We start from the raw sequence: 124708 nt of genomic DNA on the forward strand, positions 1-124708 counted from the left end.
TCTCCTCCTCTCTCGCTGTCTACAGAGACTCCTTTTCTTCTCGCGCCTCTCTCTTCCCTGTCACTGTCGACAGAACCCCGTCTTCTTCGTCCCCATCTTTCGTCTTCTCTTTCTCTGTCTACAGAGCCTCTTCTTCTTCCTGCTCGTTGATCTTCTCTTTCTCTGTCTACAGAGCGTCTTCTTCTCCCTGCTCGTTCGTATTCACGTTCGCTGTTGACAGAGCCTCCCCGTCTTGTTCCTCCTCTTTCTTCTTCTTCGTCTCTTCCTCTGCCCATGGAGATGTCTCTTCTTCTCCTGTCTCGGTCTCCTCCTCTCTCACTGTCTACAGAGCCTCCTCTTCGCCCTCCTCTTTCTTCTCTGTCTCTCTCAACAGAGCCTCCCCGTCTTGTTCCTCCTCTTTCTTCTTCTTCGTCTCTTCCTCTGCCCATGGAGATGTCTCTTCTTCTCCTGTCTCGGTCTCCTCCTCTCTCTCTGTCTACAGATTCTCTCCTTCTGCCTGCTCGTTCGTCGTCGTCGTCTCTCTCTCTCTCAACAGATCCTCCTCTTCTTCTCCCTATTCGTTCTTCCTCTTTCTCTCTGTCTACAGAGCCTCTTCGTCTCCCTGGTCGTTCGTCTCCTTCACGTTCGCTGCCGACAGATCCTCCCCGTCTTCTCCCAGCTCGTTCGTCGTCGTCTCTCTCTCTCTCAACAGAGCCTCCCCGTCTCGTTCCGCCTCTTTCTTCTTCTTCGTCTCTTCCTCTGCCCATGGAGATGTCTCTTCTTCTCCTGTCTCGGTCTCCTCTTCTCTCATTGTCGACAGATCCTCCCCGTCTTCTCCCTGCTCGTTCGTCGTCGTCTCTCTCTCTCTCAACAGAGCCTCCTCGTCTTCGTCCTCCTCTTTCTTCTTCTTCGTCTCTTCCTCTGCCCATGGAGATGTCTCTTCTTCTCCTGTCTCGGTCTCCTCTTCTCTCACTGTCTGCAGAGCCTCCTCTTCTCCCTGCTCGTTCGTCGTCGTCTCTCTCTCTCTCAACAGAGCCTCCTCGTCTTCGTCCTCCTCTTTCTTCTTCCTCGTCTCTTCCTCTGCCCATGGAGATGTCTCTTCTTCTCCTGTCTCGGTCTCCACCTCTCTCGCTGTCTACAGAGCCTCCTTTTCTTCTCCCGGCTCGTTCGTCTTCTCCCTCACTCTCAGCAGAGCCTCCTCTTCTTCTCCGTGCTCGTTCTTCTCTCTGTCTGTCTACAGATCCTCTTCTGCCTGCACGTTCGTCTTCTCTCTCTCTCTCAACAGATCCTCCTCTTCTTCGCTCTGCTCGTTCTTCCTCTCTCTCGCCGTCTACATAGCTGCCTCTTCTCTTCTCTTCTTCTTGGCGACGCACTGCGTTCGTGTCCTTGCTTTCGCGACTTCTGTCTGCTCTGTCGTCTCTCTCACGAAGTCGGGGGGGGGAGGGCGAAGCGTCATGCCGAGACATCTCTTTTCTTTTTTCCCCCCCCCGCGAAGACGAACGCGAAGCTCGACGTGCTTCCTCTCTCTGTTTCTCGCGATCGGAAAACGGCGAGCGCCGTTTCTCTTTCCTCTCCGCCGAGACCGATCCTTTCTGCCTCTCGTCTCTCTCTTCTCGCTCTCGACTCACACGTAGCTCCTCTCTCGCTTCACCCTCGCTTGCTCTCCGCTCCCGTCGCTCCTCGCCCGCACTCTCCGGCGACACCTCGCGACTCTCCTCCGGCCGGGACTGCATGCTCACGCTCCGTTCGCGTCTCCCTCTTCTTCCTCTTCTCTCTCTCTCTTCTTCCGACAAGCTGCAACTTGAAGAAGACCGCGACTTTCTGCCTCGACCTCTCTCGCGACTGCCGTCTCGCTCCGAGGAACTTGCGCGGCCGCTCCGGCGGGCGCGTCGCTCGTCCTTGTCGCTTCTCGCGTCTCTCTCATCTCGGCTGTACCGACTGCTCGCATCGCTGCTGCCCCGTCTGTAGGACGATGACCGGTAACCTCGACTGCGGCTCCGAGAGCTGTAGCGCGGCGACGAGTACCCTCTGTCATAATCACGCGCGCTGTAGTCTTTCTCGACCTGCAAATGCGAGATCGAAGCGACGGCGACAAAACATCCCTCTCTCTCTCTCGATACAGCGCACGCATCCGAAGCGTCAGCAGAGTCAAACACCTGTCTCACCCGTCCCCCTCCTTCGTGTCGAAAGACTCACTAAAAAACACAGAGAAGAACCCCGCGAGAGAGACACAATCCTGTTACCCCTTTACTCCTCTCCCCTTTCCTCGGTAGTTTTCCGCTTTCGCCGAGTCGCTTTCTCACCTTGATGATGGACCCTCTGCCGTCGACGCGTAGCTCAGTTTTGTCCAGAGAGCGAACTGCGTACTGGAGATCTTCCGGGTGTTCGTACTCGACGACGCCGCGACCTTGCGAGAGGACTTCTGCAAACCCGACCGGACCCGCCTTTCGCATGTGGTCTTTCAAGTGCTGCCAGCGACAGCCAGGAGGAAGAAAGGAGACGAGCACGCGGTGTCCGGTTCGCCGAGGCGGTCCAGCCGAGCCGCCGCCGAAACTGCCGGTAGGAATCGTGTTGGGATTCACTCCAGATCCAGCACGGCGCGAAGGCTGTGCGGTGAACTCCACGCGAAGCGAGCGACCTCGGTAGAGGTAGCCATGGCGACAGGCGACGGCATCTTCAGCTGCTCTGTACAAAAACGGAAGGAAAAGTGGGAGACAGGAAGGAGAGCGAGGATTCAAAGAGAAGAGAACGAGAGAGAGGGTTCGAGAAAGAGGCGTAGAGGAAGAGAAGAGACAGGTGAGAGAGAGGGGCAAAACACACGCAAGAGAGAAGCCAAGCAGAGCGGAAAAACGGGGAAGAACCCGGCAGCGGCAGGGGTGCCTAGACACGCAAGAAACGCCGCTGACCACATGGGGACAAAGAAGCTGACAACACCGACGCGGGAGAAAGGGCCAGACGCACACGGATTCCGCCCGGGTAACAGGACGAGAGATATCGGAAGAGGAAAACGAGAGCGCGAGTACAACGGAGACGCGCCCGAAAGAGAAAAACGTGCAAAATATGGGGATTTGCGACGCAGCACACACACGATCCACACTTGTACTCGGCTCCCTCCCCTTCTGGGGCAACCGTCGTGTCTCTTCTACCTCTTGGTCTCTTTCTCCGTTCCTCTCCTTTTCTGTGTTCCCCTTCATTCTTCCCTTTCTTTCTCGCTTCATCTCCCTTCTGTTTCTCGTACCGGATGGTTTCAAATTCCACGAAGGCGTAGCACGTGTCTGACATGCCGCCTCGAGCGCGTTTGATGTCGATGTCTCGCAGGCGACCAAACTGAAAAGAAAAACTCCATTCTTTTCGCGTGTGTCAACCTCTCACTTTTAGCCACGAAACGTCACAAACGCGCCCATCCGAAAGCGAACACGTGCCACCAGAAACCCTGTCTTCGCATCCGCCACACACTCAACGAGCCTTCACCTCTCCGTTTCCTTTCTAGGTGAGGATGTCCCCTGAAGACGTGCACATATCCGACCCTCTCTCGTTTCTCCGCAAGGTCAGGCATCCCAAAACGGAGAACCTTCGTAGCTCCATTTTGACGCGCGAGAGAACCTTAACACAGCTTTTACACCGCTCAACTCTACCCTGCTTAATTCAGAGCCTCCCTCTGACGCGCTTCTCCAGACATTCAGTTTCCGCCTGTCTCGATGCAAGGAAGAGCGTACCTCTACCACACGCCTGTCGACCCCCCCCCCCCTCCCTGCAATATCTCTCGACACCCACATATACGCACACACGAACAGATATCTTCTGAAATCAATGCAGCTACAGGTGCACAACCAAGCATCTTTGGAACATCTCCTACAAAACCAGATATTCAACATACACCTGTATGTATATATATATATATATATATGTATACGTACAGAAACACAGGTAACCATTTATACAGGTAAATAGATTCTCGTGTGCTGCGCGTCACCTTGAAGAGGATATCTTCGACGTCTCTTTCTCGGATGTCTCTGGGTAGGTTCCCGACGTAAATGCATGTCGGGCGTCCTCTCACAGGGCCGACGGTTCTTCGTCCAGGCGACGCGTAGCGCAAGGAGCGAAAGGGCGAACCGAAGTTGGCCGGCGGGTAACTCGGCACGTAGCCGTCTCTTCCGCGTCGAGATCCTATGCTGTCGGAGAGGCTGCGTCTGCGGCTTCGACCTCTTGAAAAGGATCGAGAGTTTATGTACGGAGATGACGAGCGATCTTCTCGATCTCTGCGACTCCGTCGGCCTCGTGATGAACGCGAAGAACTCCGACGCCGAGAGTCGTCTCTCTCTCGAGAGTCTCGTGCGTCTTCTCTCTCTCGAGAGTCTCGTGCGTCTTCTCTCTCTCGAGAGTCTCGTGCGTCTTCTCTCTCTCGAGAGTCTCGTCCGTCTTCTCTCTCTCGAGAGTCTCGTGCGTCTTTTCTCTCCCGAGAAATGCGACCGTCCTGGCGCCGTTCTTCGCTCTCGCGGCGCGACTTGTCGGCCGCAGCGTCTCTCTCTGGGGTGAGGGAGGTTGACGCTGCTCCCTTCTCGTTGCCTGCGTGGTTTGTCTCCATTTTGCGTCTCTCTTTTGTCTCGCTTTCCTCGCTCGCCTAGCACGGATTTCCAGGGGAGGCACTTCCACAGAGAGAGGCCCGAAGAGCGGAGAAGCGAAGGAAACTGCGGCTTCTCGAGACGCCCTGGACGAGACGCAAAAAAACGGCCAAAGATCGCGACAAAGAGGAAGAAAGAGATGAAAAGAGAAAGGGACAGAAAGAGAGATAGAGAGGAAGAAAGAGATGAAAAGAGAAAGGGACAGAAAGAGAGATAGAGAGGAAGAAAGGAGAGAAAGGAGAGGGAGGAAGAGAGAGCGAAGGCAGAGGTGAAGAAACCGCGGAGGCAGAAGCAGTATCCTCTTGAGTTCCCCGGGCGTTTTCAACGCGTCCACCAATTCCGGGAACAGAAGAAACCTTGGCGGCGCTGAGGTTCGCAAAGGGCCGCCGAAGTGGACAGACAAAAAAGAGGGGAAACGAAGGGAAAAAATCTGACAATCTCCACGCGACAACAGAAAAAGACAGAGCGTCCAGTCGTGGATTTAGGTATACAGTCCCCTCCTGACCTTCACCGCGTGGCGCGTGTGAAGAGGGGAAAGGTTCTGGAGAGAGAAGACAGGAACCGAGAAAAGCGAAAAAACAAGAGAGGAAGGACTGGAAACACGGAGAGATACAAGAAAGCAGTTCTTCGTGCTTCGCTTTCAGGTGGTGTGAATCGCACCAGGATCAGAGGCGGGGCGTGAACAAACGAACGGCAAACAAAGGAGTTCTCCAAAAGGAAAAGACACAGAAGGCACAGACGAACGCTCTCTCTCCGAACTGTGTTCCAACGAAAACTTGCCCCGAACGAACCTCCCTCTTCTCTCCCTTCTCTCCCGTCTCTCCCCTGTCCCCCCCCTCTCCTTTTTTCTCGCGCGTGCTCGGCCGCTCTTTCCGTCTCTCTGTCTCTAGGCGCACAGTCGCGCACTCTTGCGCTCTGGACACTTTGCGCGTGCGCTGGCCGCTACCCCTCTTTCCGCGAGCTCTCTTGTGTGTTTTCAGGTTCCGGCGGTCCTTCTTGTTTTGCGCAGTGTTCGTCTCTCCAAAAACAGCGACTCAAAAAACGGCGCCCGAAAGTTGTTTCTCCCTTGCGGAAAAGAGGAAAAACCCTCTCTCTGGTCGTGGAAGAACGCTCGGGAGAAAGGAAAAAGCGCATGCGCATGCGTGCCGGGGACAGTCCCACGCGCGGCGGCGCCTCGGAGGCGGCCGGCCAGAGGCCCTCAATTTGCCCGCTGCTGCAAACCGCAGCGGGCAAGTTGCGGCTTCTGGACATTTTGCGCGTTTTTTTGTCTTGAAGCAAATGTGGTTCTCGTCTCGCTAAAGAGCTGTTTCGTCAAAAAACGTTTAGACGGGCGAAGAGTCGCGCACGAAGGAGGCAGAGTTCGGGGCCGCAGCTGCCGACCTTACGACGGATTGATTCTCTGGGCGTTTTTCTGTCTCTGAACAAACCGACAGAGGACGTCTACGCCTATTAAATACTGAGTGGTTTCGAGAATAATGAGGAGAACAGGGGATGCGAACAGAACTACAATGCTCACGCTCAGGGATTGAGTCTCCAGGACTGCCTGGCGCTTAATAACGATTCCGTCTTCCAGCTTTCAAGTAACCTACATACTAACATGAGCGCATGTAAACTAGTCTTTTACACGCCGCTGAAAAGACACTCTGGAGGGGATGAGAAATGCGAGAGGCACCAAGCTAGGGGAGAGCAGGATCGGTCTGTTTTCGGGTCTATTCGCTTTCCGTCGTCCGCTGGCGGCGGCTTTTCTGGGTGGAAAACAGATGCGACGAGAGACAGAGGTCTCCTCCCCCCCGTGTGTTTCTCGCCGCCTCCCGCGCTGGGCCGGTCCACACGCAAAGGAACTTAAAAGAGACAGGCAGCCTCGAGATGGCGAGAGTCTCCGGTGCGTCGCGCGACGCGCCGCTCGCTGCAGCTGCCTCGGGCTTCTGTGCCGATTGAGGACTGTGATTCGCGGAAAGACAGGAAAACGCGTTGCTTCGCAGCTTCACGCGAGAGAGAAAGAAACATGAATCCCTTCCCTGATCCGACGCAGCGATCCCTCAGCGAAAGAAGGAACTGCAAGCAGGTGTGGAAAGTTGGTGCCTGGCTTTCTGGGTACCCTCGTGTGGGGTGGAGTCTCCGCAGTGGTGCCGTGCTGAGGCGTCAAGAAAACACTTTCAGCAAATCTCCGGAGAAGGAAAAGCGCAATGAAGCGAAGGGCGAGTGTTTCGCAGGCTCCCTCTCACACTCGCAGGATCCCCGTCCAGCCTTAGAGACAGAAAAAGGGGAAAAACGTCACACAGAGAGAAGAACAGAGAGACAGAGATAGAGAGAGAGACAGAGATAGAGAGAGAGACAGAGATAGAGAGAGACAGAGAGAGAACACATGGAGACACCACGCCCTCCTACACCCACTTTGCTCGAGGGGACCGCGCGCGCGTGCGTCAATTCGCGGCGTAATTTTCGCGTCTTTGGCTGTTTCCAGAGGCTTCGCCACGCCCCTTTCGTCGCATTTTCTCCATTTCCCATGCAGCCTTCGCCTGAGTTTTCCACGTTCTGCCGCCAACAACAGAGAGAACGCAACGCTGGAGTCTCTCGTGTGGGTGTCTCCCGCGTCGTTCCCTCCGGCTGTGCGCAGCCTCGATTCTCAGCTTTTTTCTCCCTTCGCGCGGCGCGGCTGCATGCAGCGAAAAGCCGGGTCGTGCGTGTGCCTCTCCCCATAACGGCAGCTTCTCTCCAAAACACAGAGAATTTCTGGAAAGATGTGCGTTACGTGAACGCAGAACAGAGGCTCTTTTCTCCGCTTGGAGAACGAAACGCGCAATTCTCCCGCTGGAAAAAGAGAGCGAAAAGTCGGAACTCCGCGCATGTGCCGTTTGAGTCAAAAAAGTTTCCGCGCAAAGGCGGGGTCCCTCAACTTCTTTCTGAACGGTTTCGGCGCCGAAGCAGTCGCGACGAGTCTGGGATTTCCCTTACCAGAATTAAAAGGCTTTTTCAAGTTTTCCGCTGACTCGTCACTTGCGTGTGCCCGTTTGCGGAAGAAGTCGCTCCTTCGATTTCTGGAGACCGCGCGCGGTCTGTAACTCTTTTCGCCAAGTTCTTTTGCATGTGGATAGCGGGCGTGGGGGGGGAATTCTTCGAAAAAAAGCGAGAGTGGGCGAGAGAGAACCGCGCACAGAGAGCCGCAACGGGGTCGTGAAGACCAAGAAAAAGAAAAGAAACAAAACCTTTCCCAGGAGAGCTGTGAGCTGCTCGTCTGTCTCCTTCCTCGTTTCTCTTTGTGTCGGAGAGGGTGTGAGGCGGCTGCTTGGGCCTACTCTTTCTCTCGGTCTCTGACACCGGCCTTCACGAGGGAACCCGTTTGTTCTCCGTGGCCGCACAGAGAGAACAAGAAAAGAGAGAGCGAGAGAGATCTCTTTGACGCTTCTCTGCCTCCATTTCTGTTCTCTCTTTTCGAGGTTTTCTTTCGTCTGCAGAACGCGCTCCGCCGGGTGTCTGCGGTCATCTTAGTTGAATCGTATCATCCCTCCTCTCGCATCTCACTTCTGTATCCCCAGCTCTCTGTCTCTCTCTCCTCTTTTTTGGTTTGTCTCCGTGCTTTTCTCTTCGCCTCTTTGCTCTTGCTCTTCTTTTCCCTCCTTCTCTCCTTTCTCATCCTTCTCTCCTTTCTCCTCCTTGTCTCCTTTCTCCTCTTTCTCTTTTGTCTCCTCGTGCATCTCTCTCTCCTTTTAGAAAGAAGTGCAGGGTTCTCGTTTTCCTGTTTCCCGCGCTCCTTGTCGCGGGCTCCTACTCTTCCTTCTCTTCGCTCGGCCTCTCCTGCTCTCCGTCTCCCGCTCTCCTCCCTCTTCTTCGAGCTGGCCGCCGTTTTCTCGGTTTTTTCGCGCCTCACTCAACCCTCAATCTCCTCCTTAACGGAGAACCACATCGAGCCCTTTTCTTCTTTCTCTCACTTGTTTTCCTCTTCTTTCTCTCACTTGTTTTCCTCTCTTCGTTGTACCTCTCCTCGCTCCTTGAAGGCCAGCGAAGACGACCTGTGTGCAGTTCCAGTTCCGGAGGCAAGACGAACCTCGGCCAGCCTTCGTGTGTCTGTGTGCGGCGGCCTCTATTCGGGAAAATGGAGGAAAACAGAGGGCCGTTGCTGCTCTCCCTCGTCTCTTTCCTGGACTCTCTCGGCCTGCGCAAGGCTGCGAAAGTCCTGCGCAAAGACGGCACTGCTCAGGTGTGTTTTTTCTTTCCCCGAAACGCCACTGCGTTTCTTTCTTTCCCGTATGTTGCCTGGGACGCACGTCCTTGTCTACGTCGCTGTCCCTTTGGGGTTGCCTTTCCCTCAGCGTGACAAAACCCTGCGCTGTCTTCACGTGCTCCTTTGCCCGTCTGCTCTCTGTATTTTAACAGACATGGGATGTCCGCCAGGTTTTCATTCCGCTCTCGTCTCTGTGTGAATGCACTTGCGGTGCTGTGTGTGGTTTCTGTTCCAGGGCTTGCTAACTGGCGAAGAAGAACTTTTTCCCGGATCGACGTTGCCGCAGGTTGTCGCGCGCGGTCTCCGAGAGAAGAAGAAGAGACACCGCGAGGCCGAAGAGGAGGTTGAGGCAGTCGCAGATCCACAGCCGTGTGCCGAAGAGCTTGGAGGGAAGAAGCAGAAAAAGGCAAAACTCGCGGAAGAAGACGGGGCTGTCGCCGGTGCGCCGGAAGAACCTTCGAGCGGCGCGCGCGAAAAAAAACAGAAAGAAAGTGAGCGCACAGCCAGGGAAACCCCTCCAAAAAGTGGCCGAAGCGAAGTCAGAGCGGAGCTCGACGAAAAGGTGTGGAACAGGGGGGGGGGGGCTAGTGGTTTTAGATGGAGAGAAGAGAGTGTGTGTGTGTGTGGAGTCGTCGGCATAAAATCAGAGAAAGAGTCGTGGAAAAAGGTAACATGGGGAGGAAGGAAAAACGAAGGTGAACTTGCGGCAAGGTAGGGAACCGGTGGAATTCCAAGAGAGCGGGCTTTCCGTTTTGCGGCGCATACTGCGATTCCAGTGGGTGTGCTCGCCGTGTCGCCTTTGCTTGTCGCTTTTCTTCTCCAGAGAAATCCGAAGGAAAGAAGAAGAGAGAAAGGCAGCAAGCAGAGAGTGCGGTCGGCGCTGCGGAGGGCGAGGCAGGAGAGGAGGACTTGGCCGCAGAGAACGGAGACGCCGAGGAGCGGTCCAGGAACGGCGAGAGAGGCCACAAGAACAAGCAGTCGTGTGAGTCCATTGTCTTTTGGCAGTTTCGAAGCGCGCCTTTCAAGCTAGCGCGAGATGCGGTTCAAAAGGCGGGGAAAAGGCGGGAAAGGCAGTCGCTGTATAGACAGAAAGAAAGGAAAGGTCGAACATTTGTGCCGAGAGACGCGAGACCTTCGAGCAGGAACCTAAAGATACAGAACAGTTTTGGCGGGGTGTCTTCTTCGGGGCTGCTGTCCTCTCTCTGTCCTGCGTCCTCTCTTTGTCCCCGCGGATGTCTCCTCTGTTGTTCCCCTGCGTGTTCGGCGTCGCCTTGTTCTCTTTCAAGTCTCTGTTTTCGTCTCCGTCTCGTCTTTTCCCTCTCTTTCGCTCTCGTCTGTGTCTCGGCTTTCGCGACGGCCTTGCATCACGGGGGAAGGCGGCCTCTCTCGCGCGCGAATGTTCTGCCTGTCGACGCTCGCGCTTTCTCTGCGCTCGCTGTCCTTTTGTCGTCGGGCTCGCTTTTTCAAGAGGCGCCAGAGTGGTGCAAGTTTGAATCCTTGAGAGGCGCAACTCGCCTGATCCGATCCTCTGCATGCAGACGCGCGTCAGTATGTACACACGCATTCCACGCAGATCCGTCGGCACGTCTCCATCTGCATATCTAGATATACATATGTACATATGTGGCCATAACTTTCTGTATGTGGGTTTGTGTGCCGGCGTCGTTGTGTGTAGCGGCGGGTGTGCGCGCGTTGTGCGCGTTTCTCACTTTCGCGTTTTGGGCTGGTTGTGCGTGTGTCAGCCGTGCTGCAAAGATTCAAGCGCGTGGACGAGAGCAAGTGGGTAGCGAAGATCGCCAAGGAAGATTTGAAAGACAATTCCTTCTGGAACAAAAAGGCCGACTCGTTCGCAGTCAAGGCCGCGCAGGATTTGGGGAAAGTACGCGGCAGAGATTTCCGGCACGAGAAGACCAAGAAGAAGCGCGCCAGCTGGAAGGGCTGTGGAGAGATCCCGATGACGGTGAATTCGATTCAGTTCGATTCCAGCGACGACGAGTAAGGATTCGGAAACGCGTCTCGCATTCGTCTAGAGCCTTACGGCATACGCTTTAGATTTACGCGGTTAACCTTTTCCCTCCTCTGGACACGAAAAGTGTCCTTTTTTCTGCGGCCGTAGAGGTTGTTGTACGTCTCTCTGTCCCTGGCATATGCGTCTTTTTGTCTCCTGCGCTCCATCGGTGTGCCGATAGGCTGTAGAAACACTTTGGTGCGCATTCTACACGTTTGCCCCACCTTTTTCTCGCGGATTCGCGGCGCCGAACGGGGTGGGTCAGCGAGAGGGTTTACGGTTTCCGTGGCGCTTCAGAGGCGAGCGCCGTCTCCGCTTCGTGCTGAGTCGTCGTGGCCCCTGGCGTCTACGCCTTTTTCCAAAAACCTCTCGAAACCGCCTCTGAAGCTTGGCTTCTCTAGGCAAAAAACGCGCCGCTCCACGCTGCAATCAAGGAAAGGTCTGGGTTCTCTCCCCAGCACACTGCGACAAGAACTGTGGAGAGAACAAGAGATACATGCAGTGGTCGGAGCCGAGGGAGGGAGGCACAGCGACTGCGAAATATAGACATATGCATATACACACGAGGTGTGGAGAGATGTACAGCTGTTCAGGCAGCGGGAGAGCAGAAAAACAGAGAAGCTCGAGACGGCCCGTCTGCACAGTTGTTTCACGCAGGTGGAAAAACGTTTAAAGTATCGTGTGTATATACAGGGCTGTCTCTGCACTTCGGGCGGTCCCCCCCCCGTCAATAAATGCGTTTCGAAACGAGGCAGAGCCCAGTTCGTTTGTGCCACACGCCCTGACCTCCTGCCAACTTCTGCAGTTTGAAGAGGCTTCAGACGCTTCCCGAACGTATTTTTGACCCAGCGTCTGCTGGAAACGAACGCGGTCGTTTTGTGGAAATCTGGATTGCGCAGCAAGGCGAAAAGCGTGCGACAGCCCGCCTTTTCAGCGCGGCAAAAGGCTCAGAGTGCAGGCAGTCTGTGTTCCCGAGAGAAAAAGAGGCGTGGCAAAACCAGCAAAAACCACGCCCCTGAGGAACGCTGCGAGACACGACGGAAAAAATCGGCCTTTCCGAAACGCTTTCCCCTGCATGCAAAACCCAATCCACGCGACTCGCAAGGCCGCGCCAGCGCTCACGTCGCCGTCTTTGATATCCCTTCACATATATGCAAAGCAAATATGTCGATATGTATTTCTGTTTATTTCGAGAGATGCGCACGTGTATATGCGTGGCATAAGTTATCGTCAAGAGACAAGGAGCATCCCATTTCGCGAGGCCTTCCAAGTTTTCTACTCGATGAGGTGTGCAGCAGTTGCAATGACAAAGTCGGGAACGATGTAGTCAAACTCCGGGACACGGTCCTGGACATCTGCCATGTGGCCTTCGTCGCTCCGTCTCCTCTTCCTCCCTTCGTTTGGCTCTCTCCCGTCTCTTTCTGCCTTCTCTTGTCTGCCCGCTTCGCCCTGCTGGCCGTTCAGCCCCTCGCCCGCTGGACGCTGGAGCGCCGTGCTTCTCGGTACTTGTCCCGTGACGCCTGCCGGGTCTTCACCGCCTTTCTCTGCGTGTCCTTGCGTGCATGCTTGCCGTTTCTGAATGTGGCGAAGGAGCAAAGTTGGATCGGTGACGCCTGTGAGAGCGAGAACGCTGCGCACGCCTAGCCGCTGCGCAAATCGGATGTCTGTGTCCAGGCGGTCTCCGACGAGGCAGACGCGATCGAGGGGCGTTGAGCCTGCAAGAAAAGGGCGAACGTCGATGGACAGGCTTCTCTCCAGTTGCCACTCTCTCCACGTCCCAGTTCGCGTTTTCTCTCAGCGTTTTGTAGTGTATACCCGTCCCTTTCTCTCGTGTCTTTATTCCGTTCACTTCTTACCGAGGACGTGGGTGAGAAGATACTCGCGCAGGATGTTGGAAGGCTTCCCGGCAACTTCCGCCTTCTTCCCTGTCGCTGCTTCGACTGCCTGGACCATCGCCCCGGCACCCGCCCAAACCTAGAAGGAAAACCACAAAGAAAACAAACTGGAGGGGACACAGACGGCGTGGCAACACAGAGACGAAAGAAAAACACATCACTCTTCTCTCTTGTCCGTTTTCCTCGTTTGCTCTCTTCCCTGCGTTTCTCTCTCCTCTCGTTCTCTCCTCTCGTTCTCTCCTCTATCCCTTTCTCTCCATTCTCTTTCTCTCCTCTATTCGTTTCTCTACTCGTTCTCTCTCTTTCGCTCCTTGTCTGTCCTGCCTGATTTCGCTCCTTCCCTTTCCTCTATGGAGATGCGGCCACGAGACTCGGCGCCGAAGCCTACCTGCGACGGAGTGAAATTTCCGAGAGCGTCTCTGTTGGTACCGAGGAAGAAGGCGCCGTTGAAGTTTATGCACAGCTGCGCGTATTGCAGCTTGTAGTAGTTGAAGCAGCGGTCGAGCCCAACCACGACTGTTCCGACGTCGCGCCTGAAGCATCGCAGAGAAACGCGCCTGTGAAAATTCGAAGGGAAGAGAAACGAAGAAGGCGCCTCGGCCTGTCGCTGCAGGGCTGGGGTCTCTCCTAGCAAGTGCAAAGGCCGGAAAGCCCGCAGAAAGCGGCAGAGAACGGCAAAGCTTAGATCATTCGCGGAAAAGTTTGACAAAAATCAACAGGCGCACTGTACGCAGTCCCAAACGAAGCGCCAAAACGACGCAACTGTCCTGACGAGCAACTACGGACGACTCTGGGACAGAAAGACATCCTCATTGACAGACACAGAGGTGGGGAAAGGAGAAGAAGAAGAAGAAGGAACGAAAGCACGAGCAAAAGAGACAGAGAGAGAGAGGGAGCGAGAGAGAGGGAAGGAGTGGAAGAAGTGAAAGAAGTGGGCACCTAGCATGTACGCCGGCAAGGGTAGACTACGGTGCAATGAGGCAGCGAATTTCACAAAGACTCAGACACACAAAAGGGAAACGAGACAGAGAGAAAGGAGCAACGAAAGGAGATGGAAAGCGTGACGCGCACTGAGGTTGAGAAGCTTGCCTGAAATCAACGGCGAGGTCTTTGTCCTTCTGGAAGTCGAGCACTATCTCGCCGTCTGAACCCCACAGGGACACACAGAGAGACACCCACGGGGGCATCGAGAAAAGCACGGGAAGGAACGGCCACACGTTCTCACGTGCCGTCAACCTCGCGTTGCGAGAGTCTTTCTCCCCGACTAGCTTCTGCCTCGGTCTCTCCGTTTTCGGCATTGTGTCTACACATTTGCCTCGGCAACACTCCCGTCAGCACTGCGTGTCCAGGGCGACGTACAAAAGGCACAGAGAAACGCCGCCGAACAACAAAAACGACAGGGAAGGAGCCGAGACACACAAATCCACCTCTGATTCAAACTGCAGCTGCGTCTATTCTCTGGTCTAACAGAACGACTATCACGCGGCGCACGTGACGGGCTCTCTTCGCTTGAACGAAATTTCAAAAAGAAACAGAATCTGCTATCTGCCAAAATGCATCTCTCGTTTGACCTATACACCGTTCTTAGATGGAGAAGGAGATGGTGCAACGGAGAGAGCGGTGAGTCCATTCAGGAGCATTTCCTCCTCTGACGGTGTCGGCGAGAGTTGGACTCAGGCACAGTGTGGTGATTCCGCAGGTTGAAAAAGAGTTTTTTCACGGTCTGAATTTGTGGGGAGAGACGCACCCGAGGGTCCACCGAGCGTCTTGAAGCCGTGGTTGTGGAGCTCTTCCAAAAGCCCTTGCTCGCCAATGACGTAGACAAGTGAATCATCAGGCTCTGGGGCCTCCCCCTCTTTCTTCCCTTTCTTCTCTGTCTTGTCTCTCTTCTCTGTCTCTTCTTTCTCCTTTGCTTTCTGGGCGCGTCTCTCCTGGAGGTACCAGGCGGCCACGACAGAGCTGCAGATGATTTGTTCTTCCTTTGCATGCAGGCCGAGGGCCTCGAGTTTCTTCAAGAAGCCTTTGCGGCTTTTCGTGCTGTTGTTGGTTAAGAAGAAGATTTTCTTTTGCGTCCCTCTCTCGATCTGTTGCGACGCGCGCTTTGCGCGTCTCTCTCCATCGCCGGCGAACGCGTCGAACAACTTCTTGATTCCTGGAAGGAGTTTGTCGCCGTGCCACAGAACCCCGTCACAGTCGAAGAGAAGTACGTCGACGCTGTCGAGAAACTCGACTCCCGTCCGCCTCCCCGCCACGTGCACACCCTCCGTCAGTGCATGCAATGAGCCTCGAGAGTCGCGCCGCTCGCTGGATTCGCCTGCAAGGGACGCGGAACTCGGAACGATCAAGCACGGAAGAGAAGAAGAGAGAGGAGAGAGAGGAGAGAGAGGAGAGAGAGAAGCCATGGCTGAGGCGGAGGAAGAGAAGAAAGAGGAGGGCGAATGGAGAGAAGAAGCTGAGAGAGGCAGAGAGAGGAAACAGGCAGCAGATGGACGAAGAGAGAGAGCTCTGAAAAACAAAGAGGAGGGAAAGGCAGAAAAAGGAAGAGCGGCTTTGGACGCGGAACAACGGAGGGGGGCGTTTGGACCGCGAGCGGCCAGAGCAGATGCGAAGAGAATCGAGCCTTCTTCAGAAGGAGAGAGGCGAAAGAGTCTCTGAACGCCGGGGGAGTGGAGAAAAGCGGAAAAGGCAGGGAAGAAGGCATGAGAAAGGTCTGGGAGACTGCGCGCCATGGACGTCTCAGAGCGGCAGATGCGCAGCAGAGCAAATTCACGCAGAATGCGGAAGCACCAGAAAAGGAAAGAAAAGGCAGAGAAAAAAGAGAAAGAGAAGCAAAGGAGGAAGAGAGATGGAGAGTATGGAAGCCGAAGAAGATTCACGAGGGCGGTCTTCAGCAGAAGCGAAGAGCCACGGTCTTCAACTGTCGATACAGGGAGAACAGAGAAGGGAGAAGAAAGGAAGAGTGAACAAAAATGAGGCTTTGTCCTTGTGTGCGCTGGGGAAAATCCGCGGAAGAAAAGTTAAAACGAATGGTGTTTGTTACAGCGCCATTAAGTACTCACTGCGCAAAGAAGACTTAATGTGGCAACGAGGTTGACGGCAGCTTGTTCGACGTCTGTTTGTTCCTCTGTGTCATTTCCTTCATCTCTCTTGTCGAATAGAGGTTCGCGTTTGTTCATTCATTTTCGGGAAACATAAAGTTATCGCATGTCTAGTCTAGAAAGCCTAAAGATGCAAGTGCATCTGGCCTGTTCGCCAACGGGTCCTCCCGACGCGCTCAGCTATCGGTGTTTTTGTCGAGATCTGCGTAGAGAGAAAAAAAGTGGAAAGAGCGAGAAGAAGAAAGCGCGTTTCTTTTCTTCTCGTGTCAGACGCCGTTGGCCAGTCACCGACATGTCTTCACACATGGCGCAACCAGGCTGAAAAGAAAGAGGAGACACTCGAGAGACGGGAGAGAGACGGGTGAGAGACGGGAGACAGAGACACACCATTCTCTCCAGAGTGAGACAGCATATATAAAGTACAGAAGAAAGAGAACAAGAGAGAGAAAGAGACCAGGAGAGAACAAGAGAGAGAAAGAGACCAGGAGAGAACAAGAGAGAATAGGAGCGAGAATGAGAACAAGAGAGACAGGGGGAGTTTTCCGGGTCTCTGTGAGGCCTGTGGAAGCTTGAGATTGCCGGAAAAAACCGAGACTGGCGCTTCGATTTTTGTGTTTTTTCGCAGGAGACAACGAAGCTAACGAGATGGTTCCTCTTCCAGGGAGAAACCTTTGACTGCGAGAATTTTCGGAAAACCCACGTGACTGTGTCCACAAACGCTTCTTCTTTCTCATCGAACGGCCGCAGGAGCCTCAATAGAGAAAGGGAACAAGGCGCGACTGAATGTCTTCCCTTATTGGGCACAAGCGCAGAATCGTTTCCCTCGTGCTGAGACAGAAAGAGAGAAAGTGCGGACCTGGCTACGGTACGAAGTGCGCCCAATCACTTGAACAAAATATTTTCGATTGCAAATTCATGCTGACAAGAGATGTCCAACGAACGAAAGGGAAGTTCAAACTTTGAAACATCTGCGTATCTCTAAAGATCACTTTCTATTATATTCTAACACACATACACCAATTATATCTACACATATCGACATATTCCCATATATATATATATATACATATATATGTGAATACAAATCTATACAGATAGATTCATATATCTTTTTATATGTATATATATATATATATATGCGTATACATTGAAATGCACACAATTATATAGACGTAAGAGCATGTGTATGTGCTTTCATATCCGCATGTATTGATATATGCATGCAAGGGATTTGTGTGTGGGCCTTGGGTTGTTGTCGACCGGAATGGAGTGAAGTGTGCAGTTATCGCGTGCTCGATGAATGACGAGAGGGAGACAGGCGGCCAGGCAGGTGAAAGGGAGAGAAATGTGGGACTGAGAAGGAAACAGTCCACCGGAACGCGCACATCGACACGAGAGAGCCTCTGGACGAGATGTCAAAGGAAATGGGTTTTGCAGCTTCTTGTACACGACTTGTGGCGGGGAAAAGGGACAGAGATTATTACCTGAGAGTCGGCAGATGGGTGGCAACAAAGGAGATGCTCCCTGCGCATTTCTGAAAAGAGAAAGAGGCTTCCCTCCCTCTCTTTCGCTCTCGGCTTTTCTCCTGATTCCTAATGGACAGCGTACAGGGTTCTCTGCCTGACCGAGTTGCGCGGAAATCGCTGCTGTCGTCTTCCTCTCGGCGCGCTGTGTGAAGAAAACGCTGGAGGCGAAGTTGCCGAGGGAGGAGAGAACGAGAGAGGGAAAAGAAACATTGGTGCAGCATGTATGAGAGAGATGAAGACAGGCGAGAAGCAGACGGTCGAGGACGGGGAAAACGAGAGGAGAGAACGAAAGGATCAACAGACTCTCTCGCGTCGTGACACTGGCTGGCTCCTCTCGCCACTTTTCTTCCGAAAAAATCGAGGATTTTTAAAAGAAAAGTGCTTGTTTGTCCTTGCTTTGCTTCCCTACACCCTCTTCCTTTCTTCCAGAGACGAACCCGTTCGTCTCCCTATACGCAGGAAGTACACGGGATGCTGGAGCAAAAGGTCGGATCCCAGCAGAAAGGATCCAGGAAAAAGCGACACCCATAACTTCTCCAGTTCTCTGTCTTCCTCTCCCTCTCAGTTTCTCGTTCTCTCTTTCTCGTTCTCTCTTTCTCGTTCTCTCTTTCTCGTTCTCTCTCTCGTTCTCTCTCTTTCTTCTCTCTCTTTCTCGTTCTCCCTTTTTCTTCTCGCGTTCTCTCTCTCTCTCGTTCTCTCTTTCTCTTTCTTCTCTCTTTCCTCTCTCTTTCTTCTCCCTTTCCTCTCTCTTTCTTCTCTCTTTCTTCTCTCTTCCTGCCGCTCTATACACGAGATCTTTTTCCCGTATGGCGGGCAACGTTTCTGGCGCTGGCGTGTCATCTGCAAACACCCGCCTGGCCTCGCTTCTTCTCTGCGGAGTGTTGCAAGCCTTTCTTGCTTTGTTCCGCCTTTTGTGAACCGCACAGAGAGGAAAGACCGAAAAGGAAAAGCGAGAAAGGCCGTTCTCCCCAGTCTCGCGTATGTGCCGCGACTCTTGTCTCGCTCCCCCTCGCGACTCGCGCGGTGTCTTGGCACTCGCTCGCTGTTTTCTTTGCGTGGAGGGCCGCGGCGCGGTTTGGCGAAAGGATCGTCTGTTTTCTTTTTCTTGTCAAATGTGTGTAAAACGCGCGACGTTGCGTTTTTCCTGAAATGCTGGAAAGGTTTGGAAACGGAGGATTTTCACCACGGTCTCCGTGTGTCGCCTATCGCCTCCCAGTTTCTCTCCCAGCATCTACCGGGCACTCAAAGCGCGGCGGTTTTCCACTTCGAGCTTCGAGGAATTTGTTCCTTTCCGTTCGAATTTTTTTCTCTCCTCTCTGCGTCTCTCACGCCTGCAGGAGAGCGCGTCCGTGCAGGACAGCTTCAGTGAGTTCCCGTCTCTGTCTCATGTGTTGTCACTTTTTCCACTGTCTCCTTTTTCGTTGAAAAGAAGGCGCGATACGCTTCTCGTGCCTCTCCTGGCGAGCCCAAACTTCTTGTCTTTCTGGATCTTTTGGAGAGCTGGAGAGAAAAGCGAGAACGCGTTCGAGGGTCTCTGCAGATCCCGTCCAGTTTCTTTGCCCCCAGGGCACAAGCGCGGGACGCGAAACCCCTGCCTCCGTGTGTCGCGTTTGGCTTGTTCTCTTTCTCTGCCTCTTTTTCTCCTTATTCCCGCGTGTGGCGAGAAGAGAATAAACGCGGGGAAGATGGGGAAAACGGGCTGGCGAGCCGCTCAGCCCGCAGGGGAAAGGCGAGGAGACTGGACAGGCGGGATCAACCTAGGAGAAGAGACAGAAGAAAAAGCGACAGCGTTCTCTCTCCACATTCGTCTCGCTCGCAGAGAGGGATGCGTCACAAAGACGGCAGACCGCTCTTACGCGGAATCCCCTGAAGACCATGTGAGAAAGAACCGAGTTTCACAAACCTCTTTGTGTCGTGTTAGAGACGTCACCCTTGCTCCGCTTTGGACGTGGTCTTCTCCCTCGTGTGAGGATGTGTCTGTCAGCCGCCTCCCTTGCGGCGTGAGTTCCGAGTTCGACACTTACCTGGATTCCCTCAAATCGGTTTTTGCTTCCTTGCTCGATCTCCTGCGCATGCGCCCGTCTGCTCTGCCGTCTTCCTCCCTGGCGAGCGCTTCTCTCGTAGCTCCGTACCACCCCTCGCCGGTTGCTGCGTGCCTTCTTCTCTCGCAAGTCGCCTCCCCTCTCTCTCTTCCTGCGTCATTTCCTGCCTCTTTGCATAACTCCGCCAAAGAGACGCCCTCGCTCGAAGTTGCAGCCTTGCCAGCGTACCTGCTCGCGCGGCGGCAACTGCAAGATCTTCTCCCTCTTACGCCTGCTCTGTCTCTTTCTTCCTCCGCGTCTCTTCCTTCCTTCTCTCCGTCCTTCTCGTCTCTTTCGCTGCATGCTTCAGCGTGGCGGCGGGCGTTTCGTCGCTTGGTTCAGCCAGGGCGCGTGCCTGGCGAGGCGCTGGAAAGCGGAGACACGCAAGACTTCTTCGATCTCCTCGCTCTCCCTCGCCGCCCGTGGCAGACAGAATGGAGACGGATGCGCTACGCCGCCTGCGTGGCAGTTTGTGCTCTTTTCCAGGCGCTGGCTGCTGCGCGGGAGAACGCGGGGAAAAGGAGCGTCGCAGACAGTCCGGAGGATCGCGGAGGCCGACAGGAGACAGGACTTGAGGCGTCTGAGGTCGACGGCGACGGAGCAGATGAAGTCTTGAGTGCGCTCTACGACGCAGCTGTGCTGTCCCTACGCGCAGGCGCGAGAAGAAGGGAGAACAGCGAGGAGACGGAGGCGGCGACAGCGAGAGTCACGAGGTCAGAGACGTGGGACGATGCAGACGCAGAAGAACCGGAAGACGTTACGGCCATTCCCATAGAAGACGGCGTTGACTTGGATGGAGAGGGCGTAGTCGCATTCCAAGACGTGGCCGTCACGGACGCAGGCCTCACGTCTGTGCTTCCTCTTTTCGACGAATACCGCGAAACAGCACAGCGTCTCTCGATGGCCTTTCGGAGTGCCAAGCGAAAACGAAACACACGCCAAATGTGTCCCTCGTCTGCCTCTTCTTCTGTCTCGTCTGCCTCTTCTTCTGTCTCGTCTGCCTCTTCTTCTGTCTCGTGTCGGGTGGGCCGTAGCCCCGTCTTGTCGGTGGTCTCGTTTTCCTCGTCACTGCTGTCTTTCGAGGATCTCCTCGCTGCGTTGCAGGGTCGTGGCCAGGGACCGGCCTCAGGCGTTTCTTTTTTCGGCTGCATGCAGTCCGAGCTGGTGACGGCGTTTCTGCGTCCGCGCCCGGCGGCTGCTGTACAGACAGCGAGCGCAGGCCAGGCAGGGGGAGGCGAAGCGGCTCCAGACGGAGGCAGCGAGAGGACAAAGCGGTGCGCGGTCCTGCCGCCGCCACTGCCGTTTGGTTCTTTCGGCCGCAAGCAGCAAATCACCGGGGGCACGGGGTGGGAAAAACCCGCGGCGCGGAGCCTGGCCGTCGTGGACTTTAATTTGCATCTTCCGCAGGGGCCTCTCTCGCGGTCTCTGCTCGTCTGCTCGCGCTGCTCTGAAGAAAGTGCCGGCGGTGCGTGCGATTTCGAGCGCGCATGCGCGGACGGCTCGGCCTCTCGCGGCACGCCAGTGGCGGGATGCTGTCTCTTGGGGCCTGCAGCCGCGGCGCTGTGCGGCTCGTGGGCTCCCCAGACCCCCGAAGGGCGAGGCGAGGGCGCCAGGAGACACCAAGAAGAGGGAGAAGGACAGGGCGAAGGGGTTTCCGTCCGTCTTTTAGTGCACCTGGATGCAAATGTGCTGGGTTGGGCTGCAGCAGACGCAGGAGAGAAGGGAGACGAGGAAAGGAAGGAACCGGCCATGGCTCCTCTGCATGCGCTGGTGGGCGATCTCTTGCAGCGAGCGGTGTGGACGATGAAGAAGAACGAAGTCTCTGTCTTTTTCGTCCCTCTTCCTGGGCTCGCAGGCGTTCAGCCTGGAGACGCCAGCGCGGACCGACTGCCTCGAGTCTCCCGAGTCTCCGAACGAGCAGAGCAAAGGCTCGACCTGCCTCACAGCCAGTCCACCTCGCCAGGCGCCTTCCTCTTGCCTCTCGCACCCTCGTCTCTCGACGACGTGGCAGCTCCTCTGTGTGTCCCTCTCGTCTTTTCTCTCCGCCTCGTCGACTTCCAGTCTCTCTTCCCATCCCTCTCCGTCTCTCCTCCCCCGTCTCTCTCTCCCTCTCTCTCTCCTTCTCTCTCTCCTTCTCCCTCTCCTTCTCCATCTTCCAGCGCGGGAGGGCGAGGGAGCGAGTTTCTCGACGTTCGGCGCATTGCGGAGCTCGTCGTGGAGGCTTCGCAGCGCAGTCGCTCTCTCCTGCGCATCGCCGAGGATTTCGAGAGTTTCGCTTCGGTTGTTTTCCATCTTCTTCTCGAGCCCCGCCCGCAGGCGCGGCGCGTCCTCCTGTCGCTGATTCTCGCCTCGGCACGCGGGGAAGACGCCTCCGTTTCCGACAGCCAAGAGCCCACACCGGACGTCGATTGCGAGGCAGCGCCGGGAGGAAGTTTCTCGGGCCTTGGAGGGTTTCGCGATCGAGCTGAAGAGCGCCTTGTTCAGAGGTTTGTCGAGAGTCGCTTGAGAGCAGCGAGCGCGGAACACGCGAGTCCAGCGCATGAAGCACTGCGTTCTGATGCCCCAGACGCATGCGAGCCTCTGCCGCCGTCGCCTGCGTCGCCCGCCAGGCGTCCCAGGTGGTGGGCTCCGGCGTCCCGTCGCTCTTCGTCGAGGCCACGGCGACTTCTCTCGCTCCTCTCGTCGTCTCAAGAATCCGCAGCCTCGTCACCGGTCCTTGGTGCCCAGGATGGCGCTTCGGAGCAAGAGCCCAACACCGGGACGGTCGACAGGTCAGGCGGGGGGACTGCCTCGAGGCGCGACACGCCTGCAGCGGCCGCGGAGACATCTCCGACAGTCGCGTCCCGCCCCGCACGCCGCGCCGGCGGAGGGAAGTTGTCGCCTCTTCTGCTTTCGAACTTGGACATGGAGACGCCCGGACCGCACGAAGCGAAGGCTTTGCCGGCAACTCCGAGCCAGTTTGAGTCGGCTTGTCCTTTGGAGGCCGGGGAGGCGATTCGAGGGAAGCGAGACGGCAAAAAGGGACAGGGCGGGGAAGAGCGCGAACCTCGGCGGCGCATGTCTCTCTTTCGCGCCTCGCTGAAGTCGCCCCTCTGGCGTCTCCGGTCGACGGGATCTCTTCCCAGCACGCCCGTTCCAGGCTCGTGCGTCTCCGACGACAAACGCGACATGGGCGAGGCCGAACAGAGAAGATCCGGGGAAAGCGAAGAAGAGAAGAGCGCGGATTTTGCGCGCACAGCAGAGGAAAAACAGCCGGCCCGCGACGGAAGCGAGGCGCGTGTGGGCTCGGGCCTCGAGGGACGGTCTGAGGCCGTGTGGGGAGCCTTGAGGCCTTGGTTGCCCTCGCTGGCAGACTTGGCGTGCCTGCATAAGAGGATCTACGCTCGCCGCGTGCTTCGATCGCAAGAGGCGAAAAAAGCGCAAAACAAAGACGAAAACGAAGAAGTAAGCCGACTGGTCGACAGCTTGTTTGCGAACGGCGTGGTGATTCAGGGGGTTTATTTTCAGGTGATTCGTTCCGATGAGGTCTGGCGAAAGCTCCACCGGGAGCGGCAGGCTGCGCGCGCGGCGCTGTATCGCTTTCCGCAGTTTGCCTGTCCTCCTCTCTTTCTTCTCCTCGAGATGGCGGCCTTGCGGCTCTTCGCCTCGCCTCTCAGTCACCCCACACTGCTCCCCTGTTTGCTCCCAAACAGCCCCGTCTCTTCTTGCTCGGCCTTTGTGGGGCTGGAAGAGGCCTCGCGCTTGCCCTCTCCGCTGACTCCGCTGGGCGTTGCGGACGCGCTTTTCTGCGAAGAAGGCGCGTGCCGCCAAACGGCTGGGACAGACGGGAACGAGCACGAGAACGAAAACGCTCTCGCCCCGCCTCCCGCGACGCCCCACGAATCGCGGCTGTCGAGGGACGCGAGACTCCGCGTCTCTCTCTTGCCGCCTCTCTTTGCGTTTCCCTTCTTCTCCTCGGTCACGCCTCGGTTCTCCGCCGCGCCGCCGTCGCGCTCTCTCTCTGCTTCTGGAGACGGTCGCGCCCCGCCTCTCCACAGCGCCGAAACGGCGGCCGACGCGCTCCTGCCCTTCTGGCCCCAGCTGAAGCCGGAGGCACCTCCCTTTCGGGTCGTGGACTCGGAGGCGGAAAACGAAGACCGAGGTCTGCATGCGGAGAAGGCTGAGGAAGGCGCAGGGGCAATCCGACAAGGCGTGTTCCTGCCGCTCTCGGGTGCCGCTTCCAACCCTGCGGGGCTCGCCCTCGTCCACTGGCGAGTCGCGGGCGACACAGTCCCGAAGACAGAGGAGAGGGACACTGTGGGGCGAGGCAGGAGACGAGACGAAGAAGTCCGCTGCCAGGCAGAGAAAGACGAGACGCACGCGGCGTGTCTCGCAGCGTCGCAAGTCGTGAATGTCTCACGCGACTCCCTCGTCCTTCGTCCCCTCCTCCCTCGCGCGTTGTCTTCGTCTCTCCTCAGCGCTGTCGGCAAAGCGTCGCCGGAGTGTCTCGCGCTCTTCGCTCCCATTTCCAAAGAGGGCGAGTGTCTATCCAGCTGTGGCGAGTCCCATCCCAGCAGCCTTCACATTCGCGAAGACGCGCGAGAAGACCAGCGCGCGAGAGAGAAAGACGGAGGTTCTGGGGAAAACATCTGGAGCGTTGTCGGCGAGCGGTGTCGTGTGTGGGTGCTCTGTGGAGGAGACAACGGAGACAGAGCGGGGCAGAAAGAGAACGCTTTGGGAGAGAAAGGCGAGGAGACTGCGAAGACGGACGCCGGGGCAGGGCCGTCGCCTCCCGGAGGGAACCGGCCGAAAGGCGGCAGTCCCCTCGGAATCCTTCTCCTTCCTGAGCATCTCTCTTCTTTGTCGTGGAGCGTGAGGCCAAGTGCTTTCCAGTTTGATCCGCCGCCGGTTGAGACGCTGGCCGTTTACGTCGAGGAAACAAACGTCGGTAGACAGAGCGACGGCTCGTCTCTCTGCACTGGGCCTCCCGCAACGAAGGCCGCTGGCGAAGATGGGTGTGCTGTGGGGAGCCGTCTCCGTCCGGGGCCTTCCGCGTCTCTTTCCGCGCGGGGTCGTCGCTGCGGAGACATGCGCCGCTCCGTGCGGGAAGTTTGTCTCTTTCTTCTGGGCGAGGCGTGCGGGCACGTGGGGCATCCTCAGGGCCTCCGCGCGATCCTCCACGCCAGGCACCTCCCCGTCGGCCCCGCGGAATGGCTCATGCTCGCCGAGCTCTTCTGCGCGTTTCCAGAGAACGCCGGACCCGCGCCGCGAGGCAGAGAAGGGGAAAAAAGCCTTCGCGAAACAGACGACCAAGGAGCGAGCGTCGGCCACGCGACGCGGGAAGGACGCGACGAAAAAGAGGGAGAAAAAGAGGAAGAGAGAGAGAAAGAAGAGTTTCGGTGCGTCGTGGGGAGGAGGGAGGAGCGTGCGCGCGAGGTGTTTGGACTGATTGCGGCAGATCTTCTTGGGTCTTCTGTCAAGCATGCACTTCGTCACCTCTCTCCGCGTTTTTCGGTGTTTTCTGCCCACGTCGCGGCCACCACAGATTGGCTGTTTGCTAACGCGGGCGGCGAGCGTCTCTCTGCGCCTTCTGCGACGGTCAAGGGGGCGGTCTCTCTGTGCCTCGCTCTCCAGTTCCTCCGCGTCACTGCCTTGTTTCCGTCTCTGCGACGGCTCTTTCCACTCCTTGCGCTCGCCCCGGCCTCTCAGGCGCCGCGAGTCTTCCTGCAGCGGTCTCTCTCGTACCACCTCGGCCTGGCGATTCCTGCCGCGACCGCTGCGCCTGCTCGCGCGCCACTGTCCGGCTCCGCGCGGAAGCAAAGAATTTGGGCGCAAGTCCAGGGAGGCAGTCAGAGAGAGAGAGTCCGCTGGCGGTGCGCCATCCTCGCGCATTTCCTCGCGGGAATCCCGGCCGAAGAGGAGACCGCGCAGAAGCTGGAGACGGCGTGGGGGGCGATCGGGGACGCACCAGTCCGCGAGGAAGAGCCGACTTCGAGGGAGCAGCGAGTCTGGGTGCGACCGCGTCTGAAGTCCGTTTTGGAAGCGGAAGACGTCGCGTGTTTTGCCTTGTCGCTCGGCCAACTGTCCCTCGACGCCCTTCTGGCAGCTGCGAATGTGGAGAGCGAGTTTGGAGCTCAGGAACAGAGGGAGACAGAGAGGAAGAAGACGCGTAGAGACTTCGGGGTGCCGTCGCTCCTTGCTCTCCTGCAGCACGACCTCGTCTTTGCGGCGCCGACGGCGGAGCTGTGCATGCCTTCGCCCTCGACGCTCAGCGCCTTCCTCGCTCGCCACCCTCCTGCGTCTACAGCGGCGCACTGTGCTCCCTTGCCCGCCTGTGCGGCTGGAAAGAACCGAGAAGAAGCGAGAGCGGGTCGCGACGAGGCGAGAGAGGGTCGCGACGAGGCGAGAGAGGGTCGAGACGCGGAGATTCTGAAGATTCCGATTCTAAGGAAGGGTGCCGTCGACGCTCTCCCGCGATCCTTGCGCGCCGCCGTCGTTTGCCAGATGATGCTTCGTTCGCTTCTGCGAGACGAAACGAAGGCGGAAAGGCGCGAGATCGAGCGGAGCGAGAAAGAGGAGAAGGAGCCGAACGGCTTTGCCGGTCCTCGCGTCGTCGTGGAACTCGGGGGGACCGCAGGCGTGTCGAATCTGGCGGATCGCCACCTGCTGCACTTTCTCTTGCATGCAGTCGTGCAGTTCGACTGCTGGCAAGGCTTCTTGTTTGAGGCGTCGCGTTCAAAGCGAGACGCGCCGTCTGCCTCTCTGTCTTCCTGTCCTGGAAAGAGCGACTTGCCGCTGCGAGGAGCGGAGAAAAGACGGCAGGAACTCGTGTTTGTGGCTCTGGTCTCGAGCGTGGAGAACATCCGGGTGGCTGTTCACCACAGCCTGGAGTTGCAGATTCTGCTCCTCCTCGTCCAGGGCCTGAATCGTCTCCAGCGGGGCTTCCTGGCCTCGTCGCGGCTGCGTCTGATGAAGGCCGCCGACCTTTTCGAAGATTTGTGGGGTTCGGTCTCCACTGCTGCGTCCTCGGCGCACCGCGGCGCTTCAGGCTTGCGCGACACGCCGAGGGAGCGAGAGAGCGGAAAGGAAGAGACGACAGCGAACCCGTGGCGTCAAGACTGGAACGGCGGGGCTTGCTCCGGACCCCACCCCCTGATGCTCTTTCCGGTGTGGCTGCTTCTTCTTCTCTCCTACTGCGGCGCCGTGACTACGGCCTCGGCCGACTCCAAGTCGCGCTCCGAGGACGACAAAGGCGGATCGGGAGGCACGGCCTCGTTCCTGCTCTCGCTGCCGCCAGGCGTGCCCCAAGGCGAGTTCCTGACTGCTTGCGTGGCGATTTACGCGGACCTCTTCCGCCTGCTGCGCCTCCGCTTTCCGGCGTGTCCCCTCGCCGCAGGTCCGCCGCACCTGCTGCCTTCCGCTCTCCCGTTCACGCCCCAGCTGACGATCGATCGGCGCTGTCTGGCGCCGCTCTTCCCGGCGGCTTCGCGCGGGGGCCAGGGCGAGGCCGCGCAGCCGGTCGGCCGGGTGCGTTCGCTGACGAGCATCTTTTCCGACGAGGAACACGAGGCGGAGGAAGAGAAAAGGGAGAAGGCGCCCGGGAGGAAAAGCGCGCGCGTCCCGCTCGACTCCGGCCTCTCTGTGGTCCCTTTGAAGAACGACCTCAGTCCAGCCTCGCTGGAAGCCTTCCGGCTCTTTGGGTGTACGTACACCCCAAAATTCCCGCAGCCCGAGCACTGTCGCCTGCCGGAAGACGCGGTTCTCTCCGCGCAGCAGGTTTCGGCGATTGTCTGTTTCAATCTCCGCCGCTGTCAACCGCTCCTCTCTCTCTGGCTCGCCTCCGTGTCGCTCAGTCCGCCGCGCGGCGACGACGCAGTCGCTGCCGCCAGCGCCGTGGGCTCGGCCGTTGTCGCGACCCTCCTGTCTTCGCCCGCGTCGCCTCTCTCTCCCACCCTCTTTTCCCGGACCTCGCCGTCTCTCTCGCCGCGCTCGTCCTCCCTCGCCGACACGCGAGACAGCGGCCAGCGTATCCGCGCCACTCCGCTGATTCTTCTCCCTTCTGTCTTCTTGAACGCGAGCAGCTGTGCGCCTTTTCTCGAGACCGGCAGCGCAGACGATCTGTGGGCGAGGGAGAGTGGTGACCCCCTCCCTCGCAAACGCGATTTCCGCTTTCTGGACGAGAACGAAGGACACCTGGCGCGGTGGTGGAGCGCTCAACGAGACCAAGGCGTCCGCGTCTTCTCGTGCGGCAGCAACGAGAGCGGCGCTCTCGGCTTGGGTCGCCCGGCGTTCTTCCCGTTCGATCCTGTTCTCGAGGAAGAGCAGAACGACGTCGAAGTCAGTCGCGGCGTAGACATCTGGTAAGAGGAGGGAGAAGAGCGGCATCTGGAGGCCTGCATGCGCAAGGCCTCAGCAGTCGCGTGTCCCCGCGTGCGAACCAAGTCTCTGCCGCACCCGCCTCGTGAATGTCGTGAAACACGATGTTGAGTCGACTGGGGTGTCTGGAAAGAAAGCAGAGCGACGCAAATAGCTGGGTTTTATAGAGGCAGGCTCGAAGTGGTAGACTCGCAGAGAGGAAAGAGGTGGGGTGTCGAGTCTTTCGAAACGTGCATGCGGCAAGAAAGAGCGAAGCTATCGCTTCGGGTCACTGGGTGGGAAGTCCAGGGGAGGTGCGTGTGGCGGCATCGGGGTCGGACTGAGAGTCCCGGTTGCAGTGTACGGACGCCTCAGCACGTGGGGGGTCGCGCATGTTTGTCTCTGCGAAAGAGAGGGGACGGACTGCGGTGTCGAACTTTCTGCGAACTCTCGAGGCTGCCTGCCGTGTGTTGTCTTCAGGTGGACGCCACAGCCTCAGCGAATCTGCGCGCTGCCTCCCAACGTCAAAAGCATCGCAGGCGGTGCGGCACACTGTGTCGCTCTCACCTCCTCCGGCTGTCTGTACACCTGGGGCTCGAACGCTGCCGGGCAGTGTGGAGTCTCTTCTCTTCCTCGGAACAAGACGCGTCGACGCAGGTCGCAGCGCCATCCCGCAGATGTGGTGCGGGGGCAGAGCCTTGCTGAGGTCGGCGCGTTTTCGTGGTTCTCTTCCCCGGGTTTTCCTCATCCGTCATCGAACGAGGACGAAGGAGAAGACGAACGGGAAGAAAGCCAAGACGCAGAGATAGTGCGTGTGGCTGGGGCCTTTCTCAGTCTCCCAGTGCGTGTGGACGTGTACGGAGAAAGCAACGACGGAGAGGGACACTGCGCGCCACCCGAGGGAGAAACGGGTTGCGAGGCTGTGTCGAAGGCCTCCGGCTTCTCGAGTTCTCTCCGGAGATCTGTCTTTTCTCCCAAGGTCGCTTTCTCCCTCGTCGCGTGCGGCGCAGACTTCAGCGCAGCGGTGAGCGCAACCGGCTGCCTGTACACTTGGGGTTCGAACACCTGCGGCGTCTTGGGTCTGGGCGACACCCACCCTCGCGGCTTCCCCTCTCTCGTCCCACCTGGCAACTTCAGATCTTCTGCGTCTTCCTCGCAAGTTGCCGCAGCCGCGTCCGGCCCTCTTGCTGCGGCTGCGCTGCCCCGAGTGTCGACTGTGGCGTGCGGAAACAGCCACATGGGTGTCCTCGTGGACGACGGCGAGCTCTACATGTGGGGAAGCAACTGGCATTCGGAGTGTGGATACTGCCCGCGTGCGGAAGAGAGACTTTCCAGCGGCCAGCGAGGAGACAACGAAGGCGTCGCGCCCAGCGAAGAACTCCTTTCCCCTCGGGAAATCTGCGTCTTCGAACTTGCTCCCCTGCGGCGTGACCACCACCACGTTTACGAAGCCGTGATGCACTGGATGTTTGTCAACTCCGACAAGGACGAGAAGGCCCTCGCTGCGTCGGAAGCACCTGGGCGGAGAGAGGAGGGGCCTCCGTCGCGCATGCGGGGCGGCGTGAGTGCGCGAAGAGTCGCTCGAACGCGCCTCGGGGTGAGGATGAATGTTTGTCCGACCAAGAAGAGCTTCACCGTCGTGGTGCTTCCCTCTCTGCTTCCGGATTTGTGTGGGGCAGTCGTGGCCCACACAAAGGACGCGGCGTCGGCGACGAAACTGCTAAACTACCGTCTCCGCTTCTCGCTCCTTTCCTGCGGCTCTGTACATACACTGGCTCTTGGGAACACGCGGTCGGCGGGGCAGAACAACCAAAGAGGGGACGGAGACCAGACGAATCGGGAGAGAGAGAGGGAGGCGCGAGCCTCGGCGCGGCTTGAGGCTAAATCCGCACTCGAGAACGAGCGACGCGCGGTGGGGGGAGCAGAGCGACACGAGCCTCCGGAAGAGACAGCCCTCCACACAGGATTCCTCTACGTGTGGGGTCGCGACACAGGCAACTGCCTCGGCCTCGGATCTGCCGGCGCGAACCCCAGCGCCTATCCCTCTCGGATCCCCATGCTCTTCTTTGAAGAAGAGCGAAGAAAGAGAGGAGCGCGAGGAGAACGAGACGCGAGAGAGAGAGAGGGAGACGAGCAAGGGGACGGTCGCCCTCTCGTTCTGCGCCAAATCGCGGCAGGCGGCACCGCCAGTGGCGCAATCGACGAAGACCACCGGCTCTGGCTGTGGGGAGATGTCAGCGGCATCTGCGCAGACTTTTTTCCGTAAGTCTTTTTCGGGAAAGAGCAGAAAGGGAAGGTTCCGGCCCTTTGGTGTCCCCTTCCGGTCCAATCTGTTCAGGTAGTTTCGTGTCAGAGGGAAGAGACAAAGGCCTCGTGGCAGACGGTCTCCAAGCGTCATTGGCATGTCCCTTTCACCTGCATCCAGAAAGAGCAGTGACCGGCACAAAGTCAGCCTCGCCAAGTGTCGAAGCGCCGTCAACGCTAACAACACATGCGTATGCTTGTTCCTCGTGTGTAGCTGCATGTTAAAAACGACTCACACCTGTCGAGATTGAACTAGCCAAATGGACTTGGGTAGATACACATATTCAGATCTGGAGATCGATGTCGGTACAAATCTCAGTCTCTGTCAACCACTTTGTCACTTATATATATATACATATATATAATATGTATATAATATATATGAATATGTATATGTGTGTTTGAGGGAGAACGTCTTTGCTTCTGCTGACTGTTGAAATGTGTGTTTCCAGGCCACCGCATCGTCCGGAGAGTCTTGCGCCGTCGCTTTTTTTGGTGGATTCTCGCTTTTCGCCGTCTGTCGGTCCGCCCCGCGACGAGGAGACTGTGTTTGAGAGTTTGTTTTCGGTGACGACTGGGCAGATGCCGCTGCAAGTCGCCGCTCTGCTTTTCCCCGCGGAAGGCACGCGGCTTCTCCTCGTGACCCGCGAAGGCGGCCTCGTCGCCCTCGGAGACGGCTGTGGGGTGCAGGGCGCGCCCCAGGCTATCGGCGGGGCGCAGGGCGTCTCGGCGCTTCGCCGGCACCTCGCGATCGACGAAATGGAGGGCGAAGCGCCGCGAGGCGAGGAGACAGAGACGCGTCTGCGGGGCAAAGCGGGAGAGAGAGGCGGCGACGCGAAGGAAAAGCTCGAGGCGATCGAGCAGCTGCGAATGCCCGGCACGGCGACAATCACACCGAGGTTCTGGATCGACAAAAGTCGAATGGAGAGACTTCGAGGAATCGGCCACCTCGTTCTCCCAGGAGGCCGCCACGTCGACAGCGTAAGGGAGGTGAAAAGGAGAGAGAAGGAGAGCGAGGTGGAGGAAGGCGGGAGGGAGAGGCAGGAGAGTGAAAAGTGCGGGAAGGGCCGAGATCTACGTCGAGGGGAAACAAGAGGTTTGGAAAGGGAGGGAGAGTGGGGACGCGCGAGAGACGAACAAGTGCGCATTTCGCACGAAAAAGGCGAAGGGAAACGAGAAAGACGCGCAGGAGAAGAGAAAGTCGTGTGTGTGTGTGTGTGTTCAAGTGGAATGCACGGCGATGTGAAACTGTTTGTCTGGTCCATCTTTCTTCTCTCGCCAGGTCGCAGCAGGCACCGACTACATTGTTATTCTGAGTTCGTCGTCGCGGCCTGGCTTCTCGCTCTCGTCCTCACTCTGTCTTCCTCTTCTTGTTTCTCCGAGTGCGCCCCAGAGCACCCAGAGCAGTCTTTCACTCCCGTCTCTTGCCCCCCGCCCGAGGCCTGCCTCCTCGACCGGCGAGTCTCTTCCCGCGCCGGTGCCCGGTGCGGCTTCGCCGCTCTCGCGGAGCAGTCTCGTCGCTGGCGCGTCAGGCCCGCTAGTTGGGCTCCAGTCTCCGCGGGCGCCGACCTCCGTCCGCGTCGACGGACCCGGGTCTCCGACTGCGAGCGCCACTTCTGGGGCTCCAGCGGCCTCTTCGTTTGGGCCTCTGGCGTCCGCGGGCTTCACTGCTTTTATGGACAAACTCGGGTTGTCCCCGGCGTCAAGAGGGCTCTTCTTCTCCTCTGTCGCCTCCCCGCGCGGGCGAGAGTCGGCCGGCCCAGCCACGTCTCCGTCGCCAGAGCACACGCAAGGCGAAAGCGCGTCCCGGGGCGTGTCTCTTCCTGCGCTTTTCGGTGGTCGGCTCTCTCTCTCGACGCTCGTTCTTCCTCGTCCGGCGACGGCCCAGGACTCAGGACCGGAGGCGCCGGAGACCCGAGAGGCGGAGGCGCGAGAGTCACTGTGGAAGACGTTCTCGCCTCGACACTGGTCCGCAGAAACGAAGACGTACGTCTTCACAGGAGAGAAGGTAGAATCCGAGCGCGACCTGACCCGCAACGGACGCGAGAGAACTAGAAGCCCTCGCGAGGAAGGCGCCAAAGGGTTTGCACAGACACGAGAGACAACGGAGACGCATGCGGCCGCCTCGCCGCGGAACGACCGGATGGTGGCCTTGCTCGAAGGCCTAGACAAGTGAGGAACGGGAAAGAAAAAAGAGCAGGAAAAGAGAGGCAGAAGCCTGTGGACGCGAGAAGACGGTGTCGACGCCGCGAGGCCCACTGGAGCGAACTTTGAGGAAAAGGGGCTTTTTTAGCTGGAAATGGGGGCAAGCGCGAGGGGTTCGAAGGCGAAACAAGGAAGTCCTGTGTGTTCTCGCTTTTCTGCCCCCACTCTTTTCCCCGTCTCTCCATTGTCGCGAGTGCGCGCTCGCTTTCGCCTGGCCAGGTCGCCTCGTCTCTTCTCTGTGCGACCGTTCTTCCGCACCTGTCGCTTGTGCGTTCTCTCTTCTCCGCTGCAGGGGTTCCGGGCGTCTGTTCAGCCTGGTCAACAAGGTATTGCAGTTCCCGTTTTCCGTTCCCGAAGAAAGTCAAGATTTCCGTGCCAGCGCGGCGCTGCCTGGCGGCTCTGCCCATCGACTGCCTCAGGCAGCGGGCGCCGCCACGGCGTCCTCCTGCTCTGCGTCCGTCTCCTCCTTCTCTTCCTCGGTCCAGAGCCGGCCCGCTGGAGTCACCGGAGCTGCCTTGTTTGCGACTCCTCTGGAGACAGAAACGGAGCGCTGTGCAGTCCCGCATGCGTCGTCTGGGCTGCCGTGTGCCGCGTCGGGGCTCGCAAAGGCGGTGTACCCCAAGTGGGCGACTCCGCGGGCGATGGTCTTCTCGTCGGTCTCTTCCACGGCTCCTGCCTCGCGCGCCGCCAGTGCGGACAGCTCTTCTCTCGACTACGCGTGGGTCGTGCACCCCAAGACGCAGCCAGCGCAGAACTCGCCGCGGCAGTCTTCTGCGCACTCGTCCCTGTCGCACATTTCGTGGGAGATCAGTGGCGAGGGAGAGAGTCGCCACAGCTCGAGAGGCGAGGTCCCGGAGCGACAGGCTGCCGAGAGCAGAGCCTCTGGCGTCTCTCCCGCGGGCGGCAACGCGCCTTTCCTGTCCTCGCTCCTTCCGGCGGGAAGCGACTCGCGACTCGCGGAGAAAGCTGGAGGGCGGGACGCAGAGCGGCGGCGCGGAGGCGAAGAACAGCGAAAGCACCTGTGGGCTGCGGGGGGGAGACCCAGCCCCTACGCATCATTTGACGCGCCTCGCACCCCCTTGGGACACGTCCGCGCGGCGCCTGCTGCTTACGGGAGTCCCGTCTCTCCGTCTCTTGTGAACAGCGGATTCCCGTTCGCGCCTTCGGGATCGCCAGCCGCGTGGAACCACGTGACTTCTGCGTCTTCGGTCTTCTTTCCATCCGCTGTCTCTTCGCTGCCGAGCGGCACCGCACAGGCACAGGTGGGCGAGTCAGGCGACGCGTCGCGGAGTCTCTCGCAGTTTTCCTCTCAGGAGGCGCTCCCGCGGGCCGCCCGAAAGGTAGGAGGGGCGGAGCGCGAAGGTGACGCGGTCGCTCTCAGACCGCCGAGTGGGGTCCAGCACGTGCCGGCTGCGTACAGACACTTCGTTCATGGAGACCCGAGTCCAGGCGGGACCGATCGACAGCCTGCAGAGGGGCTCTCTGGCGGCTGGACGGCCTCTGGCGCAGCGAGTCGGAGCGAGCGAGGCGACAGCCAGTGCGTGCAAACCAGAGAGTGGCTACGAGGTGCGCCGCCGGAGCCGTGGCGTAGGGTGCATGCAGTCACGTCCTTCGCGTCCCACCACATCCAGGAGAGACGCGGCGTCTCAGATCCCGTGTACTCCGTCTCTTCGTCTGTGCAGCGCGCCGTGTGCGTGTCTTCGGAAATGCGCGACGGCGCGACAGCTGGTGGACGTACAGTCAGTGGAGTGGAGACTGCGCAGTTTCGAAGCCGGGGGCCAAACACAGTGGTGGGGGATTCTCAGCCCGTTTTCCAGAACTACGGCGGCGCTCGTGTGGCGAAAGAGCGACAGGGGGAGACTCTTCGCGCAGTGGCGAGTCGGGTGACTCCCGCGCCACGGGGCAGCGGGTTCTCGGATTGGTCGCTCGAGCACCGCGTCTTGTCTGGCTTCTCCGGCGCCCGTGCGGAGACGGTTTTCCGAGGCTACAGAGACGATGCGCAAGTCGCGTACATCCCCGCTTCGCGCACCTTCGACGGAGCAGCGATCGAGGGGGTGGAGAGACGGGGAGGCGAAGGGCCTTTCCCGCCCGCGGGGCTCGAGGGCTTTCAGACTCGCCGGGCGTGTGAGCCTCTGCCGGCAGCGGACGGCGGACCACGTGTCTCCTCGTTCTACGCGCGGCCTGCCACTGATCGGCTGCAGACGCCGACAGTCTTTGCGGTGCCACAGGCGCGCGAAGAGTCTGGACGAGACGGTGGAACGGTCGGAATCTCTGGACCGGAAATCTACTACGGACGAGCGAATGCCTACGTGGGAGTACCCCAGTCCCTCTCCTTCCAGCACATCCGCAGGTGAAAGGAGAGAGAAGGGAAAGAGAGAAGATAGAGCAGAAGGGGAAAGGGAGACGGTGCAGGCGGCCCGCGAGTGACAAAGAACGCTCTTCAGGCATTGTGCTCGTAGCGGGGCACAAAGTTCGGCCTCTCTCGTGGGTTGAAAGCAGAGAGGAGAAAGCGGGAAAGGCAGAGAAGGGGGACAGTCTACGCACAGCCTGAGACTGGGTCTCACAGACGTGTGGAGTTTCAACGTGGTGTCTCCAGTCGGTTGGCGGCGTTTCGAAGCGGAGACAGCAACTGTTCGAAATCTATTTCTTTGTCTCGGCATTTTCGAGTGTCTGTACACCTGGCACGCGCGCACCGTTGCTTCTTCACAGGACAGCGGGCCGGCCACGGTCTTTTTCGAGCGAAACGTTTTCGCGTGGCCAGACAGGTTACGACAGAGAAACACAGGTCGAAGACAGCTCAGCTAGGATGCTCACTCTCTTTCTGAACTAGAAATGTCCCTCATCAGGGGAGGAGGTTCGTGGTTTGAAGGAGTCTTGCCCACCTGAAATTCAGTGCCCCCGCCCCACTCCCCCCCGCTAACTTCCCGGTTTTAAGCATCCCTTTTCTCTCAAATAAAGGGGACGGGTTTAGAATCGCGAACACGGAAAGGAACTGCACGTTACCCTAAACCCGTCTGTGCGTTCTTCTGCGACGGCCCGTGAGGGTGGATGGTGCGCCGGTATGCAGTTCCCTTTTGTCTCCAAACACAAGACACGGACAGAAGAGGCGACACTTTCTTGCCGTTTCCCTCTGTCTCCGCCCGAAAGGAGACACCCCGCATCCAAATGGTGCCGAGAAAACACTAGGGTTTTGTCAGGACTTGCCTAGCTGGCTCTGTCGCTGGTAGGCGACGTCGTCCCTCGACCCAGGGAGCCTCTTTTCTCTAACGTAGTTGTGTCGAAACTTCGTCAGGCTGGCGACAAGCAGAAACTGTTTTTTTGCTCCGTTAACGAAAGTGTCTATCCAGCCATCGACCCTCACGGGCCGTCGCAGAATAACGCACAGACGGATTTAGGGTAACGCGCAGTTCCTTTCCGTGTTCACGATTCTAAACCCGTCCCCAGCGCTAACGCCCTGCGATCGAGACCCCGCAGCGATCCACTTCATAGCGTTTCTGCCTCTCTCCCCCAAGATTCGATCACCTCTTATCTGCGGTGTATGTACACCTGAGATGTCGCGAGGAACGTTTTGAGAGACTTCTCCGCACAAAAGGGTTTGCATTCCTCTCGTGGAATGGTCGTGTCGGAAGAACGCCTCGAGGGGAGCTCTGCAGCGCTTCCGCTCAAGTCGAAATTCCCTCTTCATTGTCCCGCCTTCAGAGCCTGTGTTTTTGCGGTTTCGAATCCGCTTTCCTGACTAAATGATTTGTGGAGTCTGGCTTCTCCCCGGAAGGCTCCGAAAAAGCCTCACGCGCGCACAGACACACTGCGCATGTGCGGCCTGAAAACGGCGCCGCGCGTCCGATTTTGAGCGATTCGTCCCCTTTTCCGTGAGCCTCCTCGTTCTCGGCGGTTCATTTCACATGCTGGAGATAATACACTGAGAATCCATCCCCGGCAAATACGGCAGTTCCCCCTTTAAAAACGCGCGCAGCATTCAGGCGCAGATTCCAGCGCACGCCTCTCTCCCACCTCCCAGCGAGCTTCGCTGCTCCCGGCAAGACACTGTTATTTTCTTCGCGACTTTTCTCCACGGTCGTCTTGTATGTCCTTTTCCGTTGGCGAACAGTTCTCTCTTTCACAGAGTTCCTCTATTCTTTAAGAAAAGCGCGAGTGAAGCGCCGCGATACTTTCCTCAGGGGGGCGAGAGAGGTCTGAGGAGCGACACCGTTGCCCGAGAGGGAACGGGGATAGCTGTTCCAGCGGACATGTTTTTCGCCGCGTTTCCGTGCCTGTGTTCGTCTTTTCTGAAGAGAACTCTGTCCGCTATTTTCGGCGAAATTGGCGAAACCTTCTCTGCCAAACGCGTCGTTTCTGTTTTCGGGAGCTTAAACCTGACAGTCGCCGGGGTCGCAGCGGCGCCTCGAACGCGGGTCGCGGCGCAGTCTCGGTGTGTCTCGCTAGGAACGCGTCGAACTGGAGGGCCAAGACACCTGAGAGGCTGAGAGGGTTCAAGAGACTCTTCTTTCCCTGCGAGAAAGGCAAAACCTACACGAGAGAGGGTAGGGAAGGAAACGCCGGGGCGCGCAGAGCGGTCCAGCTCGGGCAAGCTTCCCCGTGACAATTCGACCCGACATCGAAGAAGGGCACATACGCCAAGTCTCCTGCCTTTTCAGGCGGACGCCTCGTCGTCGACCCCGTGTCATACTTACAAGGCAAGATCCCCGAAAACCAGATCCGTCGCGCTCCGGTGGCGGCCTCTTTGGCCAAAAGTCCTTTCACCCGAGGTCATCTGCGTTGCTGGCTCCTCGTCGCGGCATGTGGATGAGAGTCAACTTAGATTGAATCGGGTTTTCTTCTCGTCTGTCAGCCCCACAACCGCGGGGTTGTCTCGGTTTTTCCGCGGCCCCTTTTTTCGCCATGGCTGCGAGCCGAAGGGTTCTGGGAGGGCGGGGGAGTCTCATCAATCCCTCTCCCTCTCTCGCTGCGCTCCCAGCTTCAGACTTTGCATGCCCCAGCAGAAGACCCGCTTCCTATTTGAGTGCGGCCTTCTCTGGCGAAAATGTGTCGCCTTCGATGCTCGACAAGAAGCGCCGCATGCCTGCTCAGCCCTTTGCTTCGCGCACGTCCCACCTTCGCCCTGTGCCTGGAAGGGGTCTGTCCAGGCCTGCGCCTTCGCCTCGCGCTTCGAAGGATCCGGGAGAGCGGCCGGGAGAGAGAGGCGTGACGGGGAGAGGCGAGGAAGCGCAGCTGGAAGCGACGCGGCGCGAGGCTGCGAGAAGCAGAAATGACGGGCGAGGAGAGTCACAGAGACCCGAGGGAGAGGGGCGAGGCAGGGAGACGGAGAATGAGGAGGCGAGTGCGGCAGGAACGCGCAAATATCCGCAGAAAGGAAGCAAGAAGAGTGCGCAGCTCGCGCCGCTCCGAGAGAGGCTGGCCGCGTCGAAGGGTTCGGCTGGAAGCAGCTCGGAGACCCGCAGTCGAGGCTCTGTCGCCGCTCCGGCGCCTGCAGCGACCGGCTCGCCGAGGCGCCGCCGCGCAGGCGAGAGGCGAGACTCGGAGGCGGGAAGAGACAGCGTCTCGCCGAGCGAAGGCAGGAGGCGACGAGACAGAGGGGAGGCGAAGAAGACAGACGCGGGCGGAGAGAAACTGAGGGAGGAAGAAAAGAGGAAACGCGATCGCGCGAGCAAGCGAAGGTCCGGAGGCGCGAGCGGCAGCGAAGAAGACAGGGCAGAGGGAGACGAGAGAGGAAGAAGAGGCCGAGAGAGAGAAAGGCCTGGAGGCCGAGGAAGAAGCAACGACAGCAAAAGCGGAAGTCCGGCAGAACGGGAGGTGGAAAGAAGAGAGAAGGGGTCTCTACGGCAAGCCGACAAACGGCGAGAAAATGAAGGCGATCCTGAAGAAGAGGAGCGAGCGGCTCGCCGACGACGCACAGTCATCCGAGAGGCGACGAAAACAGGTGCGCCGAGCCAACCGACCCTCACGTTGATTCCGACACTCCGAAGAGTCAGAATGACGAGCTCCTCATCTACACGCGACATCCTCTGTTTCTGAAGTTTGTCCCCAACGCGTGTGCATGTGACATGGATTTAGATCTACGCGACTTCTGTACCAGTGTATATAGACGGGTACCTGTAACGATGGGGAAATCTGTGGATCTACGTCCCTGTCGATGAGGTGTACAGACAGCTGCGTAGATCGCAGGAAGAAAACGATGCACTTCGGGAGGTCGATAAGTGTATATTAAACGACACAAAGACAGTTGGAAGGCAAGAACCACAGATGGAGACGAAACCGGGAGTTTTCTCACATCGGGGTTTGAGCGTCTCGCGCATCTCTCAGCTCCCGTGCCAGTGTAGTCATTTTGTGTGCTCTCAACGTATCGAACAATGCATGGAGGTTTCTGATTTTGAAAATGTCGGCGTTGCAGGTGTTTGTCCTGTCTCTTTTGTGCAGCCAAAGAAGGCTTCCTTTACACTCGAGATTCGCTAGTTTCCAAAGTGGCGGAGAGCGGCTACGAGGTTTCGCGGGGAACCACATGCAGTGAGTTCTTAGCGTTTCAAGACGCCTCTCTCAGTCTTCCCCCTCCTTCCTAAATTGTGTACTTTTGTATCTTCCTCTTCAACTCTCGTGTATGTCTCTCTTCCTCTCTTTTTCCCTCCTCTCTGTCCTCTCTTCTTCCACTGTCTCTCTTCTTCCCCTCTCTCTCTTCTTGCCTTCTCTCTCTTCTATGTGTCTCTTCATTTCGCTGTCTCGTGCGCTTGCTGTTTTCTGTCGCAGCTCCCTTGACGGTCGAGAAGGAGTTCATGGGGGGGATCATTTGCCTCAGTGCGGGGGCCTCGTTCGGCCCGGTCAACACTCAGGAAGGATTGACGGTTCGTCGTCGACAAGAAACATCTTGTTCGTTTTCGTCTTCTGGAATTGTTTTTTCCTTTCTCCGTCTCTTGATGTTGCAACTTCTTCCATTTGTGTTTCTGGCTCTCTTGTCTGCCTCCGCCGTCTCGTTTCCGCTCGTTTCCATGCCTCTCTCATCTTCAGACATCGTTTGCCGTTTCCTACCTTTCTCTGTCATTTTTTCGACTTGCTCCTCTTTCCTCCCTTTCTCTTTCTCCTGCCTCTTTCTGTGATGTGTGTCTCTTATCCTGCCTCTCTCTGTGGTGTGTCATGAATCGCCTGAGCCTCTCAAGCGCGACGGTCTTGCGTCTCCCGATGCAAACATTTCTGCTTCCTGTTCTTTTCTCCCAGCGCCTGTTCGTCTTGGCGTGTGAAGACGGAAACCTCCAATTTGAATCGGGGCTGAAAGGGTCCTGCGCGCGAGTCTCGCAGTGTAAGGACACCGCAGAAACACACTGCTGTCGCTCTCTACGAGGGGGAAGCGACTGAGAAAGCGAGAGAAGGGAGGGGCGCGAGAAAGAGGGATAGAGAAGGGGAGAGGATACCATTTTCAACGTCGTGTCTGAAGTGTCTCTCTTCCGGTTTTTTCCAGCGCATGCACAAGGGCAGAAAATCCGCCCTTCTCCGTTCTCTTTCTTATATCGAAGTCGTTTAATGATCACCTGCTACAACCTCCCCTCTTCACTGTGCGTTTTTGGAGGAGACTGGGTGCGGGTACAGGAGGAAAGAACGCGAGACGGTGGAACAGCAGACGGCGTTTTTTCTGTACCCACACCCACTCTTCTTTCCCCCCCCCCTGTCGGACTTCAGATGTGTTCTCTCTCTTCTATCATCTTTTTCCTGTCTCATGTGCTTTGCCACCTTCCTTGCGGTCCTTTTCCAGCTGTCCCCGTGCCTTCCCTCCGCTGTCCTCCTTGTCCCCTCTTTTCCCTCCCTTGCACGGTCCGCCTGGTTCTTTCTCCTTTTTTCAGACGCAGAGCTTCTCGTCGCGCCGTTCAGCGCCTATGCGCTCACGAATCGCAGGTACGTCGCTCGCGTGTCGCCCTGAAGAGGAAACCACGCGCATAGACCCCCGTCTCCGATGAGCGCCGCAAAGGCGGGAAGGGGGAGCGCAGGGGGAAGGCGTCCGTTTACCGAGCAGTCTAGAGGCTGGGCGATCCAGAAAAGAAGGGCGTGAGGCCAGAAGTTCCCGACTGAAAAAACGAGAACAAAGGAAGAAGAAAGAAAAGCTTGGAACACCGAGTTTCGCGTCTCGCCTTGCGCTACACGGGATTCCTAGGTATGGGGTAAACCTCGGAATCCAATTGTACAGTGTGTAACAGGGAATCTAGCTTCAGCTGTTACCGAATCTGGCTGCTGTGGCCCGGACGTTTAGAACGGACCGACCTCTGTGCGAAAATCCGCCCGCAGCTCGTCGAGACACCGTCCGAGCTGCCATCGGAGGGTGTACACTCTGAGACGGTTCACGAGTTTCGGTGTCTTTCTCTTCCGAGCATCTTCGATCCGTACGTGTGCCACGCTGAGCTCGAAAGACGCGAGCCTCTTGGAGGTGTCGACCTAAAGAGGCTCTGATCGCGGTAGACAGATAGATTCGGTTTCCACAGGCTGGCAAAAAAGGATTTCGCCAGTGCGCGAAAAAGACGCGGTCCCCGGTACACGGTTTGATTCAGGAAACGTTCCGCAGCTGGGGTCTGATGTTTGCAGTAAAACCAAGCCGGCTCGGCTCCTGCTGATGTCCAACGGCGTTGAAGAGTCACATTTCCAGCCTTCGCAGTTTCTGACAGAAGTTATTCCAGAGCGACTGCCAGTTGAATTTTGGCGCGAAGAACATCTTCGCGATGACCTCAGAAAATAAACAGGTTCCAACTGCTGGGCGTGTGGCTAGGCTGCACTCTCAGTCTCGGCGCCGCCGCACTGGTGACGCTGTCCAAGATCCCAGTTCAAGTGACAGCAGCAAATATGTCGCTGTCTCAAGGGGAACCGCAGAAAGCGCAACGAAACGCATGCAAGTTTGTGTACCTCTAACGTCTGTACACATTTACCTTCACACGCACATGTAGACCATACCTAGCCATGGATTTCTGTAGGTATATTGTGCCGGCGCATGCACAGATACATACCAATATGGAGACACATGTCGGTTTTCATGTTCGACAGAAATGTGTGTCACGTTGAAAGCTTTGTCCTAGAAGCTTCTGGCCCGCGGTCCGCCCGTGCCCGTGTCCATTTCCTGCGGGGTCGAGAGTCGAACCTCGGTAGCTTGTGTGGGGGCAGGCATTTGCGGCGGTACGGGGTTATGGAAAATATTTTTCCTGTGCACACATAAATGGGGTGTTTTGTGCCGAGAAAGTGTGTGAGATAAAGGCAAGAAGGATATGGAGCAAGATCTTGTTTTCATTCGGTGGGTCATGAGGGAAGACGTTACATGTCATCGCAAGCTCGCGCCTCTGTTGGCGGTTTCAGGAGACAGGGATTGTTTCTGGCGCGTTTGTTCTCCCGGTTCGGCATCTGTCGAGGAGCGAAGATGCGGAGGACTGAAGATACGCGAGTCTACTGGTAGCAAAAGATTTTCATCGGTGGAAACAAAACTCGGGCCGCGGGCCATCTCGATCCTCATATTCAAAGATAATTCTATTTTTAAAAGTTTTAGATAAACGACATGTGAAGAGTCGGACCAACTTTCACGCACGACGATAATTACCCGACAAGGATTTTCGTACCTTCGCACCGTCATAATACAGCCGCCGTTTACATGTTACTGCACTGGGCGGAGTCCTGCCCGAGTAGCCTAAGGGATCGAACGGGGTGTGCAGCGATTTCTTCGTAAATGGTCCTGTTGCGTTGTCTCGTCCTTTGTTTTTACGGAAACTGTCCTCTTATCAAGATGAGCGCAAGGCGAGGCAAAAAGGACGAGAATGGTGAACAGTCATTCCTGCGTCGGCGCGCGTTCTTCCCGTTCCCCGGGACGGTACAGATTCACTGTGGACGCCGACACCCGCGTGCGTGTGCGGAACAAGGCGATCCCTTCCCCCCTTCTGCAAGAAGTGTTTTCGTTCCTAATCGGGGAACGGCTGTCGTGTATAGGATCAGAATCTGGAGCACACACGCATGACTGGCCTTTCGTCGCGAGTTCATCAGCCACATGTGTTCAGCTTCCACGCAGCCTCAGTCGACTAGCGTATGTGAATACAGAACTCTATGATTCTGAAGCATCGTTTTGAGGTTCTTGTTTTCGGAAATCAAGAACCATAAGCACTTTGCAGCCATGAGCATTTCTGCAAACTGTCTTTGGGGGGCATGTCGCCCCCTGCGCGGACACTAGCGCGTTCAGCAATTCCTCCGGGGAACAGCTGAAGGCAAACCCCAGAACGGCCAAGTCGCCTGGAGGCAGGTGAAGATACAACTGTCGACGGCGTTCTATTGCCTGGTTCGTTGGTAGGCACTCAAGTCTAAGTCCGCACTACTGGTGAACAGGTTTGACGGATGAAACAAGGCAAAAGGGTATAGCCTTATAAAAAACTAGCGCGTTCAAGCTCGCTGTCCGGCCTAAAAAAGTCGCGAGACCCGCTGTCACTGCTTGCCGTCTTGAACGCAGTACACAGCCCGGTATAAGGAACAAGCTTGTACAGCATGTAAATGGCAGCACCGTAGTATGTATACACATGTGCACATGCTGACATCTGTTTATTCGATATGAGTTACACAGTTCTGGATCGCAGATCATTGGTACAGAGACAATATCTACTTACAATGTGATAATAACAGTACATGGTCTAGGTATGATCTTTGTTCTTAATGTCGGCTTCGCACGGAGGACAACGTAACTTCTTTGGATCGATCTATATTGTGGGTTCGAAAGTCGGTTTTCTCAGAACTAACACGATCTCCTATTTCCTAAATCTACATGCACGAACTGCAAAATGGGACAAACACTCGCTTGTGGTTGATCTGTAAACAGCCAATGCAAGCATGCATTTGTATACATTCGGAAAGTTGCAACGAGCTGAAGTCGCTTCTGCAGAGAGCGCTTCCGAAACGACGCCGTACTTGGCCGGAGAAAGCGTGAGTCTAGGGAAGTCTGCGTGTTTTTCAGTGCGCCCGCAGCTTGTCGTGGGAGAAGCGAATGCTTCAAGTTCTATCGAAGCAGTGTCTTTGCTCAGTTTTGTTCCTCTGAAACAGGAACGCCCACCCCGAGCGAATATTCGCTTGCGCCTTGACGCACTTGAAGCCACAAGCAAACATGCCGAAGCGGCGCCGTTTTCATCGGGCTTTTAGCAGAAGAGAACCCGGCGGCGGGACAAATGGGCACGTGGCGCGTATTCACTAGGTCCTCGACTTCTGTTCAGACAAACTACGGGAGACGACGGAGTCAACGAGCGCTAGTCAGCCACGCACAGCAACTGAGAGCCTACGCATGCGCCAAGAATGCCACAAAATCGAGTTCCACATATCGTTCCGTGGAATGATCAGCCGTGCTCTTCTCTTCCCTTTGCCCCTGTGCTCCCTCGTACGATATGTTCAGAACGTGGTTTACATCTCTTAGTAGAGCCTATACAAATTTTAAGCTACCCAAGACGGAAAAATCCCTCAAGTGTGTGGTGACAGAACTCAACAACCCCCCCCTTCCGTTTTTGCCTCTCTCCCAGCAGTTTGGTGTCCTAAACAGAAAAACGACACTGTTTGATTGACGCCAGGAATCCCAGTACAAAACTGACACTACATCTCTAAGGGCTCGGTTCCGCCGTGAGGTGGCTGGAGAAAAGCACCAACGATCCAGCGCGGGGTAAGGGTGTTTTGTAGTGCTCAGCATGCACACAGAGACGTGAGTATAAAACAGTTGCTGATTCTGGTTTCTTCGGTACCTGAACGTGAACGCCTAGCGTGGAACCTGACAAACGTGGCGTCCATCGGATACACAAGAAACTGGCTAGGAACTGTCCAGCAACTGTTTTGACAGAACAAAAGAGCAGAGTTTTGGGTTATTGACTTATGTACAAGAGAAGTGGCCGTGAGGCGACGACGCGCGTCACAACGATTGCGTCAACACTTTTTTCTGCAACTGCAGAAACTAAATTTTCCTTCCACAACCTCCTTGCGGCCCGTAACAAGCAGTGTACAGACAGTCGAGCCTGACATCTCGCTGCGAGCTGCGAGCGAAAGTTCCCGCGTTCTGCGCGGCCTCAGTTTTTACTCGTCCAAGGCGATATGTGTAAGGTTGACACACATCGGATTCCCACACGCCATCGTAAAAGCCTTCTTGGGCTTTTCCTGGAGCTCGTTGAAACTTTCCTCGTCTGCATCATAAAGGGACACGCAATTAGTTCCGATGCTCCGCATGTTCAGCAAGAAAAAGCTGAAAATAAGTTGGTTCGATGTTACGGTTGCCTTTCTGCAACCTACGGCTGTCGAGCCGCAGAGCGCAGCAGTTTGCACACAACCCTGTCAAAACAAACGTAAGGACGATCGCACCAGCATGCATCACAGTCTCCCTATCGAATGTGTCGACTGACTCTCACGAGAAGACGAGGTGGGAAACAGGCGAAGATGCTTTCCGCAGAAAAGCGTGCGATGGAAGGCAACCGCAGAGACAAGTTCCAGTCGTTTTCTGTGGCATTCATAAAGCTGCATGCACTGTGGACGACATTCCCCACGTCGATCTATACCTCGGAGAACCATGAATTCGAGCTCCCGGTATTTTTACGCAAAATGCACACAGTAGAGACACTCTGACCCTCCTGGAGAAAGCGACGAGGCACAGAGTTCTTCCACTGCGTTTTTCTCACCTGCATAGAGGAAAACGAGGGTTCGGTTGACGTAGGTCTGGGATTCCTGCGATTCACCAGGCTTGACCATCCGAATGACAGGGAGGTGGTCATCCTCGCTCAAATCTCCGTACCAAATCACACACTGTCGATCATCACCCAGGACGGGATCATAGTCGCGGTGCACGCCTGCGGCAATCTTCTCTGGGACAAGGACAAAACGCGCACAGAACAGTTCATGACACAGGAGTGAACGAAAAACGCGGCTGCGAGAAGGCGAGGAACTGGAGCGCTGAAAAATCCGCCTCTCTGCACGCCACTTGCCAACGGAGGAGACCGGCAGTGCTCGTATTGCAATCCGAAATTGTGTATCGCGTTTGCACAAGCAGCATCTCGGTTTCAGGATCCAAGATGAGACTCGAAACTGCATGAAAACCGGGTTGAAGCAAGTGCTCCCTTCACCAGGACGCTCCGTGGTGCACCCCTATACACCCGAGGCCACGGTCGCACACCCTGGCAAGCCTCCATGGCGACGGAAAGCAATGCCAAGCAGGTTTAACAGGTCGGCCCGGCGAGGCAGTCTGTCTGAATCACGTAAGTCAGCACTGAGGAAACGAAGAAGAGAACGGAGCCTGTGTCTGTCTCAATTACACGCAACTGGGACCGGTTTCCGATCACAGGCACCACTTGATATCACTACTGCACACAGGGAGATGTTCGATTGCCGTCTACAGAAAGTCCGAGAGGAATAAAGAGAGGCAGCGTTTTCCTTTGCACTCCTGACAAACTCGGTGAGCTCTACCGCTCTCGAGCATGAAGCGGACTGCTGAAGCCGCGAAGCATTTGTTCAACCATGCGCATTCAGCCATCGCTTACTCAAGATTTCCATTCGAGCCTCCGATGTCTGCCAGAATTCTTTCGCCCGGGGGTGGACGTAGTACTCCCACGCCCTACATAACGTGGCAATCTCCTCTGGGCTTCGAGGCTCAAAGGTTTCCTGACTTGTGTATCGATCTGTGTAGACGCTCTCACCCTGCGACATCGACAGATTTGAAGCAGAGGTCAGCAGAAGTTGTGCATTACCGAAGAGACAACAGCGTGTGTGGCAACCAAAATGGCTGGGGCAAATTTCGTACAGAGCAGACACACACACTCTTAAGTAAGGGGTGCACCACCGGCTCAGAGAAGCGACAAAACGTAGTCTGGGGGAACGCCGAAGAGCTCGAGTGTATGTACACATTGCCCATGAAAAAGACACGGCCTGAGTCGCGTCTGCAATGCACACGGCCCCAGGGAGCGACTTGAGTGACGTTTCTCCACCGGAAAAAGCAAGTGCCTGCTTGCGCGTTGCCCTTCTCCCTCCCTTTTCGCTATCGAAGAAGGCAAGCACCCAATATGCAACAGACACCGCGTAGTTCCCCAGCAAATATGCAATTGTGAATCTCCACATCGAGACAAGACCAACCATCCACACACAAAAGTGAGTACCTCGGAAGTGGAGTAGCTGGCGTCAGTTCCAGTGGATCCTCCTCTCTTTTTCTTCTTCTTGTCATCATCGCTGCTGGAGCCGAACCCAAAGAGTGACGCGAAAGGTGAACTGCTACAAACACGGCAGTTCCACATCTTGCCCCCGCACTGTGTATCACCGGCTGGTTCGACTGAGTCCGGAAACAAGACACTGCTTGCTTTGAGACGAAAAGAAGTTCACGTTTAATTTCTGCCCGCGATATCCGGAAGCGAGAGCCTTACACGGCGAACTTCACCGGTCGAACCACAGTAGGGTGCAGAGGACAGAACGCGTCCGACATACACACTCAATCGTCACCCCCAACAAAAGGTGGATTCACATCTCTCGGACATCATGTCCTTTCGAAGTCTATTCTCGGACAGCTATAGCCATGTGCAGCCACACACAGGCAAGAGGAGAGAGACGGGGGGGTAACGGGCGTCCAACGCCCGCGATGTGTGGCTTTCGTGCTGGAGGTTTTGATCACCAGTGAGCGCTGAAGCTTTTGCGGCAAGAAAGAGAAAAGGAAGTAACACACGAAAGTCGCTGGAAGGAATGTGCTAAATATCAGAAATAGACCCTAGCGCCAAGAACGGGGAAGCGGCGATGAAAAAGAAAGGGAAGGCACGCCGATCAGCGCGCCACAACGACCGACTGGTTGCTACATAACCCGCCTCATAACGGACCGGACCCAGCCGTCCAGGCGGGTGCCTTGTCTTTGAAAAAAAAATGAAGAGACGGTTTTATTTCTTGCCAAAGACGCCACAAAACAGTAGAGTTCAGATGCGACTGACGGGGAAAACGAAATGGTTATACCAGGGCGAACGCGGTTTCTCCACGCATCAACACTGAGAAAGACGCACCGCAAAAGCTACAGCATGAGTAGGCGCCAGGTGCTGTGTCTCTGCCATGAGGTTTTTCCCTCCGATGAACCGGGAACGGAAGGAAGATATACTGTATGGACAGTTTCCTCAGTTCCAGTTGTGAAAAGTCTCACTCAAGAAAAGCAAACCGAAAGGGTTTCCGGAAGGCTATCGCTGGGCATAGCTTTTCGGCAGGCGAGAGAGGTCATTCCCCAAATGCCATAGGAACAGCTAGGTCGGCTGCAAGAGAGTGCGCGATGAGAACTCGTGTAGACATTGTAGAGCGATCTGGGCGGTCTCTACCAGCGAAAAAGATGGGAAACAAACGCGTGGTGCCTCGCCCGAGGCAGAAAAGCGAAGGAAACAGAGGTGGCAGAGAAATATTCTGACAAACAGTGGCGGGGGAGGAAAGCAAGGCAGAACTGTAAGCGGGGAATTGAACTCTATCCCCAAGGGCCAAATTTCGATCAGCAAGAGGGCAAACTATTTCTTTATCAACACTTCTCTACGCATCCATTGTCTTTGAAGAAGACATCCGGCTTCTGAATAACTCATATTTTGCAGAGAGAAGCCTTCGAGTGGCATTCTAGCACGAATTCTTGGCTCGGGTTGGTGTGTAGCTTGTGTCGGCATGGTACGGTCTCGAGGGGTGCTGGTTATAAAACCGACCACCGGCTCCCCATATTTTTTTGGCAGGCCAGAGAGACGCGCAACCCAGTTAGTCTAATATAGCGTCGATACGCGTTTCTGCGCTTGCTGCTGATCAACCCTAGTAGCCAACGGGTGGAAAGCGTGAAACGACTACTGCAGAGAAATTATCCGCACACCGTAGCACGTTCGGTACGATACAGTCCGTCATTTTCTAACGAGGAGACGCGGTTTCTTCTAGTGTACCCCATCTCCACACACACAGGCCCTCAAAAATACACGTGTCCATATATGTCTAGATGACGTATGCCCTCTTTCATGACCGTGACTGTCTATAACTTAACTTCCTTCAGGCCCAACGCGCCTCAGGACTAGACATAGGTTCCTAACCTTTGTTAGCACTCGGGCTGCACAGAGAGCACGCTGATATTAGTAGTAAAGTGTCTGTTATCTGACATCGGGTCATCCTTGAAGGGTAATTGGTGACTGCCTCATACAGATGAAGTCACGAACAAGGCGTACTGCGTAACGGGGAGAGAAAGAAAGCGTGGCTGTTGCCAAAACGCTAACGCGCAATATTTTGCAGTGCCGAAGAGCAATAGTTTTGAGACAACGTGCCCGTTAAGGGTATGCAAATGTGAAATCCAGGACGTTGGTGAAGAACAGAAGGGAATCCCAGGGTCGCTCCCGTGAGGTATACTTTGAAAGACATAATAGGTTTTTCAGGCTATCAGCATGGCATGTCCACACAAAAAGTAAAGGCGCGAAACAGCTCCGTCTAAAATGGGCCCGTTCAATACGCTCCTGGCGTTGTTTGGACACCATAGTGAGTGTGTCACCGACAGCAACGTAGGGGTGTACATTCTCATCATGGGAGCCGCAAGTTTTTTCTTTCCAGCGCCATCTGACACACGAAGCCAAATGTTAAGCAAAAATAGTCAAGGCTGTGCTAATCAAAAGTGCCATTCTCGGGGGAGGGACTCCCCCGTGCTTGCTCAGGGATCTTACTATAAACAGACAAATCCGTGCAAGTCATCCAAGGGTCAGTGGCAGTCTCTCTTTAGAATGCAAAAGCTCGCTGGTAAACGGGGTCCAAACCAGAGGGAGTGAATCCCGTCTCTTGGCCTGCTCAGTCTCGCTCCTGAAAAATCATAACGGGAAAGCCGGGATATGGGGCATTTCGAAACTCTGTAAGCAGGTTGGCTGTCACTTGATGCTTGGGGTCCCGGCAGAATGGGTTGACAGCTCCATCAAAAGCGACACCACCTGTGATTCACCAACGTCCATCATGTGATCTGATAATGGCCTTCTGATGCTGTTCTTTAAGTATACGAAACGCCCCAGTAAATCCCGAAGTGCACCGGACCGGTGCTTGGCGAGGGTCGCCCAGATTGGAGACTGCAGTCTCGAAGAGTGTCTTTATGCTTTGTTCCACATGGTGAGGCTCCCCCTTCGCGCAGAAGGGGGAACACGGGACAGACAAACGAACCATTTTGCAAACAGCACCGCCTAACATGTAGCTTCAATTTTTCTGAGTTTGGTAACCTCAGGACTCAGCGGGAGTGTCCGACGGGAGTGGGAGGAACCGATGCCGTATTGTGGTCACGAGTGTCACCTACGAGGCCGCGCGAACCGCTAAAACGAAGACAGATATCTCAGTTAAGGTACGATGGCGCCAATGGGACCAAAACAGTGACTGGTCATTCGTTCCATGCGAACGACTTTTAGGTTGCGGTTCCCGTGCAACAGTCCTTTGATTCCAGCCACCGTGTGTACGCCTCACACATCTCTCGAGCTATGCACGTATTCTTACAGGTATATAGCAATTCCTCACATACGAAGCAGTATGACAGTTCGTGGCGATGCACAACTCTCTTGGTATGCATACGCTGAACACGATCGGAGTCCGTTGTTCCACACAGTATTGGCCGAGTGGTTTCAAAAGGCGCCAGTTCTTTGTCTGAATCTTTGGACTGAACTTACGATACAGAGAGCAGGGTTAACTTGTTCATCTCTGATCCGCCTGCGGTGTGCGGTTGGGGAATTAGCAATCAAAAAATGGGTAACCGCAGCAAAGTGCGAGCGACCGGCGTTTCGCGAATTACCGTTTTGTTTGCTATTCGCCATCTTGGCTCGATTCACTGGAAAGCGACTAACCAAATCCTACAGTGGAGTACGCCTTGAGGAAGGATGAAATGAGTTGGTTGCACATCGGTCGCACCAAGCATTTTCTCAAGTGTACTGGTTGTCCTGTCACACACGACAACTAAAAACAGAGCTTATTTCGAACCACAAAAGTAGTTAATGCTACCAGATATAGGGTAATTGATGCGGAACCGAATATTTTTCCTGTTTGCCACGTTATCCTGCGAGCGAAAACATGGAACTGGCAGCCGCTGTGTACGGCATACCGCGTTCAGGTGGTACACCGGCTTTCAACAGCCACGGCTTTCTTTGTCGTTCCGCTCCGCGAACTACACACTGACCACTGACGCCCCACTTTGAAGCGTCATAAACGACTTCACAAATCGCCCCCCCCTCTACCGAAATCGCCACTTCCCCAATAACTCTTCTATTGCTTTCCGTCTGCATGTTTCGTAAATCTTCGCGAACCCGTCTATCGCGGAATCTCCTATAGAACGACGAGACCAGCACGTTGCATGCATGACGGGCTGCATGCCCCCCAGTTGTGCAAGACAGTATATAACTACTTTCTCTGTGGCATACTTTGAAGCCTGTTCTCGGACTCACACCGAGATCAGACAGTGTCTCTGAGCTGTGCGGGATATTGCTCGTCTGTCGAAGGGTTCACCCTCTCTGTTCCACACACGGTGTAGGAAGCGGGAAAAAACGCAGGTCCCCGTGTAGGCAAAGGCACACTGTTGGCATGATTCACTGGTCACGCCGTTTTTTCGCAGGACTCGCACGCCAAATGCAGTCCATGCCTTAGATGAAGCAAAATGGCAATCTTGCGGCAACTCTCTCGGGGAATACCAGGCTTTCCTCGTGTGTGCAGTATTTCGAGCGTAGGCTCTTCCTATGCGCCCACTAGGATCGAGTAAGGTTTGCTCTCGTGATCGACGGGTCCATCTGTCTCTCATTATTGGCGCATGCGGTTACCCTGCGTATCCTGGAGCTTTTCGCTGTGTGACAACCTCGGCTTTCGCTCGCTTGTGAGGCCAAAGGTGGTGCTTTGCTCCATTTGTTCGGATGCAATCCTCAACTTCTTCATGGCATGCGAGAACCCCGTTGCAAGATCCTCTCCATCCTTCACTTAGTTGCCAGAACTCCCGAAAACCCACGCTCCCCTCGGCTCGTTTGTCAGAATGCAAAGGCTGAAGAAGAAATCAACTCTTCCTGGACCAACACGGTCAGGGGCGGGTTTCTTGGCAAGTTCCAAGGTAAGATCGACTCCCCTGATTTTTACAAACCATCGGAACTTGCAGAAGAGATAAAAGAAAAAAGGGTGGAATCTCTCTCGAATGCATACTTTGTTCGTGCCGTGAAACGAAACCATTCTTTTAGGACATCCTGATTCGCCCCTATTTAATGTCATTCCTTACCGGTGTGGCCATGAGGACAGCGCTACTTCTGTTGCTGCGTGGACGGGCAGCAGGAGAGGCTACAGCGTAAGATCAATAACAGTGGTACGTCATATACGTACAAACTTAGTTATTTCACGTTCTCTGTTTCAGCTACTAGTCTTCATATTTTCCACGTCTTTCATGTTGTGGCCGATGTTTATGACCTCGGTTACGAAGATATCTAAAGTCGACTCGAGTGGGAGTACGTTTGGCATTTTTGGTGTGATGCTGAATCTGAAAAGACGGCGTATCTGTAAAGCGATTCGTCTCTGTGCCGATCTTTCTTGATTCCACCAGAAGATGCAATCTTTCAGTTTCCTACTTTATCATGAGGACAGGTAGAGGGACCCACTCCAAGAAGTGGTTTTGTCTTTCTCTTGAAACGCTTGCAGAAGCATGCACCCACGTGCTTGTTCAGTGATTTCTACTTTTCTGTTGTGTGCTGTCAGAAACGACAGGAGCAGTATTCCATTTCCTATGAAGCGTACCGCCATTTCGCCTTTTTCACTTCTCTCTATCTCTCAGTCATGGGAAAACCTGCTGCAGCCCCAGACGTGGTCAGCTGGTAAGGTGCAATCGCGTTTACTGTTTCAGCGATAATGCCTCACAAAACTTGCGACGAGTTTTTTTTGCGGAGTGGAAGGTTGTCGGGGAGAAGAATGTAGCCATATCTTGCGTCCTTTTTTTACGCGTTCTCGACTTGTGCACGCGAACTGAAGCACACAGTCAAGGCCGTTCACTAGTGGGTGTGGATGCGTCTTGAGGGAAAAAAAAGGCTTCAGTTACTCTTTTCGGTTGTACTGCACACATTCTTTAGCTCCTAGTTCCGTGGAGTTGTTTTTGCGAACTTTTGAATGTGTTGATGGCGTATGCCGTTACTTCGCAGTGAGCATGCTTCTTGGATGACAATCGTCTGCGTCACGGCTGCACGGAATTCAGCATTCACTTTTATCAAAGGCACTGGTGCCTTAACGTATTTTTCGCCAGGGTTTCTTTGCACGGCATGACCTTCACGTTGCCTCTCCAGGACCAGGCCATGCCAGCGTGCTGACACGGCTGTCTCAGCCTTGTGTGGGTGGCTTTCGGCCGTATTTTGTTTGTCTCCTGCAGGTATCTCAAGGAGAAGTGGTACTGCATTCCCTCGGTAGGTTGTCTTTTGTAGAGAGGGGGAAGCCCGAAGCAAATTTTTTCCTGCTGAGAGAGAAATAAAGAACGTGACGGTTGTCCTCGTACAGGGCGTACGACAGAGTCGATCCCTCGAGCAATCGTTGCAGCAACCGACAGTAAATTGTCGGGCGAAAAGAACAAAGCGGGAGAGCTGTTGCGAATGTTTTGAGGCGCCGCACAAGTGGGTTTGGGAGAGACGTGCGTCCCGGGATAGCTTTTCCATGATGGTGGCTTCGTCGATTCTGAAATGGTGTCAGTGCAGTTGGCCAGGGCAGATCAGGGTGCACCGTGAAGCGGCGTTTTTGAAGGCACCCTCGGTTTGGTTGTGCGACTATCCAGGAAATTCCCCAGGCCCTCACCTCTCGTGTGTATTTGCGACTCGTCAACAATTTAATAGTCGACAACTGCGTTGCGGTAAGCTCAGGTGAACGTGGTCTTTCTTTCGAAACGTCCATTCAGTGAGCGTTACGCGGGGACAGTATCTCCTGAAATGCGAACTCTGTCGTAAGTTCCGATATATGATCCCAAATGAAATCGGTAGTTAATGTATTGCTGCTTTGTATGCAGACAGTATCCGAAAGGGAGTGTGTGTGAGCGTGTTATTTCTCGTGGCTGCTAAATCAAGGATGTTTTCTCTGTATATCCACCCTCCAAGTGGTTTGTGGAACGTAGTTGACCGATAGCACAAAGTTCGGAAGGCACACATGTACGCCCGTTTCACTTTGAAATTAAAGAGGAGACGTGTTTGGAGAAGAGATTAGAATCTGCTGCACAGCGGTATGTCGTCGGTATTCGTTTGCACTCTCCGTGTGGATTCGTTGCAGTCTCTCTTCACACAGGGGCTGGCCAGCAACCCACTACGCGTCAGTTGTCGATTCCTTTTCGCCGTTTACTCAGGTCACAGGCGTGGACGCAGAGGGCGCTCCCTGTCTAGAAGAAGGAAAGATGTTCCCTTTGTGGGCGTGGAAAGACGAAGTGTTTGAGTTTGATAGCAAATCGCAGCACTCTCATCGGCATTTTCACTTGTGAGAGGACGTACTGCATCTGTCACTGAAACAAAACCCAGCATGATTCTAAGCCTCTGTCACAAAGCAGCTACAATCAGAGAATAACTGGTAGTATGCGGCAGCGGTGACACATGAGGAGAAAACGGCTCGATCGTGCCAGCAGGTCGGTGACGATGCTTTCGGCGCAGGCGCGCGTCATCGCTACGAAGGATAGCCAATAAACCGGAATTTTCCCCGGAAATGATGTATTATGAGGAACGGGATGTTCCCCGCGGGTACTTTCTTAGGAAGCGTGGCTGTTGGTTTCTCAGTGGCTTTCCATTGTGTTGAGGTGCGTGGCATCCTGGTCTCGACGTTGCTAATGAGAGGGACTTTCGGCTTTTAGTGTGTTTTGCGCTTGTCCAACAAACCTCTTTTCAGGTCTTTACGAAGAGGGTTTCACTTTTCTGTTCGCGTGCCACAAAGTCGCGAAATGTGGCACACGAGATTTTAACACAATCCTGCGCAGTATTACTATAGAAGCTCGTGCGTTTTGTTAAGACTGCCTGGCCTCGGCATCCGCAGGACGCGATTCCGCCGCCAAGCAGTAGAGACAGCACGCGCGCGTTTTTTTCATGGGGAAAATTTTGGATTTGATGGCACGTAATTCACTAACGTTCCCTTCTTGAAAGCAGATAGCCTGATTCGTCTGTTGCTAGGAAACAGGCTCGTCAGTATGCAGGTCGCCAGTGGAGGCACCGTTTTGAGAGCGAATTGCTAGTTGCTTAAAAGCAATATTGACGCAGTATCCACTATCGGGGAACCCGGTAATTCCAAAGCGATAAGGACACAACTTGGGGGCGGTGCAAATGTTCGGGTGGACCGAAGACCCGCAACCCCGCGAGAGGTCTGAGACCGAGGTATCTCAGTGCGGCCGTCCAATAGGAGAGCAAAAGGTTCCTGGCTAAGGTTGAAGCTTTCTTCTATGGATGAATCAGTAGTAGATGACGCGAGTATTTGGGCAGACAACGCTCCGCTGACACCTGCACATTTTTTCCTCCAAGATAGAGGAAGAGACGAGACTCGAATACATCGTAGCACACGGAGTAACTACTGTGTCCTACGTCGAAAAGTACCGGAGCTGCAAATCGGGGCGATCTAGTAATGTGCAAGAAGTGTTATGACTCAGGAATGGCACCGCGGTAGTTATCGGACGAGGTGGGTTCCTGAAAGCAACAATACAGCAGACACTGGTACATTTCGAAAAAAACACATACGGCCCTTGGTAGGAGAACATGGTAGGAAAAAAGCAAGCGAGGGTTCAAAGGACTCGCGTAGCTGAGTGTGCGAAGCGGTGCCGTCAATCCTCAATTCTGCCTTGGGGTATCGATCCGCTGGACGGCTGCAATGCACCGGATCGCCGTTTTGGTCCCTCGGGCCGCTAAACGTCCTCTTCCGAGCTCCTGGTGCTATTTTCCTTCACACCTAATAAAGAAGTCACCTCGAGCGCTGCACCACTGTCAAGCCTTTCCAGGGGGTCTCTTTCCCCTCTGCAGTAACGGAGCTACCAAGCCTACGACACCGCCCACAGGCGCTCTCTTGTATGAGTTGAAGCACCACATGAACTCGCCAGAAGTTTCTTTCCCTATTCTCTGCGATAATATTGCCAACTCCGGGTAAAAGGTGTGTACAGACAAGTGAGAAAACGGTGCGTGCTTTGGTACACAGAGATGCCAACAACTTTACAAATGCTTCTACGAAAATTCGAAAAGAGTGTCACGTCTCTGGCTATTCACCACGTCAACGCGAACCGTTGTTTGTGGAGTTTCCCTTTCTTCACACTTTGATGTTGACAGAAGAAATTACTTGCTCCTGACAACGCCTGAACTGCACCAATGACAAACGTGTTCTCCGCAACAAGCATATTAGCAACGTGTTTCCTGTCTTGGCCCTGCTACGTCATGTCGGTGAGGTGGCTGTTTGTGAAGTGACACTCGCCGTTGTGAGTAGTGTGTCCTCCCGTCTTGATACGAATTCCTTAGCAGATTCGAAAAAAGAAGGGCAAATGGAACAGGATACTTATGTCCTGCCCTCTAGGGTTTTGTTTCGTGTTAAGGAAGAAGAGAGAACCCGAGAGTGAAAACCCGAGGCCACACCGTTTTTTCTTAAATGGCTGTTGCGTCGACCTCCCCCTGTGCTTCATTTTCCCCAGTTTCCGCCCCTTCCGATCGCGCGCACGATAAAGGGTCGTTGCGATAAACTTCCACCTCCCCGAGCACCGCCTTCCATCGACTGGGAGGCCCCGCGGACAGAAGAGAGAATAGCCTTTCTCCCGGACGGACTGCCGATTGCCTCATCGAAATTCTTTTGGCACTTGCTCGTGAAATTCTCTCCTTTTTGTGGACGCCTCTATCTCGCACTTAATTGTCCGTTTATTTTGTCTTTCGTTTCTTTAAACTTTTTTTCCGTGTTATCTTTTCTTGTCCCCCGCGTGCTGTCTAAGGTGGGTTCTGGTGCAAACGAAGGGACCACTTCGTCGCTGAAGTCTCGGGATTCGCTCGCGTGAGGTTGCGTCTTGACTTGCCATCATTCTTGTCGGAATCCAACAGATTGGCTGTTTTGTAGCAGGTGAGAAATTATGCGAAGCAGTCAGTTGTTTTCTGCGATTGTGGCTGCGCTGGGTCTGACGGTGTCATGGGCCGCCCGCGACAAGAGTGGCGGTTTGTTGACCATCCACCCTCCTCTAAAAGTTACCTTACGCGAGTGGACGAAAGATAAACATCCCCACTTTCTGCAATTTAGGGTTTATGTTGTGGCCCTCATTTCCTGTGTTCTTCTGTTTTTTGCTTCGTTCGTTGTCTCTGGGTGTATGTCTTCTGAGATTACAAAACGGTCGGTGGGCGAGCATTCGCTGTTCCGAACGTGTTTGCCGCAGGTTTGTCCACCCATTGTGTGTTTTTTTCGTTTGCACCGTAGTTATAGTTTCAAGAACTTTGTTTATCTCTTGTATATGCCAGTTATTTTCATACGTACGCACTGGGCGTGCGCCCACAGCTAAGCAACGTAGGTCGAAGCGTGGAAGTGCAGGTATCTGCGGTGTTCCGCTTGGACCAAAACGTATTTGCAGAGTGCATTGCCTGTTTTTTCGTGTTTTTTTCTGTAGACCCGTTTTTACTTGACAACTTCTCGGCTGTGCATTGTTGGATGGTAGGTGTAACTTACTTGCTTTTTTTGTTTGATGCAGCTCCACTCTTAACGCTCAACTGCCAAGATGTCAGGAAAAGGTCCGGCACAAAAGTCTCAGGCGGCGAAGAAGACCGCCGGGAAGTCTTTGGGACCACGCTACCGTCGCCGAAAGAGAACGGAGTCTTTTGCTCTCTACATTTACAAGGTCCTCAAGCAGGTGCATCCAGAGACTGGTGTGTCGAAGAAGAGTATGAGCATCATGAACTCGTTCATCAACGACATTTTTGATCGCTTGGCTGATGAGGCAGTTCGTTTGATCCGTTACAACAAGAAGAGAACTTTGTCTTCTCGGGAAATCCAAACAGCTGTTCGCTTGCTGTTGCCCGGTGAGCTCAGCAAGCACGCCGTCTCGGAAGGCACGAAAGCAGTGACCAAGTATACGACATCTGGTGCATAATGAAATGAGACTTTAAAAAAAGTGGTGAAAGATTAATGTTGAGAGGGATTTTTATCTTCTAAAAAAGCAATCGCTTGTGTAGTCTGAGCATGAGACAAGGGGATCTGCGTTATAATATAGTTCTCATTATAACGCCTGCATCTGACAGCAACCGCCCCCCTCTGTCGTTCTTTTTCGTCTCTAGCCATTTTCCATCCGTTTTTCTCTTCGGTCGTTTTGCATTTCATACAACAACGGTGGATGCTGTGTATGACGTTATTTTCTGACAAAAACCATTTGCTCGAAATGGAATCGCTCACGCCCGCCCATCGCTTCTAAACAGCTGGTCAGTCGGGCCACCAGCCCGAACAGGGTTCGTGAGGTCACCTTGTACCGTGGAAAGAACCTGAATGATAGTGTCTTAGGGTTTTTTCGGTTTCGCACCACAGAACTTCCAGTCGGGAAAAGCGTTCCGTTCGAAAAAGGCCCCTGCAGCTCCTGTGTGCTGCTTCTAATTTGTCTTTTGTTCAAACTGTTGGAGCGAAGTGAGGTACTTCCGATCGGCAGCAGAGTCCCATGAGCAAACAGTGAAAAAAGGTACATGCAGAAATTGATTTACAGCGTCTGTCCGAGAACTACCCTACGTATGTCACTACACTGCCAATGACTAGAGTGCGATTTTGGCTTACTGCCTGGTGAGCTATAAGGTTGAGAGATGTATGAATGTGGGTCCCGCTAGGCAGAACATCAGCGTCAGCGCAGCATTCTGGCTCCTGTGTTTCATGCAATGCGATTGTCATCCCAAACTTCCGTAATAGGGGGGCTACCCCTGTACTAAGGGTGTTCGCTCTCTTGATCCATTCCTAACGAGCGAACCCAACGGGAGACCGCATGCACACAGATGTCGCTGTTTTCGAGCCCACACTGGATGTCATGTCTCTTGCGGACCGTACTAAGAAGAGCCACCGGGCCTTCATAAGTGGTTATGGAAGAGGCGAAACTGTGGACACGACTGAAGAACATTTCCCCAGCAGGCATATTTTTCAGCATGCAAAGGACAAAGAAGAAGCTCAGTAAGAGCATGTATATGCAGTCAACAAGCCTTTGTTGTTTTTGTGGGTTCCCGCAGAAAAGAAGCGGAAGAGCTTGACAGCTCTAAGAAAGGAAGCATATACCTATACGTGTGTGGCTGCAATGCGGTAACTGTACAAACGCGGGAGTCGTCCCTCCCTGAAAAAAATAGTTCCATGTTATCACTCTAACGGGTACTTGAATTGTCGTTGTCTCCTCACATTCGTACTGAGCATGCTACTAGAGAAGAGGGTCCGCTGGTCTCTTCACGTCAAATGAAAGACGAGTGGATGTTGCTGGACCAGTAGATCGCTGCGGACGGGCATGTTGTGGTCTCAAGTAGACGAAGTAACGATGTGGACACACAAAAGGGACCAGCTTTCCTGTCACTAAACAAAAGTCGATCTTGTACAGCTTCGCCTTACCACAGAAACCAACTATCAGCTGGCCTGGATAATGACGTTCGTCAGTATGTTCTAAAGGTAAAGTGTTACTACGACTTCAGAGGCTGATGCCCTCCATGCCTGACTTTAGTTTCCCCTCCAGGAGACTGGTTTTCTAGTCTAGAGAAAAGATATCACTTGTTATGTGATGCTGTGCAATGAGGGCAATTTAGCATCAAAAACGGCCCCAGGCTGGCTGGTACTATCCACGTCGTCACGCAATTGGCAACCAACAAACACGACTAGCCACGCCAGGCCGGGTCGTCTCGATTGGCGTTCGGGTTTCGACCTGAACCGATGCAATTTCTCGAGAGGCTGCAGCAAGCGAGGAAGCTTCAGTAGTTTCCATCTAACGTTTGTGTTTGGCATTTTCACTTTGTTGTGCGGAGTGGACTGGCACTTCACTGACTCCAACTCCACGGGGACGTCGCTGGCTCTAGAGTATCAACCTTTTGGGACGTCGAGTGCGTTCGCCGAGGCTGTATAGCTTGAAAAGGCCTGAACGACCTTCCTCCGTTAAAAAACACAAGACGACTAACTGCCTGCTGAGCTTTGCCTGAAACTTTTTGCTCGCTGTCGGTTCGCCAGTTTGTATCTTTCCTGTCAAGTGTTGGTGAGTCAACATGTGGAAGTGTGCGATTTTTCTAACAGCGGTCACCTCCGTATGGGACCCACCGGAGGGGATTCGGGGGGCCACTTCCCTACCTACACAACTAGTGGGGAAACTCGAACCCGGCGCACAACCTTCTTTTGTCCAGGAAGAGCTAAAATGCTTCCATCCCATCAACTGGAAATCGATCGCGGGGACATACAGAACCGAGGCAGGGGTTAAGGATGCAGCTGCCTGCCAGCGGTTGTGCTCGAAGGAGGACCAGTGCACGCACTTCAATTACCATACGGACTCCCACAATTGCGAACTCAAGGTCAAGAATGGTTCAGATGTTGTGCAGGCAGCAAACGTTATTACTGGACCGAAAACATGCAGTTCAAGCTGCTTCACATTAGGGGTGGGTCACACCGCTAGGGAGTTGGCCAAGCCAGAAAAGAAGTACAGTCCGTACGATTGCCAAAGCTGGTGTCGAGATACGAACGGCTGCGAGTACTTTACCTTCAACGTGACCTCCAGCACCTGCTTCTTGAAAGGCGCGGATGCTGCCGGTACAGAGCGACCGTATCCCGGGGATATGATTGGTCCAAAAGAGTTCTGTAGCGGAGGTAATGAGGACGCCGAGATTGAGGAGGAACCCGAGTCAGGAACGTCTGTTGACGGTGAGGGAGGTGCGGCAGCCCCCGAAGGTGAAGAAGAGCTGAAATGCTTCCATCCTGTCAACTGGAAATCGATCGCGGGGACATACAGAACCGAGGCAGGGGTTAAGGATGCAGCTGCCTGCCAGCGGTTGTGCTCGAAGGAGGACCAGTGCACGCACTTCAATTACCATACGGACTCCCACAATTGCGAACTCAAGGTCAAGAATGGTTCAGATGTTGTGCAGGCAGCAAACGTTATTACTGGACCGAAAACATGCAGTTCAAGCTGCTTCACATTAGGGGTGGGTCACACCGCTAGGGAGTTGGCCAAGCCAGAAAAGAAGTACAGTCCGTACGATTGCCAAAGCTGGTGTCGAGATACGAACGGCTGCGAGTACTTTACCTTCAACGTGACCTCCAGCACCTGCTTCTTGAAAGGCGCGGATGCTGCCGGTACAGAGCGACCGTATCCCGGGGATATGATTGGTCCAAAAGAGTTCTGTAGCGGAGGTAATGAGGACGCCGAGATTGAGGAGGAACCCGAGTCAGGAACGTCTGTTGACGGTGAGGGAGGTGCGGCAGCCCCCGAAGGTGAAGAAGAGCTGAAATGCTTCCATCCTGTCAACTGGAAATCGATCGCGGGGACATACAGAACCGAGGCAGGGGTTAAGGATGCAGCTGCCTGCCAGCGGTTGTGCTCGAAGGAGGACCAGTGCACGCACTTCAATTACCATACGGACTCCCACAATTGCGAACTCAAGGTCAAGAATGGTTCAGATGTTGTGCAGGCAGCAAACGTTATTACTGGACCGAAAACATGCAGTTCAAGCTGCTTCACATTAGGGGTGGGTCACACCGCTAGGGAGTTGGCCAAGCCAGAAAAGAAGTACAGTCCGTACGATTGCCAAAGCTGGTGTCGAGATACGAACGGCTGCGAGTACTTTACCTTCAACGTGACCTCCAGCACCTGCTTCTTGAAAGGCGCGGATGCTGCCGGTACAGAGCGACCGTATCCCGGGGATATGATTGGTCCAAAAGAGTTCTGTAGCGGAGGTAATGAGGACGCCGAGATTGAGGAGGAACCCGAGTCAGGAACGTCTGTTGACGGTGAGGGAGGTGCGGCAGCCCCCGAAGGTGAGGGAGGTGAGGGAGGTGAGGCAGCCCCCGAGCAGGTGGGTCCAGGAGAACAGGCACCAATTCCCGGATCATCGCCTGATGTTGGCCATGGAGAAGAGGATCTTCTGCCGCCAGTGCCTGAACTGGAAGAAGGTTCTGGCAGTGGGGGATCTGAAGTTGATAAGCCTGGTCAGATTTTGCCGTCGCGTTATCCAGCGGCCATTCCTGATACGGGTTTGTCTTCGAAACTTGTTTGCATGCATCCCCGCCACAGGACAACAACCGCGGATATTCACAAATCCCTTACAGGCATTCCGACACCGGAGGATTGTCACCTCGCGTGCTGGCACGAAAACGAATGTACGCACTTTACATACAACCTTACCACAGGAAGATGCGACTTGAGAGCTAACGACAGCTCTCATGTTACTGAGGAGGCGAACCATATCACTGGACCCAAGACGTGCAACAGCAGTTGTTTCACCGTTGGAAAAGGCCACAGCGCACATAATATAGCTCCTATAACAGAAAAATACAGCGCTTTTGACTGCCAGAGCTGGTGCAGACAAAACAGTAAGTGCATGTATTTCACCTACAACAGGGTGACGAAAAAGTGTTATCTCAAAGGCAGTGACGCTCCCAACACTCTAAGTCCATCTGTCAATGATGTGGTCGGTCCCAGGGATTTCTGTCCTCCGTGAGTAACTTGGGAGGTTTTGCTCGGGCGCGCTTGCTTCTTCAGCATGTCGGTGTTTTAATTTAAAACATGGTGACACTTGTGCTTTTGTGAACTGAGCGAACGAAATACGGTGCTCTGCTTCTGTGCAGTCGAGTTCTTGATGATACGAAGTCACCCACGCCTTGTTCGTCAAGGCGAGACTGCGTATGGGGCACGCAGCAAGAGAACTGAAATCTCGTAAAACCAAATAGCTGCTGTCCACTGCTTTCCGTTGGCAGCACGCATCTGGACAGGAGCACTACTATTTCAGCCATGCTTGAAGCCCATCCGACATTCGGTCGGCCAGTGATTCCAAAGGCTTGCCTGCCACTACCGCCGGTGTGCAGGAGATTCGTTAGCTTTGTTCGCGCTCAATTTTCTCTTATCAACTCGCACTACACACTACCCACAAAAGGGTGATTTTAAATCCCAAGAGAGCACCGGCAATGGCATTTCCGAAGTGTATACCACTAAGTATAAAACGACCAACACGTTTACCTACCGTACGTTCGACGACACTGATTCGTGAACAGCATCTTGGATGAGAAATCTCCATCCATTCAGATCCCAGAAAAACTTTCGAAGTGCAATCGTTGCTTTCCTGTTAAGGCAGTTTCTCCCAGCCTCATGGGCCACGAGAGGTGTCCCTACTCTCAGGTTGTACAATGCCAGATGCCTACTCTAGTGGGACAGGCAGATCAACAGTGTGTCAGACCGTTTTGCCACGGCTTGAATTGCAATGGCAGAGCTGTAGTTCCCGCCGCCTTGTCGCAGTGTAGACACGAATGTACAAACTCTCGGTTACCGCGTCCTAACCTGCCATCGTTGCCACATGCTAAGAACCTGTACAGAAGTGGACGAACAAACTGAATTTTTTTGACTCTACTCCGATCTGAGTGGTGCGCAAGTGACGGTGATCAGATGTGCAGGTACTCGGACGCAGCGCTGGTGGGCACGCGGGTTTGACTGATGTACTTCGCAGCCTCGAAGTGGCAGTGCAGCAAAGGCAGATTCAGATACTCTAAGAAAGATGCTAGCCCCCCAGTTCAGCCGCACACTCCGTTGAGAGCTGTCGGCTGCCAGCAATGCACGAGGGCTACGTCCTGTGTTGGAGCCAGCACTCGACTCACGGTGGCCTTGGCTAGCATGCTCTCCACAATGTTTATTACTTACTACGGACACGTCATCGCCGAGGAGAAGAGGTTGTGCTCTTTTGGTGTGCTAATCCAAGACACACACTTTCCACTTGTTCGTTTGTTTAATACATCTACGTTTTTGTTCATCGGGTTAATATATGTTGCAACGAGGTTAGAGGTTCCCCCGTACAGAGTGTTCTTTGAGATATCCCCCCCCCCCACCCCCCCGCAGCTATTTTGGAAGACAAGGGGCGCGTGATCGCATTTATTTCTTGTTTTACACAATCCTCTTCCTGTACACACCGTCATGAAAGTATTAAACCACACTCTTGCCCTTTGTCTTGGTAAGTGACATGATAGCATAACCGTCTTGGGTTGCTTTTGGTTTGCCGTCCCCAACGGGGGGGAACCGGCGGGGCGACTCAGACTATCACTGACGCGGGTGCTGTCTTTTCATCCGCCAGCAGTTGTGCTCCATGTGATTGGTTCCTTTTCAGCAGGCTTGGTATCCGCTAATGGGACGACCGCTGCATTGAGGGACTTCGCTTTGTCATTGGAGAACGCCGCGCAGAAGGTTGATGTGGGAACCTCGCCGACTCTACCTGATAATACCGGAAAAAGGCAGTCAGTTCCCGAGGACTTCGACAAAAATCCTTCCAGGTTGCTCGGGCTCTTCGAATCACTCGTGACACCTGCAATAGAGTATGACGAGGACAGCCGAATTGCGACCAGCTTTCTACAGCTTGTTGCAAACGACAGACGAAAAGGTCTGAACGACGAAGCCGTTCTTGATCACCTCTTGCGGGAGATTGATGATGTGCTGCATAAAGGAACAGACTTCGGAGAAAGTACAGATGATAACGAAATAGATCTTTTGAAAAAGATTCTCGTCAAACACGGGAAGAAAACGCTGGTATTTCGTGCATTAGACACTTTTTGGATGTTCGTGAGAACGTATAAGGTCGCACCCGGACTAACAACAACTACGACAAGACGGCCTCCGTACACTACAACCCGAAGGACAACAACAAAACGAACGACAACATCAACGACACGAACAAGCACGACACCAACAACCAAACGAACAACAACATCAACGACACGGACCAGCACAACGCAAAGTACAACGACTCCGACTTCTACCAATCGGCCCACAACGACCCTGTCCACAAGCACACGAACAACTACAGTCACGACTACATCGACATCGTCGGCTTCGGCGAGTATCACCGTCGTCTCTACTCTGCGTCCTTCATCCACTGCGGCCGCAATACCGGGTGGAACAGCTGAAATATCTGTGTTCCTGGATGTTGCTGCGAGGACGCTCCTGAATGATGTGTGCCAGAGTCAGCAGCGTGAGTGCATGGAGGAAATGGAAAACTCTTTCCACCAGGCTATCCTAGAGGAGACCCAGGACCAAACTTTTTCGAGGTCTCAGGTGGCCGTTGGCCTCTTGGCGCCGAGGAGGCGAGGAGTTGTTGCAGTCATCTACATACTCGAAGACGCCGGCCTACGCTTCTCAAGTGTTCTGCAAAAAGTTCTGGAAGATGTTCCCAGGTGTCGCACAGTTGACCATTCCCTGCCTATCTGCCGCACGTCAATAGGCATAAAGTTCTCGCGGAGAAGGATAACCCCCACTGTGACTAGCATCCGGATGATTCCATGACTCGTTTATCTGCCCCAGCCTGACGCGGTCAGCAAAGAAGCCCTTCTTTTGTTTGAACAACAATGAACATCTACAAATGGGAATTTCCTGTGATGGTACATGACATCTTTCGCTCCATATTGTCTCTTTTGACATCCAGTTCTTCAGAAAAATGCATTGACGGAGGCAACTTCTCAAAGGAGTTCGCTCGTTTCCCATTGAAGAGAAGTGCCTTACGGCTACTAATAGGAAGAGACAGCTACCATAACCTAGGCCGTTGACTTTTTGGAACTTCGTAGAGCCCTGACTCTTTAGTTATCTCATGGAAGGCGAGCATAAGCTGACGCGAAGAACAGATACCACGCACCCAGCCGAAGTTGCCATCACTCCGGATGTGCGAAAAGACGAAGTGCTAGCAAGCGCTGACAGTAGATATGTACAACATAACATAGTAAAAAATCTCGGTCTCAGCAAGTTCTCACCATCCAAGAAAGAATTACTGTCCGAGCAAAGACATACATAGTGTCTCGCGCAGAGAACCCACTGTTTGGCATTTTTTTTGGCACTCACATACCAAATGAAAGAATTTACTGGTGCCGGGAGCAACAAAGCCCAGAACGGCTGTCCTGTTCCGTTAATCCAGTCCTTTTCTGATTTCTGACGTGGGAACTCCAATATCTTGCCCGGATCAGTTGCCGGAGCCGATGTCTTTTGCAGCACCAACGGGCAACAATACACGAGACAGCCAAATCTATACCCAAGGTATTTGACTAGTGGCGAAAAAGACCCTTTTATCGTCTGCCCCGACTGTCGGTATCGCACCGTCACCCTGCGCCCTCAGTGTTTTTTTGGCTGGCCGAAGCGTCATTCCATTGGGTTTTCTCAAGAGGAATGATATACACCAGTAATAACGGACACAGTGGCAAATGTCGATTCATTCCACTGGCTACCCTGTCGAACCGCGCCACGAGCCCTAGTCTCGATCAACCGCTTCGAGCCACATGCAGCACCTCTCTAAAGAAAATTTGTTATAAGATTGGAAGTTTTATTTTTTTAGGATCTTTTCGGAGGCACATAAGGGTAAGCTTGTACACATTCCCGCTTTGGTACAAGATCCGAAGGACGGGCATGCATCTTGCTTCGTGGTCTTGCATCGTCAACGCAAAACACCTCGATGCGAACAACCGGCGAGGAACACGAAAGACACGCTGCCTTGGTACCGGTGTCGCGAATGTTCGCTTGCTGTAAGTGTGTCCCGTCTTTTCTTATGTTTGCTCCACATACGCCAGGTCTCCTGTTGACACACAAGGTGTGAATCTGTGGGCCCTCTCCGCGACATGCTTCTCTTTTCGCAGGAGAAAACACAGGAACAACCTTATACGCTTCGCGATTGCGAGAGGCATTTCCATTTCTTTTTCGTAAAGCCCATTTCGCTCCTCTTCGTCCACGACCACACGTCCTTTCTTCTGTGTCTTGCTGAATGAAAACAGAGAGTCCTGCACTCAAATAGGCGTGCGGGATATGGGGGGGCTGGAATAGTATTTCATGGGCCCTCATTCGGAGTGTCCCTTTTTTGTCTCTATCACCCTCTCTACATATCTGATAGATGGTGTGCTCCGCCAAGCCAGTAATGCCTCAATCCTTTTCCTTACGTTCTGTCTTGAAGCCAAAAACTCGCCTGCAGTGTCAACTTTTCCCACATTCCCGAATCTAGATGACATGTTACGCAGGGGACAACTGGCTTCGTTATGTGTCTCCCAACAAGTTCGTTCCCCAACCAAAAGCAAAGCTAACTCCCCTTTCTAGTCTTGTTTCCGCGTAGTACTTTGGGGTCTGGTGCATCTAGACGACAAAACTCGCGCGAATCGTCAATTCTGGAATCCATTTTGAGTTTTCGTGGCTCTGATCTGGATGAAAGGCGCGGTTTGTGTCCCCATTCCACCTTCCGTCAATATCGGTAGAAACGGCAAACCGCTCCCTGCAACCTGCGATCGACCCGTCTTAACGTAAAGTGTCACTTCGCTCGCTCTAGCGAGACTGGGCCACGAAATGCATTCCGGGAAGGCCCATTGAGGCAGAAACGTCTGTTTTGTATATAAATCCAACGAACCAGCTGACTTGACAACAATGGAGTAAGGACAGAAGCTTGCCCGGCGCCGGACTAGGGGAAGTCTCTCTCCTGTCTGTCGCGCCTCCCCATCTTCTCCGGGACTTCTGCCGCCTCTCTCCGGGCTCCCCGGTGTACTTTCGTCGAAAGTCCAAGGCCACATTCATCGCAAAACGGGTCTTGTATCACTTTAGCGACCAGCTGCGTGCGGTTCTCTACAACGCGCTTTGGACTGTGCAACGTGGTTTGCGACCCTGGAATCTTCTGGATCGTCTGTCCTTTTTTGCCCTTCTCCCGTTTGCTTTTTTTCCGGCGAACTTGCTCCCTGAGGGGGATTCTTTACAACGGCCAATCCTTCACCATTTCGCTCTCCCGACAGCATCCGTCCTCGCTGGATTCGTTCCTGGTTGGACTTGCCTTGTGCGTCTTTCGAGCGCCGTCCTGTTCTGCTCTCTCCTACACACGGCAAAAACCCACAGAGAGCGTCACCAGCGGATGCGAGGCAAACACCCTTGACGGACATGACTCGTCAGTGAGGGGTGTACTGACACTGGCGAACGGCCGACTTCTTTTCTAAGTACCTAAGCTGGTGTTCGTTTCATTTCCTACGTGAGCGGAAACGCCTGCACAAATCCGCTTCTTTTTCTCGATTCCTTCACCATGTCGACTGCCCGAGCGCGCTGTGCTCTGCAACCCACGGCACGCGATCGTTTCGTTTTCTGCGACAGCAGTTGCACCACAGGGCTTGGCGACGGCGGGGACAAAGCCTGTGGCGGGGAGAGCTCGAGGCGGGTGGAGCCTTCTAGCGGCACTCCGCATTCGCCGTTCAGCACAGCGTCACGCTTTAGTGGGTTCGAGGACAAAGATGATGCATCGTCCACGCTGTGCCTGGGAGACAACACCGAATTCCTGGACATGATCTGCTCAGATGATGGAAAAAAGCACATGGATCTAAAACTCGCCGGATGCGTCGCGCTGTTCCTGGTCGCCTACTGCATCCAGCCTCTTCTGGTGAGACTTGTGACCGAGAGTCGGCCGTCTACAGCGAACTCTCGAGGCCGCTTTTCCGTGTTATGCACCCCAGAGAGTCACGCTTTGATTGGAGAGACCGCTCGCACGCATCTCAGCCTTGCCTTCGAGAGAGTATTTCTCCCTGGCCCTGTGAATCCTCCTAGTAGCATCACTTCTTGAGCTGCAGTCACGCGTGGACTTTTCTGGCTCTGAAGTGTGGTCGCTTCCCGCTTCGGTCCTACGATGAAGCACATGTGGCAAACACGAAACTGGTCAGCTTTCCGAAACTGTGCGTTGCTGCTCCGAAAGATAGCGGACACCTTGTCGCCGCGAATGGCCGTTCGCACCGTCGCCTGGCTTGCTAAACATTTTCCAGTAACGAGAGAGAACTGACACACAGGATCGATCGACGAGAGCAGCGACTGCAGAAACGGGCGTTGCACCGGACCTTCTGGAAACGTGCGTCTCGGACGCGCCAGTGCCTCCGGCCTTCCATTGTCCTGTGCCCAACTCGTGTGTGCCTGCCTTCTCAGGTCGACGCTTTGAAGTTCGAAGGCGCTGCCGCGGTGAGACTCCACTCTGCTGCGAGGTGCTCACTCGAGCATTGTGTTTTATGCGACAGGAACATCAGGACGACTTTTGGGGTCAGGCAATAACACCTGGCGCATCCACTCGCAGCCACACTCCCGATATACGAGAGGGCTCTGGTGGAAGCTTTTCTCGTATTCGACCTATGACAAGCAGCCACGGATTCAGCTGCGTGTCTTGCGTTCTCTGTGTGTTCTCGGAATCTCGTTTTTCCTGTTGCTACAGACCAGCACGTGCTTGTACTTGATTCCCCATTTCCTCGGCATGCTTTCCGTAGTCTTCACTCTCAGAGAGTCAGCTTCGGGGGAGACCGCTCGAGGACACGAACGCCGCAGGATGCCTCTTTTGCGGCTGCGAGAGCTTCACCTCAAGTGAGACAACATCATGGCTGAGACACCCCGAGGCCAGAGTCCCGAGAAGGATTCGTGAAGAACACGTCCAAAACCACGTCTCCACGTTTAAAAAGCAGATCTATCTTTTAAAGACAGACTACGTCAAGAAGGGAGGAGATATATGTTTTGTGCAAACACAGGATATCGAGTTTTCCCAGGGGCTGGGGGATCCGAGTTACCCTCCACGTGTGCGCCACAGATCTGTGTGCGCATCTCCAAGAGGGGCGTTTGTACATAAACCCATCAGATTCTACTCTGTTGCTTGGCGGGCCCCGACTTCTGAAATTCCCACCAAACTGAGATCCGTCTTTTCTGGAGTGCTCCACGTGCATGTATCGCCGTCGTTTTTCCTTCGTTTCGGTTTTTGCAGTCGCCGGGCGTGGCGGAAGGCTTTCTTTGTTGCAGGCATTGACCTCCTTCATCAGGTCGCAGAAAAAGGTACGAGGATTCTTCCACGGGCTGTTAACTTTCTTGAGAGAAAAGCGACTACGCGTGCTAATGTTGAGTTCTAGGTGCTGTGGATCAGCGTCTGCCTTCCCCGGGCACTTCTGTGTCGCCTTCGCGGAAGAAACACCGATTTCTCCTCCCACCGGATTCTGTCGAGGACAAGTTGCATGTGCCTGTAGCTGCGAAGATTCTGAATTCATGTTGAGGTCAGTCTCGCGCTGTTTCCTAGGTCGCCCCCGCTTCGACCGTCTTTCCTGCGAGAAACCCGTTTCCTCTTTTTTCTGGATGCTCTCGCCACTCGCGAGGTCAGTAAGCGGCCGAAAACGCGAGAGATTGCGGTTCCAGAGTCGTGAGGTTCCGCGTGTTCTTGGTCGGGCCTCTTCTGGCTCGGCAGGCGAAAGTTCTTCCAGGAAAGCGCAGCGGAAGCTCCGAGAAAGCATGTCCCCACAGATCTGCACGCGCCAGATTTCTGTCTTCTTTTTTTTTCAGCTGGCCTGGTCCTATGCGGCTCTGGAGCCTATGTCCTCGTCAGCAGTTCTTCTATTGTTTGGACAGCTGTCATTTCAGCTTGCGTCCTCCGACGGTGCGACCGGCTTTATTTCTCTCGTCGATCTAATGCACCCGCCCTAACTGACCACTTATGACCCCCTTTGTGTACTCTCGCTCAAATGCATGCATTTTACAGTTCTCTGAAAAGCTCATATCTAGCTGCAGCGGCCCGCTTCACAGCCCCACATGGCGCTGCAGCCCTGGGGAAAGCTGTCTCCTAGACTCTGCTGTGGACGGGCTAGCCGCGCTTCTATCGGTCATCTAAATGACTGCCATCGAGGGACCCGCTGCCGTTTTCAGTTACAGATCCAACACTGGAAGACTTGGGGAAGAAAACCCGAGATCGTTACACGCTTGGGGGGCCGTCGAACTCAACAAGGTCTCTCACCGGAGGAGGAGAGGCGACCGAGACGAGCTGTTCAACAGACTGAAAGGGTCGATGCTGCAAGGGTTGGCCTGTTTTCTTTTTGGGTTCTTTCCAAGGAATCTTCTCTTGCTATGTGAGTTGTTTTCTGTGCAGCCAGTTCTCGTCGCTCCAGTGGCTGAGTCTTCTGCTCATCTGCGGCGGCATCAGCATGAAGGTGCGTCGAGAATCGAGGCTGGCTGGGTTACCACTTGGTAGCAACGAGGCACTCGTTTTTCACTGCCACTTCACACCGGACTCTCCTGGCGTCGCAAGCTGAAAATCCTAGCAACGAGCGAGCGATGACGCTGGACAGGGCCTTTAAGGGGGTGGCGTTGCTGCAGCAGAACATCCGTTTTTCCTGAGAAGCGTTTCTGCGTAAGGAGACAACACAAAGAGACGGGAGATATACGCGTGGTTGGTGACCTTCTTCGTGGCGAGATTTTGCCTTCTTCAGGCAGCAGAGGGGGCGAAAGAGTCGCACAGCCTGATGGCACATTCCTGCGTCCTGCGTGTAGTTCGTCGGTACACCCCTGCTGTTCGAAATCACCCTGGTGGTGTGGATACAGCGAACAGCCTCCCGAACGAGCGAATCCACACAAACATGCCTCGCGTCGCGTACTGCACAGAATGAGGCAAACCCGACTAAGATTGTGTTTCTCGGACCTGTGCACCTCCGAAGACACCTCGTTTCGGTCGTCTTCAAGGCCCGATGGCGCGTATGACGGCTCCTTTTACCTCCCTTCTGCCACGCCTGGATGTGCGTGTCCCGTGCGCTCTGCGCAGGCCGCAGATCTCACCTTCGAGTTGCACAATGAGGAGTGCCTGGGGGTTATTATCACGTTCCTTTCTGCAATTCTGGTAGGCCAAGAGAAGGGACAGGGCACTGCATACGCTCAGCGCTTGTGCGAATGGTGTGCCAACTTGAGGACTACAAATGAGACAACGCGCCACACTCTGGAGGAGAGAAGCAGTGCTGCTCGGGACAGTCAGGACCGCTAAACATGGAACCCCCTGTGTTTATTCATACAACGACAAACTGAGCTGCCTTTGTCCACCGCTGGGGTCTAGCCACCGACATACGACGCGTTTTAGTCTGGGATGCATTTACCGAGTGTCTGTGGACAAGACGCTCTTCGCGCTTTGCCTGAGGGAGGCCTTTTACCCCCGTTCTTCCCAGAAGGGACTCGTCTGGGCCATAAACGCGCCCCAATGTGCGCAGCTGTTCCGGGGTGGCGCATGCATGTGCCCCAATTTGCGGGCGAAAGGAGCCTCTCAGACTTCTCACGCAGTGGAACCAGAAAGCTCTTGAATGCGCTGTACTACGGCATAAAAAAAGCGAGACTGTACTAAAATCGGAGAATAGGATGAGGACAGAGACCATGCGGGAGTCAGCCGCATGCGCTGGTCAAATCACCACAGGAGTGAACGTTGCTTTTTGCACTGCAACAGAATCTGTTTTCTGCACAAGCGATGTTCAACGCTTCGTGTCCGCGGCACTGAAGCCACTTTCTGCGACCGTCACAGGCGGTCAAAAAGAGGCAGTGCTCCCCTCTCCTTGTGCCTGTTTTCAGCAAGGTCTGACGTTTGTCGTGAACGAGAAGTTTATGACGAGCTCCACCAACCCCGTCAGCGGCCCTGCCATAGTCTTCATGATGGGGTGCGTGTTTGGACGTTTACCTTCGCCTCGTTTTCTTGGCTGGGTCACTGAGGCTGTGTGCTCAGCAATCGCCTTTTGGTGGCGAGGCCGATTCGCTCGGTCTGCCATGGGCTTCCCAGCAGAGTGTTTTAGAATTCGCCACGTAGTCGCCCGCTGATCTTCTTAGCGTGGAGACACAGTCTCAGATACAGTACACTTCAGCAGAACGCGCGTCGGGGATTGACCATTTTCTATCCTGAGTATTTTCGAAGCCATGGCAAGACAACTTTCGTTGGATCCGGGAAACACAAACCTACAAGATATCCATCCACAGGGATCGCCGTTCCTTCCACGTAGAAGAGTGGACCCAAAAACGAGTCTCGTGTGGAGTACCCTGGAGGTTCGATGCTTTTTCTGGCTTTTCCAGAGTTATTTGCTCGTCTCTGATGCTCGCCTGGACGTGCATCTGGACTCTTCCGAACTTCCAAACTCTCATCGTGAATCGCGTGCGGGAGAGAGGAGGCAGCCCACTCCGCATCGCTGCGATTTTATTCGGGCTGTTCTGCAGTGGTGCGATTCACTCGTCCACTCTTTGGTACATTGTCAAGCATCTCGGTAAGTCGCCTGGTCCTTTGTACGGACTGCGGCCCACCAGGAACAGGAAACTGACATGCAGGCCTCTAGGTCGAAAACACAATTCAACATTCCAAACGTTCCCACGTCGAAAAATGTGGTTTCCCAGGTGGCAGCCAGGCGAGTCGTGGCGAGAAGTCCATGGTGGAGTTCGCCGCGATTCGGTCCTGAGAGGCGAGTAGTCGAACACACTCCAGGGACCTGTCCAGTTCAGAAAATGTGGTCTTTGTGGCTGGCCTTCACTGTGTCCTCTTTGTAGGCGCTGTAACCTCTGGGGTGCTAAAAGGTGTGAAGACGGCGTCCGTGTTTTTGCTGGGTCACGTTTTCTTCTGTCATCTCCAGGTGAGCGCGCATCGCCACTGAGCAAAAGCTTCGAGTGTGCACACCATGCAGATTCGTACGAAGGGCTTTGCACAAAATGAGGCAGGCGCCCGCAGTCTACGATTGTGAGCGGCGACACCTCGCAGAGGTGCACCGACACCCACGTGCTCGGAGAATTACCATCGACACGGAAACAAGATGACGAGCCTGTCGAACGCGCGCTAGTGTCTAGCGCAGTGACTGGCTGTTTGTCACAAGCAACGGGGCGGGAATGAGACTGGCAGCGAAGCGAAAAAGTCATTTACTAGCTTCAGTAACGCGCTATCCCAAATATGTTTCCCCAATGCAGGAATCACAGTGTCTGACGCCGGTAAAAACACTCTCAGCGACTGTCTGCGTGGGCGGCGTCGTCCTTTACTACGTCGTTACATCGCGAGCACGGCATTTGCCAGCAAAAGGCTCTGGTAGCAGCGGAAAGTGAGCTCAACTGTGCACGACGACAACCCAGATTCTGATGAGTCAAAACGCAGCAAGTCTTCGCTAGCACTGCACGCCCGAATAGCAGGATCTTCAGACATCAGACGAGCTCCGCTCAGTGGCTGACGAGAGTTGGTTCTGCCAGAGCAAAAAAAGGTAGCCGAAGGAAAGGTTCCCTTCGGGGGGTTACCTGGTCGTCTTCAGCTGCCTACAAGATACTTAAAACTGAGCCAAAGGAACACTGTACATCCGAGCCTTAGTTCGAAGTTGCCGCCGAAGTATCCAATCATATTTTAGTCCGCACGCGGCGCTCTCCTCTGCGTGGATGTATATGGCACCTGCTGAAGTCTGAAAGTGTCTGACGATCAGAATCAGGCCAACTCAACTGAACACGTTTCAAAAAGGCGTCTGGCGAAGAATGCTATCAGATCCGTTTGGGTAGTTTGAACAGCACGCAAGAGAGGCCGGTTTTAGGTGCCGCGTCCGCTCGTGTGTTTTGTCCATTTTGTTGTATTGTGACGGCTCGCGACGAAAGACCCCAATGTGACACGTGGAAGAGACGAGTGACTATCCGGAGAGAGCAACGCCCACAGTGCATAACGCGCAACAGTCTGTGAGGGGCGCGCGACATATCGCTTCCTTTTCCGAGAGCCTCTATTTTCCTACGGTTTTGAAGTAACTCTACACCAGCTGGGGCAAGACTCTGTGCCACAGAGGTGCGTCCCCTCGTGGTAGAAAGGCTGGAAATAGAAACTGGAGATGCTTTACCGATTTGTTGTGCGTCGTGTAACGCTGTATTTTGTGGTCCGTCTCCGAGTAAAACTCCGGTGAGTTCAGCGAAACATCAGCGAACTGCCATGTACGCCCTGAGATAGGCGTGTTGTCCGCTGTGGCCATTTGCATGGTTAAACGGTCGTTTGCGGTCCCTCTGGACTTCTCGCTGTGCCTGTCTGCGTTACGGGGTCGACGCCGATTCACATTTTCTTTGTCAGAGAACCGCATCTGACGCGTCCACGCAATGACACAAAGGTTTTTCTTGTGCAGCTGCTGATCCACTCGACCACGGGCGAAGGCTCCGAAAGGATAGCAACATTATCCGTAGTGTTACCGTTCCTCGTGTTGATCTCTAATTTGCCACGTGGTTCTTTAGCATGCCGAGACAGGAACGGAGTTCAGAAAATTCTTTTGGTCATATTTCTTAAAATAAATGATGTGTTGCACCACCACCGTACTAGACTGCCTACGCCACCTGAAAGTGTTCCGTTTCAGTCTCCTACTACAGCTTGGCAAAGGAAGTGCGAGACAGTATCGCGTCAGCGCCATGCGTGGGGACAAGTTCAGGAACCTTTCCTACGGTGGCAATGCCCGTCTCTCTCTTCGAAGACTAGTTTCAGATCAGCACTAATTGGCAAGAAACCCTATCTGCTAGTACGCACTTACCCGTACGCGCATAATCGGTACCACTTCGAAACCCAATGCGCGGCGTCGCGCGAGCATTCACTGAAGCGATTCGCCCCCTGCTGATACCTTTGGCTTCGTGGCGGCCGGTCGTGCCAGTTGAAAGTTACAAATCCCAAATCCGCACGTGATACAGCCGCCAAAGTTAGTGCAGTGTTGCGTTTCTCGAACAGTACAAGATTGGGCTGGAAGGACCGTCACGTTGAAATGTGTAACAGTTACTTGTAGCACACCATACACGGAGGGGGTACCCAGCAATTTTTAGTTGTGTGTGTGGCTCTTCGATGTCTGCATCCATTTCGGGTTCATCGGCTGGCCACGGAAAGCTTCGTGGCTGAAGTAGAAAATAGGAATACCTACCCCCTGAGTCACGCCACCGTTTTAGTCGGAATGCATTTCTCTAGCTTCCCTGCCTACGGTAACCGCGGAGAACGTTCACGTCGGAAGCGCGTACTTTCCCCGCGTACACTACGTGCCCGTTCAGTAGTGTCGTACTGGGAAGGCTTTCCCACGCGTTTTCAGGACACCGGTACTAGCACCGCCCACACAAGATGCGATGCGTCCGTCCAACAGACGCCTTGTCGAGTGTGACAGAACGCTTGCTGTGCGTAAAATGGGCACCTGCGACAGCGGACAGTGAACTTGCAGGTGTTCTGAAATCGCCGGCAACCGCGTGGCCGCCATCTTCCTCTCTTTCGTATTCCACGAACGAAGCATTTGTGCTTTTCTCGCGATAGTGTTTCAATTACCCTGCAGTCCTCAATCTCGTCGCTTCTGTATCACACCGGGCTCAATGTGGTAACCGAGTCACTTTCTCAGCGCTGCTGCTGTTCGGCGCGACTCTCGCGGTCCCGTAAGATTGCCGGGACACGTCGCAACTGTCTCCCTGGGCGATCGATCGGCTTTGTTGCTCACCTATAAAAACTGTGTTCACGCGCCTGCCGTTCGTGCGGGAAATCGCACAGAAGAGGAAATACCACATCGTATTGGTCTCCATTTTAGCTTCGCAAAACCCCCGTCTTCGATTTGTTCTTCCCTGTTGTCCCGTGCCATCCTCTTCCGTTATCGAGAACGTGACTTCCTTTCTGGACCCCCCGTCTGCCAGGGGACGTCGGCATGGGTATTCGTTCCGTTTCGTTGTGCAAAATCAAGAGCTCTTTTTTTCGCGGGGGCCGTCTACTGTTTTCGTAGACTCTTTCCGACCGATTTCGCTTTGTTTCTCGTCCCTGGTTTTTTTTGCGATTCACAGATCGCAGCAGCCAACGGGAAAATACGTTTTGGTCACTGGTGCTCGGGTGCGCGACACTTCGCCACTATGGAGGACCCTGCAGGTGCTTTCGATTATTTTGGCATGGCCTTCACCGTCTTAAAGCTGGCTCTTGCTCTGTCGCCAATTATCGTTCTAGCTTCTCTCTTCGTCTTTAACACTGACACAGAAGAAGTCGGCCAATCCAAACGGAAGCCCGATTTCTCTCTGGAGCCGTTGGAGTAGTCCTGGGCTCCTTTTGCCTACCGTTTCAGAGGTGGATGCGACGTTGTCTGGGCGGAAACGTTCTGCGTAAGAAAGCAAATTGGAGACATCATGTAGTGCTTCCCGGAGTTCTGTTGTTGTAATGAGGAGAGCAGAGGATGGCATTTTCTGCGATTTGACGTGCGAGTGTCTCCACAAAGAGCGTGACATGTTTGCACGGAGCATGCGCCTCTCAGGTACTGATTAGGTACAAGGCTTCTGCGGTACACCTTCCCAGAATCGGGGAGAATCGTCATAAAAGAACACAGCGTCTTGATACGCCGTTTGCGCGGGTGATCGTGGGTGTTCCGATAGCTTTTCCCGCGGCGACACCGTGTGAAAGGTTACCTTTCTTCGTACCTGCGTGTGTGTATGTGTAGATGTAGATGTACACTTTTTTGACGGGAGACGCGGTGTGACTGACCCTTCAGTGCCCCAGAGGTCTAGGCTTCAACCAGTTGTGTTTTCTTTTCAAGTTGAATGTCAGCGATGGAGGCCGCACGACACTAGAGAGTCCAGAGACGGGCACTCAATTTGAACAAAGGTGGTAGGGAAGAATGCTTACAGCCTCCAGCCGACTTTTCCCGTGTGATACGTCTGTGCAGGAAACCCGTGGGTGTATCTCCCATATCTCCTGTACCTTGTGTACCAATCGCTGCAATTGTGGGCGAAGAGGGGAACTCGGGGGAAAGAGCCTTTTGAAGGGGGGTAGTGTTGTCCGCTGTATATTACCGAGTGAATGTGATGGCGAAATGATACACTCGAACAAGCACAGCCAAACTTCTTTGCGCCACACACTGCACTGAGTTTATCTGCCCTGTCGCAAAGAAAGGTGCTTTTCGGATGAATGCTTGTATTGTGCCCAAAATGCCACGTTTCTACGAAACGCAACAGTATGGCTTTTCACTACCCGTCGTAGTTTCACCCTAGAGCTTTCCATAGCTTCTCGTTGCCCATTTCGTGGCCCAAGGGTAGTGGTAACTTGACCATGATACATGCTAATCTAGAGCGTGTCTCCGATGACGCTTTTCCCGTACAAGAACTCGAGTTCTACCAACGGACAATGGAATTAACATCGGCCCTCGTAGATCAATCTCATTTTATCTATTTCGCACACGCGATCGTCACCCATCCTGGAGCACAGCGATGCAGGACGACCCACAGCCAGCGGACTGCGAATGTTTAAGTCACAGTTCGTGACACACCCTGAACAACGGTGCGGGTAGACGCGAACGCATACACTTGAGACTTGCCATGGTGTGACAGAACGAGCAAATGGCAGATGTCTTTTCGGGCTGCGTCTCCATTCGTTGGCAGCAAACCCGAGCGTCGTTCCGTGTTTTCGTAGTCAGCTCCAGATGGTGGCGATGAGCACTGCGAGGTCGCCTGTCGCCGTAGGCACAGAGATGGACACTGTCGCATGGTTTCTTTCCGCTGCTGGATTTCAGACCTAACTTGTATGTCAACTGACCATGAATACATGAATACTCTTTGGTGCCAAAAGCTCCCATCCAAATCATCCACGTCCCTCGTTGGTATGAAGGCGGTTTTCCACTTCGGCAACACTTTACCACAGGGGAGTAGTTCCCTTTAATGGTTCTAGTGCCTTCCAATGCGTCCCCGCGATTGGAAAACAGACACTCAATGCTGTCGTATAGTCCCAAATGATCGAGGAAATACTTCACGTGGACCGTTGCCACGCTGTGCGCGGCAGCGCCACAAGAAGCATGCCACTTAGAGGTGAGGATCGTGCGACGAAAATGATGAAGCCGTCCCTGCGTCTCGTGAAAATCTGCAGAGTTTTACGCTGCGACAAGCGCTCCGCTTTACAAGGACTGCACAAGTAGAGACGGCGCGATAAAGCTGGGTGCACAGTCCTCAGAAACAGGCCAGCTGATTCGCCCAAAACAGCCGTTTTCTCCGTGAACGTTGAGGCACACTGCTTGCCGCCAACAGTTGCGTTTTGAAGGACTCAGCTACGGTACGAGGCCGCTTTCAGTCGACCTGTGCTTTATGGTTGCTTGCTCGTTAGCGCCGTTTGGTCTCAAACCGCAAGGTTTCCTCGAGCGACCCTTTACCCCGAGTAACGGCACATGCTGCACGCAGAGGCGAGGGATTCTCAGTTTCTGTGTGCGGCCAGATACGGCTTGCTGGCGGAGGGAACTGCTGGTGATTCGGCAGAGGGTGTACACCATGTCAAGCACATTTGCTGCCGTCACGGGACAGTCTGTTTCGTGCCCACCAGCCACTCTGCAAGGCCTGCGCGGGTTGCTCTCGACTGTCCACGCGACAGACGTGCATGCAGACGAGGGGACGCACTGCCCAAAAGAGAGGGGACGGTGTTTTCGGTTAGCGGCGGCGCAACGAAGCCGCAAACATGAGAGACAAGTGTGTGCGTTCACACAGAAGAGAAAAAGGAGTAAGAGACGGTTCTCTCCTTGGAAAAGCAAGAAGGCACCAACCGGTAGGTGTAAAGAGCTCAGCAGATGAAGAGACGCTCACGTACTTGCTAACATTTTATTCTTGACGCATACCTCCACACGCGACAGAGTCAATAGAGCATATGACATGCGCAAACACGCACGTTCATTACATGCGTGCACACATGCATAGATATACGCATATACAGTAGAGAATGCACACAAACTGTTACCACTCGAGTATCGGAGTAGAGCACGGCAATGAGCGGCAGGAAAACGAATTTCAACACAGCAGACACGGGGAAGATTTGATGCTGAGGCGGTGGCGCGTACGCAGGTGAGAAGAGCTTTCAAGAGTACAGTACCAAAGGCCTGACAGACACAACTTTACGCCGGGCACATCCTCCTTTGGGGAAACAAAACACAAAAAAAAGTCCCCAGCGACGCTGTTCGATTCCCGCTGCACACTAGTTCGGCGAAATAACTGTTTACAGTTCATCCTTTTTGTCTGCTTTCTCTTTCTTTTCCTCGGTTTCCTCCTTGCGGTCCACAAACGACGGCATCTTGCTGGAGGGCACGACCCTGAAGCGGGCGTTTCCTGGGGACAAAACACACAAAGATACTCCGATCACATAGGGCGCATGCACTCTCAAACCTACGCACATGTGTGAGCCCCCCCCCCCCGGCATATATGCGTGAGGATATATACACAGACTGGTTGTATTGGCTTGGGTCCGCCAGCTTCTTGCTTAGGAACCTGCGTTGAGGCACCCGACGTGTGCTGCGCCTATTCTTCATTTGCTGCAGTATCTCCTTGTACCAGTCCGGAAGTCCCATTGCCACTCCATCTCACACCGTATTCGCATACGAAGACGGAAAGGCGGATGAGCATCTGCACGGAACTCACCGGAAGAGATTTTGTTCAGAAGGTTCGCGATGTCCTCCTTGGAGAGAGGCTGGAGACGAAACACAAGTCAAACAAGAGATACAGCAATAGAGGCGGCCGCTCCTCGACCGAAGGCTTCTCTTCTCTCTGAAGCTTGTCGAAAAGAAGAAACCAACCACGAAAACGTGTGAATGCCTTCTCTATCTCTGGCCCTCGATTCTCGCCTCAGATTCCTTCTGTTTGTTGGTGATAAGTCACGGGTTGCACAAAAGATCTGCCTCTCCTCGCGGTTCATAAGCAGCACACGCGAACACACCGATACACATAAATACACAATACATGCGCACAGGTCTCCGGCCGGAGACTCGCCCATACTGGCGTCGACGGGGCCATTCCTTGGAGGCGACGCCCGCAAGACGAAAACCCACAAAAGCAGGCACGCGTAAAACTGATGAGGCATCAAGACACCCGAGTGGGAGACACGCACATCTCCGAATCTACACGGAGCGGAAGAGGAAGACTCGCAATTTAAAGACTGCCTCGACGAGGCAAATGCATTCTTACACCCGCACATATATCTACAGATACGCTCTCACCTAACCAGGAAATCCCCCGTATCTCCACACGCCCATAAATATCCAAAAGTCATGGATGCGTGGTGTGAAGTCGAGAACGACGACTGATGGTTTACCTTGTCTGTGTCGATTTTGGTGAAGCGCGTTTTGAGATGAGGGTTGAAGACGACTACAGAGGGGTAGGCGTCAATCGCAAACAAGTCCCGGAAACCTGTTTCCGTGTCGACATCCATGTACATGAATCGGAAGTCGGGCCCTTTGCCGCTGTCGTACTGGTACTTGAGCGATTCGAGCATGTCGGTTTCCTCCGGTGTCAAGTCGCGCCCCTGCTTGAGGTAGATCACGCAGAGCGCCTTCAAACTCTTCTTGAAGCACAAGTCGATGTTGGACCTCTTCGTCAACTCTGGAATAACTTGGAACTTCCTGAAGGAAACCGCGAGGAAATCACGTGAGACCATTTAAGGGTGGAGAGACGCGTGCGGGAGCCTAGGTATAAAACCCCTAGAAGCGCTCTTCCGCTTCTGAAGCCCCTTGCGATCGCCGTGTCCACATCTGCCGTAGCGCTTCTGTTTCGAGCCTCACAGTCCCCTTACTAACGCCTAACTTTCGCCACAGGTGCTCCTTCGCTCTTCTTTCTCTTTCCTTACCACGGCTGCGTTTCAGGGGTTGGCTCGGCTTTGGGAGTGTGGTCGGAGAAGCCGCCTCCGAGGACGAAGGTCTCCGAGAAGACGTTAAGCCAGTCGAAGAGCACCTGGAAGTTGAAATCGCCCTTGTAGACCTCGTCCTTCTTGTCCTTGCGCGTCACGACAATGTGGGGAAACTTCGTGACGCGGTACTTCTTCACCACTTCGGGGAGTTTCTCGGCAGAGATCAGCAGCAGATGCAACTTGTCCTGCAGACACGAGAGGAAAAAAAAACACCCCGCGAGTGGACACCGGGAAGAGACGGAGCAGACGGAGCCCGGGAGACGGCCCCGGTCGCGAGAAGAACACGGGGCGAGGAGAAACGGGGGAAAGCTCAGATGCATGGCAGACTCGAATGCGCTGGAACCTCCTTAGGTGCGGCGCAGAAAAACCCTGAAAGGCCGCGTTGTGCTTCGCTTCCTTGCATCTCCACCCGTTTCCCCCTTCTCTCGAAAGTTCGCGCTTTCCTTGTGCGTCCCCGTGGCGTCAAACCCCTCGCATCTTTTCCCTCGTTCCGCGCCTTGGTCTTCTTGCGCTCTTCCCCCACGTTTTCTGTTCCTCTGAATCCCGGCAGCTTCTGCTTCGCTGTCCACCGACCTTGAAGGCAGTGCTGAGGGCTTTGAGCAGAATCGACGCCTTCGGCTTATCGGAGAAGACGAGGACCTTGGGGACTTGAATGTGGGTAGCCATCGCCTTCTCGAAATCCTTCATCTCCTTCGGCACAATAACGCTGGAGGGAATGAGCGGGCCGACTGCCTTCGAGAGCGAGGCGTAGTCAGGCGTCCCCTGCAGCACGCGACACAGCGAAACGCAAACGCGCGTCTTCACCCCCCTCTCCCATTCCACGTTTTTCCCAGAATGCACAGAGCCGCTCGTCTGGGTCTCTCCGCGCAGCAGGCCTCTCCTCTCTGCTCTCCACAACCGATCTTTTCTCGCTGCCTTTCTTGTCTCTCACCTCGAATTTGTAGGGTGGCAACGGGAGCGGCGGGAAGATCAGGATGGTGGGGTACGAGGCGACGTTTTGATCTTTGCACAGTTTCGGGCTCTCACCGCAGTCCACTGCGAGGACACCAACCATGCCTTTCATCTTCTTGGCGAGAGTGTTGAACTCGCCGTCGAGCAGATTCTGGCACTCTGCACAGTCGTCCTTGTAGAACAAGACCGCAAAGACTTGGTGAGAGCGGAATTTCTGAACTTTCCCGTCCCAGTTCTGTTGCGTGACGAGGGCGACATCGTGAGTCATGGGGTCGATCCGGATCCTCGCTCCCTCCACAGAAGCCGAGGCCACGAGGGCGAGACAGCAGAGAGCAGACAGCACCGCGCGGAGACGCAGAGACGCCATCTTGGGTTTTCGAGAAACACCGAGAAGAGACGAGAGGACAGGGTCCGCAGACCGAAAAACAGAGAGCCCAAGGCAAGGCGCGAGACGGCGAAAAAGGGGGACGCGCGTGAGGGAAATCGAGAACCTAGAGGGCAACCTGTGCACACAGAAGAGAGAGACGATGCGGGCACAAAAATAAGGCGCACATACAAGCAGACGGAAACGGACACGCTGAGAATGAGAGAGACAGGTTCCTATCTTCACTCGGCGTGGGGTCTCGTGGAGACTTGGGAAGGCGCTGCCTCAGGGAGAAACGATTCGTCGCGCCAAATTTTCGGAGACTTGCTTTCACACGGTCCAGAATATCTTTCCAAGAAAAAAGGCAAACACCTGTAGTAAGTATCAGTCTGAAACGCGAAGAACTCGACGCAGAACTGCCCGGAAGACAACCAAACGTAGTTGTGAGGCTTTCAGCCGAAGCACAGAAAAACATTGCACAGACCAATCGCTCGCTTCCAGTGCTGAAGACTCCATGGATCTATATATATATATATACGCTGTTAAAAACTCTTCACAGGAATCGAGGAATGTTCGACTGCCACAAACTGTACACCCATACATTTTAGATCTTCCCTACAGGCACTCATCTCTAGGCATTATGTAGGACTATCAGCTGCATATTGTCTCTCTGTCGCGTTCTGGCCTTTCCTTCTGTCTAGGGAGAGCAGCGGATGCAGGATGTCTGAATGCCTCACACACCACCCCACTTCGCACTTTTGTTCTTCTTCGCGCTTGCGAGACCCTAAACGAACATGCGGCCTCTCGCTGTCTGTGTGCGACAGAACATGACGGAGGAAGGGAGCGCGAGAGCAGCACGGCAGAAAAGAGACGAGAGGCTCGGGGATCTAAAGCCGGCTTTCCACGGCAAGAAAAGAGAGATGCTGCTGGATTCTTTTGAGGGCGACGAGCGACAAAGCGATCTTTGTGTCTCTGTGGTTTCCCCAGGAGGCTCTCGACGTCTCGGCGTCGCAACCCACTTTCCCTTTTCCCTCTCCTGTCTATTGATCTTCTGGAATGTTTTTCCCGTTTGAATGCTACGTTTCTCGCGAAAAAAGAGACCACCAAGAAGACACGGCTGGCGCAACACCTCCCGCGCAGTACAAGAAGTCCATGTGTTTTCCCCGGCCCCTTTTCTGTCCTTCACGTTCATACCACCCCGAGCGAGGCTTACCGCGTAGAGAGGCGATGGAGAAAAAGGTTGAGGGAGGCAAAGTACAGGGAGAAGCGTAAAAAGAACAGCACGCAGGCACGCACTACGAAAACACAGACCCGTGCCACAGAACAGCGGGGGCGGGTAAGAACTGAAAAACGCACCCACGGGAATGGGGAAAAACAAGAAAAACGGAGTTGCGGAGCCAATCGCCTTGCGAACCACAGAGAAAAAGACGGAAACGCGTGGGGACAGAAGACAGATGGCGACGACGGAAAAGTAGAAGCCGAGAGACAGAGTGACCAGGACCGGAAAAGAAGCGCGCGAGCGCGTGGTCCCGGACAGAGAAGACAGAAGACTGCACACGCGCTGTATGTACAGGTGCGTGTGGCCGGGTGGAGACAGCTCTGATGCCCTACTCGACCAGGCAAGAGAATTCCCTGTTTCGCTTGCACAGATAAAGGCGGAATAGACGGAAACTAGGGACGAAAGATACAAGGAGAAAGGCAACCGGTGCGTCGAGAGAGAGAGGAGAGACGGAAAAGGGGTGAGGAGAACGGCCGCCGCGCTGGGGTCGCGATGTGTGAAGGGCTCGAGGTCCACGCACCCGAAAGCGGGGAAGGTGGGCGCTCTACTCAGGTGTACATACACTTCAAAACCGAAACCGCCAGAAATCGGAAAATGCCAACGTCTTCTGCCCTTCGTTGCCTCTTTTAGGCGGGCACCAGATGCGTGCGAAGAAAATTTTTGTCTATGTGTACCGATACGCACAGTGCATCATACGCACATCCCTAGATACGGTAGATACATACACATATATATATTTAGTTGTATGTATAAACATCTATATACGCATGCACATATGTATTTCTCTGTATGTAATATTGCGTACACAGGTGTAAGGATGACTGCGCCGGAAAAACGGTGCTGCAGAGGGCCTCCAGAGGAAGGGGAGGCAGCGGCAGTTCTTCGTGGTCTCTCTGTTTCGTTTTATGGTCTCTCTCGCTGTTGTGAACCTGAAAAAGCCTTTCTAGGCATTTGACATTATTGCAGAGAACAAGAGATATCTATGGGGAAGAGATCTGTGCGGAGTCGCTTTCTTCGCCACTGAGAGGTATCTGCTCCTCTTGCCGCACGTGATTCAATGTATCTGTTGTCTTTTGCACTCACACACTCTCGCAGCCGAACACAAGTAAGAGGAGGGAGAAGGCTTCGAAGGCACGGCATATCTCTGGCGCTGAAAGAGTTGCTCTGTCCTCATTGCGTTTTTTCCCTTCAAAGCCAGGAGTGTTTATTCACGGAGGAGCCCGAGGCTCGCCGAGAGAGACTCAGTCCCAAACTTGCAGGAACAGAGAGAAACCTTTCAGCGAAAGAGACACCAGCCTTTATATATATACCTACAGAGAGATGATTCGCTGAAACATGCCCCTTCATGATATGCACATATATAACTATACGTATTTATATAGATAGTTATGTATGTATATGTCTACATATACGTACTTCTCTTCACTTGGACTAACTTCACCGAACGGCTTCCTTTCCTCTCTGGGCGTATATGGCAGCTCTCTGCTCGATTGGTTGTCAATAGCAAAAGAGCAGTGCTCGTGAAAGGTGGATCTCGTGGTGAGTCCCACGATTACAAGACTCTTAGAAGGAAGGGAAATGCGGACAGCAATACGTGGTTCGTTGCCAGAAAGGAAATTGCCGGCTTTGGCACGCAGCAGATCTTGATTTCCAGTCTTTGTTGTGTCTTTCGTGGCATCTGTTTGCACAGAGTCCTCCGACGTGTGTTTCGTGGCAAGGCCACTCGTTTGCTCTCGCACTTTAGTGGCCTTTTGCGCTCCGTTGGCGGTGTGGAAAACGCCGGTATGACAGTACGACGCTCAGCCTAGAATAGTGAGGAACCCTTCGCGCGGCTGTCTTGCAGCCTCATCAGCATTCTTCGATCCAGCATCAGCTTAGATTCGTGGACCTTCGAGAGTTGCGAACGCGGAAACAACGGTCCCTTACATCGACATACTTATACACGCGTTTCCCGGCTTTCTAACATAGCACAGAGCCTCCCTTGACAATCGCGCATACTTACGTGCCGAGATGCTTCACGGGGAACACATGCTGGTTTAAAAAATACACAACGCAAATGCTTGATCTTGCGTTCTTTCGCAAACGTCGACACAAAGCATACGACCGAACACAGACTCATGACTCCGGCGCTACCACGCACGAACCGACGTCTTGGCGTCTACCCTCTTTTCACTTAAGTGTACCTCGATCTACAGATCTACTTATTCATACATAGGGATATGTTTTTGTATGGATCGTTGTTGAGGGTTCCCCGGTGAAGATGATTGTCGAGGAGACGGCATTATTTTGTCGCCCAGACTTTTTCCCTACACCAAGAGTCGCCCGCGTTCTGAGGTCTTGTCACCTTTTGCCTGCCGTGCTTCGTGGAGAGGCGTTCTCTGTTTTCTCCACACGAAAGTAAATAGAAGGCGATGGAAGGGACGCGTAGATACGGCTATTTTGTGTATTTCTCTACTCCGTGGGGGGTGCGTAAACGGCAGAGCCGGAGGTGGCCGCCGGCTGTCCAGAGGCGGGAGGGCACCAAAACGAGGTCGCGACTGTCTCCGTTTTTGCAGTTTCGATCGATCGCGCGCGCGCGAGATCCAGATGGCAAAAGAGAGGAAATGACCGACGGGAATTGCCGCCTCGAGAGGGGACTTGCGAGAGAGCGAATCGCGGAAAAACGCGGCAAATCAGCAGAGATGGGCGCACGCCGGGAGGCCAAAGTGGGGGGTAGCGTTTTTGACCGGGTCATCCTGCAGCGACGCCCTACATCTAGAAATATAGATGTGCTGGCGCGTGTGTCCAGACACACGCGTGGCGAACAGAGAGAGGGGGGCAAGGCGAGAGAAACGCGGTGCTCTGTTAGGAAACCGTTCCAACTGCATTTTTTGTACAGATCGCCGGGGGGAGTGTTGCAGTTCCGCGCCTTTCTCTTCTGTGCGCCATTTCCGCGCGTTTTCCCGGCTTCTCTCCCACGCGACACGCCACGTCTCTCTCGTGTCCTGTGTTTCCCCCGCTTTCTCGGCCCAAAAAAACTCCTTGCGCCTCGCTCCTTCGGTCCCTCGGCGGGTCCGTCCTGCCTGGTGCTTCGCAGGGACGCCGACACACTCGTTCCTTTTGCTCTCAAAGCCATTTTCGACTTCTGCTCGGGTCTTCTCTTCGCTGCGAGCGGCGCCGTCTTCCGTCTCCTTTCGCAGGAACAGCACACGCAGGACGAACTCAACTCCTCAACTCGAGGTGGATCTTCGTTTTCGGCCCACCAGAAAGGGAGGCACAAAACTGCAACCTTCTCGATGGAGAGGAAATGACTCTGCCGACGGATAAGCACTGGTTTTCGTTCTCTGGCTTCTCTCCGCCAGAACAGAGCCGCGTTCTTCTTTTGCCGCACACCTGTGCCACGTCGAAACCAGATCTGTGGAGACTGAGGTGTACATCCACCTGACTTTCGTGGAGGCCAGAATGGTTCCGCGGATGGCTCGGTCTCTTCGGAATCGCACGGATTCCAGAATTTTTCCGCTCTAGAGAAAGCGCTGTTCGCTCTCCTGTCATGACCGCGTCCCTCCTTTCTGCGCGTTTGCTTGCCTTTCCAGTCCCGTCTTCAGTCTGCAGGACACAGCTTGGAAACGCGAGTGTTGTTTCCGGTCCAGCGAACTTCCGTCACCTCAACGCATGCAACCCAGGGTGTTTCCCCTTCGTTTCTGACTCTGAGAGCCCTTCCGCCGCGCTCTCTCTCTGCCACTCTCTATGACTCCTCGTGAAAAAACCGAAAAAGGGACAAAGGAACTTCAAAGCCCGTTTCTTATATGGAACCGCTGTCGCCGTGCCAAACTGAAGGAGCGCCTTCCGCACTCGAGACAGGCTGAAGCAAACCCACAGCTGGATCGTTTTCTAGGACACCGTTGTTCCACTCCTTCTCCGACTTTCATCTGTTTGCGCGGTTCCTGAACTGCCTCGTTTCTCTTAGGAGACACAGGACCCGTCTTGCGTGCCTGTCCGCTTTGGCGGTTCCTCGTGCGGAACAGTCCTGATGAAATCCTTTTCGAGGCACAGGGTGGCGAGTTTTCCGAGGTTCACGAGACCGTCCAGGGTCGCCCGTCGACTCCGTCGCCGCATTTTTCGTTCCTTTCCCCGCCCCAACACACACGCGTCTCTAGTCGTAAAAAAGGAGGGACTGAACTTTTCTCTCCAATCCTCGTGCCCGAACGGCTCGCTGCCGTGACCGAATCTTCTCCCTTCGCGCAGCCACTTGGCTGTCTGTACACTCCGCCGCGCCCAACCGCCTTTCGACTGCTGCGTCTCCCTCTCGCCGTCTCTTTCTTGACGGCTCGCCTCTCTGCTCTCCGGCTGTGAAACGGACACCCACCATGACTCGCTCGGCGGTCCCTGAGCGCCCCGCGCACCCTGAGGAGGCAGAGACCATGCATGCGGAGTTGCGCAACGGCTACCCTTTCAACGAAAGACAGCAGTACATCACCAAGTTCCCCAGTAGCTCTTTCCTTCGCTGCTCGCCTCCCGACCAAGTCACGGCGGACACGGCGTACACGGCAGATGTGTCGGTTTCCGAAGTGAGGCACAACTTTTCGGAGGGAAACTCGCGCGTCCGTGCTTGAGAATGCCAGGCCTCCGCTCGAAACTCGCGCTTAGCAACCGTCTGCATCCCCCCATGCACGCTGTGTCTTTTTCGACATGACTTTCCACCTGTTTCTCCAGTTGTCTCCCTCCCCCTAGCCCCTGTGTACGAAGATTTGCCGGCCTGTGTACACGCAGCCGCCGCAGGTGGGCATACACTATACGCGGTATGTATATGTGTATGTATGCAGGTATGTATGTATGTATGTATGTATGTATGTATGCATATATATGTGTGTGTGTAATGCATGTCTATGTATCTGTTGTTCTGCTTTCTTTGAATGCTTTCTGCGCGTACAACACATGAACCGATGGCTGGTAGTTTCTTGTACACCATTGGATAGACACCTGGACACATCCGCATGCGTATCTCCGTAAATGGACGCAAGTGCACTTAATATGTTGTTTCATTGTATACATAAACATCTTGCCACGCTTTGTGATTTGTCTTTGCCTTGTACTTGAGGGAGTTCAGCGGCCCGGCCCAGGTGCGGTGGCTCTGTGTATAGGTGACGCTCGACAGGACCAGCGTTTCTGTGCGATTCGTCTCTCGGTTCTCTTCTGCAGGAAGACCATGAAGTTATCGTTGAGAGTTTTTTGGAGTTTACGCGTGCCGTTCGGGGCACGCAGTTGCAGCTGCTTCGTGAGAAGTTCCCTTTCGGCGGTCCCACTTCCCCAAGCCTCTCCGCAGCAGCTTCTGTCTCTTCTGTCTTGCCCTCTCCCCTCGCGCCTCGCCCTGAAGACCGGGAGGCGAAGAGGCGGCTTCTGTACCGCATTGTGGAAGGAGGTTTACAGCCTGGCGTGCTGTCGCAGTTCCTCCATCACGGCGTGCACCATCCGCAGGGGGTCTCTTCTCGGGCTTCGCCCAAGAGCGGGAAAAGCCATCGAAATGAGGCCCTCGAGGTGACGGTGTCGACAGCAGTCTCGGCATCGCCTTCCACCTTGTCTCTTCCTCCTGGCGAAGGTTTGGATGGCAGCTTTCTTTCGCCTTCATGCTCCTTGTCGCATGCAGAGGCCGCCGCCGTGATTGCGGCTCGCGTCGACGCGGCCAGCTCGGCGGGGGTTGCCTTGCCTGGACAGCTGCAGGCGCTCGTGTCCCACTTGGAGCATCGGCTGTACAGACACCGCAGGGAGAAGCGCCAGGGCGACGAGTCCCCGAAGGCTGCGGGTCTCGCTTCGGAGGAAGAAAGACGGAGGCACGCCCCTTTTCGAGCGTCCACCTTGCAAACCAGTGAAGAAGACTTTCACGGCGAGTTCAAAGACGGGACGGACGATCGCGTGAAAAAGACGCGCGTCCTCGTCGGGGGGTCTCTTCTGCCGCTCGTGCTGGATGGCACTGCGGTGTACGTACAGGAGGCGTGGCTGCCCAGACAGCCCGCCGACGACAGGGAGGCCCCAGAGCAACCGGGAAACGAAACCGGAGGAGAACAGAGAGAAGCGGGAGAGAAGAGGCAAGAAGATGGCGCTTCTCCGGGCGGCACCGGCGTGTGCTCAAGTCCGCGGCCTGCACAGACTGGAGAAGAAAGAAGCGCCACGTGTCTCGGCGGAACTGAGGCGCACCTTCTCGACGTCTTGCACGAGTTCACCTACGGGGGTAGCTTCAAAGTTGCGGCACGCAGTTCCGAGGAGGTAAATGACGAAAGGGACGTGTTGACGGGAAAGACATCTCTAGCTCTCTAAAAAAAAGAGACTCGCGTTCGGCCGGAAAGACGCGTGCCGTCGACTTCCCGTTCTGTTTCACCGTGCTTCTGTCCACTTGAGCCTTTTGTGGAGATCACACTTTGCAGCGCGAGAGAAGACAAAACGGTCTCGTCTTTGCGTCTCCTCGCCTGTGTCTCGGCGGCGTTTTAGAGACTCGGTGTTTTTTTTCGGGTGGAGGCGTCGCTGACAGAGCTCGCCGAGCGAACTAGGGGACTTACCTGCGAAAGCGGCTGCCTCTTCCCACGACTTGTCTCTGCATGTCTTTTCCGTGCTTCCGCGGGCTTCTTCGGAAGGCCATCCAGACATGCCGCTTGTCGAGAAGACGGAAAAGAGCAAACAGGATCTTGCTGGCGAGCGGGTTCGTTTTCGCGTTTTGTGCCTGCAGCGGCGCGAGACACACACGCATAAGGGGGGAGAAGAGACCGACGCGGCGATTGAAGCGAGTGTCGTTGCACTGCTGGAAGGTCCCCGAGAGAAAGAACCTGGTGTACGGACGCCAGAGGCCGAGCCACGAGACACGGCGTGCAAACTGTCTCTCTACTTCCACTTCAGAAAGTAGGACACAATGGGACAGAACTGACTCCGTTTCTTCCGCAAGACACCTTTTCTATCTTGTCTTTCGTTTTCTGTGGTTCGTTTTCTGTCGTCTTTCCCTTTATGTCCCTTCCATCTCGTCTCCCCTCTCTTCGCTTCCTCGTGTTTTGTTTCGTTCAGCTCCGAGGAGATGGTGCAGGCGCTCGCAAGTCCCGAGTGGGCAAGTTTCCAGGCGGCGTTGCGGCTTCTCTGTGTCTCTGACTCGCTGACGTCGAGGATCTTCCACGGAGTCGTTCATTCCGGTCGAGAAATGACAGGCCTCCATTCTGTCGCGCCTCCGGTTCTGGACCTTTCGCCTCGTCCGCCGGAGGTGCGTTTCCCCGTTTCATGTGCATACCCCCACAAAAGACCGACTCGGCCTTAGGCAGGGGTGTGGTCTCCATCCATCCATCCACACACACACACACACACACACACACACACACACACACAAGCGTACACAGTCACACATACGCCATGTCGCCCTCTAAAAAAAACAGACCTTGAATGTCCACCGTGCAAAAACCAAACATCTCCGCCATTCCTCGTCCATAAACAAATATCGTCTCTCATACGGTTTACCCGACGCTGTGCGCCTCGACGCATCCATTCGTTCACGGACACGTGCCTTTCTTTGTGTACCCTCCGACCTGTTTCTGATTCGTCGACTCTCTTCCGAATTTGCAGTTCCACCGAATCCTTCACACAAACACGTATACACATCTATATGTGTATATATGTATATATATGTGTATATATGTATATACATATGCATATATCTATATTGGATATATTATGTATGAGGATATATGTGCATGACTTGAGATGTATCGCGTTTTGTGCTCGTTTTTTGACGCAGCCCACGCCGTTTGTGCCTCCTCAGGAGCAGGCAGCGGGTCCGCGACGAGACACTTTCGACTGGTCAACGCAGCTGGACGGGAGCGCAGTTGTCCAGGAGGATCCGCGACTGCAAGACGTGGTGGATCAGCTGCAGCTTCGCTTTGGCCACTTGCGCGACGTGATTGAGAGAGTCACAAAAAAATTCGGAAGTCTCGAGGCGTTCGCGAACGGATACAAAGTATTTGGCTTCCAGAGAGTCGAGGCAGAGCAGGGGTAAGCCGCGCGTGGAGACACTCCTCTGCTTTGTCCCACTTTTGCATTCTTTCCACACGCTGTCCCAGACCCATTTCGTGTTCGGACACTTTTTCTCAACTTTCCTCTGACCTTTTCACCTGGGATCTGGCGAGTTTTGCGTGGCCTCCGTACGCAGCACGGGACGCGATCGAACGTTGGGTGTCTCCCTGCCCCGTGCCTCGACACTCGCTTCGTTTTACCCTCTTAAAAGCCATGCACGCATGCACAGACATGGTCTACATATGCACGACCTCGACCTTTCTCCCTCTTTCTCTCCACATGTACATAAACTTACATATGTATATACAGGTAGGTGTATGTGTGTGTTGTCACACGTGGATGCGGATAAACTCTTCAGGATCGAGACAGACGGCTTTGTGGTGTATGTTGTTCGTTTTGCAGACGCCCCGGAGGGTGGTCCTATCGGGAGTGGCTGCCGCACGCCTCGGAAGTTTACCTCTTTGGAGACTTCAACAACTGGAATCGAACGTCGCACCGCCTGCAGCGCGAGCCGAAGGACGCGTTCCCCTTTTTCTTCGAAGCCGACCTTGGGCTGGACCCCGAGGCCGCTGCGGCTTCGGCGTCTGCCCAAGAGGAAGCGCGCCAAGAACAAAAGCAGACAGACGGCGGGGTGTGGAGTCTGTTCCTCCCCGACCACGCGGACGGCTCTTGGGCGCTGTCGCATCGGTGAGCGCCGCAGGGTGCGGAAACGTCTGTTTGCTCACGCGTTGGTCCCAATCGTCTCTTCCCACGAGGGCGGCGTCAACTTTTTCCTTGGCTTCCACCTTCCACTTTTCTTTTCGCCGGCTCCAACAGCTCTTCGGCTCTCTCTCGCACTCGTCCTCGCCGTTTATCTCTCGTTCCCTCGCTGTCTCGCGCTGTCTCTCTGTGTGTCTGAGTCTCTCCCCAGGGATGGTGTCCCTGTGAGCCAGTGCATGCATGGAACTCTCAGGCTGGGTTCATACACCGGTTGCCGTGGTTTTCGCTCTTTCCCCCTTCAGATCCCGCGTGCGCGTTCGCGTGGTTTCTGAGAACGGCGAAGAATTCGATCGCGTCCCTGCGTGGGCGACCGTCGCGTGGAAAGGCGAGGACTCGAACTTGTTCAACGCCGTCATCTGGAAGCCTCCGCGAGAAGTGAGGCACGCACCATCGGTGGAGCCGCTCCAGCGCAGAGACGAGCGATTTGTTCGGGAACCTGCGCAAAAAATAAGACGCGAGTGCGCGAACTCGCGTGAAAACCCCACCCCAGTGCCTTCTTTTCGGGAGATACGTGCATGCTTCATGTATATATGCTTGTGTGTGTGTGTGTATACGGGGGTTTGTTTCTTCTCGTTATGCAACTTCGCGTTTTTGTCGCGTCCTTACGCGAGGACGGAGAAAAAGGCAAGAGCCGAAAAAGCCGCGTTGTGCTCTTCTGCTTTGTCGTGCTTCCGTTAGCTTCAGAGAGCCTCACGGATATCCGTGGAGCTCTGCTGCCTCGCGCGGTCTTGTTCTGCCACCACTCTTTTTCTCGCGAGTCGGCGGGTGACTGCCTTTGCCTTTCTGTATGCACGTCCCATTCTCTGCAGGAGGAGTACGTCAGCCGCCATCCGGCCCCCGCCGCCGCGAGACTCAGCGGCGCTCCGCGGGTGTACGAGTCCCACGTCGGGTCAAGCGGGCCGGGGGGCGAGCGACTGGGGACTTACTCGGACTTCGTCGACCTCGTGCTCCCCCGCGTCAAACGCCTCGGCTACAACACAGTGCTGGTGAGAACCAGCAGCCAGAAAAGAGCGACAAGAAAGAGAAGGAAGCGAAGAAGAGAAGAAGGACGACTAGCGAAGAGAGTAGGGAGAGAAGGGAAAGAGACAGGAGAGTCGGGAGAGAATCTTGTCTTTCTGTCTGGAGCGTGTCTCGCTTTTTTGGCTGTCCTTTTTCGCTGGGCCCTTTGAGGCCTTTCCTGGCCCCAGCCTTTCAGGTCCGGCGCGTGTGTCTATCTCCCGTTCGTTGTGGGCTGTTTTTCCGCTTTCTCTAGCTGAACGGCGTGGTCGAGCATGCAGACTACGCGTCCTTCGGCTTTTACGTCTCGAGCCCGTTCGCCATCAGCAGCCGCTTCGGGACTCCCGAGGAATTTCGGCGGCTCGTCGACGCCGCGCATGCCTTCGGGCTAAGGGTTCTCATCACGCTCTACCACTCGCACGTGTCGCGCAACGCCTTGGAGGGCCTTGGCAACATGGACGGCTGCGAGTCGACCTACTTTCTGGACGGCGACGCAGGCACAAATGCGGAGTGGCAAGAAGCCAAGCTCTTCGACTACGGAAAGACCGAGGTGCTCAGATACCTCCTGTCAAACATCAAGTTCTTCGTCGACGTCTACAAGTACGTCTTGGCGGTGTGCGGGCTTCCAGCGCCGAGTTTTCTTGGCGAGGGCGAAAGCCTTCCTCGCGGAGACTGGGAAGAACCGGACGTTTACGGTTTACGGGGCACCCTTTTTTCTGTCTCTATCTTTTCTGCAGCGTGGACGGCTTTCGCTTTGAGGGCGTCTCGTCGATGCTGTACACGCACCACGGGACGGCGTGGAAATTCGACCTTTTCGACTACGCGTCGTATTTCGCTGTGGGGTCGTTGCGCGCCTCGTCGCTGCTTTACCTCTCCCTTGCAAACACACTTCTCGCTTCTCTCCTTCCTGCCCCGCGACGTCTCTCGCTCGCGAACGAGTGGTCAGCGTTTCCGACTCTCTGCCGGAGAGTCGAGAAGGGCGGTCTCGGCTTCGACTTCCGGCACGAAGGCGGTTGGGCGCAGAAGCTGCGCAGGCAGCTCCAGCAGCTCGGCGGCCATTCTTGGCGACTCGACGAGTTGGTTTGGGCGATCGCCAGCAAACCCAACACGGAGAAGGTTCTTGCTGCGTTCGAGGACGCCGACACCACCCGTCTGTGCAGAAGGTAAAATCCAGCGACCCGAGACGTGGAGACAGTCTCCCTTTCTCGTCTCTCTCCACACCCCCCCTCTATCGCCCCCACACTGCTTTCCTGGACTCTGTCCGTCCTGATGCTCCCATGCGCCGTGTTCCTCGTGACCTTCCGTACTCGCTTCTTCCTGTCTTTTCTTTCTCTCCTGTCTTTTCTTTCTCTCCTGTCTTTTCTTTCTCTCTTTCTTCCGCCTCTCTGTCTTTTTCTTTTTCCCTTCTGTTTCTTCTTCGTCTCTCCTTCTTTTGCCTTCGTCCCGTTCTTCCCGTTCGTGTCATCTTGTCGCGCATCCTCGCGTTTTGCGTCCAGGCCTTTGTCGGTCGCTCTCTTTTCGTGGGAGTCTCTGCACACGCACGCAGTCGGCGGCGTGGCCCCACACGTGACGGAGCTGGCGGCAGGCCTAGCGCGGCAAGGCCACGAGGTCCACGTCTTTGTTCGCGCCACGGGCATGGAGCCTGTGTCGACGGTTCACTTCGGCGTCACCTATCACCAGTGCACCTTTAATCTCGACAGAGACTTCGTGAAGGAAATGGGAAACATGTGCGACAGCTTCGTCAACAAATTCCTTGAAGTCGAGGCCGCTCGCGGCGAAGTCTTCGACATTTGCCACTCCCACGACTGGCTGGCCGCTCGCGCAATGGTCCGAACGAAGCAGCTGGTGAGCAGTCCACGCGGGAGGGAAAGAAGAAAACGAGGAGAGAAGAAAGCGAGACGCGAGGAAAACGAGGAGAGGAGAACAGAAGGGAATGCATGGGATATATATTTATATATGAAATATATGTGTGCACATCTCTGTATGTAGTTAGATGTGTATGTTTACGTAAACGAATGCTTGCACGCTGACTTGCCTACTGGGTCATAATGAGGGGTTGTGTCTATGCCTTTCTCCATCCGACCGTGGGGCTTTGCGTGTGGACCGATTGCCGTCGGATGTTCGTCGATTTGTGCATGTAAACATGTCTTTACGTTTTTGTCGGGAAAACGGCGGCTGTCCTCGCGTGCACAGTTGCTTGACCACTCGAGGGTGCATGGCTTCGCTGAAGCGCCGCCCGACGCGCTAGTGTCTAGACACCTGCTCGGAACGCCTTTTTTGCGCGCCTTCGCCAGGGTCGGACGTCGATCATGACGATGCACTCGACCGAGTTCGGACGCTGCGGAAACAACGCGTACGGCGGAATTTCCAAAAGCATTCGCGACATCGAGGGTAAGAGAAAGACACAAGGAAAGAAGACACAAACAACGCAGAGAGCGAGGAAGAACACAGAAAAAGACAGAGAACTCACCGTGAGAGACAGAAAACACGTAAAGCACAACAAAGAAGGCAAGAACAACATGCACACACAGTAATGCACATCTGCACACCGAGAGGCGGGGATATTAACACCGCGAGACCACGAAAATCGAACTGCTAGGTTCACAGCTGTTTTGCTTTCGTGCATGCTGTCTCTCTCGGAAGCTGCGGCCTCTGCCGATAGCTCGTCAACTACGAGCCTCCTTTCTTCTCTTTTCTTCCTCAGCCCAGGCGTGCCACGTGGCAGATCGTGTGATTTGCGTGAGCGGAGTGTTGAAGCACGAAGTGCAGAATCAGTACGGCATCCATCCGGAGAAAATCAAAGTTATCTACAACGGGATCCAGTGCGAACGTTTCGACGGCGAGGTGGACGCCGGCGAGGTCAAGGCGCAGTACGGCATCGCCGCCATGGATCCGATGTTTCTTTTCGTCGGTGAGATCTCGCGCGGGCTCTCGATGTGTCGAGACACCGGTGCCCGGGTTTTCGAAAGAAGAATCCCGGAAAACCAAGGAACAGACAGCCACCCTCTGTGGCTGTCTGTTCCCACGTGTGTGGCACAGAAGACTTTGAGGTCCAGAGTCGTTTTTGCTGATTCCGTTTTTTCGTGAGCCTAAAAGACGTCGCTGCTTTCTGCGTCTCCCCGCGCTTCCTCAGGGCGAATGGTCGTGCAGAAGGGCCCTGACCTCCTTTTGGAGGCGATTCCGTTCGTCTTGAAATTCCGGAACGACGCCAAGTTCGTCTTTGTCGGCGACGGACACATGATGGGGCAACTCGTCCAGCGATCGAAACACCTCAACGTCAGCCACGCAGGTCAGCACGTGCGGCGACGTCTGGACGCGTAGAAGGCGTCTTTGCGCTGTCTGTCGAGAACCCGAAAGGCCCCGGCAAAAAAGAAAAGCGTTTGCCCGCCGCCCCACTCCCACCGCGTCGTGTTCTTGCCGTCTCTCTGTCTTTCAAAGTCGCGAGTGCCTTCTCCGTTTCCTCTTTTCCGCTTCCTTTGTCGTTCTCGAGTTTTCTCTTTTGTCTCTGTCTCCCCCTTTTCTTCGCTGCGCTTTTGTCTTTCTCTGCTGCTCCTTCTCCGTTTCCCTCCTCGTTTTCTCTGCTTTTTTCGTTCCCGAGCCTCGCTGGCGGAGTCCGCCCCGCGAGAACTGCCTCCAGGCTAAGGGGCGTGTGTCTGTCGCCGGTGTCTCTCGCTTTTGGCTCTTCAGTGCGCTTCGTGGGCCAGACTGGCGGGGCGGTGTTGCATGCGCTGTTCAAGTCCTGCGACGCCGTGGTGGTGCCTTCGCGAAACGAGCCTTTCGGCATCGTCGTCTTGGAAGCCTGGAGCTCTGGCAAGCCAGTCGTCGCGACGAACAGCGGAGGGCCGCGCGACTTTGTCAATCCCGACCACACCGGCTACTTGGTGGTGAGAGCGACGCGAGCAAGCTCTTGTCCAGGATCTCTCGCCATCGGACAGAAACTTGGATTCCAGAGACAGCACACACCTGCCCCCGCAACTGAGGCTGCAACGGGAAACGTACACATTTCTCATACGCCTGCACACCATGCGGGGGTCTGCACGCAAACCAGTGGCTTTGGGACGCATGCGCCGAACGCTCTTCTTGCCGACCTCGGCGCCGCAATGAAGGGGCCAGAACATATCTCCAGACGGAGATATGCTCTATCTATCTATATCTATCTATATTTCTATCTATCTTTCTATGTCCATAGCGCACCTCAACGCAATTGTGTGTAACTATATATATATATATATATATATATCTATATGTATGTATGTATGTATGTATGTATGTATGTATGTATGTATGTATGTATGTATGTATGTATGTATGTATATATGTATGCATAGGCATCGGTTCAGCTATCTGACTTTCAAGATCTCTCTCTCACCGTTGGATGCCGATCGCCCTGTGTGAATTCGTTACTTCTGTGGCGACGTGGAAATGCTGGTACATTGCTTGGCTGCAGGATCCGCAGCCTGGGAGCATTGCGTGGGGTTGCTGCGAGATTTTGAAGAACTTTGAGCACTCCCGATGGATGGGATCTCGCGGGCGCGTGACGGCGGCTTTCAGTTTCAGCTGGGACTCCATCGCGACACAGACTGCCGAAGTTTACTGCGAGCAAACGTGTCGCCACGACTTACCTCCAAACTGCACGAATGCGAAAAAGGGCGACAAGACGATGGCGCTCGCTCTCGTCGGGCCGGTAAGAGCGAAGAGCGACCGGAGGGAAAACGCAGAACGGCGTGTGTACAGACTTTCCCCCGGAGGCGGAGAAGCAAACACTATCTTTTTGGTTCGTGGCATGACCAGGCACCACGCGTCACGTGTCCAGCGGCGCGCTTCTCAATTTGTTTGGGAGGTTTACGATTTAGACCTTTTCTTCCACTCTTCCGAGGCAGAGAGAGACCGCGAAGCGGCGACACCAGGCCGACAGGGAGGGGGGGGGGGCGAGGAACCTGCGCTAGGCTCCACACCTCTGAGCGTTTGGACTCTTTCGCGCTTCTTGCCTCAAGAGTTTGTGCCTCCCTCTCGTGTCTCGGAGCGAGCTCGGGTTTGTTTTCCACGACGGGCTACGGCGCGCTCTTCTTCGTCTCCTGATTTTGGTTCGCGTCTCCCTGCGCGACCTGCTTAGGCTCTGCATGCGCACATGGCTGTCTTCGACGCCGACCCGAGCGTGGCGAGCGGCCTGGCCCTCTGGCGCGTTCTCCGGCTCCTCCTCTTTGTCGTCGCGGACGGCTGGCTGGGATTCATGGGCAACGAATTTGCGCACCCCGACGAAGTTGATCTTCCGCGACCTGCAAACCACTTCTCCATGGCGAAAAACTTCCGCCGGTGGAACCTTGCAGACGACATTCGCCTCAAATTCAAACACTGCGAGGTGCGTGGGGACGCGTTTCTCCGCGCGCGTGGTCACCTAGGTGACTTAAAACTCCACGTGGACACACATTCTCACAGGTTGCTCTCCCACTCTCTCTATATATTTATCTAAATAGGAGTGCATGCAGAGAGGTAGGTGTGTGCTGGTCCGTAGGATCTGTCGCTCCGCTGGGGCCGGGGAGTCTCTTGGCCGGCGGGTTGGCGCGACAGATTTCGCGGCGTTGCTGCGTGTCTCTGTTTTTCGCCTTCCAGTTTTTCGAGGCGTTCTTGAGTCACTGGGAAAACATCTTCGAGTGCCAGAGCGCAAGTCACCTGTTCGTGGTGAGCTGCAGCGACAAAACCCAAGTTGTTGTCCTCGAACGCGGTGACTGTCTCGTAGCGATCAACCTCCACCCCACGCAAGTAAGCCGTTTTTCTCTCTTCGTCTTGTCGGTACACTTGTGCTCGCGTCTTCTCGCGCGCATCTCCGCTGCCACCGTCACCTCGCCTTGCTGCTTGTGCACCCTCTCTTCCGCGGCGTTATCGCCCTCCTCTCGCTCTCGTTGTCGGTCTTCTCCTCGTGCTCCCCTCTCGCGCTTCCTCCTCTTCGTCTCTTCATCTCCTCTCCCTTGTCTTCTTTCTCTCTGTTTTCTTCTTTTCTCGTCTTCCTCTTCTGCTCTGTCTCCTGTCTGCGTCCTTTCCACAGCCTGAACTGTGTCTTGTGTTGTTCCCAGAGCTACGAAGGCTTTCACACCGGGTGTATGTACAGCGGCCCCGAGATGCGCCTCTTGTTCGACACCGACGAGGAGCGTTTTGGCGGCTTCGGCCGTCTCACTGCCAAGAGTTTGCACCCCATTCTCCCGGGGAAGGACAGTCGACCGCACTCGGTCAAGCTGTATCTCCCGTCTCGCACAGCGGCTGTCTACGTTTCCAGTCAACTCTTTGACCAGACCTACGCTGCCAAATGGGACGCCGATCCTGTGAGAAGAAATAGCGCGAGAAACCACTGCAGCTTTCTGCCGCCACGCACACGCCGAGGAAAAAAATGCGCATGCAAAAACACACTTATACTTGGACTGTGCGTATGCGTAAGACAAGTCTATATAGATAGATGTATATATATATATATATGTAGGTACAGATGTAGTGGTAAACTCGTATGTATAATACTTGTGCATCTGCATCTCTACACATGTATAGCTAACCCTACATATATCTATTTTATTAGCGAGCATCTTCGTATATAGCTTTAGCGTAAATATGTGTCTACAAAGCTAAAAATGACCTATACATGGAATTCTACATACATCTACATATGTATACTTGAAGATATTTGTGAACCTCTGGCTGATTTCCCTCGCACTCGCAATATCTACAGAGGTATACGCGCACTGGCCGAGATGGCGTTGTGTTCGAGGGGGTTTGTGCTTTTGTGTGGAAGTTGTGAACTCTAACTTTTGTCAGAGAACAAATAAACACCTCTATCAAAAGTTCTGTGCCTTCTTTGCAAAATCTTTATCTTGAAAACCGTAATTTTGGATATTTTATAAAATACGCGGATGAAAATGTGTCTCTTACTCTTCAGGTGATGAATTTCACAGCCGATGAGTTCGTGGCACATCTGGCGACCGTCACGGCGGAATGCATGCAGGCTTTCTCGTGATAAGGCGCCCATCGCACGCGAGATCTTCGCCAGACAAAAAAGGGAGACATGCATATACATACCTGTATATATGCATATATATGCATGCGTACATATGCTTATGTGTATACATATACGCACAGATAACTCAGCTGTAGATATATATATATATATATATACAGCCTTACACAACCATATCTGTGTACCCATATATATTTGTGTATAGACATATACGTTTTGTGGTTGGGAAGACCCTACGTTGGAGGGAGGCGAACGGCGAAACGAGTAAGCGGGACGGAAAGGAAGCAGAAGAGGGTTTCTGGATGGCAATGTTCTGTCTTTTCTTCTCTTTTGCTTCCGCGGTCTACCAAAAGCAGGATGTCGAGGGCGAGAAAGACGACTCCGGTCTCTTTCTCTCCCTCTGAAATGAGGCAGACGCCCTTCTGTTTGTCAGGTGTACGTACACCGCAGCTTCAGCGTGAAGTGCTCCGCCGGGGCTAAAGCGCGTTTTTTCGTGCAACGTGTGGTTGTCGATCTTTTGTGGCGTTTTTTTGGGCGTCGCTGTTCTTTGTTTGCTGCCCTCTTTTCTCTCGTTTCTTGAGCCGAAAACCCTTCCGTTTATCGCAGTTTTGTTGCTCGGCAGACGCACACGGACAGCGAGGCAGACAGCGGGGGAATCTTTGTTCAAAATGATTTCTGCAGTTTGCCGACTTCCGTACGTGGCCTGCCGCCTGCGTTGATTCTCGTGGACGCGTCTTTCGCTCGGGACCCAAAACGGGAGGCAGAGAGCACGGACGCCTTTCGTGGAACGGCAAAGCGCTGCATGCTATGTCTTCGCTGCCTTCGTCTCCCACTTCTGTCTGCCTGTCGGTGAAAATCCAGATACGGACAGAGGGGGAGCGGCAGAACTTTGAGGATGGTGAATTATCGGTTTGCACAACGAGGGAGATGCGTTTCGTTCCTGTCTCCTCGTCCCTATCCCTCGAGAAAACGGGAGAGAATAGAGAGCCGTGTGGAGAGCGGTCGGCGCAGCGTATTCATGTACGTGCGCATCTGTCTGCGTATCTATTTCTGTTAGTACATTTTCCTGCATACCCTGGTGCGTATATTTGCATCTGTTTTAAAAGGCGTAGTTATCCGTTTTTTTGTGCTTTGCATGCATGCATGCATGCATGCATGCATCTGTGAAGATGTCCTCTGTCTCGGTCCCACTTCCCGTTTGTTCCGCTCATTTGCCTGGTCGCATGCAGCGAGGGGCATGCAGATCTCGGAACTGTTCTCACAGCGAGAGATGGCGTTTTGTCGCTTTGTATCGACTCGCTGAAAAACTCTGTGTTTTTTCCTCGGACTGACGAACCTTCTCTCTCGGGTAGTGTGGGACGAGAAGGAACAGTGACACTGGAAACCCGTACGACTGCATGGCAGATGTCGCCGGACACAATCGCATGGCTCCACGTTTCAAAGTGAAGACCCAAGCCTGCCTGGGGGGGTCTCTGAGTGTATGCACTCGCCTCCAAAAAAAACGAATTCGAGTCTCGTGCCCCTCAATATGCAAATATATATATATATATATATATATATATATATACATATACATATGTCCGTAGACAGTGTCTATGCACATGTGATACCCAAATACCTATACAGAACTGTGAATAGGTGGGTAATTATGTGCACACATGGTTGACACAAGCCGACGCATGCGTTTGTCGTGATGAAGCTGTTCCTGTGTCTGGAAAGGCCAAGAGTCTCCATTCGGTAGCTGCCGGTTGGCGTTTGCCGGAAATCTGCATTTCTCGGTCCATGCGCTGTTTCTCCCGGGCGCCAAATCCGATTTCCTCCCTCAATTTCCTCGAGTCGTACCTCAAAAACAGTGCACACTTCAACGCTCTCTTCGTTTGCCTCTCTAGCCTCGCAGATCTTGGTGCTTTGCTCCCCACGCAAAACCACATATACCCACGTACTTACATATGGATGCGTATAACTACACATACAGACACTTGTCTATATCTCCATATATATATATATATATATACCTGTGCATAGCCTTTAGATGCATGTCTCCAGCTATATTCATGCACGCATGTGTATATATCCCTACACGTACTCTTCTTTGCTATCTGTATCCATTTACCGTATATATATATATATATATATATATATATATAATATCCGTCCATCTACTTATTTACTAATGTACATCTGCATACATATCTCCTTGTATGTGTGTATATATATAGATGAAGCGAGTTACGAAAATCCACTATATAAAGACGAAGCACGGTGTTCGAACGGGGGTTGTTTTCGACACTGTCAGAGGGTTTCTGTTTTTTTAAATCGACGCGCGAGGGGGGAGCACTCCCCTGGAAGAAGGCCTTTTCCACTTTTTCCGCCCTGGAAGAAGGTGATTTTTTGCCAGAAAAAGGTTCTACAGAAGGGAGATTTTCACAACTTTCTAGCAAGACAGAGTGCCGCGTTGAGGACTAGCTGTTTCTGCGGCGAAAAGGGAAGACTAGGAGACTGGGGCGTCAAGAGACGCCGGAGCGATCGAGTGTGAAGAGAGAGGCGCTAAGAAAGCCGCACAGTTGAGGAAGACGCAAGAGATCATTAAGCATTTGAAAACTGTCTGCATTCGAAAAACCAGTGTGCTGATGGAGTCCAGGGATCTTCGCTATCCCGGCCCCCGTCTCTCTCTCCTTTTGCTCCTCGGGCCGGTTTCTTCTCTAAGGATACGAAGAAGACCCCGCCACAGCGCCGGAGACAAAGGCTGTGGCTCTCGAAACCAAAAAAGACAAGGAATCCGTCAGACCGCTTCTCGATCTCTTCACGCTTCTCTTTCGCAGTCCCCTTCTTGAGACTGTGCAGGTTGTCGCGGCGGAATGGAGGAGACCACTGGCGACTCCTCGCGGGTGAGCAACTTTCGCCACGCGTAAGAACACATGTGTGTCACCGCGAAAAAACCAAGAGGCCGATGTTGGGAAGGAGAAAAGTGGAACGGAAGTCGACGAGAAAACTTCCCCGTTTGCTTTCTTCTGTCTCCTTTCTTTTCTCTTCCGATTTGTCGTGGGCCCTGGACAAGTGAGGAAGGCAGGCAAAAAGTGGAGAGATATGGAGACGGGGGGCGTGGAGGGTGAAGACGCACGAGGAGAGATCGTGTTTGCGGTCTTTCTCCTTCGTTTTCTCTTTCTTCCACATTTTCTCTCTGTCTCGCGCGACTTCCTTCCTTGCACTTGACACACTTTTGCTGGGGAAGGCCGAGAGCGAGGACGAACCGTCGAACCTCTTCGGCTGCAACAAGACCCAGAGGGTGTAGATACAAGACAAGAGAGGGCGGCAAACACGCGCAACATTCTTGCTGGTCTTTCGTCTTTCTCCTTCCTTTTCTTTCCTCGTCCTCACCAGAGTTTCCCTTTCCCTCGCTTCCTCATTCGTGTACGGTGTGCCATCGTTCTGCCGCCTGGCGCACCTCCTGTTCGGCTCCCTTGCCTTTTCCCCCCTTCATCTCTCCTTTCGTCTCCCCCTTCGTCTCTCCTTTCTTCTCTCTCTTCATCTCTCCCTTCATCTCTCCCTTCATCTCTCCTCTCGTCTCTCCTTTCGTCTCTCTCTTCATCTCTCCCTTCGTCTCTCTCTTCATCTCTCCCTTCGTCTCTCTCTTCATCTCTCCCTTCGTCTCTCTCTTCATCTCTCCCTTCGTCTCTCTCTTCATCTCTCCCTTCGTCTCTCTCTTCATCTCTCCCTTCGTCTCTCATTTTGTCTCTTTTCTCTTCGTTCTGGCAAAATGATGCACGAAGTGCTCATGGCCTTGGCGGGGCTTCCCGGGGACGTCTTTGTCTACGCGCCGCCTGGCCCCGAAGGCCTGTCCTACCGCGAATCTTCGCGAGTTGTTTCCGGCGAGAACGCGCGAACGGGGGGTTTGTTTCTCAACCCGAATGTGTCGGCGTTCTTCACGCCTGCAGAAGAGGAGCTGTTGAACCGAATCGTCGTATCAGGGTTCCACCTCATTCAAGTCCGAGATTTCATCTCCGGCGTCCAGAAAGGCTCCGCGGCCTTCTCCCTAGACAGCTCTGTCTCTGCGTTTCCCCCCCCTTCTGAGGGGCAAGACGAGAAACAGAGAGAGGAAGAGACAGGGAGAGAGAAAGAGACAGAGACGGAGAGAGAGAGCGAACAGTTCTTTAAAGGCGTTTACTTCTCGGCGCTGGCGCGCGCCATGGACACGGCTGTGCAAGAGTACCTGACGAAAGTCGTGGAAATAGAGTCGCAAGTTCTGCTGCAACCCCTCCTCCCTCTCTCAGCCGTTTACGTTCTTCTCGCCACAGAGCGACAGAAACTCGAGACTCTCTACGAGATTGTCACCAAGGTAAACAACGAAGGAAACGGCACAACGGACAGTCACCAGTCGCGCGAGTCGTCTCTCAGCTCCCTAGCGCTCCCCTTGCTGGTCCTCTTCCCTCTTCTCCCGTTTCTCTCTTCTTTTTCTCTCGTCCTCTCTCTTCTTTCTCTCTCTCTTCTTTCTCCCGCTCCTCGTTCTCCTCTCTCTTCTTTCTCTTCTTGAGTTGTTTCTCTTGACCTTTCTCGCGCCTCTTTCCCGTTTCTCTTTCTCGCGACCTGTTTGCAGGTTCGCAGCCTCGCGCGGATGTACAGCGTCCCGTCCGACTCCCCTTCCGCCTTCGCCGCCTCCTCCGCACTCTCTAGCGCAAGTCGAAGCGTTTCCCACGAATCCGGGAGAGAGAGGGAGAGGAACAAGTCGAGAACCGTGTCTTTGCCGTGCGGCCCATTGCTCGATCTTCTCTGGTCCGGCACCAGAAGCGGAAACCCCCTCGTTCAACAGGTGTACAGACAGGTGCTCGATGCGTGCGTCCACGTCTTCATTTTCCAAGTACGCTGGACCAACAAAAACGCGAAATCGACGGCGGAGAGTTCGCTTTTCCACAGCTACTCAGTAACACAATTTTTCGCACACCAAGACAAGCGCATGCACATATGTGTACATTCCTGTTCGATAGCCATTTACATAAATGTACATCCTTGTTATGTAATCAAGTTTGCAGGGTTGTGTCTGTCCGGAACAAAAACAGAGGGGAGGGCTTTCGATTTGGTTGCCTTTGGTTTCTTTAGTGACAACGCCGACGTGGATATCTCCCGAAAGTGTAAACAGCGGGTTCTTGTCCCGTCTCTTCCTTGACGCGCCTGTGCTGCTTCGCCTCTGGTGGGACGTCTTGCCTTGCGCGTCTTCTCTGTTCTCTGTGTTCCTTTTCTCTCGGCCTTTCTCGCCAACTGTTTCCTCCTGTCTCTCTGCTGGTCCGTTTTCAGCTGGTTTCTTGGCTCCTCGGGGGACAGCTGCTGGATCCCTACGGCGAGTTTTTTCTCGCTCGCCGCTCGTCTCTCGTGCCCGTCGCTTCATTCTTCTCTCCGTCGTCCTCTTCCTTCTCGATCTTCTCGGATCTTCTGGCGAACACGCGCCAGGACCAACAACGTCTGCCCAGACGCCGAACCGCCCCCCCAACGGCGTCTTCTCTCTCACTCTCTTCTTCGCAGTGTCGTGCTCTGTCTTCCTCTTCTCCCTCTTGCTCCTCTTCTTCCTCTTCTGCCTCTTCTTCCTCTTCTTCGTCCTCTGTGGATTCGCTCTTTCTGTATGAAGATCTCACGCAGCCCTTGTCTCCATCTCAGCTTTGTTGGGAGTGGGAGAGTGCGTTCTCGCTCGTCTCTTTTCGACTGCCTGCGTGTTGTTTCCACGCGCCGACGCTCGCTTCTTTCTCGCCGCAGGGTTCTTCCCTCGCTCCCTCAAAGCCCGAGAAGCACGTGCATGCGCCGCTTCTGCCGCCAGCAGCCGCCGGGACGGTCGTCTTCATCGGCAAGGCCGTTCGCATCCTGACGCGAAGCGGGCGCTGGGGAGAGGCGCAAATGCAGCAGATGAAGCCGCTGATTGCGCGGATGGTAAGATCGAAAACGGAAGAGCGAAGAAACGCGGCAGCGCCGAAACACGAGGCGACGTGGTTGTGAAGAAAAGACAGGACGGGAGCGGAAGAAGAGAGCAGCGAAACGCGAGAAAGATGAAAGGGAGAAAGCCACGAGGAGATTTGAAAGAGAAGAAGAAAGGGACGGAAAGAGGTGAAGGACGATAAGAACAAAGAGAAGAAAGAGAAAGATAAGAGAGAAAAGGCAGAGAGAAGACGTGGAGACGAACAACGAGAAACAAGGGACAGAAGGCAATGTGGAGAGGAACGAGGAAAGGAGAGAGCAGAAAAGATGGAGGAAGAGACGGTCGAGAGTGAGCGTCCGTTTTGTGGGTGTTTTTTTAGACCGCTCTTTGGTCGCCGTTCACTCAGCGTTTTGGATTTTTCTTTTGAAATTGTGGTTTTTCCTCTTCAGCGCCGGGCGTTTCGTCACCCCTCGTCGCCTGCTTCTGTTCTCCTTCCTTGCCTAGAAATTCTTCGACGCATCGTAAGTTTTCTTTCCCGGTTTCGCTCTCTTTCTTCTTCCGCACTCCGTCAGCGGTCGCTTTACTCTTTTCCCCCTTTTCCCTGCTCTCTCTCGTTTTAGTTTCCCTTATTCGCTCTGTCGGTTCCTTCTCTCGTTTCGCGCTTCTTCGCAGGTGGGGCGTCTGTTGTGGGAACTGATCGCCGAAGAGGCAGCGCTCGAGGACCAGCTTTTGCTCCTCCACGATTTCTTCCTCCTCGGCCACGGTAATGCCTGCATTCACGGAGAGCACGGCCTTGCCGGTGACAAGGGAAACGTGCATCTGCCAGAATCTCACACTCCGGACGAGAGTCGTTCTTGAGGCTGTGCGGCAAGAGAGCGCTCCCCGAAAGCGCGATTACCGCCGGCAGTCAAAGACAAATCCCCCGCTGCGCGAGGAAGATTTCCACGGAGAGATTTAGACGAGTCGCGCGACCACTGAGGGAGACGACCGGAGGTTTGGAGACAGCGAGGCAGCTCAGGAGAGATTGGGAGAGAGACAAAAACAGCCGGGTGCCTTCGAGAGTAAGAGAGAAGCGAGAGACGAAGCGTGGCGCGCTGCTTTTTCTGTTCTTTTCAGGTCATTTTTTCCAAGTGTTCTTCGACGCAGCAACGCGATGCACGCGGCGGCACCTTCCCTCTTCTTTTTCTTCCGCCCTCGCTCTGGTCCCCTCTTCAAGACTCGCCACCACCTTCGAACTTCAGCTGCGACGGTCGTGGCAGCAGGCCATCGGAGAAATTGCGTTTTCCGCTTCCTCTGCTTCCTCCTCTTCCTCTTCTTCCTCTGTCATTTCGCGGCGTGTGGAGGTGCGGGGACCGCCGAAGAGGCAGGAAGACGGCGGCGCTGAAGGCGTGTCGTCCAGGTCGACGACTGTCTCTGGACTCGCTGGGGAAGACGAAGAGGACGAAGCCAGGGCCGTGGGCGACAAACGGAAAGACGGAGAGGAAGGGGCATACAAACCTCAAGACGGCGCAGACCGACCACCAGTACGGCCTGCGGGGTTGCCAGTGGGCTCCACGCCTTGCGTCTCTCCTCGGTTTGCTTCCGTTTCTCCGCGGTCGGCCTCGTTCGCCGGCTCCACCCGCCCGCCGACGCCAAAATGTGCTAGGTCCAATCAACCTGCGTCCTCCCTCCGTTCCTCTTCTTCTCATCCTTCCTCGTCTCCCTCTTCTTCTGCCGCGGCGAAAAGGCGATCCGTTTCGTGTGACGGCGAGGCTCTCGTGACCCGGGGAGGCTCAGCGCTGGCACCGCGAGAGGGGAAAGAAAAGAACAGGTTTTTCATCGAACGCAGAAAGGTTGACGCCGCTCACGGGAAAAAAGAAGACTGGACAGAAGCCGTTCACCGCTCCTTCCGACTCCGCATTTTGGGGCGCGGTTTCGACGTCACAGATTTCTGCGCGGAGAGTCGCCGCGCCGCTCGCTTGAGGCGTTTGGAGGCGAAGCACCCTGGCGATCGCGAGAAAGGAAACGCCCTGCAAGTCGGCGCTCAGTTTCTCCTCCGAGGCCAGGCCAAGTGCGGACAAAAAAAGCCGGAGAGAAACCACGAAAAGACCCCAAAAGACCAAGAGACACGGGACAAGAATTCCAGGCAATTCACACATGTACACATATACGTATATATATATATATATACATACATACATACATACATACATACATACATACATATTGAACTGTGGCAGTACACAGATCTTGCTACACGTCTGTCTACCTGCGTGTAGTACCCTCTCTACATCTATACATATGCGTGCATATATATATATATATATATGTACTTATATATATATATATATATAGAGAGAGAGAGTTGAGTGTGGGTGTCTGTGCATTTGCATGTTTACATCTTTTCTGCGATTTTTCTGCGGGTTTTTCTGCGAACATGTCAGAGTGCTTGAGAGCGGCCTTTTGGTTTTGGGGGAAGGCGGAGAGCGGCTTCGACAAAGAGAAGAGAGAAGATCGCAGTCGGGTCGAGCCTCGGAGGAGGAGGTGCCTACCTGTCCCCTCAGCGCTTGCCTTCATGTGGACAGGCAGAGCGTCACTCACGGCTTCAAGGTGCGAGATGAGAAAGAAGCGTCGACTGCAAGCGTCAAACGTAGAGTAAAGTGGAGAGACAGCAGCAACAAAGAATTGCACAAAAGAGTCTCTCTCGCGGTCTCTCAGTGTGTCTCTCTCCACTCCCCTCGCTCCCTTTCTTCTCCTCTTTCCCTTTCCCCTTGCTTTTCCCTCTGCTCCCTCTCGTTCTCTTTCTCCCACTCTTTCTCTTCCTCTCTTTCTCTTTCTCTCTTGCTCCCCTCGTTTCGCCTCTTTCTCTCTCTCCTCTCCCGCCGTCTCGCTTTCACGGGTGGCGTCCAGTGTATGCGTTTGCCTGTAGCACTCGGTCCAATTCCGCGTCTCGGCGCAGTCTTCGCTCCCGTCTCCGACGACGGAGGCTTCTCGCTGCTTGGACTCGCCCGTCTCTTTCGACTTCCAGGGACCGCTGGGCGGCGGATTCGCTGTGCTCTTTCAGAGCTCGAAGACGCCTGCGTCTTTCCGCCCTCTTGTTCCTCGCTCTTCTCCAGAGAAGCCGGAGAGAGCGCTCGTGTGCATCCCAGGCTGTCCATTGTTTTGGCCGGAAGCGGGTAGGCAGTCGAGAGTGGAAGGAGCACCGCGCGCAGAAAAAACAAAAGAGGGAAAGGCGAGGGACAGCCGCTGGGGTGTTTCGATCTTTGTCCCGTTTCGTCTCCTTCGTCTCCTGGTCTGTCTTTTCTCCCCGTGTTTGTCTTCGTTCTGCAGTGCGTCTTTTCCGGTGTCTCCGCAACCGGCTTCTTTCCGGGATTTCGTCTCTCGCCGTTTTTTTTCGCTGTGTCGCCTCCTCTCTGCCTGATGATGCTAGCGTCGTTTTTGCTCAGTGCAGCGATCGATCCCAGGAATCCATATATATATATATATATATATATATATATATACTTCGCCTAGAACCTCGCCGACTTCAAGGCCCCGTGCCACGGCCGTTTTTTTGCCTTCTCAAGTCTCGCTGTGTCTTTGCGGGTGCCTTGTCTCCATTTTCTCGCGGCCGAGCAGGAGACTGCATAGCTGTGGAGGCGCGTGTCGCGAAAGTTCCTCGCAGCAGCTTTCAGGCGCTGGAGATCGACGAGGACGGCGGGGCCGAGAAGGAAGGAGATTTCTCGGAGTCGATGCGCGCGTTGCGGCTCGACGATGAAGCCGTTCTCGTCGCTGAAGTCGCCGTCTGCCTCGGTGAGGTTCCGGCGCGAAGCAGAAAGCTCAGAGACGTCGGCGAGAGGTCGAGCGCACCCATCTGGGGGAGAGGGAGGAGTTCGAGAGGCGGGGGAGGCGAGAAAGAAAAGAAAGGAGAGAAGGGAACGGGTCGGGAAGGAAAAGTGACGCATTTGAAAGTTGAGGATGCGACCAAGCGGCTGCAAGGGGGAAAGGAGAGTGGGGTGTGCAGAGAGAGCGAAGGACTGGAAAAAAGCGAGAGGAAGAGGACGAGAGACGCTGAGGGCCCACGAAGGACGAAAACGGGCGGATCAAATGTCTGATAGCTCCCACCGATGCATCTCGTATCTGGCCTCGCTGTCTGTCGCGCGTCTGCTTTCTTCCTGTTCAGGAGGAAAAAACACCCAGAGCACCTTCCAGCAGGAAGCCATCTCCGACTCCGCTTCGGGTCTTTTCTCCTCTTTCGCGAATCCCAACGCGTCTCTTTCTGCTTCGGAGTCTGCCGCTGGCGACGCAGCGTCTTCGCTCCCGGAGGTTTGCATGGTTCAGCGGGCACGGCGCGTGTGGCGACTTCACGCGTGCGAGGATCTCGGAGACGAGCTGTTCACACTCAAGTAAGGAAGAAGCGAAAAGATCGAGGACAAGCAAAGACGTGGTTCTCAGGGCTGGCTGTCCGACGGGAAACGAATGCCTTCTCGACGGGCAATCGACACAAGGTGACGAGCGAAAACATGTGGTTTTCCTCATCGTTTCCGTCTTCTTCAACCGAAAGCTTCTTCTGTAACCTCTCCTTTCTTACTTTCCTCGTCTCATTTCACGTTCCTTTTCTGCTCTGTGTCAACCGCCACTCTCTCCTCGCTGTTCGTTCAGCAGCCGTCCTCTTTTCTCCTCTTCCTTCTTCTGTCTTTGCACCTCTCTCCTTCTCTCTCTTCTCCTTTTTTATTCCTTCTTCTCATTCTTTCTCTTCTCTCTTTTCTTCTCTCTCTTCTCCTTTTTTATTCCTTCTTCTCAGTCTTTCTCTTCTCTCTTTTCTTCTCTCTCTTCTCCTTTTTTATTCCTTCTTCTCAGTCTTTCTCTTCTCTCTTTTCTTCTCTCTCTTCTCCTTTTTTATTCCTTCTTCTCAGTCTTTCTCTTCTCTCTTTTCTTCTCTCTCTTCATCATCTCCCTCTCATTCGCCTCCTTCATCTCCCTCTCATTCGCTCTTTTCTTCGTCTCCTTCTTTTCCTTCCTCTTCTTTTTCCCGTTCTTTTCCTTGTGCTTCTTTTCTCCATCCTTCTCGTTCTTCTTTTTCATATCTTTCTTTGTCTCTTTCGTCTCCTTTTCTTCTCTCGTTCTTCTTCCTTCATCTCTGCTTCCTTCTTCGCGACCGTCTTCTGTTGAGCCGCGCGTCGCGAGTTCCTTCTCTTCTTCCTCTTCATCTTTAGTGGTCTTTTCTGGGTCTCGGCAGGCTGCACTATCTGGCGGAACACCACGAGTTGCGGGTGTACATCCAGCGGGCGTCGGACTCCGGGGAGGAGGACACTCGAGCAAGACTGACAGAAAAAGAGAAAAAGTACCAGCAGCCGTCGCTTCGTGAGCGACATCAGGAGTCTCCCCTTCTCCGCATCCCTCTGTTTGACGTAAGCACCGTCAAAGCACGGGCTCCTCTTCCATCATGATTTCCCTTTTTTTCTCTCCCTGTGGCAAGATTTCTCTTTTTTGCATCCTCCCGCGTCCGACTTCAGGTCGACTTAAAAAGAAGGAGCGCCCGTTTGCGCCGTTTGCCGCCATGCCGGCTGTGCCGACTTCGCTTTTATCCAGAGTGCGCTGTCCTCGAGAGCGTGCAAAACAGAAAAACTGGACAGTTCGCTTTCCTTGTGAAGCTGTGCCAGGTCTTGTCTCCGCGGTCCTCGGCTGAACTGTTTGAGTCAGCATAACAGTTCGGTTCTTCTGGGACTCCGCCCCTCTCTTCCCGCTGTCTGGGCGGAGATGCGTGGCGCGCGGCGTGTAAGATGATTTTCGAGCCTGCTGCTCGGCGAGCCGTCTCCGCTTTCCATCGCGAAGTGGACACGGGGCCGCTCCATGATTTTTGTCGCTTTTTTTTCCTGGCTGTGTGCTTAGCTCTCTCAGGTTTTGACCACGGAGCAAGGCGCAGCATTCGTCGGGTAATCTCGCTCTCCTTTCGATTTTCTTCGAGCCTCCGTTCCCGTCCTTCGCACTGCCCCCAATCTCTCCCTTTCTGTCTCCGTCGCTGGTCTCTCTCTTGTGCTTCTCTGTTTTTGTTTCCGTTCGCTTCTCCCGGCGTCCCGCGCAGCCGCTGCTCGGGGCGCGTCTGCTCCTCGTGGTTCGGCTGTGTGGAGCAAAGAAACAAGAGACACGAACGCGCGTGACCGCGAAGCTTCGCGAGTCTTTTTCGCGCGAGGCGCTGCACTGCTCGAGAGCAGGACATACACCTGCCTGAGACGATGCAAGGAATCTGTTCGATGCAAATCCTGCGTCGTCAGGAAGCCGGTGCGGGCCTCTGAACGCGGGGACTCCGCAGAGAGACAGGCGGCTGGCTGCAGGCAGAGGCAGCGAACGAAAACCGAGAGGAGCCAGTGCAGAGACACGCGTGGGGTGTTTCTGTGTCGCCGTTCAGGCTCTTCAGCGTTCCTCTCTTCCACCAGCATCGTGTGTCGCCCTCCTCGCCGTTTTTCGCGAAAAGAGGAGACAGAGGACGCACGGCATCGGAGCAACCGACTGGCTGCGTTGCCGTGGCTGCGAGTGACTGGTGAGACTGGGGGGTGGCAAGAGAACCGACTCCTTCCTTTTGCTCGCGAAAGCTACCTTATGTCACGCGTCCCCGGGGCGGATTTTTTTTTCTCGGAGACAAAAAAGAGGCGGCAGCGCGCCTCCCTCGCGGGGGAGGTGAATCGTGCAGAGACTTGTTTCTGTCGGGTTCTTCCAGTGCGCGTGAGAGACACGGCGCGGAGCCTCGGAGGAAGACGGAGAGGGCCCTAACCATCGCGTTCTTTTTCGAACGCGACGAATAAGTGGGCCTTTCTCCTTTTGCGAACCGTTTCGTTTCACTCCTCTGCGTTCCCTTCGAAAAACGCTCGTCTCTGCGGTGTCCTCCGCCACGTCTCCGTCCGTGGTCCCTCCCCCCGACCGCGTCCTCGCACTGCTGCCACGCACACACCTGGGGTTCCCTGGCCCGCGGCGCTGCGTTTTTTCTCTCTTCTCCAGCCCGGTCGTTGTTCAAGAGTGGAGCCACGAAGCGCATCCCGCGCCGCTGCAGCTGCCTTCGCTCCTCTTCTCCGACGCCCTCTCGCCTGCGCATGCGTCCGCCGCCGCGGCTGCCTCGAGTGTGTCGCTTTCTGACGGATTCGGGGAGACGCGAGAGAGCGGGTCTCTGTCTCAGCGGGGCAAAAGGCCCCCGACCCAAGCAGATCTCTGGCAGCAGCTTCAGCTGCTCTTTCTTCCTCGCTGGCCGACTCCACTCCTCATTTCGACGCGCAACCTGGACTGCTACAACGCCCTCTTCCAGTTTCTTCTCGAGCAAAGGTAGGGAGCAGAGACACGCTAGCGCCGCTCGCCTTGCCCTCCTCAGAAGCCCCCCGGAAGTCTAGGGCGGGAACGCACGGCGCATCTGCCGTCTTCGCTCCTCGAACAGAAAACCACAATGTGCGACGACCTGGCGAATTCCCATGGGCGGCTCTCGTCTCTCCAGCAGTTCCCGCTTTGTTTTCGAAACTCCTTGTACCTCTGAAAAAAACCGCGCCTCGAGGCACCGGCCACCGTGGGGTCGTGTCCGGGGTGAAAAACTCCAGGGTCGACGCGGGAGCCGCGTCTAGACGGACGCGCGAAGGCGCGAGGCGCTGTGCGTTTCTCATGGCCTCTCCCCGCGTTGCTTCTCTCTGGCATTTCGCGAGCCTTACACCGAACTCTACCGGCCTCTGCTGTCAACCCGTTTTCGCGCGTTCGCTGCTTCACAGACACCTCCAGTACGAGCTGCAGCGCCTGTGGCTGGACGCCGGCTTCATCCAGAAACGGTGAGGACAGACTGCGTCGAGGCTGTCTCCAAGGCTCTTGCTGTCCGTACCGGTTCTTCCCCTTCTCTCCACGCTCTTCCTGAGAGTCCGTGCGTCCGGTCGCCTCCCTGTGAGGGCCCTCAAACACCCCAGTCTGGTCTTCTGTCTCCTCTCCCTGCTGTCCTGTCTCCTTCAGACGGTGGCGGCCACGCCGCAGTGCTGGGAAAGGCGTCTCTCGCGCTCTCTCCCCCTCTTCGTTCGGCAGTCCTCCCGGCGCAGAAGATCGGGACGAAGAGGAGAGCGCGTGCTGGGACATGCTCTGGACGCTGCGGACCCGCATGGCCTTCCTCCTCGGCCACGTCTTACACCATCTCCTCACGGTTGTCGTCCAGGTGCGGCGAGGCGGGGAGGTCGAGGGCGGCGAAAAACGGACAATCGCGGAAGAAGGACAAACGCGGAAGAGAGCAAAAGAGACACAGAGCGAGAGGCAAAGCAAGAAAGAGAGAGAAACAGACTAAGCAAAGGCGAGCGAGAGGAGGCAGAGAAGAGCCGCGTCTCGGGATTCTGCTCGGAGGACCCGGCCGATGTAGCGGCTGCCGCGGCGGGAATTTGTGACGGTGTGTCCAGCGCAAACCACGGTTTCTCTCTTTTCCCATTTCGTCGCGTGTTTGCGTCCACGAAACACAGCTGTAGGTTGCTTGTGTTTTCAGCCGGCGTTCCGGCAGCTGCAGAACGTCGTGCGCGAGAGCGAGGACTTCGAGCTCGTCAAGTGCAGCCATGACGCTTTCCTTCTTCAGCTTGCCTCGTAGGTTTTAGGTGGCTTTTTCAGGAAAGACGCGGTCAATTCCCGTGGTTTTTGTACCTTTCGCCCCCCCCCCCCCCCTGTGTGTGTGTGTGTCGCGCACGGACTGCCCGCCGCACGGAAAGATGCTCTTTTTGCGGGAATGCTTCGCTTAGGTTGGCGGTTTCCCTCCAGCCGATGCCCAAATTTCAAATGTCCCTGTAGTGCTCGGCCTTCCGTTTCGAGACGCTCATCCTCGCGGCCTGCTTTCCTCCGTCAGCCACATGTGTGTGGATCCCTTTAGCACCAAACGCAGTGCGTTGGCTCGCGGTGTTTGTTCCGCGGGATTTTCAAGAGCGAAGAGCGTCGATTCTCTCTGTCTTCTTCAGCAAGTGCTGGCTGCGCCTTTCCTCGCTCCTGCGACCGTTCCTCCATTCCCTACACGCCGTGAGGCGCTTCATCGAAGTGTTTGCGCTCCTCGTCGACCGCCACACAGCGGCTGCAGTCAGGAGTACGCAGAGAGGAGAGAGAGAGCGATGGAGACGCGCGCAGAGAGACACGAGAGGACGAACCGGCGGCGAGAAGAGCGCCCTGGATCTCTCGAACTCGGTAAGTCGCGATGGCGAGACGGAGAGGAGACACAGAGAGACGGCGAGAAAAAGGATCCCTTGGCGCGTCCCTTGGGTGGCATAGCGGACAATTCGGGTGAAACGGAGGAGACGAGAAGAGGCGCCAACCTGGCCATCTTTTCAAGCTGGGCAGGACGGGCGTCTGCGGGCGAGAAGAGAAAGAGAACGGTCAATCAACGTGAAAGAAAGGACCATCACGGAGACGGAACAGGGCGAACAATGCGGAGTTCGCGGCTTTGTCCTGCAGGTCTCCGGGTCTCTCGTCTCTGAGGCAGTCATGAGCACCGCGGAGTGGCGAATTGTTCGCCAAAAGTTGCGCGCGATTCGGTGAGTTGCCTGGCATTGCGCTCTCAGTTTCCATCTCCACCCTTTGTTTCCACGTTTCTTTCTCCTTTCGCGCTCTCGCCGAGTCTTCACATTTGCTGTTTCGGGCTTAGTCTTTTTGCGCTGGTCTCCGGCACCTCTGCAGTCTTGCCTTCCATGTCTTCTTTCGTGGCTGTCTTTGCTTGCTCTCGTTTTCCCGCTCTCCATCTGGACTCTCCGCCTCGCGCGTTCTCCTCCACTGCCGTTTCCCCCGATCTCCTCTCCCAGAGTGCTCTCTCGCCTTCCCCCGTCTCTCTGTCTCGTCTCCGTCGACTTGTCTTCATCGGTTTTCGCCATCCGACCCTTTCTTCGTCCAGTCTGTCTCCTCGTGTCTTCCTGCGTCTCGCCTTCATCTTTCCTCTGCGGATTTCCCCGACGTCGCTCTCTCCGCCGAATTTTCTCTTCTTTCCAGAGACGGCCTGCACCAGGGAGTCTTGGCGTTTTTCGCGGAGCTCGCGGCCATTCGCCAGAATCCGCTGCATGCGCAGCTCGACGCTCTCATGGTCGAGTACGTAAATGTCGTTTTTCTTCTGGAGGAACAGAGAACGAAACGGGGAAGCGTGGCAACAGGAGCAGAGTCGAAAGGAAGAGCTCGACCCGTCGCGAACACCCGAGAAACGGCGTGCAGGAAACAAAGAGGCGACTGGGCGGAAGCTGAGTGGGAAGAACTTTTGCGTGACGTTTCGACTGCCACTCGACCAAAGGGAGCAAACAGCAAAGTGAACGGGGACTCTCCACGGGGGTCAGGCGTCTGTCCCTTTTATCTTTGGAATCTGGATCTTAACGCCGGCTCCGCGTGTGACGTTGTCTCTCCACGTTCGGACGAATATCCTCTTACATGCGTGTTTTTCTCGTGGTGGCTGCGTGTCCTCTGTTTCGCCAGCTTTGACTTCAATGGTTTCTTTTCCGACCTCGCGAGTCGAAGACACGAGCCTGTGGCCCATTCGCTGCAGTCTCCTGCGTGCGCTTCTTCGCGCATTGATCCAACGAGAGGCGCCTCGGCCTTGGCTGCGTCGGCTGCGGCTCTGCAAGTCTTCAAAGCGAGGCAGCGGCGCGCTCGGTGTGCTGTGAGAGAAGGAAGGCCCCGCCGCCCGGGGACGCCGCGACCTGGACAGCCACCGCATGCAGAAGAGGCAGAAGAGAGAGAAGAGGAAGAGGCAGAAGAGAGAGAAGAGGAAGAGGCAGAAGAGAGAGAAGAGGAAGAGGCAGAAGAGAGAGAAGAGGAAGAGGCAGAAGAGAGAGAAGAGGAAGAGGAAGACGTGCTCGGTTCGTATTTTCTTCAAAGTCGAGGTTTGGGTTCAGAGCAGCGAGCATATGGGTACGACAGGGCGGCGAGGCGAACGAGACCAGAAGTGGTTTCTGGAGCGGAGAATGATGCCAGCGTGAGAGACCGAGATCCGGTCGTCCTTCGTCATCCGCTAGCTTACCCGCCATCTGGACACCCACAAACTTCGATGCAGAGACTGCGAGTGCTGCGTCCGGCTGAGACTCCGGCCCCCAGCCAACCTTCCGTTTCCTCCTCCATGGTCTCGCGTCGGCTTCCTTCCTCTGTTGCTTCGAATCAGGGTTCTTCGTCTCGCAGATTGGTAACGCCTCCTCTCCCGGCGCCGCTGTTCGTTTCTTTTCCAGAGAGTGGCGGAGCAGAGAGTGAACGGAGAAGTTGTCAAGAGGACCGGGTGTTCGGTGAAGGTGCACGACCTGTTGAAGGCAGGACGGCGGGCGTCCTGCGACAAGTGTCGTCGCGCTTTTCTGCGTCTGCAGGACTGACAGAAGATCCCCTGTTTGTTTTGGCACCAGAAGGAGCACGCAGGCGGAGTGGCGGGGAGCGAGAAGGACTCGAGGAGCCCAACGGTCACTTTGACTCCTGTGTCCGAGCGAGTGTGCACGCAGCTGAGGACGGAGAAAGCTGTGAGAGAGGAGACCGAGATGCGTTTTATACAGACTTGCAGGTACGGGCAAGAGCCGCCCTGCGAGAAGCGCGCGAGCGTGCCGCGCAACGAAGACTTCTTCAGTATCAACATGGCCAGTCGCATTTGTCCTAACGCTGTTTGTGTTTCTGCTGTTTGCTTGTTTTGGATGGAATCGGCGCACATGAGCGTCTTCCCGCTCCCTGTCTCTCTATACGAGAAAAGAAATGGGTATGGGGGATGTGATTCTCTCCGCAGGTCTGTTTGTCTCTTTCCTGTTTATCGGTTCGCTTGGCACAGGATCTTCACTGGAGGCGCGTCTCTGTGGTTGAGTCGCGTTCTGCTTTCTTTCCCCTCATGTTTGATGCTACGGCGCTGTGGGACGCTTTGAAAGGCCCCGGTTTGCCGGCGATGCTGCTGACGATTCAGACTTGGAGGAAGACGCAGGAACATGAGCGTCGAAAGTTACACATAGGTGCATGCGTAGACACGCGGGAAGCAGAGAGTCACCAAGTTCCAGCGCCTGTAGGTGAAATAGTGACGGTGTTTTTAAAACGGGGATGCCAGCGCCTCTGAGAAGCCACCTCAGGTTCTTTTCCAATCTTTTAGATTCACGATCATTGACTTCGCGTCGACGTATAAAGGGAAACAACACAGTTATCCTCCTCGCTTCTTTGGGCGACAAGATCACCAGTCACTTCCAGCTGTCCTGCTACGGCATTCACCATCTGTTCAAGTAGCCCTGCGTCCCTTACTGCTGTGCATCACCAACAAACACTATTACAGTTTCTGAACGGTGAAACCGTCGTTCGCGTGGAAACGGTTTCCGAATATATGTACACGGTTCGATATGGTAGACTCCTCGAACAATGGTCCTGATCATACTAGCATCTGAGTAGTAGGATGCGCGCGCTGTTAATACGGGTGACAGCAGTATTCCATGCACTTTGTATGAGTGCGCGTACGCACTCATCAATGTGAAGGCTTCCGCCACGGGCCGGCTATTTCAGGCGTGGGGAGAGGCACTCAAAACACAGTAGAGTGTAAGTCAACGGCAGTATGTGCGTTTGTCTCGTGTGAGATATTCTCCAGTTCTGGACGCGTGATACGCCCACGATATGAGTAAATATCTGCGCCTATGTGTGTGTGTGTGTGTGTGGGAGCAACGGATTGTACACAGATTGTCGGTCACCATGAGGCAACTCCGCTGGACCGGCAGACACCCTCGTCCTGTTCAGAAGCTTCTCTTATGTGGTGTACGTGTTGTAGGGTAGCACCCAAGGAAACTCAGGCAGATACGATTTGAAACCTCTTCGTTATTAGGACCACGGGCTGGGTCCGTAGCCAACCAATAAAAAGCGATCCACGAAGATGTACGGTCGTGAGTTCCGCAAAAAAACACACAGGCAGCACATACGATCGGGGAGTCAAAATTGCAACCACCTCTAATAAGGGTCCAAGTGTTGCCGCAGGTTCCCCGGCACCGATGCACCCTCCTGCAAAGGTGTGCCGGCGAATCAGTACAGCAACACAGAGAAAAACAATTCGAGACAAACTCGACGTAGCCGATGCAACGCCTGGATGCTGGAACGTCCATTCGACAGAGATACGTACGCTGACACACAGAGCACAACTCAGTGAAGTGGCTCGGTCCCAGAACGGCAATTGCAAGTGTGGCAAAGAAAGGCTCCTCCCCACATTCTACCGCCGTATAACTCCCATTTCGCTAACTCGGCACCTGGGTGCCTGATACTGACTGGGAGTGGCTCTGGACAAAAGTGTATTTGTTTTCAGCTCAGGATTTGAGAACATCGGCGGCCTCCGATCTACACCTCACAGACGGCCCCGGGAAACCAGCATCCCAGGGATTAAAGTCCGGTTTCCTCAAGTACTTGATCAGCGTTTCGAAGGAGTTGGACAATTTCCCGGAAGCTTGCGTCCCGTAGGGCAGCTTGCGGCACCAAACGGCTCCATCGTCTGTGGCCCAAAAGGTTGCGAATTAGGAGTTGCACAGCTGCGGGAATGTCCTCTGAGCAAGCCTCGAAAGAGAGCTGTCGAGAGGCGCTTCGCCTGTTGTCAGCAAGGGCCGCTCGGCCTGACTCGTCCAAACCGTCAAACGTGGAGACTTCCAGATCGAATGGCAGTCGTCCGCACCATAACTCATAGATCATAAGTCCAAGAGGATAGCTGTCTCGCGAATACGTGTATGGAGTACTGGGGTGCTCAACAGCTTCCGGTGCAGCGTATCTGCTCACTCGGGTTGTCCTGAAACTCTCCCCGTGGCGGCGTGCTCGGCCAAGACCAGAGAGGTAGAAAAGACCATGGCTGAAAAGAAGAATGTGTTTGGGCTGCAAATTCCCGTGAATCACTCTTCGTGAATGCAAGGCTGCAACAAGCTGGACCATCTGGACAGTCGCGGCGAGCCGGACGAGATTGGTTGTTCGGGGACCGAGTGTTTCACTGGTGCGAAGAAAAGCGATGATATCCTTCAGTGAGGACGAGGCCTTTGGCATCAGGAGAACCTGCGCCCGTGCGCTCGGATCATCTGTTTCACCCCCTGGTCGGTAAACCAGTTTGTCGATGGGGGCAACCAGCCGAAGTCGCATCATTGCTTCCGCAGCATCTTTCATTGACACGGCGGACAGGATATTGGCCTCTGTTTTGGCAACTGTCCTCGCCTCTGCAGACTGTCCGAGATAAAACTTAAGAGCGACGTCCGAATCCGTGCCACTGACCTGTCCCCTGAACACGGCTGTATACTCTCCTGTCCCGAGCGGTTCCTTGACGTTCACGACGACCTCTTCAGCAGTTGTGGTAGACACGAACTTGAGAGTTGCCCCTGCTTGCACTAGCGCGTCACGTGCAGTCTCCAATGCATCGGCGTCAGGGGTCTCAACTGGTACAGTCGTGGCAAGCGAGGCGAGTGCTGATTGTCCGACAGCCTCCTCGTCGCGGAATTCAAAATGCGCCCGCGGAAGAACTCGCCCTCTCACTCGATCAGCCGCAGTTGCAAACCCCCTTCGGAGCCGCCTCCAACCGCGGCCAACGTACCGGCGAGCTCGGCCAAAGAGACCCCGGACGCGGTTGACGAAACGTCTCCCTCGTGATCCTACTGGGCGCGTGACTGTAGTCGCCCAATTTCTCATCCTGGTACCAAATCCGCGTCTCCTCGGCTCCTCACTTCGCAACCCCTCCGGCTGACCCATCACCTGTTCTTCAGATGGAGAGGTCGTTCCTCCAACGACGCCAGGTCCGCCGACAGCCTGTTCAGGTTCTGAGACGGCGCTTCGCGCTCCTCTGCGGAAAGGCGACCACCAACGAGACGGATTCAGCCAGCCCAGCATACGGCGACCGGGAGCCTGCTGGACCGCTGGCTGCGGCAGCTGATCCTGTGCGACGGGTGCCTCCACGGGGACGGCTTCGTCGTTACCGTCTCCAGTGGACAGAGGAACTTCAGCGTAAGGAGCCGGAGCACCAGTTCCTGGCGCATCCTCTGGCATGTCAGGGGCCAGCGGGACCTGGACGGGGGCACCCAACGTGGCCTGGGGCCCGAAACCCAGGCTGACACTACCTGCCGCCGCGAGAAGCAAGGCAACGTGCGTCCTCATTTTGGTAGAGAAAAAACTCCCTTTGTCTCTAGTAGAAAAACTGATACTGGTACAGAATACCAGTGACGAGCTAAATAACTGCGTACTCAACACTGTCCAACACGCTGAGGAGCAGTTGAGTAGTTTGCCGGACTGTTTCCTTGAGAGGTTCTGGTGCGAAGCATTAGCCGGAAATTCCTGACGCGATAAAAGGGTCCGCGTGTCTTTCCACTCTGTCTTGAACCAAGGCACTGGCCGTTCCTTGATTTCGCGTAGCTAGCGGCACGTCCCGTCCCGGGCTCCCCGACTTGGCGCCGGGCTGGTCGTCAGTGCTGGACCCCGGGAAGTTCCGCTGCCGCACGTGTGCTTGTACAAGTAAAACAGGGCGCTTGTCAACACCAGGGGAGGATCGAAGAAAACAAAGGTTCCTTAGAGTCAGATCTCGATTGGAGACATGCATTTTCTTTCGAGATGACCTCTGGCGCGCAGTACCATTCTTGCTATACCGCCGCGACCACAGTCCCCCGCTCCGTCGCCATCGGACTAGCTGTGTCGCAACGTACGGAGAGTCACGGACTAGAGACAGGGATTGCAGTGGCGGCGGATATAATTTAAAACACTTAGCCGACTGTCGGCTTTCTAAGTGATCCTGTCTCCTGCTAATTCGTTTTCTCTAAAAGCGAGGTAGTGTTTAGCAAGGATGCACTCTGTGTCTGCACGAATTAAGGCCTTCACTGACTGTGGCGCGGTAGCTGGCGTCGACCGGCGCTGTTTTTGACAAGCACCAGGGGTAGATCGAGAAATTCGCGGCAAATTCAAGATCCAGCCATTTCGTCTCACTAGTTTCTCGGTTACCTATTACACTCGCGAGAAGTGAAGTGGTGTCGTCATCTTCGTCTGGGTGAGAAGTCGCTAAAAAATTCGGTTCTCTGGAGAGTTCCACGGGCCGAACTGCACGGATGGCGGAACCACCGACGGATCAGTCCTGTGGCCAGGCGTCACCGGGGAACTAAAGTAGCGCGCAGTTCGAAGCGGAAGTGGGAAGGATGTCTCGCTTTGACATCAGGACCCGGTGAGGCAGTCTTGGACTGTCGGTGCGCTTAATGGCCGGAACTATCTGTCATGGCTTTGTACTATTATAGCAAGAAGATTTTGGGACTGGGTCACGTGAGGCCACGCCGTGCCCGCAAGGCGGCTGCCTAGGGGAAGGTAACAGTTTGCCTGGTGTCATCGGATGCATTGACAGTAGTCAGTAAAGGGTTGGACGGCATCCGCGAGTGATCGGTTGTATCAATCAGTAACAGTGATACCGCAAACACGGATCAGCACTGAGTTTGCTGACTTTGACCAGGAAAGAGTTGCCAGTTGGAGAGACGCCTGCGTAGAGTTACCACAACGGCAGCTACTCGTTCAAATGAAATGTGGTCCTTACGATTGAGCCCCCGAATATATTTCTAGGCAAAATACTGGACCTCACCGGAATGGCGCGAGCAATCATTTGCTGTACCGAATAGACCGAAAGACATCTACCGTCCACATCAGGTGCAAGATGGTGCGAATGAATGTGGGTTGATGCAAGACTGTGCAGCAGTGTACAGAACAGGTGAATGTTATCAGCGTCGACATACAATAGTTGGACTTGGCAACGTCTCTCCTGTGAAAATGGGAGGAGGATGAAGCAGCGGCATGACCGGCAGAGAGGCAATGAATTCCTCACCGGAGGAGGAGACACCATAATGCAGAAAGGCCGGCTTGCCACTGCAGACAGTCATCCTGCACGGACGCCTGGATAATGCAAAGGTTTGGTCCCCCACTCTGTGACACACGCCCCGTCTGCCATCCTAGAAACCGCATGTGCCTGTTTCTGCACCTGGTCTGTTTACGTCAGGCATGTTACTGTCCCTACCAACTAAGCTCTCAGATGGATCCAGACTCCACCTGCACTTGCTTGGTCGTAAGGCACGAAGATTGCATCGGGGTGGTGTCCCCTCACGCTGCTTTTTGTTGTTGTGGAAGGGCCTCATATCTTCACAAACGCGCTTACCACGGCGTGTGCTTTCTTCCCTGCGTCAGAAGCGGCATCAGTGTCTGCTGAGCAGCCGGGCGTTTACGCTCCGCCTCCCGCCAGCAATTATCTGCGATGGGTGCCCGCCATAAACCACACACCAGCCACGGCCTTTTCTCCAGTTCATTGTTAGAACCGCCCGTGTCCTTGCTGCTAGACCTATTTCCAGTTTTCTTGTTGAAGTCTGCTTCAGCTGCGCGAACGGTGAAACCGTCGTTCGCGTGGAAACGGTTTCCGAATATATGTACACGGTTCGATATGGTAGACTCCTCGAACAATGGTCCTGATCATACTAGCATCTGAGTAGTAGGATGCGCGCGCTGTTAATACGGGTGACAGCAGTATTCCATGCACTTTGTATGAGTGCGCGTACGCACTCATCAATGTGAAGGCTTCCGCCACGGGCCGGCTATTTCAGGCGTGGGGAGAGGCACTCAAAACACAGTAGAGTGTAAGTCAACGGCAGTATGTGCGTTTGTCTCGTGTGAGATATTCTCCAGTTCTGGACGCGTGATACGCCCACGATATGAGTAAATATCTGCGCCTATGTGTGTGTGTGTGTGGGAGCAACGGATTGTACACAGATTGTCGGTCACCATGAGGCAACTCCGCTGGACCGGCAGACACCCTCGTCCTGTTCAGAAGCTTCTCTTATGTGGTGTACGTGTTGTAGGGTAGCACCCAAGGAAACTCAGGCAGATACGATTTGAAACCTCTTCGTTATTAGGACCACGGGCTGGGTCCGTAGCCAACCAAGAAAAAGCGATCCACGAAGATGTACGGTCGTGAGTTCCGCAAAAAAACACACAGGCAGCACATACGATCGGGGAGTCAAAATTGCAACCACCTCTAATAAGGGTCCAAGTGTTGCCGCAGGTCCCCCGGCACCGATGCACCCTCCTGCAAAGGTGTGCCGGCGAATCAGTACAGCAACACAGAGAAAAACAATTCGAGACAAACTCGACGTAGCCGATGCAACGCCTGGATGCTGGAACGTCCATCCGACAGAGATACGTACGCTGACACACAGAGCGCAACTCAGTGAAGTGGCTCGGTCCCAGAACGGCAATTGCAAGTGTGGCAAAGAAAGGCTCCTCCCCACATTCTACCGCCGTATAACTCCCATTTCGCTAACTCGGCACCTGGGTGCCTGATACTGACTGGGAGTGGCTCTGGACAAAAGTGTATTTGTTTTCAGCTCAGGATTTGAGAACATCGGCGGCCTCCGATCTACACCTCACAGACGGCCCCGGGAAACCAGCATCCCAGGGATTAAAGTCCGGTTTCCTCAAGTACTTGATCAGCGTTTCGAAGGAGTTGGACAATTTCCCGGAAGCTTGCGTCCCGTAGGGCAGCTTGCGGCACCAAACGGCTCCATCGTCTGTGGCCCAAAAGGTTGCGAATTAGGAGTTGCACAGCTGCGGGAATGTCCTCTGAGCAAGCCTCGAAAGAGAGCTGTCGAGAGGCGCTTCGCCTGTTGTCAGCAAGGGCCGCTCGGCCTGACTCGTCCAAACCGTCAAACGTGGAGACTTCCAGATCGAATGGCAGTCGTCCGCACCATAACTCATAGATCATAAGTCCAAG

The 124708-nt window shown here is 54.7% G+C and overlaps 15 protein-coding genes across 15 annotated transcripts in view; 9 read left to right on the plus strand and 6 right to left on the minus strand.

The window, feature by feature from the left end:
* Positions 1-580: 580 nt before the first annotated feature.
* Positions 581-3261, minus strand: NCLIV_004090 (hypothetical protein; the record flags this gene model as incomplete). Its single annotated transcript, XM_003879911.1, has 4 exons — positions 581-1059; positions 1811-2042; positions 2283-2664; positions 3218-3261. The coding sequence occupies 4 exons, from the start codon at positions 3259-3261 to the stop codon at positions 581-583; spliced, it is 1137 nt and encodes a 378-aa protein (XP_003879960.1).
* A 5433-nt stretch (positions 3262-8694) lies between these two features.
* On the plus strand, positions 8695-10822 carry NCLIV_004100 (putative nucleolar phosphoprotein p130; the record flags this gene model as incomplete). The annotated part of the gene is made up of 4 exons (XM_003879912.1): positions 8695-8799; positions 9059-9314; positions 9647-9805; positions 10566-10822. The coding sequence occupies 4 exons, from the start codon at positions 8695-8697 to the stop codon at positions 10820-10822; spliced, it is 777 nt and encodes a 258-aa protein (XP_003879961.1).
* A 1284-nt stretch (positions 10823-12106) lies between these two features.
* NCLIV_004110 (hypothetical protein) lies at positions 12107-15128 on the minus strand (the record flags this gene model as incomplete). Its single annotated transcript, XM_003879913.1, has 5 exons — positions 12107-12546; positions 12688-12805; positions 13115-13259; positions 13798-13870; positions 14474-15128. The coding sequence occupies 5 exons, from the start codon at positions 15126-15128 to the stop codon at positions 12107-12109; spliced, it is 1431 nt and encodes a 476-aa protein (XP_003879962.1).
* A 3907-nt stretch (positions 15129-19035) lies between these two features.
* NCLIV_004120 (putative glutamic acid-rcih protein) lies at positions 19036-34628 on the plus strand (the record flags this gene model as incomplete). The annotated part of the gene is made up of 6 exons (XM_003879914.1): positions 19036-19227; positions 19774-27770; positions 28246-30027; positions 30522-31050; positions 31352-32241; positions 32567-34628. The coding sequence occupies 6 exons, from the start codon at positions 19036-19038 to the stop codon at positions 34626-34628; spliced, it is 13452 nt and encodes a 4483-aa protein (XP_003879963.1).
* A 2545-nt stretch (positions 34629-37173) lies between these two features.
* On the plus strand, positions 37174-41002 carry NCLIV_004130 (hypothetical protein; the record flags this gene model as incomplete). The annotated part of the gene is made up of 6 exons (XM_003879915.1): positions 37174-38212; positions 38710-38796; positions 39034-39128; positions 39499-39580; positions 40119-40170; positions 40852-41002. The coding sequence occupies 6 exons, from the start codon at positions 37174-37176 to the stop codon at positions 41000-41002; spliced, it is 1506 nt and encodes a 501-aa protein (XP_003879964.1).
* A 3332-nt stretch (positions 41003-44334) lies between these two features.
* NCLIV_004140 (hypothetical protein) lies at positions 44335-45951 on the minus strand (the record flags this gene model as incomplete). The annotated part of the gene is made up of 3 exons (XM_003879916.1): positions 44335-44441; positions 44931-45113; positions 45786-45951. 3 exons carry the CDS (start codon positions 45949-45951, stop codon positions 44335-44337), a joined length of 456 nt encoding a protein of 151 aa, XP_003879965.1.
* A 5302-nt stretch (positions 45952-51253) lies between these two features.
* NCLIV_004150 (conserved hypothetical protein) lies at positions 51254-53707 on the plus strand (the record flags this gene model as incomplete). The annotated part of the gene is made up of 5 exons (XM_003879917.1): positions 51254-51328; positions 51961-52076; positions 52622-52655; positions 53018-53092; positions 53576-53707. 5 exons carry the CDS (start codon positions 51254-51256, stop codon positions 53705-53707), a joined length of 432 nt encoding a protein of 143 aa, XP_003879966.1.
* Positions 53708-56935: 3228 nt separating this feature from the next.
* Positions 56936-57307, plus strand: NCLIV_004160 (histone H2B, related; the record flags this gene model as incomplete). Its single annotated transcript, XM_003879918.1, has 1 exon — positions 56936-57307. The coding sequence occupies one exon, from the start codon at positions 56936-56938 to the stop codon at positions 57305-57307; it is 372 nt and encodes a 123-aa protein (XP_003879967.1).
* Positions 57308-59423: 2116 nt separating this feature from the next.
* NCLIV_004170 (uncharacterized protein) lies at positions 59424-61865 on the plus strand (the record flags this gene model as incomplete). The annotated part of the gene is made up of 1 exon (XM_003879919.1): positions 59424-61865. The coding sequence occupies one exon, from the start codon at positions 59424-59426 to the stop codon at positions 61863-61865; it is 2442 nt and encodes an 813-aa protein (XP_003879968.1).
* A 5565-nt stretch (positions 61866-67430) lies between these two features.
* Positions 67431-72603, plus strand: NCLIV_004180 (conserved hypothetical protein; the record flags this gene model as incomplete). The annotated part of the gene is made up of 10 exons (XM_003879920.1): positions 67431-67781; positions 68315-68347; positions 68595-68740; positions 69132-69199; positions 69698-69791; positions 70278-70338; positions 70947-71021; positions 71735-71820; positions 72227-72414; positions 72542-72603. 10 exons carry the CDS (start codon positions 67431-67433, stop codon positions 72601-72603), a joined length of 1164 nt encoding a protein of 387 aa, XP_003879969.1.
* A 6503-nt stretch (positions 72604-79106) lies between these two features.
* Positions 79107-82104, minus strand: NCLIV_004190 (putative thioredoxin; the record flags this gene model as incomplete). The annotated part of the gene is made up of 6 exons (XM_003879921.1): positions 79107-79216; positions 79526-79574; positions 80196-80502; positions 80727-80971; positions 81360-81548; positions 81718-82104. The coding sequence occupies 6 exons, from the start codon at positions 82102-82104 to the stop codon at positions 79107-79109; spliced, it is 1287 nt and encodes a 428-aa protein (XP_003879970.1).
* Positions 82105-87726: 5622 nt separating this feature from the next.
* NCLIV_004200 (hypothetical protein) lies at positions 87727-100154 on the plus strand (the record flags this gene model as incomplete). The annotated part of the gene is made up of 20 exons (XM_003879922.1): positions 87727-87927; positions 88559-89620; positions 90078-90247; positions 90407-90596; positions 91125-91378; positions 91802-92086; positions 92401-92533; positions 92968-93144; positions 93411-93754; positions 93892-94317; positions 94651-94999; positions 95449-95545; positions 95859-96065; positions 96288-96443; positions 96842-97038; positions 97602-97838; positions 98268-98513; positions 98765-98914; positions 99226-99471; positions 100077-100154. The coding sequence occupies 20 exons, from the start codon at positions 87727-87729 to the stop codon at positions 100152-100154; spliced, it is 5205 nt and encodes a 1734-aa protein (XP_003879971.1).
* Positions 100155-103911: 3757 nt separating this feature from the next.
* Positions 103912-118212, plus strand: NCLIV_004210 (putative gamma-tubulin complex component 4; the record flags this gene model as incomplete). The annotated part of the gene is made up of 22 exons (XM_003879923.1): positions 103912-104490; positions 105444-106067; positions 106503-106574; positions 106726-106816; positions 107170-108103; positions 108477-108642; positions 108962-109208; positions 109651-109824; positions 110195-110417; positions 111251-111422; positions 111904-111947; positions 112421-112552; positions 113008-113325; positions 113757-113813; positions 114058-114184; positions 114503-114597; positions 114963-115182; positions 115450-115529; positions 115978-116073; positions 116449-116831; positions 117327-117514; positions 118117-118212. 22 exons carry the CDS (start codon positions 103912-103914, stop codon positions 118210-118212), a joined length of 5118 nt encoding a protein of 1705 aa, XP_003879972.1.
* A 1128-nt stretch (positions 118213-119340) lies between these two features.
* Positions 119341-121080, minus strand: NCLIV_004220 (uncharacterized protein; the record flags this gene model as incomplete). The annotated part of the gene is made up of 1 exon (XM_003879924.1): positions 119341-121080. The coding sequence occupies one exon, from the start codon at positions 121078-121080 to the stop codon at positions 119341-119343; it is 1740 nt and encodes a 579-aa protein (XP_003879973.1).
* A 3243-nt stretch (positions 121081-124323) lies between these two features.
* Positions 124324-124708, minus strand: part of NCLIV_004230 (hypothetical protein) — a gene marked incomplete at both ends in the record, with an annotated part of 1405 nt that continues 1020 nt past the window's right edge. Inside the window, one exon of the mRNA XM_003879925.1 lies at positions 124324-124505. Within this exon, the coding sequence (XP_003879974.1) occupies positions 124324-124505 (182 nt within the window). The remainder of the gene's footprint in view (positions 124506-124708) is intronic.

This window comes from Neospora caninum, chromosome Ib (genome assembly GCF_000208865.1).
Source record: "Neospora caninum Liverpool complete genome, chromosome Ib".
In the NCBI taxonomy this organism is placed as follows: domain Eukaryota; phylum Apicomplexa; class Conoidasida; order Eucoccidiorida; family Sarcocystidae; genus Neospora; species Neospora caninum.